Consider the following 121,896-nt stretch of genomic DNA (forward strand, 5'->3'; position numbering starts at 1 on the left):
CAGTATTCTCAGGACTACTTATTGAAGAGACTGTCTTTTCTCCACTGCATATTTTTGCTTCCTTTGTTGTAGATTAGTTGACCATAAGTGCATAGGTTTATTTCTAGGCTCCCTAGTCTGTTCCATTGATCTATGTCTCTGTTTTTGTGTTAGTACCATGCTGTTTTGATTGCTGTAGTTTTTTAGTATAGTCTGAAGTTGGAGGGTGATATCTCCAACTCTGTTCTTTCTCAAGATTGTTTTGGCTATTTAGGGTCTTTTGTGTTTCCATGCAAATTTAAAAATTATTCAATGTTCTGTGAAGAATGCTATTAATGTTTTGATAAGGACTGCATTGAACCTATAGATTCAATTCAAAGCATTTCCTTTAATAGCAGGAACAGGACAAGGAAGCCCACTCTTGCCACTTTTATTCAACATAGTATTAGAAGTCCTAGCTACAGCACTCAGAGAGGAAAAAGAAATAAAAAGAATCCAAATTGGAAAGGGATAAGTAAAACTGTCACTGTTTGCAGATGACATGACACTATACATAGAAAATCCTAAAGATGCTACCAAAATACTTCCACGGCTCATCAATGAGTTCAGTAAATTTTCAGGATATAAAATTAACATAAAGAAATCTGTTGCATTTCTATACACTAACAATGAACTATCAGAAAGAGAAATTAAGGAAACAATCCTATTTATAATCATATCAAAAAGAATAAAATACCTAGGAATAAACTTACCTAAGGAGGTAAAAGACCTGTATTCAGAAAACTGTAAGACATTAATTTTTTTTAAATTGAAGACAACACAAACAGATGGAAAGATATACTGTGCTCATGGATTGGAAGAATTACTGTTGTTAAAATGACCATACTACCCAAGGCAATCTACAGATTCAATAAATTGCCCTTAAAAGAAACCACAAACACAGATTGGTTGTTGTCCAATACAAGCAGTAGACCCCCATACATCTCTTACTACTGCTTTTGCTGCATTCCATAAGTTTTGGTATACTGTATTTTGTTTTTGTTTGTCTTGAGGTATTTTCTTGCTTCCTTTTTTATTTCTTCTTTGACTCAGTGGTTGTTCACGAGTATGTTGTTTAATTTTACACACATTTGAATTTTTCAGTGTTACTTCTGCTATTGATTTCTAGTTTCATTTGATGGTGGTCAGAAAAGACACTTGGCATGATTTCATTCTTCTTAAATTTGTTAAGACTTGTTTTGTGACCTAATATGTGATCTATCCTGGAGAAAGTTCCATGTGCACCTGAGAAGAATGTGTATTCTGCTGCTTTTGGGTGGAATGTACTGTACTGATAAAAGTTACAGAGGCCGAGAAGTCCCATGGTCTGCCCTCTTCATGCTAGAGAACCAGGAAAGTCAAGGTGTAAATCAGTCAGAGTCTGGAGGCCTGACAACCAGGAGCTCTGATGTCTGGGGGAAGAAGATGATATTCCAGCTCAAGAAGAGCCATAATTAACTTTTAACTCACCTTTCTCAGTACAGAGGGTGAGTGCCCTGAAGACCGAGCCAGTGTGTTACTCCTTTCTGTTATCTGTCTGCCTTCCACTCCACCCTGAATAAAGTAATGTCCATAGTGATGTCCTCTCATGGAGTGCCTGAGGGCTCTGAATCCATTCCTGTCCTGTGTTGTGCTCCTGTCGGCGACTCAGATGAGGAATTGGGCATGCACAGAGGACCAGGAAGCTGAAAGGACAGTGACTTACTAGAAGTAGAGTGAGGATCCAGAAAGAACACAGCATCTTGCTTCATGGAGCCTAACCACTCTAGAGATGAGTAGACATCCTAAAATCAAATTCTGACTCTCCCCCCTCAAACCACTGCAGAGTCCAGGCTGGGGATGACAGAGCTCAGCAGCAGCTGAGGGGAAAGGACCTGGGGGCTAAGTGAGCTGTGGAATGACTGACCAGCAGGCTCTGGGCTCTGGGTGATGTCTTCATAGGAATATGTTGACCAAAGAAAGGAGAGGAGGACATGGAAAGGAAGAAGGAAGGCAGCAAGCAGAAAACCTCCTCCAGAGCCTTTAGCATAATTGGATCATGGGGATGTTATCCCAGAAGAACACAAAGTTTCTAAACTGAGTACACCTCACTTTCCAAACTTTAAATGACTTTAGGGACTAAGTTGGTCCCCAGAATAAACTGAGACTTAAGTTACCTTCTGTAGGCAATGGCCAGTTCTTTGGAGGTCGTTTCAGGAACACCAAGGCAAGTGGAGTAGGGAGGCCTGGATGGGTGAAGACCCATCACAGGGACTGACAGTCACCCCCCTCTTCCTGCCCCTGGTGCTTTGGATCCACTGTGACTATTTCTGACATGAGGCCTATTCCCCACCGTTAGGAGACTGATCACTCTTTCACATCATGTTTCTGATAAAAGTAAGTGAAGGTTTGGATAAAAGGACTTAGATTCTCATTAGCACAAGCTCATTTCTAAGAATAGATTTGATGGTTCAGTGGAATAGGGCTCAAAAGAGGGGAAAAGAGGTGATTTCAGGGGCATGGCAAGTGCTGAATGCCGCACAGCCCCTCTTGGTGGGACACAGTAGCCTGAAAGACATCTCAAGATTACTCAGGAATTGTGGACAATTCCTCTCAACTCTATGACTTCCTTTTGGTTGCTATAAGACTAACAAGGTTGATTCTCTATCATCTTAATGCCAAAACCAACTTATTCCTGAATATTTGGAGGCCATGGAGAAGAGGAACTAACTTTGTTTGAGGGCTACAGAAGGCAGAGTGGTGTGGAAGTTGCAGAAAGGCAGAATTTTCTAACCATAGGAACTACTTTAAAATGAAATGAACCTCCCCAGCAGGCAGAGAGCCTGCTTCCCTCAAGTATTCCAGCTTAGGCCAGAGGCCATGATCAAGGGAGCTGTGGGCCTGCATGCTTTGGAGTTGAGGGTGGGGAGGTTGGCCTGGTTAGACCCTCAGGCCCCTCCCAGGCCTGGGTCTACAGTTGTCTGTCAGCATAATGAAAGCCACAACTGAAGGATGGCCAATGTGGTGTGTTTTAGGAAGCCCTGAATAAGCAGGTGGCGTTCACCCCATGATTGATTCTGTGTCTATTTTTGTACATCCGCTGAAAGAAAATCTTTTGGAAAACCTTTCCAAACATGAATTTCTTCCAAGCCAAATTAATTGGGCTTAAGTGATCCCACAGGGAAGCATTCCTCATCTTTATTCTTACGACAGGAAAGGGAAGGTTGTAACCATGATTCTCCTCATGAATAAATCAAATGATTTCCTTCCTCAAGAAGTACTGTTCAAGGGGATTCATGATATCCAACTCCTGGGTCAGAGAGGAACCCTGACCTTGTAGGCACGGGGCCCCAGACAGCGTTCCTGCAGACACCACCTGTGTGTGGGGGGAAGAGGTCAGAGAGACAGGCATCCAGTTATCTGGCCTGACCTTTGCATTAGGGCTGGAGAGGATAACACGGCTGGTCATAGGGCCTCAGAAAAGCCCAAGGAAGTTGAGGATGGCTTGTCCTCAAAATCCATTAGTGGACATTGCTTATTCTGGGAAAGTCTCTTGATCAAGCAAATGTCCAGGAAGAAATTGCAAAAATCTCCAAAGAATGCTTTTCATTTGTTTGTCTGTTTGTTTTCAAAAGGATCATAACAGCAGGATGGAATACCTGGGAAGACAAAGTTAGGATAGTGTTCTCAACCTTGGTGACATTGAAACCATCTGGGGAGCTTTAACAAGTCCTCATGCCTGGATTCTATCACAGACATTTGGATTTACGTGGCCCGGGGTGTGACTCAGGAAAAGAGGAGAAGTAAGGAATCATTATCCTTAGATCTCTGATGAACTCTTATGGGGCAGAAAGGGGTGACATGCTCTATGTGTCCCCAAAGAGCAGAACTAGGATTAATGGCTTAAAATATAGAGATTTGGTTCAAGAGACATGAGACCTCTTCCCCACCATTGGAGAGTAATCACTATATCACATCGTGTTTTTTCAGATGGTAAAAGATGTGTAAAGCTAGAGTCAGCTTCCTAAAAAGGTAACTAGATCTTCATTGGTGGATGGAACCAAGCAAATATTGGATAGTCACAAGTTGGATATACAAAGAAAAATTCAAGTAGATAAGATGTTTGGAGGTGCAGTTTCCAAGGCTGAGGCCTTCAAAGTCAGGGATAAGGCGTTATCCTCATTTCAGTGGAAGCAGTATGAGAAGCCACCCAGGGGGCTGGACAGACATGCCCATGGGGCTCTCTGGAGGCTGAAATGGTGGCTGTTAACACAGCCAGATTTCCCAGAGCATTGGGCCAAACTGGCCAGAACAGCACTGCAGCTTGGGGGGATGATAAGCACCTTAGAATGCAGCCATCCTTGGCAACACATCTGCCCAACCAAGTCCAGCCTTCAGCCTCCTTCAAGAACCTGATTGAATGTCACCTTCTGTGGGGACAATGTCATCAACCACTTCACCTGTGAGATCCTGGCTGTCCTGAAGCTGGCCAGCGCTGACATCTCCATCAGTGTGATCAGTATGGGATAACAACTATTATTTTCCTGGGCATCCCAGTTCTGTTCATCTTTGTCTCCTATGTGTTCATCATTGCTACTATCCTGAGGATCCCCTCAGAAGAAGGGAGGAAAAAGGCCTTCTGCACCTGCTCTGCCCACCTCACAGTTGTGGTCGTCTTCCATGGGACCATTATTGTCTAAATGTATGCTAGGGCCAAGTCTAAGGACCCACTGGGGATAGATAATTAGGATGTTTCAGAGAAGCTCACCTCCCTCTTCTTTGGGGTGGTGACCCCCATGCTCAACCCCATTATCTACAGCCTCAGGAACAAAGACGTGAGGGCTGCTATGAAGAGCCTGTACATCAGGAAAACCTCCCTGAGTGACTGTCACAGATCCCAGGCTGCCAGAACACGTGATCTCCAAACTCCTCTTTGTACTCGTGGGGAAATGATAACCGAGAGAAGAGAAGGGAGTCTCCCCAAGGTTCATGTCGTGGACCATGTGACTATGACTGAAAAATAAACTGTCCCCATCACCCTTGTTCCATAGGCAATGGAAGCTTCTATCTAAGAAGCTAGAAGGAAAGAGCTTCACATTTCTAGAAATACTGGCTAGTTATTGGCTTCATGCATAACCACAGTGACATCATCAAATCATGGCTACTTTATGCCAATGAAATCTTAGATCCTTTGCCACCAGAAGCTGGTGCGATCTGTGGTGAAGAGCCATTGATGTGTGCAAAATTGAGACAGTTATAGAACCTGGTTTTAGTAGAACTGGGCTCTTGGAGTATACTGTTCGGTCCCGTAAAGAACTGTTGATGACTGTACCTGCTTTTTGATACTATCCTAGAGGCCTGTGTTTGGTAAAAAGAGTGTGAAAAGCATCATCCACACCATCACAGTGTGTTGCCTGGTAGCACCATGACAGGAATTCTCCTCAAGTCTTAAAACCAGGAAAAGAAGTCTCTTACCTTGCACAGCGAGGAAGCACAGAGAGATGTTTGCATTCTCCTCCCCAGACCACGGCTCCAATCACGCGGTGGTACAGTGCTGCACGGCTGGGAGGCAGCACCTGTCAGTCTCTTCTTCCCTACTCGAGCTACATGACTCACAGCACTAACACTACCAGACACTCCCACAGGAGTGTCCAGACTATAAGGAAACCCAAAAAATGTTTGGGGGAAGGCAAAAGCTTATAAATAATCCTCAATTCAACAGCTACCTTTAGCCATTAGTAAGAGTTGCTTCCCACAGGAGTGATGGGCCGGGGTCTGCGGGTTGAACTCATGGGTGGTCAGGAGCAGCCATAAAAGCATGGAGTTTGGAGGCTGTAACAGGGAGGAGACCTTCCATTACATGAAAGAGAAAATTCTACTCAAACTGCTTTAAGAATAATGTGGGTTTATTCAAAAGTAGTGGGACTAGCCTCAGGCATGTTAATCAGGCTCCAATTCTTTTGCTCTGAGATTCTCTTTATACTTTGCTCTTCCCCATATCAGCTTTATTCTCAGGCTGACTCTTTGCATGGGCACAAGAAGGCTGCCATCGGCCCTGGGCTTGCACTTTCCCCATTCACTTATGGGGTAGAAACTACTAGTTTCCCCCAACCAGAGAACAAGTGTCCTGAAGTTTGCTCTGACTGGACCGATGCAAATCACAAAGCAGTCCCAATTGCAGGTGGGACTCAAACCAGCAAGGCCTTCCTCTGAAAAAGAAGATTGGGTCAGTCTCACCTAAGTCTATGGCTGCTATACAAAGGAAAGTCTGGAGTTGTTAAGAAAGGGCTAGAGGAGCAGTCAGTCCTGGGAGGGCAACCAACAACTGTCTACCATTTTCTGGACCCTAGTTAAGGCTTCCTGACTCTGGGAAATCCCTAGGAGGGTAGAATATCCCTTATTGAATACTGAGACAGAATATTCCTGGGGGGAGGGTGGGATAGGCAGGCCACCCAGCTCAGCATAGACTAGGGCTTAGCCACCCTGCCTTGTCCCCCTAGAAGTCTCTCAGCCCAGGCCAGGCAGTCAGAGACCTGCTTTCCAATTCTGCCTTCGATACTGTTTGCCACTGCTGAGCACTTGGCTAAGTTTCTTTCCCTCTCTGGGCCTCAATTCCTTTGTCTGTACAATAAGAGCTTATGCCCCATCCTTCTCAATAGACAGTGCACGTGAAGACACCTGGAGAAAGCCCAGAGAGGACGAATTCATGACTTACAGCCCACAACCTGCAGGTCATTTATTAGGTGTCTCCTCTGGGCTCTCTCCCTAACCCATGCCCTCCATAGATCGTGAGCAGTGGCTCCAAACTTCTAAGGCCACATAGGACATTATTTGAAAGAGACTTGGCTGATTGCGGCTCTGGATACCTGTGCCTGCTGCAAACCCGCCATCTGGTGGACATTTCTGCAAGCTTCTTAGATCAGTGATCCTCTACCTTTAGTGTGCTCCTGAGTCACCTGGGGATGTTGTGAAAATGCAGATTTGGATTCAGTGAGTCTGAGGTGGGGTTGGAGATTATGTATCTCTGATGAGTTCCCAGGAGATGCCTATGCTGCTGGTCTGTGGACCACACTTTGAGGAGCAGGCTCTCCAAGACTTAGGACCATGACTGAGGGGCTGAAGGGAGAGGCAGGGAAGCAACTCCAGCGTGTGCCAAGTCCTCCAGCATCAGCAACCAAGGCTGTTCTAATTTGAGGGATAGCAGTTTGTCCTGTGACCTGAATTCTCTTGTGGATCTAAGAAGAATTGTTGATTTCTCAGTTTGTTCAGTTTTTTACCTGTTACTACAGAGTGGAGACTCCAGTCTTCTTCCATGCTAGACTGGAAACTAGCCATTCCCACTTCAAATAGCTCTAAAGTGCAGTCAAGTGCAAATAAATAAAAAATTGTGGTCAAGTGCAAAATAAGAGGTATACACATAGCAGAGTAAGAAATAGATATCAGATTTTACAGAAAACACAATGATTGTATTTCTAAAAATTAACCAGAAAAATATTGTAGTGATATGAATTCAGAAAAGTTTGAGATAGAAATAACTTCTCAAAAATCAATTGTATTCCTACACACCATCAATATACAGCAAAAAGCAAAACAAAACAAACAAACAAAAAACAGGAATACTCTCCTATTTACAGTAGAAACAAGTATCAAAGAATTGGAAACAAATATAACTCCAGACATGACAGATAGCATCAAGAAAAAAATGATGAGTCTTACGGGAGTATAAAGGAAGGCAGAGTGATTGACCAAAGGCTTGAGAGAATAAATAAAATTAAAATGACCGGTAAGGAACTTGAGCTTGGAAACAAGTGTTTTTAAATCTCCGCCCCACTAAAGACTCTACTGAGCTACATAAGTTGCTGGTGAAGAATAATTGAACAATACAAAGATCTTTTGAAGGTAATGATATTAGATTTTCCTACCAGATTTGAACTTACTACGAAGTAACAATTACTGAATGATGTATCATTGACTTTTTTTAAAAGTTTTGTAAAATCAATGGTATTAGAGGTACTAGAAAATTAATCCCAACTATAAGAATTTAATACACATATGTAAGATAAAAATTAATAGCATGAAAGAGGAACCACTTTTTAAGAAATAGTGGAACAGCAGCAATATTCAATTGAATGAGGGTTTGCTTTGATCCATACATCACACCACACACTGCTATAAACTTAGGATGGATTAGAATTAAACATAAAACGCCACCATGATTACAAAGGACAGAAACAAGAGAACAGAATGACATGTTTATTCCAGCTGTGGAAGAGAGTGTGAGTCATTATTTTGGAAGAGAAATGGTATCAGAATTAAAAGAGACATGTTCAAACATTAATTGTACAAACCTCTTGAATAATATCATCTAATCAAATAGGAATCAAATAGCTCCCAAATGGAGTTTTGTCAGGTTCTGCAAGTATCTGATTTGAGCTTCTTTTGTATATATATATATATATATATATATATATATATATATATATATATATATATATATACACACATACACACATACATATACTAAATAACTTATATTATGTAATAAGACCATAAACACCCACAAACCTACATTTTGACTCTAGACACATTAGAGGCTACTACCACCTAGTGTGTATGCTGTTGAGTTGACTCCTTTTGCATAAATCTCAGGGTAAATCTTTTCCTACCATCTCTGCACATTTATTTTATCTTCTTTCAACATGTCCTTGATTAGAAAAAGTATAGTTCTGCATTGATCTTTTCTCTAATCTAGGCCTACGTTCATTGGCTCACATGTAACTGTACCAGGGAGTACAAATGTGCGCTGTTCTCAATTAAGTGTCAGGCGAGGCTCAGAATCATCTGCTTGGGGCATGTTCTCATCCTGGCGTCATAGCCAATTTCACAATAACAAGTGAACACATAACTTGTCACACCATAATAATGTCACACTATAAATAGTATTGGGACCATAAATAACCATAAATTTGGGATGTTACTTCTCTGACTACACTTCTGATAAGGAATTTGAGCAGTTATTCAATCTTGTTAGTGAATCAGTATTTTTTTCTTACTTTTAATATCTAACTGGCATTTTTTACATGAATACAGTTTGTTTTTTAGAGCAGTTTTAGGTTCACAGCAAAACTGAGCAGAAAGTACAAAAAGTTCCCATGTATCCAGTCCCCACATATGCACAATCTCTCCTACTACCAACATCCAGCAGCAGAATGGTATCTTTGTTACAATCGGTGAATCTACGTGGACACATCATCACCCTGAGTTCATAGTTGAGGGCTGACTCTTGGTGTCCTACATTCTATGGGTTTGGACAAATGTATGACCTGTATCCAGCATTATAGTTTTGTACAGAATAGTTTCACTGCCCTGAAACTCCTCTGTGCTCTGCCTCTTCATTCCTCCCTCTCCTCGAACCCCTCACAACCCCTAGTCTTTTAATTGTCTCCATCATTTTGCTTTTTCCAGAATGTCATGTTTGGAATCATGTGGTACATAACCTTTTCAGATTGGCTTCTTTTACTTAGTAATATGCTTTTAAGTTTCCTCCATGTCTTTTCATGGCTCAATAGCTCATTTCTTTGTAGTGCTGAATACTGTTCTACAGTCTGGATGTACAATAGTTTATTTACCTACTTAGCTACTGAAGGACATCTTGGTTGCTTCCAAATTTTGGCAGTTATGAACAAAGCCAGTATAAATCTGCATGTGCAGGTTTTGGTATGGACATAACATAATTCAATATCATGAATTGATATTGAAATAATGCCTCAGTACTTCTTTTCCCAAGGTACTATTTTAATTTTAATAAAGAGTAGTCTGAGATTGCAAGGTGGGCTAGTTCAAAAACCATCACCATTTTGCAAACTACTCGTCTCACCGTTTTGCAAACTACTCGTCTGTATGAATCAGGATTTTCTCTACAACAGGCAGCCAAACAAAATACAGAATAGAAGCTGAAACTAGTGTGACTGTAATTATCCATAATTCCAGATTTCAAATTTTCATGTTCATCAAAATCTCACTTATTATCTGAATTCTCAATTATTACTTTTGAATTAATTGTTATTATAAATTTAAACTTATAAATAAATAAATAAATAAATAAATAAATAAATAAATAAATTTAAACTTATAAAAATAGCTATAAAACACAGCTTTTAAAAATTTTATATGGTGGCAGGATTCTGTAAGATTGTTGGAAAAAGGATTCCACTGCTAAAAAATAAAAATAATATTTTTTAAGTTTGAAAATTACTGAAATAAACAAGCAAAGAGAGTAGAGAATGGGGACAATTTCATACTCACAGGCTCATGTTGTGAGAGGGCTCATTGGAGGCTGGAAGGCTATTGTACCAGCATCACAAATTGAGGTCACAAGGCAAAATTTTATGTGTTGGTGTTGGCTGCCTTGGCAGAGCTTCTCTTCCTCGTGAGATCTCAACATAAGGGCCAATGAGGATGTCAGATACACCAATTTTGCGCCAGGGCATGGGATTCCTTTGTTCTCCAAGGCCATACTCCCAGTTAATAAGGTTATAGCAAACATGACAGCAGTTAGAAAATGTTTGCTCTGGCTGGGCAGTTGCTTCCAAGCACCAACTTCTAGAAGGGCTACACAAATCTCTGATAGACACCTACTTCTCTCTGCAAGTCCCCTTCCTGCTAAATGACTGAAACTTAATCTCAGTCAATGCATTGGGATCTCAGCTTAGTCAATGCCTATCCCCAACCTCCTCCCTAGTTTTAAGAGGAAAATATAGAGCCAAACCCATCAATGGGGACTGGGAAGAAGGCAGGACATCTGGTCCTCAGTTGTTATCATCAATCCCTGTTGACACCTGCGTCCTCATCTGGTGTCCAGTTGTATAGACCATGCAAATAACAGCTAGAGCCTTATTCTGATCTTGAGGCCTTTTCAGGCGCTCAGCTCTCTCTTAACTTCTGATTTGCCTCTCTCAAAGGGCACATTCAGCTCCTCTCCTGTGGCCGTATAGGTGGGTGCAAGAAACAGGACATACTTGCAGCTGTTTCTCCTCTACTCTCCCATCATGCTGAGTGTAGGGGAACTTTGTGAGGTGTGTCACGTCCCTGAGCTCCATGGGAAATGGGGTCCAGGTCCCCTCTTATCTCATATTCCCAGGCCTTTCGGGGTTCTGTGTCCCAACCCACTGCAGCCTCCCTCAAGGAGCCCTGCTGCTCCTGTGGCCCTCCCCCTCCCAATCAGAGTGAGTGAGGTTGGTGGGGACTGGTGGGGGTGGGGGGATTGTGTCCGGTATTCTCACAAGTCTGTTGTTCAGACAAAGATTTTATACCCTCAGCCTTTTGGGCTAGGTTCTGAGATCTCAAAAGCTTACTCTTAAAACCACTGTCTCTGCTTGGAATTTCAAATGTCTTGTTTTTAAAACCAAAAAGCTAGAAATAGCCTCTTTGTCTGCTTTTCTACTCTAATCATCATCCCTGAAGAAATGAATGCCTTACTCTCATGTTTAGTTCTAGCTAAGGAATTACTGGGAATAAAAAAGATATTAATTAATATTCAAAAAAATTGACCCACTTCATATACATATGAAGCCAGGTATCATAAAGTCTTACTTTAATAATTCAAAATAATTCCCTTATCAAGATAGGTCAATTCATGATAATAAAATGTGTTTAGGCAAAACAAACCCAGAAAAATTATTTTCATTAAAAGTTAACTTGAGTTTACTATGCATAAATTCCAAAAAACAATATATGGGGTCCTAGTTAATTAAAATCAGCAAAACTTGCCATATTATTAATCGAAATGTATCTCTTCCTTTAGATACCAGAGAGAAATTTGAATCTACATAAAGGAATGAAGAGCATCAGAAATGCTTAACATGTAGGTAAATATAAAACACATTATTTTTCATTTTGTAATCTCTTGCTTGAATAATGGACTATTTAAAGCCAAATAATAGAAAGTGTGTGGAAGCAAAGTGTATGACAACATTAGCACAAAAGATGGGACTTTCCTTTAGGACCATTTCAGGTTGAGGTCATATATATGACGTCATATATTGAGGTCATAACCCCTAGTACCTCGGAATCACACATGTAATTAGTCATACTGGAGTAGGGTAGGCCACTAAATCAATATGAGTGGTGTCCTTATAAAAAGGATTAATTTGGACACGAACACACACACACACACACACACGAGAATTTCATGTAAACATGAAGGCAGAGAGCAAGGTGATGAGACTACAAGCCAAGGAGTGCAAAAGATTGCCAATAACCAGCAGAAGCTAGGAGAGAGGTATGAATCAGAGTCTCCCTCATAGCTCTCAGAAGGAGTGAACTCTGCCAACAGTTTGATCTTAGACTTCTTGCTTCAAGAACTCTGAGACAATAACCTTCTACTGTTTAAGCCACCCAGTTTGTGGTGCTTTGTTACAGCAGCCTAGGAAACTAATACAGGAACCCAGTGGTCTAATGACCCATCTCCAAGGCTTATTAGCAATCAGTTCACCTAATGATTTACCTTGGAAGTGGTATCTGTTAGCTGTATGAGTTTATTTTTCCATCTGAAAGTCCCCTTCAGGCCTCCCATATGGCATTTTCTGAGGTCCACAGAGCTAAGGAGACCAATCGTCCCATTTTCCCTGGGACTAATGAGATTTCTGGGACATGGGACTTCCAGTTTTAAAACCAGGACAATCCCAGACAAATCGAGATGTGTTGGTCACTTCTTGCTCAAGTTTTTCCAGGGCACAGTTGCGCCCAGAGCAACCATCTTAGTTCCCTCAGCTGACCTGGGTTACCACAAGAATTGGGGGATTCTTGGCAGAGGACGCATGTTGTGAAAGCAACTAAGAGGTCTGGAACTAGGTAAGAGGTTCTGAAAGGATGGTGGCAGGGGTGCAGGGAGAGTGTGGAGATGAAGCTGGAAAAGGTGATTGGGTCTAAATGCTGAGACCCTCTGACACCATGTTGAATAATTGTACATCCTTCTATCCTGTAAGAAAAGACATGGCCTATTAGAGAAGCAAGAGCATTGTTGCCAGAGCAAATGTTTTAGAAAGAGTATTGTAACTTATTCATTTTTTCTTTCGTAAAGCTAAGAGAGAGAATAGATAGAGACCTAAAAGACATACCAACCAATTCAAATATGGACTTTAGATGGAACTTGAAAAACGGTAAAAGGAAATTGCAAGACAATAACGAAAATGTAAACACTTACTGGATATTTAATGATGTTGAGGAATTTAAAAATTTAACTGCAGTTGTGCTTTCTTTAAAAGGAAGGGGAAAGGGAAAAAGTATTATGTAATTCAGGAATGGAAAAGAGAGGGAGAGGGGGAGGAAGAGGGAGGGATGGGGCGGGGTGCGGTGGAGGGTGCTTTGATAGCAAATGAATCCTCTCGTACATTAGCTGTGGGGGTAAGGGGTGGAGTGAGGACCCACCTTCAAATAGTCTCTTAAAGTCTAAACCCAACCTGGCATTCAAGGCTCTCCATATATAGATACACAAGCATTCCTCCCCACCTGATAGGAAGAGATACTTAGTACGTCAAAGACACATTGAGGCTAAACTTCCCAAAGAGCTTTGATGGCAAATCCGTGTATCGGGGCCCTTGTCAGGGGACCGTGTCTGTGGCAGAGCCTCTCAGATTCCAGAGAAGGCCGAGATGTCCTGGGTGTCACGCCTTCTTTGGGTGCGAGGCAGCGTCAGGCAGAAAGGTTATTAAGAGGATCATTGAGGGTAAGTGAAAGGGAGAAGTCCCTTTGGTTCAGCCTTGGACTATGCCTCAGTTCTCAGGCGAACTTGTAGTTGGGCGGACGGTCTCCTCGCTAAGCCTCAGTGACCCTATCTGCAAACCTCAGGAGGTCGAGGCGTTTTAAGGGGACTTCCAGCTCTGACATCCTCTGACTCCCCTCTTGGAGAACGCTGGCTGCGGGACTCCGCTGCAGAAGCCGACACACAGCTGGGACTTAACAAAGAGCCGGGGTCTCGGGCTGGTTCCCGCCCCCAGCAGGTTTTGGAAACTCGGCCGGCTGAGGGGCGGGGCTTGAGGGCGCCACAGCCAATCACCGAGGGTCCAGGCCGCCGGGGCGTGGCCTCCGCAAGCCGCAGCGGCTGGCGGGCTGGGTCCGAGCATCCCGCGGCTCCGGACCCCCCGGCCCGGACATGGCGACCGTCCGGGCCTCCCCGCGAGGCGCGCTGCTGCTTCTCCTGGCCGTGGCGGGGGTCGCAGAGGTGGCAGGAGGCCTGGCTCCCGGCAGTGCGGGTAAGTAACTGCTGGAGCAACGGTTCGGGGCGGTCCGGAGCGGCCGCCTCTAGCGCTCCAAGATGGCGCGGGGCAGGGGGCCGGGGTGCGCGCGACCCCCAGACCCAGCCCACGTCGGTGACCCAGGGTCCGGAGGTCCCAGCAGGCGGAAGGGGCGGCTGAGGCCGGACGAGCAGGACCCGTTTCCACCCTCGCTCTCCCCTCCCGGGTCTGCTGAACTGGGAGCGGTGACCCAGGTTCGAGGCCTTGCTCTGTCAGCCACCGGGCAGGGGCCCCCAGCTCGGCCCTTACCCCCTCATCCGGCTCGGGTCTCTGTCCGAAGAGGGTGAAATACCTTCGCCCAGGTTCGTCGCGAAGATTGGATGGGACTCCGGAGGTACAGCCGCCTTACCGCTGCCCTGACAATTATTGTTACTTGTTACTTGACCCTCAGTTCAGAAAGGCCGACCTCGGGCAGCTAGCGTTGATGGGCCCCACAGCCTGCCTGACTTATGAAGTCTCAGAAGAGAACAAGTCCAAGCCCTCTAAATGCAGTTCTGCTGCCGTTCGCTGTGGGTATGCTGTGTGTCAGAGACGGCGCTGGGCTCTGGCAGGAGACAGTAAAAATCAGTGAACTCTCTTTCTAGGGGCTGGCTGACTTGAGAGTTTTGTTCTTGCTCTAGAGGAATTAAACCACGGGTGGGTAGGAAACTTTAGTGCTGCTTATCTCCCACGTGCTGGGCTTCAGGAGTTATGCCAATTCCTGCCCTCCAGTAGCTCTTGCTAGGAGGTGGGGTACAACAGGACATGAGCGCCTCAAATTCAAGGCAGAAGTGTCCAGAGGAGATGAAGGGCTGTGAGTGCAGAGGGAGAGAGATGACGTCCACCTAGGTGGGAAGAAAATTGAGTGATTCCCCAACGGCATTAGATAGGAAAAGATGACTGGGATTAATACATGCAGCAGTGGTGGAGAAGTGCATTGCTTACACAGAGGCAGACCTTGAAAGAGCAAAATCAGTCCCGGCAAGGTTTTAAGGTAGCTTACAGTGTTAAAGTTGGCTTTTTTTTTTTTTTTTAAAAACAAAGTATTTAAAGAAGGGAGAAAATTGTCAGGAACCTGGGGTTAGATAGTTGATTGTAAGTGGATTCTAAAATTCAGCTGTCAGTAAGACAAAGGAGAGAGAAAGAGAATGCTGTGTATTCGTGGCTAAATCAACTTCCCTTTCTGGGCCCCATTTTTCTCATTAAGTTAAAGAAATTGAACTAAAGCACTTCCAAAGTTATGGTTCAGAAAATACTAGCTGTCCATTCTTAATCCCACAATTAGTCGGTCCTGTGGGAGATAGCAGAGTGGAATAGTTAAGAATATTTGAACAAAATACTTACCTTTAGTTTTTTATGCTTTAATATCTACACTTATTATATACAGAAATTCTCATAGATTTTATTGTGAGAATTAATTGAGGTAATACATGTGTAGCATTTAGAATAGCTTATAGTAAGCACAGAAATGTTAGCTATTAAATAAATTTGGGAAACACTGTACACTGTACCCTTCTCTTAGACACCTCAGATTCACAATAATTCACAAAGATTCCTGTGGTAAAGAAACTTGTTGCTGGGGGAGTGGGGAAATGACTGCTATTGGTTATGGGGTTTCTTTTTAGTTTGATGAAAATGTTCAAAATTGGATAGTGGTGAGCACAACTCTATGACTGTACGAAAAACAATGAAATGTACACTTTTAAAGGATGAATTTTGTGGTGTGTGATTGTTAAAAGATAAACTGAGGCATATTAAAATTTTAAGTTTATTTGAGCAAAAATTGATTTGAATTGGGCAATGCCAATTGGAAAGTAACAGGAGCTAGGGGAAAGACTTTTATAGAAGAGATGGAAGCAAAGCAAAGAAATTATTTAATTGGCTATATTTTGAGCAGGTGCCTTATTTGGGAAAGCCCTGGTGACTGTGTTTGGTTGTCCTTGGGTTTCCAATTTCTTAACCTTGAGGCACTATAGGCTTAGGCTTTGGTTTGCTTAACTAGGCTACTAAGGCATTGAAGCTACCTCAGGCTAATGGCCTCCTTGTTTAATTAATTTAACATGATTTATATCTCAATAAAATTATTATGCAAAAGAAGAAAAAAGTTGTTTGCTTAAAGAACTGTTTTTTTCTTCAGAACACCTAAAGCACACTTCAGAAAATTCTGGGCTAGATGATTTCTAAAGGCCCTTCCAGTTCTAAAAGTTTGTGGCAACATAGAGTTTGCGTTGTTTGGTAAAACGAAAATTTCCAAGTTTGATCTAAAAGTGAAATTTGGGGGAGGGTATAGCTCAGTGGTAGAGTGTATGCCTAGCATGCACAAGGTCCCGGGTTCAATCCCCAGTACCTTCACTAAAAATAAAATAAATAAAAACCTAATTACCTACCTCCCCCCCAAAAAAACCAAACAAATAATAAAAAGTGCAATTTGTTACTTGTACTAAATTCTAGGAAGCATATATTGCCTGGTTCCTTACATGAAGGGCATTGAGTAATACAATGGACAAAAGCTTCCACTGTGGATTTGTATAAAGTGTGGAAAATGTTCTTCAATCCTAAACAAAAATTAAGAACACAATATTAAATTATATTTCAATGAAGGCCTGGCTTGTATTCCTGCTCAGTGTTCCTTCCCATCTCCTTACCCCATCCAAGATTGGGTACTCCTGTCTCCTCTGGTATAAGGCTTTCCAAATCTTATCTGTTCTGACTTGAAGATTTTCATTCTTATTGGGGGAGGGGAGGCAAGGAAGGCTGGTGAGAGACGTAATGATTTGACTTGCTCAATTATTATTAACTCTTGTGAAGTTTAGCCACACCGTCTACATTGGAGTAATGCCACACTTCCTATCCTGAGTACTTTCTGGTCCCCTCGACCCTCCAGCCCTCCCACCAACACTTCCTAGTGTTCCCTTTGAAGAATGGGATGGGGCCCTAAGCTGTAGTCTCAGGATCTGTGGGTCATGGCATCTGATAGTATCTCTGTTTCTATTTAAGATGTTTTGTAATAGTACAGAAGACAGAAAGATGTAACATTAGGGCTAGGTTTCAATAAGTTGACGTTTCAGGAATTATGTAATAGCCTAGAATCCTGAAAAAGAATTTTAAGTTAGAAAAAGCAACCGCCTATCTGGAGGAGAGTAATATGAAGCAGATTCTCTTCCCTAAAAGTATCTTGGCCCACGCTGTACAAAGAGCTAGAGTTGGTGATAGACCAGATATGACAGTTTATTCTGGTGTGCTACTAAAAGTTCCTGCCTTATACCTATGGATTTAAACAATCTTTCATTAATCATACTTTTCACCATATGCCACTTGTAGAAGAAAGTGGGACAATGTCAAGGAGGTGGTTTTTATCTATTTTAAATGTTTTTTGAAAGAGCAAAACAGTTACCATACGACTTTGTTTATTCAAAAAATATTGGAGTGTTTCCTATATGTCAGGCACTATTCTAGGTACAGAGTTGCTGCTCTCAAGGGGCTTACATTCCAACAGAGGGGAGACAGACAATAAACAGATAAAATGTTTTCTGGGAGTGGTAAGTATGCTATGAAGAAAACTAGATGATAGCATAGAGAATTGTGTGAGTAGAGGAAAGTGGTTCTTTACATAATGATGACGAGAGAGGCCTCTTTGGGAAGGTAAAGTTCAGAACTGAAATCTGAAGACTGAAGGTGCTGCCCTTAGCAAAACTTGGGGTGGGGACCAGGAAGTGCACATGCCCTAAGGCAAGAAGGAACAGAAGGTCAGTGTGGTTGCAACATCTTAAGCAAGAGAGTAAGCCAGAGCTAGATAGTGCTGGGCCTTCCAAAGAGCCACGTAAGGATTGTGGATTTTATTCTACGTGCAGATAGAAACCAGTGGACTTTTAAGTCAGAGATAATGTGCTTTGATTTCTATTTTAGATCGCTCTGGCTGCTGAGTGGAAAAAATTAATTGTAATAGGGTAGGAGTAAAAGTGGGGCTATTAGAAGGCCATTGTAGTAGTCAAAGCAGGAGATAATGGTGACTTAGAGTAGAGTGATGGTAGAGGTAGAAGAGGAGAGATTCAAGATAAATTGCTGATGGATTAGATGTGGGAAGTGAGGGGAGGAGGAATTAAAGATTACTTATAGGTTTTTACCTTGAGCACCTTAGTAGAAAATGATGCCATTTACTGAGTTTGGGGAGATGGGGAACAGCAGGTTGGAGGATTGGCAGGTGAGTCAGGAAGAGAATCAGATTTTCCATTTTTGTATATATTTAAGATGGATATTAGAAATAACTGCCCCTGGCTCATTGCTTATTAAACTGAATTTCACACCTGTCAGTATTCCCTTCAGCAAATATTTGTTAAGCTGTTAATTGCGCCAGACACTGTGATAGGCACTAGATATAATGTGGTAAGCAGAATAGACATGGTCTCTGCTTTCATGAGGTTTGTGGTTTAGTGGGACAAGCAGACATTAAATATCACCAAAAAGTGTATAATATCTAAATTGCTAATACTATGTGGTTACATTAGTACGTATCCATTTATATTCTAAATATGAATATGTTTGAGGGAAAATCATGTGATTTAATCAAGTATATAGTACATAATGCAGTGGATGCTGTAGAGCACATAGATTACATCAAAAGACTTCAAGAAAAGTGTAGTAAGTATTAAGAGAAACATTTTGACCATGGAATATACCATTGGTAACCAGACATTCATATTTTCTGATTCCTTGTTTTATAGATGGAAGTCCTGCAGCATAGAATGGGGAAGGGAATTATCTGAGAATACCGGTTATTAGCATCTGTGAGGATCTTAGGAGTCATTTGCTTTAGTTGTTTCATAATGATGAATGTCTGTTAAGGCTCTTTTGACCCCTGGAAAAACAGAAACCAAGGTATCTCAGGATTCAGAAGCTAGTTATGTAGCATCTAACAGGGAACACGTGGAAATCGAAGGGTAGGAAATTGAGCACAGCACAACCTCAGGGACTGCTGTGGGAACTGGTAAGCTGCCAGGAACCAAGACTACTTCTAGAGACATTCTCTCTCTACCTCTCATAGCTTCTGTCTGTGCATCTTTTGCATTTCCCACTCTCTACCAACCAGCTTCCTCCTTTACTCATGGTTTCTGCACAACATGAAACTTCCCCAGCCCCAACTTGTCTTAACCTTATAGTTACAGAGCCCACCACCAACTGGCTGCATACCTCTGTACCTGTGCATATGATTGGGTCCAATTTGTCTTTTGACCTGGGTCAAGAACTCATATATGATGTTTGCTAAATTATGACTTGGTCACTATGTGAAATGTGGTATGGGAGTGGTACTGTGAGAGAAATAAACATTTTGTACATTTTTTTCTGATTAATAAGCATTGTATAACTAGGAAATTATTACTTATTAACCAATGAATGAATAAATTTTTTGAGGTGAGCACTGTGCTAAATGGATACAAGAAGTTTCCATTCAATCTGGAGATACAATTAGTACACACATGAAATTATTGAAGAAGAGTGAAGTGTTAAAGTTTCCAGTTCTGACTAGAATTGTAAGACCTTAAATAACCAAAAAACCAACATAGCCTGGAGTTGTTGAAGAAAGAGTTACTAAGAGTTGAGATGGTATTTAAGCCTTGAAATATGTTTAGGATTTAGGTCAGCAGAAAGAGGGCTAAACATTTCAGGCAGAAGGCTGTGTTCAAGGTAAATGAGGCTTTCCTTGTTAAAAAATAACAGAAGTTCAGGGAAGGGGAGGTGAGAAGAAGACTTGGAAAATTTAGAATTGAAATAGCAGGAAGCCATTGTAGGTCCCTGATTAGAAGAGTGACAGCATGCAGGATCTATTTGAAACTTAATCTGGTAGTCATATTGGTAATAGAAGCAAATGAGCATAATTGGCTGTTGCAGCAGTGCAGTATGAGGCAAGCAGTGGAGAAGGATATCTGTAACTTGTGATTCAGAAAAAGAAAACAAAGTATTTATCTGTCTAGATGTTAGCTGTGTTGAATCCAGGTGGTGAGAATATAATCATTTAACTGGCTATTCCTTGGCTGATATTATGTTATATATAAATATATATACACACATATATATATACACACACACATATTCACAAACATTTTTAAAGGGGTAAATGTGACAATTGCAAGAATATATTTATAAGTTAAAGTTGCAGTTGTCATTTAAATGTTTTTAAATTTAAAGTGATTGTCAGTAAAGTATTTTGAAAATGTAAATTTGATTAAAAGTCAGATCAGATTTTTTATTAAGATCTTTTTTATCTAGAATGATCTTTTTCCACTATCAGCTCAGGTTTAGTTTTTCCGCCTCAACAGTGTGGGATAAATACATATATATATTTATATTTATATATATTTTTTTCTGTTTTAGTAATTCTTTAGGAAGACATTAATTAGAAGGAATCTTTATTTTCTTTAGAAAAGAAAACAAGAATGGCTTTTCATTAACCACATTGAATTATAGCTTTGGGGAGGCTTCTGTGGCAAAATCCCTTTTAACTTCAGAAATCCTATAATTCTGTGAATATTTTAATTTTAGATTAGAGTGTGTGTTTGTTTTTTTTAAATGCTGGTTGGCCTTAGAAGTTGCATTTTCCCTTGTGGCTGGAGCATGTGCTTCCTGCTTACTTGCCTATCTTTAGTACACATGTGGCCCAAACCAGCAGCCAAACCTTGATGTTTCTAATTATTGTATAATTCTGCTTGCCTATTCCTAGGTTACACTAATACCTTCTTAAACCCAGTATACATGGCCTTTAGTAATTGTTTTTTTTTTAATTTTATAATTACAGACTCTTAGAATAAGAATGGAAAATATGACACCCAACCTGTCTTTAATAAGGGTAACACCTGTGCTCTTTATTTTCATCATGTCAATGTCAAGTTTTATTTTGAACAGATTTATTTTTATCTGTTCAGTTCCATTTTATGAAAATAACCAGAGTTTTATACTGTTTTGAAGAAATTAGGTTAGAATCAAATCATAAAAACAAAACATTTCTAGAATTCATTGTCTTCTCTTGTATAAAACACTAGGCCTTGGAGAGGTGTTTTTTGTTTGTTTGTTTGTTTTGCACTCTAATAGTTGAATGACCCAGTTACTCCATTTTAATAGCTCTAAGAAAGACAAAGACCTTTAATTGCTGCATTAATTGCATTTGAATCCTTTGCTCCCATTCTTAATGAAGGCATATGAATTGATGTCCCTTTGTGAACATTCTTGAAAAGTATGCAGTGTTAAAGATTCTAGTAAGTTTTTGTTGTTTCAAAGGAAGAAAAATGTGTGCTAATATAATGATAGTTAAGGTTAAAAATATTGTGGAAAATGTAATGGAGCGTAGGTCCCCTAGCCTGTTCCAGGAGGGTGGCAGTCCTCTCAAGGGAGGAAATGTACTGTTATAGAGGAATGCTTGGTTGGGAGGGGGAAGGGCATTATTACCAGAAGACTTCAGGCTGCTCTCTTTAATACCATTTTGTCAGAAGTTCAGAAGTCTTTTGGAAAGACTAGAAGGAAATATGTCAAAATCACACACATTCTGGCAGGGCAGTGGGAGTATTAGATCATTTTTCTTCTTTTCCAGATTTTGGAGTTTCATAATAAAAAAGATTATTTTAAAAGTTTAACTTTGAGGCTTACTCCAGTGTAAATTTAATCTTCACCACTAAGTAGGAAAAAAATGAGCTTTTATATTTTTAATAAAACCTTCCATTGTTACTGGAGTTTTAACTATGACATGTTTTATGTTTCTATTCTAAATAGACCTTTGCTACAAGAAATTTTTTTCAAAAAATCCCTAGGCCCAAGTCAGACTCTTGTCTGCCTGATTGTTTACTTTTTGCTAAGCCTGTGCTTATTGGGACCATGTGTTATCCTGAGTTATCTTTGCTCTTGATCAGCTGGATTTTCTGCCCTTCTGTGACCTTTGTGTTGAAGGATAGTAGAAAGTGGCAAAAATTTGAGCACTTCTAAAGAGCACATCAGTATCTCAGGAGAGACTGCCCCCCCCCCGCCCTCCCCATTCTAATAAGGCTGGGGATCTGACAGAATCTCAGAAGAGGGGGTGGCACGAGGCGGCATGGCAGGGGAGGAAGGGTTGTTAAGAGAACAGCTCATGGGTGAGTGTGCCCTCTCACGAGTTAGAGCTTCTAAGAAAGTAACTACAGCTTATAAGCAAAGAACTTTTTAAATTTCTGAAACTTAATGAAATTTCTGTATGTTCTTCATGATTTTTGAGTCAGATGTTTAGAACATTAAGATACCTTTTTGCATAGAAATAGTATTAGAAAGCCAGTCCCAAAATAGTCTTTTATGAAACTAAGCTATAGTAGTATGTCAGTAATATCATATACCCTTGTCATTATTTTACAGAGTAACAATTTCCAGTTTTGAACTTAAAAGTCTTGTTGGTAAGATCTAAAGAGGACTTTTATTTTTCACTCATTTATTCATCTGCTTCCCACACTAATCCTGCCTTCAATCAGAAAAAAGCTCTGCTTTCATCTAATTTGTATACTGAAATTATATACATTGCATTTGAAGAGATTATGTTGCAAATACATATTTTAAACCATTGTATTCAGATCTAGCTGCCTGAAATACAATATTTTCATGTCCTTGTCTCTTTTGACTTGGCAGTCTATAAACAAGTCCTGACCAATCCAGCTGTATCTTTTTTTCCAGTCAGCTGTACTCTATAGAGTATTATCATGCCCCTGATGATTATCTCTATAGCTGACTTTTTAATTTCTCTGGGCCCATAATGCTGCTTGGCAACATTTTTCCTTTTCTCTAATATGATGTTTCTCAGATTGGCATTCTGGAATGTTAATAAGTTGCATGGAAAAAGTATTCTGTGGTCTGAGAAATCTTAGATCCCTTTTTAGGAGATTAATAATGCATATTAACATATTGAAGGCTTTGTGAAGTCCTGCAGTAAAGAATTCTCTTTAACTTTTTAATCCTTCATTTCCCAATTTATTTGAGCATGAAACGTTTTCTCTTGAGGGATAGATAATAACAATTCATGAAACAGTGTTTCACAGAACACAAGTTTGAGAAGCCTCTATAGTTGCTTCCTTTGTTCTCCAAAATGACTGTTTAGATTTCTACTTCACCTCAAGACTTCAACCCCATCTCAACCTTTTTGTTTTCAGACCTAATCTCTGTTTCACTGAGAAAATGGAGGCTTTCAGCTTCCCTCTTAATTTGTCAGCGTCCTTATATCCTTTTGTCTAGACTTTGTTCTACCATCAGACTATAAACTGGATGAAGTTAGAGAGCATAACATATATTTACTATTGTATTCCTAGCCCAAGTACAATGCCTCTTCTTGAACCCACATCCCTCTCCAGCAATCACCTAATTTCTTTATATTCTTTTAGCCACGACTGTTTGTATAGCAATTCAGTTCTTAAACTAACCACCCAGAGTTGGAACAGACCCCACAAGGTAAAGGGCATGATCCCAAACAAGGCTGCCCTTTCTCTAGACACTAACCATACTTTGGCGGTTCCCAGGTCACCGACATTTCTGACCAATTGGCTTATAAATTGGGGCTTCCCTCAACCCCATTAAAATTAGTAATTCACTAGAATGTCTCACAGAACCCAGGGAAGCGCTTTAGTTATGATTACAGTTTTGTTATAAAGGATACAAATCAGGAGGACCAGTCAAATGGAGAGATATGCAGAGTAAGGTCTGGGAGGAAATGCAGTTTCTTCTGTGCCCTTTCCTCATGGAATCAGTGTGCATCACCCTCCTGGCACATCAGTGTCTTCAAGCAGCCAGGAAAGATCACTGAGCTTTGGTGTCTAGAATTTTTATTGGAATTTCATCATATAGGCATGATTGATTAAATTATTATCTGTGTGGTTGAGCTCAATCTCCAGTCCCCCTGTCCCACTGAGTTTGGGAGATTGGGTTGATATCCTGTGGCTCAAAGCCCCAACCCTCTAATCACATGACTTCTCTTTCTGGATTGGCCGGTCCCCATCCTGAAGCTATCTAGGTGAGACCATGGGTTACCTCCTTAGCCTAACAAAGACACTCTTGTTACTCTGGAAATTACAAGGATTTAGAGTCTCAGGAATCAGGGGCAAAGGCCTCTCTAAAATATGAGGGGTGGGAGATAAGTGGAGAGTGAGGGTATAGCTCAGTAGTAGAGCATATGCTTAGCATGCATGAGGTCCTGGGTTCAATCTCTAGTACCTCCATTAAATAAAATATTTATTTCCCCCCAACAAAAAGATTTTTTTAAAATGTGGGGTGGGGTGGAGAATCTTCCCTTGATCTTGCATCCTTCGGTAACTTACCACTCTCTTTCCCTCCCATTACTGCCAGATTTCTTGAGAGCCTGTAGTTACTATTTACACTTCCTCACCTCTGGTTTACTCCTTTAATATCATTCACTTCTACTAACTCACAGAAAGTACCTTGCGAAGGTCTAAGTGGCCCCTTAGTAAATCCATTTCCTTTCTTGAGTCTTCAGTCTAACCTGACTGTTCTGGAGCATGGCACTTACTGCTCCCTCTTCTGTGATGCCACTCTCTGGTGGCTGGCTTACCTCTGACTCTTCAATCTCAGTCTCTTTCCTTGTTTCTTCCCGTATCTCAGATTGTGGTTATTTAGAATTTGGTGCTGTGTTCACTTCTTACTACTCTCCCTAAGCAGTGTCATTCATTTACATAAACCTCCTTTATGCTGATGATTTCCAAATTTGTATCTTTAGGCTTGGCCAATGTGCAGTCCAGGCTTGGGTTTCTGCCTTTACTGGAATATCTGGAATATTTTGGCCATTGCAAATCTTAATTTAACATGTCCAAAACAAAGTTCACTTTTTGTCATTTAACCTTAGATTGTAAGTATAATAATAGAATATAGTCCATAGAGTAATTATGAGGTTTAAATGAGATAATATATAAAGCAAGCAGTAAAATTCTGGCACATAGAAAGTACATAGTAGCTATTACTATTATTACATGACAGTCTCCCCTATTAGACTGCAAGCTTCTTGAGGGCAAAAACCACATCCTTGAACTTAAGACAGTCCTTGACTTGTAATAGGTATACAGCAAAGGTTTGTTGAGTTAAAATGGATAATAATAGTCTTTTGAATAAATGGTTTGTCTAATCATCCAGCTTAGTTTAATCATCTTATTTATTTAACAGTGGGCAACATCAGGTGTTTATTTTTTCTCTCTAGGTGCATTATGTTGTAATCATTCAAAGGATAACCAAATGTGCCGTGATGTATGTGAGCAGGTAAGCTTACACAACAGTTGTACAGGGTATTAGTTACATAACCATTTAATATAATTGTTTTGGAGAAATCCATGGACAGCACTTAAAACAAGTAATCAGAGTTCACATCACCAATAATGGAACAATTTTACATGTGTCTGCTGACATGCACTAAAAAGGAGCACAGAATTTAAGTAGGATTCCTGTCCAAAATGCATAACGTGAATTATGAGGAAACAGTAAGGCAGACCCAGATTGAGGGATGTTTCTCAAAATAACTGCCTGTACTCTTTAGAGGTATCAGTGTTATAAACACAAAGATTTCCAGATAAGAAGAAATTAAAGAGCCATGACAACTAAACACGATGCTTAATTCTGGATTGGGTCCTGGAATTAAAAAAGGATTGCTATAAAGGATATTACTTGGATAAATTGGTGAAATTTGAATATGGACTATATAATATTGTATCAGTGTTGCGATCTAAATTTGGTGATTGTACTGTGGTTAGATAGGATGGTGTCCTTGTTCTTAGGAGATACATGCTGGGATTTAGGAATGAATGGTCATGTCTGTAATGATTTCTAAAATATTTCATCAAAATAATAGTAATAACATGTATATGTAGAGATAGTTAAAGCAAATGTTGCAAACATTAATAATGAGTAGATAATGGGTAATTTCTTCAACCAATGTGGAATGAAGAAAGGATAGAGTCCTTCATAGATGGACTCTTAATCTATGTGGGTGTTCATTGTACTCCTTTTGAAACTTTTCTGTAGGTTTGAATTTTTCTGCTTGAGCCTTTTTAGGCAAATTCTACTGAGACAATACCTGTTCATAACACCTTACCTTTCTTTCATCATCTTGATTGTGTAGCTCTTGCCTTCGTACTTGAGAATTAATGACCTCAGTAATCTTCTGAGGAGTTTTCAAGTAATACCTGGATCTTGTTAATTCCTAAAACTGAGAGAGCTACCTAACTGGGTAAAATACCTAGATTAAAACTTCACTCAAACAACATTAGGAATTTAGAAAGATTTTTGTTAAATACTCTAATTGTAAAACAAGACAGTGTTTCATGTTGAAACACTATAGCAAGTTAAGTTTTCTGTAGATTTACTGCCAAAACAATAGTTTTTAAAAGCAAAAATGGCTCCTTGGTGGTGTCACCATATAGGAGCTTTGAAAGTAGCACTGCTAAATTTGGAAGCACTGTGTTCCTGGCTTTTTGCTTTCTTTTCTCTTGTTCTGCTCACTGGTATTCCACAGGGTAAATGGTTTTTGTGAGGTACCTGCAGCAAGCAAGGCCTAATTTCTTAAAATCTGAAGCATTAGAAGTTCTATAACTTAGCAAATTGAGGACTATAGTCACTCTAATAAAAAACATTCTTCCCTTATCTAATTGAGAAATAAGGCAAAGTAGTAAGGCAGATAGGACCCCAAATAGTACTTTTATTACTAGTTACGCAAATGCCAAATGTAACTTTTATCTCCAGATAAACACTAAACTGAAGTATTAGACTTACTCCCCAAGGAAGAGCAGTAAGAGTTGAGTTATATACGTTCACTTCCCCCTGCCAAACTCAACAGTCAGTAAGTCAGTCATCCTACTCACAGGAGCAGTGAGTGAGTGGTGTGGAGAGTGGCGAGGGTGCCACTACTGGCAGAGCTCACTGAAAATGAAAAGAATGACCAGAAATTGAGGAATCATTATTTCTTCAACCAGTAGGAAATGAAGAAAGGGTAGAGTCCTGCTGATATTTAGGTTTCGTTCAAGTAAATACCAGTATCCTTGAAGGCTCTGGAAGATTAGGAAAAAGATTTGAGGGGTGGGAGTGGGAAGATGAATTGCTGAATTATCAGTGAAGACCACTGTGTGAAGACAGTTGGAGATTTGGAATTAAAACTTTTAGAATTTGAATTTAGATAAGAAGTCAGGTCTGTTGTTTTGTAACAGTCAACACAGTGAGGTGTCAGATGCCATATAAGTCAAGAAGTTTGAGATCTAAGAAAAGGCCCTCAGTTTTAAAAAGAAGAATCTTAGGAGAGATATTCTAGAACAGGGACTTTTGTTTGCTTTGTTTATACTGAATCCCCAATGCTTAGAATAGTGCTTAACACTCAGAATTCTGCCTCTTCCCATTCCGCCACTGATGTCATTCATGTGCTTCCTCTCTCCGTCTCATTCTTGTTTGCCTTTTATTGTTGTCTTTTCCCCTTTCTTTTTCTTTTCTTTCTTCTTTTTATCTTTTTATAATGGGAATTTTCAAGTATATACAAAAGTAAAGAAAAATATAATAAACTCGCATATTCAGCTTTAGCGTTATTAAGTCAAGGCTAGTTGTGTTTCATTTATACTCCCATCTACTCCTCCCCCCTATTATATTGAGGCAAATTTATATTGAAGCAAATCCCTGTTGTCATATCCTTCAGTCCGTTAAGTTTTCAGTTGGTATCAATAAATTATAAGTACTCATTAAAAAAAAAACATAATACCATTACCACTTCTTTAAAAATGTAATATTCAAATATCTAGTTATTTTTCAAATTTATTAATTATTAAACTTATTAAAGTTTTGTTTTATAAATTTGAATCAGGATCCAAATGAGGTATATGCATTATAACTGGTTATATGTCTCTAAAGACCTTTTAATATGGGTTTTTCCTCACAATTTATTTGACAGATAAATCTGATCATTTACCCTGTGGAGTTTCCCATAGTCTGAATTACGTTGTTTGTATCCCTGTGGTATCACTTAACGTGTTCCTCTTTCCTCTATTTCTTAGTAATTGGTAGGCAGATTTAAGAGCAGAGTTGTCCAATGGAATTTTCAGCAGTGATGAAAATAATTTATATCTGCGTGATTCAATATGGAAACCACTAACTATATGTGCCAAGTGAACACTTGAAATGTGTTTAAAAAGATTGAGGAACTGAATTATAAATTTTATTTCATTTTAATTGATTTAAGTTTAAATTTAAATAGCCATATGTGGCTGGCAGCTGCCTTATGAGACAGATCCAGAGGCTTGATCAGATTCAGGTTCGGTTGTTTTTGTTTTGTTTGGCAAGTCTTATTCATAAATGGTATTGTGTCTAGTTGTCTCTGTGTAATGTTAGCAGTCATTGTTGATAGTTGCCTAAATGTATTCACTAAGAGTTGCAAAATGGTGTTATTCTAGCTCTCTTCACTTACAGTTGGTGGTTTTGGAGAAAAATGGCTACTCAAACTAATTGGAGATAAATCCTTTTTTATTGTCTTAGCATTCGTAGATTTTACAGTCTTGACTATTTGCAGGTAATGATATATGTAATGATTTATAATTTATAGAGACATCAAATTATAATTGCATTAATTAAAGTTGTATTTGTAAGTGAGCCAGTTAGCCTGGTGAGTGAACTTGTCAACTCCTCAGCATCTTTATTAAAAAATGGCTTCATCTCTTTTGTGGCATTTTATGGAGAAGTTTTGGCTATAATGCTATTCACAAATTTGTTCTTCACCAATATCAAGGGTATGACATAGTCTATTTTTCATTGTGGTCATTGATTTAAAACAGTTTGTAGAACAGTTTAGAATAAATTTATCTTTTTTCTTTCTTTTCTGTTTTCTCTTTTCTTTTTCTCCCTTATACTCTAACAGGTTAGTAGCCTGGTTTCCTCTGTTTTTGGTCATTAGAAAAGAGTCTAGACTTTCTATATCTGGGTTTTGTTGATTGTTTGCCAAACTAACTTACCTTTCAAGAAATACTGCCTCAGCTTAATTTAGATCTTTCCAAACGTTTTCCATTTATAAAAGGAAATTGGAAAATGTTCTAGACAACTGATGAATCTAGAAGATAATAAATTTACCTCTTCTTACTTCTTACGAAACAAATACCACGAAACTTTTTTTTTCAAATAGATATTCTCCTCAAAAAGTGAATCCCGACTAAAACATCTGTTGCAGCGAGCCCCAGATTATTGTCCTGAAACAATGGTATGTCGTATTTTACTTAACTATGGAAGCTTTTGTCTAAATGAAGCACTCTAATGAGTTACTTTTAGATTTAGCAATTTTTTCAATGTGATTGGAGTTTGTGGTCAGAATAAAATGTTAGATTTAATTAGGTACTTTAAAAACAACCTCACACAAATTGCTAGATAGAATATTGTCTTCCACCTTTTATTGTTTTTTCTGTGATGTAGATATAAAACAATACTACATATAAATGTATTCTAGTCTTTAAATTTCATTATGATTAAACTATCTGGAATTGGGATTTTACTTACTATATTTTGACAATTTTATGGAAACCATAATAACTAAATCATGTTTATTTTTTAAAAATTGGATTTGGGGTAAGGGAAAATGTGAGACTTCTCATTATTCCGGTCTCCCCGTTTTCTGGTATACTGTAGATACATTGCATGCCTGTCTAAGTCCTGTAACAAAATATCTTTAATTCTTGGGCCATCCTCAGTGTTTGGGAGCTCCTGAGCCAGGCTAAGAAAGTCTGAGCTGGCATGAGAGAGCCTCTTTAGATGAGGTAGCTTGGTTATGGGGAGGAGGGGGAGTTGATGATCAGACAGTTCTGACTGACACGTTTTCCTTTAGTCTTTTTGCTTGTAAGTAGTTATTCCAGTACATATCCTAAGTAGCCATACTTGTCTTTAGTATTCTTAGACGTGAAGATGGGAAAACAGCAAGCAATATTTTTGCATCTCAGTTTTATTTCTGCTTCCATGAATAACTGGTTGATACTCATGTAGTTCTAGGTCATTGATTGTATAGAGATAAACATAATCAAAGTAGCTATACATAATTTCTATAGAGAGGAACTGTTATCTACATAAAAGCCTTTTGATGATTACAATTTTAGGTTGAAATTTGGAGTTGTATGAATTCATCTTTGCCAGGTAAGCAATACAAGTGTAACCTTTAGCACTTTATTTTTTAAAAACTTATTTTCTGGCTGTAATGTCTGTGTCCTATAACCTAATGTATACCCTTGAGTTTCTATCCTCTCCTCCTTGTAGGCACCCAAATTTTCAAATGTCTAATTTATTCTCACTCACTCAATCCTTAACGGTACTCTTATCTCCACTTCTATCATTCTGTTGAAACTGACCTTTGAAACCATCACCAGGATCTCTTGGTTCCTAAATCTTATTTCTCAGCACTTGTTCTCTTTGACTTCCTGTGACACTTGATATTATTGACCGCTACCTCTTTGTGACTTCACCTTGGCCTCGTGACCTTGTCTTCTCTTATCTTTTTCCTCCCTGCCCTCGTCCCGATGAGAACCATGGTTATTCCTGTGTGTGGTCTTCTTCCCTTCTTTATCCACACTCACCCTGGTAACTGCATTCCTTCCCAGAACTGTTACCTGATCAGCTATGAGAAAATAACTTTCAAATCCAAGTCATTGTTCATGACTTCTGGACATCTCTACCTGGATCTCTGTATAGGTGGCATCTGAAGTGCAAATTCAAACCCATACTCATAACTGCCTCTCTTGTGAATGACACTAGACTGGAAACCCTATAGTTATCTCTGATTACTTTTTCTTTTTAGTTCCATTGACTTGCCCCTTGTCAAATCTTGCATCTGTCCTCTCTATTCCTAGTTCAAGCCTTTATTATTACATCTTGGGATAAATTATTGCAATAACCTTGTAACTGGTGTTCCAATACATCATAGCTGTCCTCCTCACTCCCTTCAGGGGAAAAAAAAATCCCTCAGGGGATATCTACTTCCATCAGAATAAAGCCCAAACTCCTTAGCCTGGCATTCATGGTCTCCTAGCATTAAAGCTCATTTTCCAGTCCTGTTTAAAGCCAGTGCTTTGAAAAAAGGGAGTATATTTTATGTATCTCTGAATTCTAAAGGCTTTCATGATGTTAGACTATTTGCCTTCCTAGAATTGCCCACATCCTTGCTTGTCCTCCTAATTATCCCTCTACCTAGTGTCTTGCAATTATATATATGTATTGTTCCTACCAAACTATAATCTCCATGAAGGGACAAATCATATAGTTTATCTATTTCGTAGCCCACATAATACCTTATAGAGTGCCTTGTACATAATAGGTGTTCAGTGAATGTGAATGCTTGTTGAATAATTTAATATTTTCTAAGAGGTACTGGGTACATGAAAATGGCAATATACTGCATTATGGTATAAAAGGTCAGAGTTTATGACCTACATTGATCCCATTCAGAATTCTGTCTAGAATGTGGGTGATTCTAGAAAGACCTAGTAAGGCAAGCAGCAAAGATTGAGGAAAAACTATACTAGGTAGTGGGGCTGGATGAGAGTCTTTTGCCTTTTATACCTTAAAACATGTAGGGATACAGAAGCTTATGATATGTAGTATTTTTAGCCAGTTTTAATAATTGGGATGCTTTTGATTATATTTTGAGGGCTTTGTCTATCTGTGAGTCATTTGTTTGCTTTACTTTGTTTTTTTTAGCAGAATGCTTCTATTTGCTACATTGTTTTAGTTGCATGTCGAGAACTATGTTACCTATTGCCTTGAATCCCTCACATTTTTTTCAAATGCAAATAATAATCTAATGTACATGAGAATTTGCAGATCTATGTCTTACATGGAAGCAGCATAAAGCATTTTTCTTAAAAGAGATAAGGAGGAATTTGCAGTATCCCTGTAAGCGTAGATCTTTTCTTTTTTCATAATTATTACTTATATCTCCTAATTTTATCCTAGGAGTTATTCATTGATGTTTATGATTGCAAAAACAGATTTAAAAGTTGCATTAGATCACTTTTTATAAATTTATCACCTTTTGGTATCAGTAATACGGTTAGAGAAATAGCTGCTATGCATAAATTGAACAGAAATAGTGATTTTGCTCCTTAATTAAGTATAGCCATCCAAGTCAGTTCTGACTCACAGGAGATGTTCCTGTCTGCTTACTAAGTATCAGTTTTTAAACAGCATCATGGGTTTTATGCTATTCTAGGTATTTAATATTTTGGATACAATAATACTCATGCCATTTTTTGTTTGCTTATTAAGTTAAATTGGAATCTTTGCCTCTGGGTCACAGTCTAAAGGTGATGAAGGCCTCTTCTTGCTTTCCTTAACCTGTATGTCCTCTAAAGATACTGTGTACCTAAGAGTGAGAATGAACTAAAGAGAGTTTAGGGTGGGCAGGGAGAAGAACAAAGAAACAAAGAATCTGGTAATTATGCTGTGAGGGACCCTGAGAAGACTGATAGTATTGAGAGTAAGGATGGGAGGAGGGGCTTCATATATTTTTTTGTTAGTGGAAGTACTGGAGATTGAACCCAGGACCTTGTGCATGACAAGCATTCACTCTACCACTGAGCTATACCCTCCCCCTAGGACTTCATACTTTTGAGGTCCTGCCATCTGAATCAGTCTTCTTGTGGACACCTGCTTTGACTTGTAGTGGTATCCACGAACCAGTTTAGCACGCTATTTGTGTTTGTCACTACTTATGACCAAAACATTTGAACATTTTGTTTTTAAGGTGTGTTTAAGAAGTCTGATGGCTGGGTTGGCTTAGGCTGCTGTGAACTGGCTATTACCTTGGAGTGTCGACAGGCATGCAAGCAGGTAACGCTTGGCAATCAGGCTGTTAAACAGCGTGGAGTACAGTTTGAGTTTTGGCTGTGCAAATGTCTTGGACCTAGCCCACCTCGTACCTTTAGAGAGATGACCCATAAAAACTGCAAATTTAACACTTCTTAAATAGACCACTTCCTTTTAGACATGCTGCTTTTTCAGTTATAGCTGCTGCATCTAAGACCCTCAGCCTTCTCTTATTCTTTCTTAACTGTCTGCCACACAAAGACAGAATATTATAGGAATGGAGGCCTTTTGCTTAGTCAATACTGAATGACTCCAAATGGTCGTGTAAATTTCCAGCATGCTTGGATGAGAGCATTTGACACAGTTGGCTTGTTTGCTTTCATCTTCCCTCTGTCTTTCATCATGGGTTTACCCTGAGCATGTTCTTATATCCCTTCTCATCTCCTAAGGTGAGCATGACTCCTACAGTAAGTTATGACTTCTCTTTGATTTGGTATATCTCTGGTCCGATTCAGGCGAGTCCCCTGAATTCTTCTTCACTATGTATGTTTTCATAGTGGTTCCTCAGATGCTGTGGGAAAACTGGTCTTCTGATTCCTCGTACTCCAAGTGGTGGGAGTAGACCTCCCTGGGAAATTTAGGTAGCCCTGAAACTACAGCTGGAAAGCCTTCTCTTATTTTCTTCTCCTAGTGACTGGTCTTGACAGGATTATATGAGACATGGTGACACCTTCACTTCCATACAGACCACCGAACTGTATAGCCTGAGCCACACTCTTTGAGCAGCGTGCTTTCTAGCTATGTGCTGCTGTCCTCCAGGCATTGAGATTAGCTGAGTTGTAGAGGACTTGCACTATAATGCATCCAGTGGGACAATAAATGGCTTCCAGTCCATTCTGCTTCTTGTTTTCCCTGTCCTCATCAGCTGGCCTCTTCAGAACTGCATGAGCTTAGGTGATAGAACAGAGGGAATAGAGCAAAGAACCAGAGCCCATGGCTCTGGAACTGCGTCTCTAAATGGGTACTAATATCATGTAGAAGAACAACTACCCTTCAGCAAATTTTTTGGGCTTGTTTTTTATAGGAAGCATATACTTAGATGTAGTAAATAACTTTCTGTTTCTCTGTGGGTCAGTTTCCTCATCTGTAGAAGGGATACTACCTTCCTCATAAACTTGTTAAGAGAATTATATAAAAATAATTTTTGTTAGTTGCCTGGAATAGCCTTCCTGTCTTTAATTGTCCCCTCAGTTATGTATGGATCTTTTTTGAGGATTTTGGCTCTCATAAGAACTTAGAATATGAAGGGTTAAAGAAAAAGCAACTTATAAATGGCTGGCAGAGTTTCACAAGAAAATTCAGTGCAGCAGAGCTTCACAAGAAAATTTGCTACGGAGTGGAATTTAGCTTTAAAAAAGTCCTCTGATTTACATTTTCTTCAAAGTTCTCTAGTTTCTGAAATAACAAAAGTACTGTGTCATTATGTGAGATTAAAGCCATAAGAGTTACAGTGAAGTTGTAGCATATCTGGGACTGATGTCTGTTTTAAAGAAATTACATGAAATTTGTTTGTATTTTAGAAACTTTAAAATATTTGAGCATGAGGTTTTCCTTGATGAAATAAAGACTACTATACCAGCAATTAACATATACTTATATTTGTGTTCTTTTTTTGTCCTGTAATAAATTAATGGAGAAATTTGTTATCTTTTAGGCATCTTCAAAAAATGATATTTCCAGAGTCTGCAGAAAAGAATATGAGGTATGCATTTTATTTAACAAATTTGGATAGACAATTAAAGTTTATCAGAATTGATTAAATTGCTCAAATTTTAAAAATGAATTCATTCTTACATAAAATCACCTTTTACCTTATAGAAAATATAGCCTTGACAGAAATGTCATTTACCTTGTTTAGAAATGTTATGACTTTAATTAACTTGTTGAAATCAAGCATTAATTTCAAAGAAATGCCTTAATCTTTTTCATATGTAGAGGGTTTAACCTATAATGCTTTCATAATAAAGCAACTGATTGTACCAAAGGTTGTAAAATAGTTTTTCTTAGGTTCCATATCCTCTTTTGCCCCTTTTTCTATACCTTGATCCGTCCAGGTGTCCATCTTTATCAACTGCCTCTAATTGGAAGAAACAAAATCACATTGCTAGTGTGAGTAGCTTCAAACTTCCCTGGCATCTCACATTTGGGGGAAAAAAGACCACACTAAATTACAAAGGCTGTATTAAATCTGAAGGGCTCTTGTCTTCCAGTGGTGGTGTTTTAAGCACTCCAGTATCTAGACAGTGGTTAGGTTGGATGGGGGTGTTGAGGAGGGGCAGAGGTAGAGGAGGTATTTCACACCATATAAATATGTACAAAAGATTATCCCTGATGTGAAAAAGCTCCTCATTGGGAATACTTTCTTCAGTTCTCAGAACTTCTTTGTTAAATGTGACAGTATTATTCTTTTTCATAGTGTAAGACCATGTAATTAAGCATACTTAAGTGCATATGCCTCATTCATCATTTTTATGTATAAACATTGGGATTCCTATTGCTTTTAATAGTCTGTATTCTCTAGAGAAGAAAGAACAACTCTCAACTGCTTCTAGATTATAGTTCTAATTTTTTTTCTTTTCTCAAAGCCTATAATTATATCTCTCAATTAATATTTTTGAATTGGAAAAATCTTAATTATCTTTTGCACCTTGTACTATTTGCTAAGTTATATCTGTTTCTCTGAAGACAGATTTCCAAAATGACTGCAGCTCTTCTTTGTTCTTATTGAAAGGAGCCTTGCTACCAAGAAGTAAAAGATCTTTCTTTTTTTTTTTTTCCTCTCTCTCTACCTTTGAAGTAACTAGTTTTAGTTTCTCTTGAACAAAGTGGCTAACTGATAATTCCTTTTCTCCCACATGATGTCTGACACTGTCCATCTCCTGTAGCCTGTCCTCCATTATTTTAGTGTGCTTCCTTCTCTTGTCTGGATTTCTGCATTGCCCTAGGAAGTCTGCCAGTATGTGTTGATGAAGGACGGGACAGGAAAGGTAAGAGAGATAAACACTGTCCTATGAGAGAAATACTAAGAGTAGTTTACTTGTTCCAGTCTGTCCTGCTTTATTTGGCCTAGAATTAAGCAACTGTCTTCCAAAAATGAATGTTCCAAGAGGGTTCTTTCACATATATATATAAATGTATATATAAAAAATATATATAATATGCAAATTATTCCAGATAATTCAAGACTTAATTTGATTTTTATACGTTATTTAGAAATAAAAAGAAAGACAAGATTGCACTTTAAAATAGAAAGAGGGTCCTGCACAATAAGCCCCAAATAACAGTCACTCTCATTAGATTATTGAAGTCTACTCTAGACATAGTAGCTATTTATTATAAAGTGAATTGGGTAACTTTGGTGTAGTGCAGCCTATTTTAACTGGATTACATATTTATTAACATTAGGCTAATTTATAAAACTAGGCTTAATATCTTTCCCTTAACACTGGAGTGGTCTCCGGAAGTGAAATTCCAGGTGTGTAAGCTATTCCTTTAGGCTCACAATTTTAGGGGTTGGTATTTACCCTAAAGGATGATGCTGTGTAGTTTGATTAGAAATTCAGAGAATGAGTGATTGAAGAGCTAATGTTTATCTTTACCAATAAGCTACTGCAGAATCCCTTTTGAGGGGATTTCCTGAGAAATTTACTTACATGAATAAAGTTAAAAATTTTTAATTCCATTTAAGATTCTGTTTTGTTCCAACCAAGCTAAGATAAACCAGTTAAATGCAAAGCATTTTTATGTCTGATTTTATAGCAGCTGGTTTCTTTTTTATGCAAATGAACAAATTTTTATTAATACTGAGAGGCAATTTTATTATATCAGAAGGAAAAAAACCTTTGGAGTCAGACCTAAGGTACAATTATGGTTAAGCTACATATATAACTCAACTTCAAATACTAAAGAATTATATCTAATTGAGTCAAGATAATTAAAATATACTATACACACAAGAATTCAGGGAAATCAGAAAGCAGAGTGAGCATGTTGGGAGTTACCAGGGAAAACTACAAAAGAGACTGGCCTGAAAGGAATGATAGAGTTTGGGTTAGAAGACTGTGAGTCAGATGCATGTTAGCAAAAATGCATGTGGCTTGTGCAGGGCGCAAAAAGAAGATGGATCTATTTTGTGCTGAGAATCTGTGCTTGGATCGACAAAGTGGGACCAGATCCTGGAAAAATTATATTCTGGGTCTTAGCCCATTATTAAGTGGGGGGAGATGATGAAGATTCTGTAATAGGAGACCAACATAACAAATAACAAATCCAATAATTTAGAAAGCTTCAAGTCTTAGTTGTATGCAGGCTACATTTTAGATTCCCCAAATTCCTCTAACTTAGCTTAAAAAAAAAAAAGACCCCAAATAAAGATGATAGCGATAGAGTTAAATATTTGGGAATAAATCAGAGATTTGAAGGCAGAGTCCATCATCCAGGATTTGTTATGATGGATTGAATATAGGAGATGATGTTCAGGGAAATACAAAAAGCAATTAGTGGACTGAGAAATAGAACTAAAGAAATTATATGAAAAAACAGCCCAGAGGGACAGGCAGAAAGGGAGTTTAAGGGACATGGAGAATAGAGACAGTGTTCTAACTGAAACACTAGAAGAAGAGGAAAGAGTACGGCACAGAAGCAGTGTTTAAAGAAGCCAAGCAAATTCCCAGCAGGATTTTTTTTTTAATCCATACATTGCAGACATACCTCCTAGCCAAAGATCTTAAAAGTAGTTGGAAATAAAGACACTGTCTTCAAAGAAATCAACAGCTGATTTTTCAATAGCAACAGAAGAAGCCAGGGACTGTGGAAAGATACCTAAAGTGTTCTGAAAGAAAATAACTGTCAACCTACAATTCCATATCCAACACAAAAATATTTTTTCAAGAAAGAAGGCAAAATTAAGATATTTCCAGATAACAAAAAAGAGAATTGCCATTACTGGACCCTTTCTAGAAGTCCTTCTCTAAAAGAAGTTCTAAAATACCTACAATTTGGCATGCAAAGGAAAATGAGAATGATAAAAATACAAAGTGACTAAGTTAAAATATACACAGATTGTATAAAACAGTAAGAATGTATTATTGAGTTAAAAAATACATAGCAAAAATAGCATATACCTTGGGAAGGGATTCTAAAGAAATTGAAGTATATTGAATATTAGGCCTTTTTAAATGTAAAAACCTATATCTCAGAGGTAGTTTGGAATGCCAGAAAAGATGACTAGAGATCATGCCCACAGTCAGCCATGAATTAACCCTTGAACCTTGAGAGTGAAAGAAAACTCTATGAAAGTGTAGAAAAAAGTAGAGAACTGGTTTTGAAAATTGCTTTTTTAGGGAACTGAAAGAGAAGGAGCCATAAACTGATCTGACGTTTCAGTAGGAGGACCTACCTGTGTCAGTGAGAACGTTGTATTGAAATATTCCAAGAAAAAGAAATTCCTATCACTGAAAGTGTTCGAGCAAAGACTTAACTGAATGAACACATTGTGGGGGGATTTCTGCTGTGGACAGGAGATTTGGCTAATACTCCCACCTCTGCAGTTCTTGTTCTAATATCTAAGAAAGATTACTTCCTTCAGTATTCGAGACTGCTTCTTTCAGAATCACAGCCATTTGATTAGAGCTACCAGAATCAACCAGTGGCTTGAAAACTCTCACAGACATGTTCAAGTGTAATGGGCAATCTCACGTCTAGGTTCGCCATGCATTTTCACAGGCTTGGTCCTTGGCCCACCTTGAAGTATTGATCGTGCCACATGGGTTCATGGATGTGTGATGCTAGACTAGGGATAATTTCAAAATCTTTAACAACTGGAATGACATAGGCACCAACCATCAGAACAGATGCTAGATGTAAACTGGAGCCATTCTACTTTAGCCATACTAGGGCAGATTGGCTAATTAGAACTAAAGTAAAAACTTAACATGTTTTCCACGAGGTGTGAGACATCTAGTGTAATTCTTTTTGCATAGTCTTTTTCTACAAGCTGACTGAAAACATTTTCTTCTAGCCGCCAAAATGATGGTTAAAAGCAAAAATTGGCTGTTGATAGTTATTTTCTTGAATGTCACAATAAACATTAAGATGATATGAGGCTGGCGTATTTTCAGAGACTTGGCAATGTCTGTAACATGATGAGACAAACTTTAGTTTCAGGTTTATAAATCCACTTCATGCCTTTATATCAGACCCTACCTGCTATTTTCTTAACATAATGGCCATAAATATAAGTACCTTTCCATTTGCTGAATGAGCCACTGAAATACAGTGCTGCAATTTGTGATCAGACTTTCATATTTTTACTTGTTTGTTCTTCTTTCACAGATCTTTCTCTATGCTTTTCTTTAAATCCTTTTGAGAAATTCAATTTTCACTTCTCTTTCTTTCCTATCTTTCTTCAGTCTTGTTATTTCATTAAGGAAGGTGGGTAAGTCAGTAGGAGATATTTCTGTGAGGTTTGCTTTTTTTTTTTTTTTAATTTAATCTTAAGATATCTAAGTTTTAAACTAAATGGTTGCTAAACAAAACCAAAATAATGTCCTGTGCTGGGGCTGTGATTCTGTGAGAATGCTAAGATAAAATTAAGACTGAGGATATTAAAAAGAGGCTCTTAAGAACCACAGAAACAAAGCTGGTCAGCCTTATGAGTTCCAGGCTCAGTCTGTCAGCACTGTCCTATCAACACACAGCTAAATGCGTAAGAGAAGAGTGCAGGTATGTGTTAAATTTTATTTTTTGAATATTCATATGTTCAGAATTCAAAAAGGTATACAATAAAGTCTCTTTCCTACTTAAAGTCACCAGAGATATTTTATGAACATAAAATTAAATATGTATATATAGTCCTTTTCCACCCCCCTGTAACACAAATGGTAGCCTGCCATTCACTTTGTTGTACTCCCAGATCCCAGTGTTTGGTGCATATTTATGTATGTCTATATGGGGTATACAGTGTATCCTCAGGAAATGTCAAAATAAAATATTCTGCTTTTAAAATTTCTATGTTTTAATTTTATCTTGTTCCCTTTCCTCTCAAATTAACCTTGATTCTAGATTCACTACCAGAAGCATAAAGGAAAAGGAATGAAAAAATAGTCCTAAAAATTTAGAGGTAGGAGGGCAGGGATGTCAGTACCAGCAGGATTCTCTGAATAGCTAGAGAGGCCTTTTTTGCCTCAGTGTATGATTGGATCTATGCTGCGGTTGTTCCAAGAATAGAGTGGACCATCGTGTGTGGTAGATGACAACCTCAGCTGTGGGAGATTTTAGCCAAAAGAATTATGTGGAACTTTGCCCTCGCAAAGCCTTCAGGACCTAAATGTAGAGCTTCTTTTAGTTAATACAAAGGGAACTCCGAGAATTGTCAGCATGTAGAAAGTAGAAGACTGAATGGGAGGCTTTGTAAATGGTAAAACACTGTACATGTATGCTGTATCAGACTCGAGTAGAGCCGTTACCTGCAGCTGATGAGCTCCAAAAAGAGCGAAACCTGTTAGGTCCTGCAGTACTGGCTATGATAGTATGAACCCTTGATTATGTTGCATTTGTATGTTGTTTTGTTTTGTCATATTTTGTACTGGAGAAGGAAATAACTCCTATTTAGTCTCCTTGTGCTAGTATATTTCCTCTCTAGTTCATTCTTCTCAGAAGTCACCTGAATGAAATCATCCCAAGAGGGAAATCTGATCAAATCTGATTAGATTGTGACCTGGTCTAATCTAGATGGCCAGGTTTTTCTCCCTAGGCAATCTCATCTACTCCCATAGCTTTAATTGCCCCAATATGATGGATAACAACTCCAGAATCTTCTTTGCTAACCTCTCTTTCTGAGCTCCTAAATCGCTACTGGATATGTGTACTTTTGATGTTGAAGTGACATTTCAAATCAGCCAAACTGACTGTTACCTTCCCTACCTCCCCTTCCCTCCACCCTACTGCTACACAACATCACACATATACACATCCCCAAACAAAAACTTAACCATTTTTCTTATATTTCTTGCTTGGCTGTTCCAGTACAGTCCTCCCAGATAGATACATAAAGGTATTGTCTACTTTTTCCTCTTTCTTACCACCTCCAACAAAAAATATGGCTATCAGGCCAAAGATCTGCCTCTGAAATAAACCTTAAATTGGTCTCCTTTCCAGATCCTCAGTTACTGCCTAACTCAGCCCTTTATACCACTTTTGGGGACTACTTCAAAAGCTGCCCGCCTAGATTTCCTATCTCTAATTTCTCTTCTTATTTACTGCCTCCACTTCTCCTGGAGTGACTTCTTTAAAGACCAGGTGTGTTCACATCCCTCCCTCCCTCCCTCAGACTCTTCAGTGGCTTACGTGTAGGACATGGTTCGTGTTCCTCAGCCTGGTGTTCTACAGCTTTTCTCCATCTAGCCCCTGACTCTTCCCTCCTTTACACTTGAGCAGCTTGCTGCTTGTGGCTTCCCAGACTGACCATGTGTTTTGTTAGTTGTAGTTGTCCCACCTGTTTGTTTTTCATGAGTTCCCTCTCCCTGAATCCATCCTAGCATCCCCATCCAGCTAGGGAGAACTGGTTGTTAAATATTCAGGAATTTTGCAAGCCAGTTTTTAACTTGAAAGCAGCCATGATGGGGGTATTTATACCACAAATATCAGCAAATATTACAAATCAGAACTCTTCACCCCCACCCTTGTTAAACCCCACCCTACCCTAGCACCACAACCTCTATCCAAATTCTGGTTTAGATGGTTCCTCTTTAAAATCTTTCCTGCTAGCCCTCTTCCTCCACACACAGAAAAATTGGTTGCTACTTATGAACACTTCACATGCTTTATAATAGCATTTATCCCCTTGTAGTGCAATGCTTTGTTTACACATTACTTTTTAATACTGAACTCTTGAGTTCCTGGGGACAGGGTTCATGTCTCAGTTGCCTTTGCATCTGTCGTTCATTCAACATTCATTAAGTTGATATACTTAATTTGTATCAGGCACTGTTCTCAGGGTACAAAGATGGAAGGATTTAGCTACTATAAGAAGCTCATAGTCTAGTCCATGGGAAGAGAGAAATTCAAATAGTCCATTACAATTCAGTGAGACAAATACATTGTTAGAGGTCTATACGAGACACATTGCAGCCTGGAGTAATGGGGAAATCTTCACAGAGCAGGTAAGACTTAAAGGGTGAATAAACATTTGTTGCGTGTAAATAGGTGCTACAGTTAGTATTTTTACAGGTAGAATTTTTTTATAGAGAAATTTTCCACTCTGGACAGCTGAATTACACAAGGTTCTTTGTTTCAAAGTAAATGGCAGTTTAATGTGAAAACCCTGTGTATGTCTATGAATTAGGCATTCTTTAAATAGAGAATGCACTGAATACTGTATCTGTAATCACAATAATGTTGTGTAGTAAACCATCCCCAAACTCCATAGCCTAAAACAGTAACAGTTTTTGACTTCTCACGAATCTGTGGATCAGCTAGGCAGTTCCAGTCTGGACAGGCTTAGCTGCTTCTGGCTGGGCTCACTTGGGCATCTGTAATTAGCTGGCAGGTCTGCCGGGGCCTGGCTGGCGTAGGATGCCCTTGGCTAAGTCAGCGCAGTTCTCTTTGTGTCTCTCCCAGCCCTCTAGCAGGCTAGCTCAGGCAGGTTCCCATGTTGGGGGGCCCAAGAGAGGAAGTGGAAACATGCAAGTATATGTGCAGTCCTCTGTTTACTTCAAGCTTGTTACCCTCCGCTCGACTAAAGCAGATCACATAACTTATGTAGAGAGTTGGTGTGAGAGAAATAGATACAGGAAAATGTGAAAAATCAGGGCCATTGCTGCAGTCAGTCTGCCACAAACACATACTCTGTGTAAGCTCTGTTCTGGGCCTTGCATTACTTTACAGGTGTTATTTGCCAGTGAATTTGCTTCCAGCTTGTTGGATGCTCTGTGGTGATAATGAGCAAACTTCACTGAGCAGTCTAGACCTGTTAATCGTATTTCAGTTTAGGGGGTTCATTTTTATCCAACTATTGAAATGATGTTTATTACTTGGGAGGCTGAAGAAACTGAAGAATCACTTGATTAGTGATATCCATGTCATATTAAACTCCTTTACATATTCTAGTCACTTAGACTTTTTTTTTTTTTACTAAAATGTCATGGTGTCCACAACAAGGAGAAAACATCTTGTAGAGGTTTTAAAACATGTCTGTTTTTAAAGGTCAATTACTTAATCTCCTGACTTAGCATTTGATAAGCTAGATTTTTTCATATGAAATGCAAAACTTCAAACTGGGAGAAACCTCAGTCCATCTGTGAAAAGCAAACAGCTTTTATTTATTGAAGTCTTAGGAACAAAGCAGCCCCTTTACTTTTAACTAGTAACCTTGGGGGTAGGAAACATTAAATAACAGTTCATAAAATGTGCTCTTTTGGGTCTTTGTCCAGAAGTGACTAAAACATCCAAGATTCAAATCTGGTTTTGTTTGTTGTTTATAAGATTCATATGATCCATGTTTGTTTTGTTTTCAGCATCTTCATCTTTGGTGAGAATGGGAAAGAGAGCTAAAGGGGCCAGTAGTAGAAGGGCAGGGGACAGAAAAGTTTGAGACAAATGGAGAAATGTTAGAAGAGGTCACTGAAGTAGAAAAGAGGGTGGTTGGGTCAGAAAGTAAATCTGCAGAGCCAACTTCTGAACAAGAGTTTGGAGCAGCAGAGTGTACCTCCCAGATGGGCCCATATGGCTCTTCCCCCTAAAAAGAAGGCCATTGTGGCATAAAGGATCACATAGTGTTCCCTTGACTTTGATTGCACTCTGTCTCTTAGTTTTCCTGCCAGGTTTGCCCACAGGTTACCTGCTCCCAACACTCAGTGGAAGGGCTTGTTGCAGTTCTCAAAAACCATTCAGAGTAGGGCAGGGAACTGATTAATGAAAGCAGCTGCCCAAGGAAAGTTTTTTTTTTTTAAGGGAAATAATAATAACCTCAAGAAAATGATTTTTTCCATAATTTAAGATGCTGGTTTTAAAAATAGACTGTTAAAATAGATTACTGTATGGACATAAATTCAGCGTTGCATTGCCTACATTCAGAATAATAATCCCAAGTATTCTCACAGGGCAGTGTCATGGAGAGGACTGGCAGGGCAGGCTGGGTTCTAGCCCCCGTTCAGTCGTTTGCTTACTGTGTGCATCTGCCTCTCCAGCTGTATAGTGAAAGCTTTGGAGCTTGAAGATCTCTTGGGACACTGTCAACTCTAGTACTCTCACTTGTTATTTGGGTCTCTGAGGTTGTAGTAGGTCTTTACCTTGGTTACACTAATTCTGGTCTATTCTAGAATAAGGTGAGTGGGGTGAGGGAGCTATTACACGGGTGTAGTATTGATGGCAGAAGGTCAAAAGAGGCTCCATATAAACCCAACTGAATGTAAACCCTCAGTTACCACCTGCTTTTGCCACTAGATGGCGATCAGACATTTGAAAGACTTAAGAACTGATTTTTATCTAAAACCACAAGATTGACTGTCCTAAGAATTGGAGAAACTATAAGCCAGTGTTGTCTGTTACTCATTATGTGTATGTCTTAAGTCCTGTCAAACTAATCAGCAGTAGTTTAAGCAGTGAAAAGGTAGAGTTACCTAAGATTAAGACATACACATAATGAGTGACAACACTGGCTTATTCATACAGTAAAATAATATTTAGTGCAAAAAAAATGCAGTACTGCTTCACACAGCTACATAGATGGGTCCTTAAAGCTAGGTTTTAAATGTCAGCAAAGGACCAGTAAAGCTAGTCCTTTAATAAGTCCAGATCACATAGCCAGCTTGGAAGCTGGCTACAATTAAAAGCCAAAATCATCTCTTCATCAGTAAAGGTACCCTTGATTTGTATTTGCTTTTTATTTATGTCCATATTACTGATTTTAAGAATTCATTTTCTTCCAAGCATGAGTGATACTAATCATAGTTAACAAGTCGTTTTTATCAAAATGGCTTTCTACAAGGAATTTTTTGTCTTGTTTTGCTTCTTTTTTTTTCCTTACAATGACTTTAACACAGTGTGATAGTTTCTGAACAGTGACCTAAGAGATCTAGAAAAATTAATTCTAGTCTCAGGTTCTGCTTTTGACTTGCTCTGTGACCTGGGTCAGTCTCTCCCCTGCTGAGAAAAATAGTTTCTTTATCTGTAAAATGGTAGAGGGGTTCCCCAACTCTGGCCCCAGGATGGTTACTTAAGAATCATCTTTGAAGCCTTATTTAAAATTTAGATTTCTGTGCTTCATTCCCAGATTCTGAGTCTGTGGTCTAGGTAGGGCCTAGGAAGCTCAGGTAATTCTAGTGCATGGCCGTGTTTGAGAACAATTAGAGATGATCTCTAAGGTCCTTTCCACTCTAAAATGCAGTGATTATATGAAACATTTCCCTAAGTGTCCTTTATTATATTATTTTCTGAAAACTTTTTTATATACTGCAAGAAATGATTGAGATAACTACATTGTAAGTTCCCCCACCTGTGCACATTGGTACAGCTTTTCATAAACTTAGTTTGCTGTAATGTCAGTTTGTGGCTTGGGTGTTAATCTTGATCCCCAATATGTGTTAGAAGATGGTTTCTCTTTTCACCAGGATACTATATCATAATTTCTTTGTTTTCAATGTTGGATTTAGAGAAGAATTAAGTAGTTTGATATCCTGATTTAAGATATCTGATATAACTATAAAGTGGAAGAAATTTAGAAATTCTGTGTTTGTTAATTTCTGTTTATTTGTTTTTCTTTAATTTACAGAATGCTCTTTTCAGTTGCATTAGCAGAAATGAAAGTAAGTATACTGTTGACCGTTATACAAGCAATCCAAAGAGCAAGATACAGTTTATAGAATATCTGACATTACAGCTTAGGCTGTTACTAAGCCATCTGAATGAATGTGCACAGCAGGATTCTGATAGACTCTCTTCTCTGATAGACTCTTTCCTGGGGAGTGTTGGAGCCATTCATGAATTCTAACAGTTCCCACGTCCTAATTGCAGTTTACAAAGCAGGTATGAGTGCTGCATGTGCTATAGGAAGATTATCCCCCCTTGGATAAACAGGATCACTTTCAGAAGTTGACCATGTAATATGATGTAGCACTTGCTGAGGGCTGCCCCTCAGTTCATTCAGCAGGCATTCATTGATGACTTGGTCTATGCAGGGCAGGTGCACATCTGTGGGAGATACAACCTGTACACAAAGAACTCTGGGACATAGTGGATATGGGTTAATGTTACTGATAAGGTGCTGGGAGAGTTCAGAGGAAGGAGGGGTGCTTAGCATCCTGCAGGGGAGCTTAGAGGTGACTTCATGGAGTTGGTAGCTTAGCTGAGAGCTGGGCCTTGAAGGATGTACACAATCTGAACAGTAGACATTGGAGAAAGGGCATTCCTGGTGAAGGGAATAGTGAGAGCCGTTAGAGATGAGAAGCAAAGAGTTCTTTAGGTTAGCTTGGCAGTGGGGTGTATTAAAGTGTAAGAAACATTCACTGTCTGCACTTTATCTTCTACCCTTTCTAATTGGGATTTAGTTCAAGATTTCCCGAATAGTCTTTGGCACGTTATCTTAGGTCCTCTCACACTGTGAGGAAGCCAGCCAAATGGGGAATGAGAATCTAGGCATCCTTGTCTTACTCTGTCCCCAGCATCCCTTACCCCCAGACCCAGTTTATCCTTATTGAGGTTAACAGTGATAAATGTAGTCATTAATGATTGTTCTTTGTGATGAAAATGAACAATTCAGCAATGATCACATCACAGTAAGTTTGGTAGTAATTTCAAGTCAAAAACTTAGGTGGAACAAAAGGTATAAAACAGTTTCCTTGTCCAGGAAACAGGCCTGTCCTGCTGTCAGTTTAATCCTAGTTTAGTTCATTTGTATGATTTTATCGTTACTATTTCTGAAAGTCACCTGAACTCCCTGCTTATTCCCTGATCTGGTGCAATTCACCAGAAACCTGATTCTGGTTCCTCCATAACCATTCCTAATAGTTATCAGAGATTTCCTACCTCCTTTTTTCTTAACCTTTTCCTGCCATACCTCTACCTTTTGGCTCCCTTCAGCCTCCCACAGACCCCTTAGCCTTTCCTGGGAGAGTCTCTTGCTCTTCTCATTATAAATTCCACATCTGCACTCCCAACCACCCATCCAGCTCTTACCAGATACCCTAAACGGTCCCTCTTGACTTTTAAAAATGCATAAATCCAGCATCATACTTATTTCAAAAGGGGGTTTTACTTTTCAGTATTGAAACAGGTCATATCAGTTGTGAGGTGAGGACTATTTCAATTTAGGCACCGTCTTGGAGATTTTCAAACAGTATAGAACTTGAGGGATTTTGTTTTAAGATAGACAGTTATATAAGTTGTAAATTTATGAAATGATCGTGAGATGTCTTAGTTTTTTCTGGTCCTATTTTATAAATGTGTGGTATTTGGGGTTTTGTTTTATTTTGATTGGTTTGATTTATTTTGCTTTGCTTTGCTTTGTTTATGAATCTCCACAAATCTAACATGGAAAGAAGCTGTTCCAGTGGTTCTCAGCATGGGTGCCAATAGCATTTTGGGAGACAGTTCTGAATGTGTGAGACTGTACTGTATGTCGCAGAGCATTTAACAGCCCTGACCCTCATGCACTAAATATTAGCAGTTGTTCTCAAGTCATAATGAAAACCAGAACCACTTCCACATGCATCCATATTCTCTGAGGGCTGATGAATAATGACTTTCTTAGACCAGAGAGCACCTGAATGTCCCCGTGGCTATGCTCACAGTAGTGCTGATTTTAAGAACTTGTGTTCTATGCCATGATTTTATTTCTCAAACTTAAAAAGTTACATATTGTTCCATTATTATTATGAAGACTTAATGTTAGCAAATAGCTGATTTCATTTCATTGTCATGTCCTTTTTTTCCCCCTAGTGGGCTCAGTTTGTTGCAGTTATGCAGGCCATCATACAAACTGCCGAGAATACTGTCAAGCCATTTTTCGAACAGACTCTTCTCCTGGTCCCTCTCAGATCAAAGCAGTGGAAAATTATTGTGCTTCTATTAGTCCACAGTTAATACACTGTGTGAACAATTATACCCAGTCTTATCCAATGAGGAACCCAACAGACAGTAAGTAAAAGGGACATATTCCTCTCATTTCAATCTTTGGTAAAGTAATTTGTAAAAAGGAAATAATTTCTTGAAAATATCTATAGTCTGGGTCATTTAGGAAACACCAGACTTCCTTTGGTCTTTAGATTTGGCAGATTGAACATTACTGTCACAGCTAAAAGATGCCGAAAAAGAAAGATTTGTCAAGGGTATGAGGAAACAATTATTCTCTATTCTGAAGTGGGAGAATTCATTGGTATGGATATTTGGGGGAGGAAGTTGGGTTATGACCATGAGAATTTCAAATAATCATACCTTTTAATCTAGCAATTCCATTTCTCAGAATTTGTCCTTCAAGAAAACTCACAAATTTGCAAAAATACATCTATGCATATAGGATATTTGCTACAACATTGCTGGTAATAGAGAAAAATTAGAAATAATCCAAACATCCATCAATATAGTATTCATTAAAATTGATTAAATAAATTATATATCTGTATAATAACATTATACAGCCAACATAAAGAAAAATGTATGTTAGATAAGTCAGTGAAGTTAGAACACTCCCTCACACCATACACAAAAATAAACTCAAAATGGTTTAAAGATTTAAATATAAGACATGACACCATGAAACTCCTAAGAGAGAACATAGGCAAAACATTCTCTGACAGAAATTGTAGCAATATTTTCTTAGACCAGTCTCCCAAGGCAAAAGAAATAAAAGCAGGAATAAGCAAATGGGACCTAATCACACTTTTAAGCTTTTGCACAGCAAAGTAAACCGTAAACAAAGTGAAAAGACAACATACAGTCTGGGAGAAAATATTTGCAAATGATGGGACCAACAAGAGTTTAATTTCCAAAAAGTACAAACAGCTTATACAACTCAATATCAAAAAAAAAAAAAAAAAAACCCAATCAAAAAATGGGCAGAAGATTTAAATAGACATTTCTCCAAAGAAGACATACAGATGGCCAACAGGCACATGAGAATATTCTCAACACAGCAAATTATTAGAGAAATGCAAATCAAAGCTACAGTGAGTTATCACCACACAGCAGTGAGAATGGCCATCATGAAAAAGTCTACAAATAAGAAATTCTGGAGAAGAAGTGGAGAAAAGGGAACCCTCCTATGCTGTTGGTGAGGAATGTACATTGGTGTAGCCACTGTGGGAAACAGTATGGAAGTTCCTTAAAAAACTAAAAGTAGACTTACCATATGATCCAGCAATCTTACCCCTGGGAATATATCTGGAAAAGACGAAAACTCTAATTAGAAAAGATTCATGCACCTTAGTGTTCATAGCAGCGCTGTTTGTAATAGTTAAGACATAGAAGCAATCCAGGTATCCATCAACAGATGATTGGATAAAGAAGATGTGAGAGAGAGATATATATAGATATGTAGATATAGATACACATACACACACACAGGAATATTACTCAGCCGTAAAAAAGAATAATGCCATTTGCAGCAACATGGATGGACCTAGAGATTATCATACTCAGTGAATTAAGTCAGACAGATAAAGACAAATATCACATGATATTACTTTTTATGTGGAGTCTAAAAAGTAATACAAATGAATTTATTTATTAAACAGAAACAGAGTCACAGGCAGAAAACAAACTTAATGGTTGCCAAAGGAGAGGGGGGCGGGAGGGTTAAATTAAGAGAATGGGATTAACAGATACACACTACCATATAAAATAGATAAACAACAGGATTTACTGTATAGCACTGGGAACTATATTCAATATCTTGTAATAACATATAATGGAAAAGAATCAAAAAAAATATATTTAAATATAACTGAATCACTTTGCTGTACACCTGAAACTAACACAGTATTGTAAATCAACTATACTTCAATAAAAAAAGAAAGATGAATGTTTATAGAAGTCCAAAAGGTAATAAGCAAAAAAGCAAGTTGCAGAACTTGATGCATAGTAAGATACATTTTTGTTATATACCTATTTGTTCCACGTAATATGTATCTGTAATGTTTGAATTTTACCAATGAACAGTTATTACTTTTATAATTTAAAAAATCAATGTAAATGAAATCCTGATACTTTTTCAAAAATTGGGGTCTAACAAACCTGCACCTTATGAGGTCTTCAGAGTCTCAGATTTGTTTATCCTAGAATCCATTTTCTTCATTGAGAGATGACCAAACGTTAAGGAACTGACTAATTAAGCAAACTAGCAAAAGACTTGTAAGACTTATAAGCCAGATGCCAATGTTTTGATTCACACTGGGATATTGAAATACTTGTTTTTGTAAACTCAAAAGCGAGCTCTGTGCCTTCTTTGGCCGGCATCTGAAGCAGAACCCTAAGGCTTATGACATTTTGTGGTTATGTGATGAAATCAGAGGGTAAAGCATTAGCCACAAATAGCCTTTATTCATTTTAAAGGCAGATCTGTCTTCACTGACACTCAGGCTATACAGAGGCACTACTGAAGCAAAGTTGAAAGATAGCAGCTCAAAAAAAGGCAGAAAGATGTTTTAAAGGTGGAGGAACAACCATCTCAAATGTCTGCACAATACACAGGAAATCTGGAAAAGAAAGCTACAAACAGATATCCCTGAATAGGCTTCTTAAAAGGTCAACTACTTTTCTTCTTAAAAAGAAAACTACTTCAAAAAAGCCCTTTTGAACTCTGTTGTCTGATTGAAAGTGTTGTTTTACTTTCTGATTTTTTTGTAGAAAAAGGCAAAAGCAAACTGATATCTTGTCAGAGTTTGCTATTGTATTATTTAAATTATAACTTAGATTAATTAATTTGTACAGATTTATAAAAGTTTTATATCCCAGAATGTGATAAAATATGGTATTTATGGTTATTGCTATTAAATTAGTTAACTTTCTCATGTCAAGTACATAATCCCTTTTAGATGGTCGTTTCTAGCACAAAATAATTCCAGTTTGATCTACAGCCCCTTTTCCAGGAACATAAAATACCTTGCACGTTAGAACTTGTTAGGAGGAAGATGACCTTTAATCTGTGTAGGAATGGTGCTGGAGATCCCATGATTGGGGACAGTGGTGAATCTGGTAATACTCACCTAGTCCACCTTTAGCTTTTCACCTATTTGCTATACTGCAAAGTAATGGAGAGAGAATTTGGTAGGCTCTGTGTACTGCAGGTATTGACCGATGACTCAGAGTAGTAACGGGTTCCAGTACACCACTAGGTTCTTCTGTCTGAGCAGTGCCTGACATAAAATGAGCTAATTAAGCCACTTATGTTCTGAAAATGTAGGTTTATATTGCTGTGACAGAGCTGAAGATCATGCTTGCCAAAATGCCTGCAAGAGAATTCTGATGTCTAAGAAAACAGAAATGGAGATTGTTGATGGCCTCATCGAGGGTTGTAAGACCCAACCTTTGCCTCAGGATCCGCTTTGGCAGTGTTTTCTTGAAAGCTCACAATCTGTTCACCCTGGAGTCACTCTACACCCTCCTCCCTCTACAGGCCTTGATGGCGCTAAATTGCATTGCTGTTCTAAAGCAAACACTTCAACATGTAGGTCAGTACCTCATTTTCCTTTATTAAAACCAGTAGAAAATAGCACTTTAATTAATTTTAAGTCTAGTAAATTGTGTGTTATATTCTTGCATTGTGTAGACTTAAGAGTTCAGAAGACGTGTAAAATGACTATAACTCAATAAAAAAAAAGTTTAGAAGACATAAAATCTCTCAATCTTTCATCCAGCAAATATTTATTGAGCATCATGTATATAGAGATTTTGTACATTGAGCTAAAAGCAGTGTGTTTTGGGGTGTGGAGGATTAGCACTGGCAGGGCAATAAATATTTAAAGATGATGCAATATGGATTCTACCCTCGAGGTTATCATTAAGTAAGTTTACGATTTAGAAGATGTTTTGACCTGACACCTAAGGGATATTCATTTTGTTAAATTATGAAACTTTGAACTTAATCAACCTCTTGTATATATTAGTGAATAACCTGGGTTGGCACTTATACCCAAATTTAGACAGCAGTGTACTGGCATTCATTTAGGTAATAACACTTAGGAATAAAAAAAATAACAATACAAACGTAGGATGGAAGAAACCCAATCTAGAGACAAGCATAAATGGAGATAAGGTAATGGTAGAACACAGGTGAAATAAAAGGTTGCTTTATTAGAGATATTTTGGGTGAAAAGCTACCACATATTACTAGAATATCCTGAAATGAATATGACATACAAAGAGTGAAACCATTTTTCCTGTGGTTTCTAAATTGGATAGACCTTTAGCAAAAAGTTGTCCCTAGAATAGTTTATCAAACTTTACCAAAGATACGAAGAATTTGGAAAATATCCAAAGAAAGTTAACAGAAGGGCTAAAAACGAAGCTGGCCCTATAATTCAGGAAACTGGGTTGCTGATAGGAATTAATAAATGTACTGATGGGAGGGATGCTTAGTAATTCTTTAAATGCCCACAAAAGAGTTTATGCCCTATATTCACTGAAGATTGGAATGGCTGTGTTGTCCCAGAAGAACTTTAGTAAGAAAAACTGCATCTCTTACCTTGATGTGAGGTTTTATGGTTTACTAATGCTTTCACTTTCATCTTGTTTCATCCTCATGAAACCTTACAAGATGATTGGTGTCATCTTATGACTGTGTTGAGTTGTATAATTCTTGTTTATATAAAGAAAACTAACTCAGATAGTAAAGTCTCCAAGATCATGCAGAAAGTTAGGATGCTGGATGGATATTGATCTCAACTTCCTCATACCCATGATGTGTAAGCTCCATTGAGAGCAGGGACCTTGTCTCTTTCATTCACCACTATATATCCAGTGCCTTGAACAGGGCCTTACACAAAATAGGGACTCAAACGTTGGTAGAGTGAATGAGCAAACTTATAAAAGTAAAGATACCCTCTTCATAGGGGTAATTATGAGAGTCAAAATATGATAGGAGTGGAGAATTTTTATTTGTGACTTTGCATATTTCGATAGTGTTAAAATTTTGTATTATGTGTTACTTTTTTACACTTGTATTACATTTATAAATTTTAAAAATTAAACTAATGAATGTAATGTGTGAAAGCACTTTGGAAATAATACTGATATTATTTTAGCTACATACATGCACTAAAGTTTTGTAATCATCAAGTACTGAAATAAGAATACATACATACTACAATAATATATATAATACATAGCATATTGTATATGTTGCTATATGCAATAGCATGTAGTAGCTTTGGAATTCATAAAGCCTTTCCATGTAGGCTATCCTGGGATACTTTTTCAGGGAGAAAACTAGTGAACTCTGTCTGTAATGCTTCCTAAAAGGAGTCTGAGGGCCATGTTACAATTTTGCCTCCTGTGATTGGAACAAAAATATAGTAGACTATATCTTTGTGGAGGCAAAACCCCATATGCTTTACCTTACTTTAAGTAAAGGTAAAAGAGAGATCAGAAATACAGAGGGGAATAATTGTGCCAAGAATAAGGATTACAAGTACTATAATTAAACATTAAATTTAGCACTGAGCTTTCTAGCAACCGTGGCAAAAAGGATGGGTGATAAAAGAAAGCTAACTTTTTCTTAGGAAAGATTACTTTTTCTTGCTCTAAATTCTAGAAGTTAGATCTTAGTCTTGTTTTTTGTACTTTTTTTCTCGTTTATGTTCTAAAGCACAATTCATAGAGTTCAAGTTTTATGCAAATCAATTATTTATTCATTTGGCTCATCTGTATGTTTCTGCATTTGTGCTTTTGTTTCAGGGAACTGTGCACTAAACTGTATAGCATGAGCTGGGGTAATACACAGAGCTGGCAAGAGTTCGATCGCTTTTGTGAATATAATCCAGTGGAAGTGTCCATGTTGACCTGTTTGGCAGATGTTCGGGAACCTTGCCAGTTGGGCTGTAGAAACCTTACTTACTGTACTAATTTTAACAACAGGTAGGAGCAAATTACTGTACATGGAATGAAAGTATTTCATCATTATTTACAATGTTTTTAAATAAGTGAAAAGATTCTTTTACTCTAATTTTGTTCCTGCTAAGTTAAATGGAAATAGTATTTCTCTATGTTTTCATCTTTAAATACTTTATTCCATCTGGTAAATCACCGCTGGGAGAGGAAGCACTATAACAAAGTCCCTTCTAATCTAGAGATACTTCAAGCTTCTAGGGTTCAAAGAATCTCCTCTGCCTTCAGTCTTCCTTTCTCCCCACCACCTCCTTTCTGCTGCACCACCGGTGGAAATAATTCATTGCAGAATAAAGCACTGTGAACAATTTGCTCATCCAAATGCCCTCTTGTGGACAGTTTGCATTGAATGACCTTCAGATTGGTTGAGTTTCCCACTCAGTGAATCCACTATTTCACACAAAAACTTTCTTTACAGAAGCAATTTGAATAGGTTTTCCTGACATATCAATTATGATAAGAAAAATAAGGACTAAGAACTGAATTAATAGCTGAAGAAGCAGTGAAGAAAATAGAAAAAGAGTGTCTAGAAGCATAGAATGCCATATCAGAGAAACCAGAGAGGGAGAGTTTCTAAAGAAAGAGGGACCAGCTGGTTTTGTAAGCTGCAGCCCAGAGATTAAGAGGGCAAAAAGGAAAAGAATCGTTCAGTTGGACCAGAAGAAAGTTCAGAGCATGTTCACCTCAAACTATCACACATCCCATCGTCTTAAAAGTATTCAGATTATTATTTTGAGTAAGAAAATTGATATATCCTTACAACTGGTGATAGAGTGTTAGCCAATAAGGACCTGGCTTAGAGGTTGAGCAAATTTGAAATCTATGAAATGTTTGAAGTTAAATTTGGACACAAAGTTCTGGCTTCTGGTAATGGTGAAGCAGTTTGCATCAAACCAATAGTCCTGTCAATATTAATTATGAATGCTACATGAAATATAAAAACATGATTATTCTGAAGGCATTTGAGAGTGGCCAAAAGAAAGAGGAGCTACATCTCATGAAAGAAAGCACATGGAGTAAGGGCCACATTTACCCAGTCTTTCCTTCATGGGCACTCTCAGTCCCCTGACATGACATGAATAATTCAAGCAAAAAGCAGCAGTCCTAGGCTGAGGAATTAAGAGATCAGAGTTTGGGGCAGCCAGAGTGCCTGGATGTGGCAGTGGAAAATCCCAGAAAGGAGGGACCCACAAAAGGAGATGCCCCAGAATCTTCATACAAACTCCCCTTAAATCCTTGAATTTAACAGTCACAGGTTACAAGGTTAACATACAAAAGCCAGTGGTATTCCTGTATAGTTGCAACAATTAGAAAATGAAATTTATTAAAAAATGTTACATGATTGCATCAAAACATGAAATGCTTAGATAAATCTAACAAAAAATAGATAAGAACTCTACACTAAAAACTGGAAAACTTTGCAGAGAGAAATTAAAGACAGCATATAAATGTAGAGAAGTACCATGTTCATGGATTTGAAGACTCAATATTGTTAAGATGTTAATTCTCCTGAAACTGATCTCTAGATTCAGTGCAATCTCAGTCAAAATCCCAACAGGCTTCCATTTAAAATGTAAAGTTCCAGGCTAATTTTAAAATTTATATGAAAATACTAAGGACCTGGAATAGCTAAAACAATTTTTTTAAAAAAAGAATAATTTTGGAGAACTTAACAGCACCTGATTTCAAGAGTTATTATAAAGCAACAGAAAATAAAAACAATGTAATACTGGTGTAAGCTTAAAGAAATAGATCAATGACAAAATAGAGAGGCAAGAATAGACCCACACTCATAAATTGATTTTTAACAAAGGCCACAAAGCAATTCAATACAAAAAGAAAGGTCTTTTTTTAACAAATGATGCTGACAATTGAATATCTGTATGAAAAAAAAAAAAGAACCTCAACTTCTGTCTCACACCATACACAAAAGTTAATTCAAAATGGGTCTTAGAACTCAACATAAAAGCTAAAAATAAAAGCTTCTAGAAAGAAACAAAAGAGACTATCTTGACAACCTTGGTATAGGCAGAGGTTTAGGCAGGACACAAAATGCATAAAAGAAAAAATTATGAAGTAGAATTCAGTAGCAAACATTTTTGTTCACCAAAAGACACTGTTTAAGATTTGAAAAGATAAGCCACAGTCTGAGGAAAAATATTCAATATATCACACGTGCACACACAAGTATTTGAAAAAGGACTTGTATCCAGAATATATAAATAACTCTTACAACCTCATAATAAAAAGTCAAACAACCGAATTAAAAAGAGGGCAAAAAACTTTCAAGGACCCTTCAGCAAAGAAGACATCATAATATCCACTTTAGTTTATGAAAAAGTTCATTACCATTCGTCATGCAAAATGCAAATTAAAACCCCAATGAAATGCCTCCTCACACCAAATAGCTAAAATTTAAAGACTGACAAGCATGTGAAGCAAGTGGAACTCTCATACTTGCTGCTGGGAGTATAAGATGGTTTAAGCCCTTTGTAGCGTTTTCTTGCAGTTTCTTAAAAAGTTAGCTCTAAGACCCAGCAATTCCATTCTGAAGCATTTACCCAAGAGACATGAAAATATATGTCCCCCAAAAGATTTATACAGCAGCCTTATTCACAAGAACCCCAAAACGGGGGGAAAATAAATAAGACACCCATCCAGAAGGGAATGAAAAAACATTGTGGTATACCCAAACAATAGACTAGTACCCAGCAAGAAAAAAAAAAGCCCACCTACTGATAAACCCCAAAACGTGGGTGAATCTTAATGTTGAATGAAGAAAGCCTAACACAAAAATACATTCTTTATAACTCCACATATATGGGTTCAGGAATAGACAAAAGTAATCATTCAGGGTTAAGATCAGAACGTCATTGCCTCTGGTGGAAGGGGGAATTAACTGTATAAGGGGATTTCATAGAATGATGGAAATGTTCTATATCTTTTGGGGGGTTTTGATTACATAGGTGAATACAATTTTCAAAATGTATTGAACGGAACTCTTAAGATCTACATCTTATATTGTATGTAAATTATGCCCCAGTAAGATGATTTCAAATAAATAAATTTTTTAAATTAAAAGAGAATTGTTCATCAAAAGACACCATTAAGAAAATGAAAACGCAAACCACAAACTGGCAGAAAATATTTGTAATACGTTTATCTGATGAAGGACTTTATGTCCAGAATATATAAAGAATTCTTACAACTCAGTAGTAAAAAGACAACTTTAAAAAAAAAAAATCAAAAGGCTGGAAAGATACTTCACAAAAGAAGATCTGCAAATGGTCAGTGAGTGCATGAAAAAGTCCAACATGATTAGTCATCAGCAAAATGCAAATTAAACCAATCAGCTACCACAACACACTAACAGAAGGATTACAGCTAACAAGACTGACAAGCATGAAAAATAACCGGAACTTTCATACTTTGCTGGTGAGTGTAAAATGGTATAACCACTTTGGAGAACAGTTTGGCAGTTTCTTCGAAAGTTTTGACCCAGCAATGCCATTCATAGCCATGAAAAGAGACATGAAAACTAGAAAAACTAGAAACAACTTTAATATCTATCAACAGGTGAATGAATAAACTAGCATTTCTTAAACTGTGGTCTGTGGACCCCCCAAACCCCATGAGATCAAAACTATTTTTATGATAATACTAGGATATTATTTGCCTTTTTCACTCATATTCCACAAAAAGGAATAGTGAAGTTTTCCAGTTGCCTTAAGGTGTGATATAGCAACAGACTGAGCAGGAGCAGATGTGAAAATGCAGCTGTCTTCTATTAAGCCAGACATTAAAGAGATTTCAAAACTGTAAACCCGACCTACCCTTCTCACTGATTTTTCTTTTGTTTTGGAAAATACATTTTTCATTAAAATATTGTTTATATTAACATGTAATAATGGGTTTATTATCATTTTAAATGAATTAATAGATTTTTTAAAACCTCAGTTTTGATCTGTAGTGTGATGAGTATTAGTGGATATAACCCACATAAACAAAAGCTTTTTGAGAACCCAGTAATTTCAAGAGTGTAACTGGGTCCTGAGATCAAAAAGTTTGAGAACTTCTGGGATAAACTGTGGTACATTTATTAATGTAATACTAGTCAACAATAAAGAGCAAACAATTTATATGCACAACAACATGAGGAAATCTCAAGAAGAGATTAGCCGAAGATACCAGACTCAAAGAGTACATACAGTATGATTCCATTTATATGAAGTTCTAGAAGAGGCAGAATTAACCTATGACGGTCTGAGTATGAATGGTGGTGGCCTCTGGGGTACGGTCAGCAGGGAAGGCATGGACCGGACAGGGATATGAGGGAACTTTCTGACATGATGCAAATGCTCTAATTGATTTGGATGTGCCTATGTGAATGCACACATTTGTCAAACTAACCACAAAATCTGTACATTCTATTTTTGTAAATTATACCCCAATTTTTAAAACTTGGATTTAATTCTTTTGTGAAATGAAAGAAATGGTAATGGGTAGAGATAATCGTCCTGTCCACAGCGTTTTTAAAGGTTTTAACTGTCTCACAAAAATCCATATTAAAAAGAAAAATTTCAATCAGATCTTAATGCCAGTGTCTACATTGAATCCTCCTACATTCAAAGCTGACAGTCTTTGATGGGTTGTTCATACTTTAAAAAAAAAATCAGATTTTCCTGATGCCTTAGCATATCGGGATCTCACACATTGCTTCTCTCTAGAAAGTAATTGCCTTTTTTTTTTTTTTTTTTTTAAGTAATTGCCTCTTGATTCCTTCTGGCCTTTTTTCTCTTCAGGCCAACAGAACTTTTCAGGAGTTGCAATGCTCAGTCAGATCAAGGAGCCATGAATGACATGAAGCTGTGGGAGAAAGGAAGCATAAAGATGCCATTTATCAACATACCTGTTCTTGACATTAAAAAGTGCCAGCCAGAAATGTGGAAAGCGATAGCTTGTTCACTGCAGATTAAACCTTGTCACAGTAAATCCCGGGGAAGTATCATTTGCAAGTAAGTTTCTTTCATCATAATGACCCTCCAGTTTTGGTTCAGACCCTCCATGATCTCTACCCACAGCCTATCTCTAGAGTTTTCTCTCCACCACTTCCCTTTGCCCATCTCCCCCACTTGTCAAATACTTTCCCACTTTTCCTCCTCTGCTTAAAGTACTCTTCCCCCTTCTCCACTTGCTCACTGCCTGTCCTTCTGAGCTCCTCTCAAACACCAGTCATTCCTATGGGATCTTCCCAGATTTCTCCAACTGATAGTACTTTATCCTTATTACAAATTTCTGCAGACCTTAATTTATACTTCTCTTATGGAACTTAATTCAAGAAGCATTGAGTATCTTCAGTGCACAGTTCTATTTTGTACATTTTAATATGTGTACTTATATTCTGTAATACTTTGTTCTCCTCGAGGAGTTTATTCTTCTTTGTGCGTGTTTTTTCTTGTCTCCTCTTTCCTCTTTTTCTCCTCTTCAGGGATCAGCAAAATCCTAACACACAATACCTATTCTCAAAGATGTTTGATGAGTGGACTTAGTGAATATAGTCATTAAGGCGTATTCCTAGTAAACATTTTGTGGATAGTTTGCTTAAGATCTAGGATAAAGTAAAATCAAAGCTGCTATGGTGCTATGGTATGGAACCAAAAGCATTAACTGCATGGTAATCTATGTCAACTGCTCTTCAAGTGTCTTTTTTTCCAAAAAGATTTTCCAAAACCAAGTTAATATCCAGCCCCTAAGTTGCTAGTGTGTGGCTCAGTGCTGCTGGACGCTTGATGATTGCAGATGGTTTCAACCTTGAACAGGGTCCAGATCTATTCTCTGCGTTACTTGGGGGTAACCTGAGTAGGGGAGAGATGAGGGGTAACTGTTGGGTGACAAGAAACAGGCAACAAATGGGAAATTTATAGACTCTTAGCACAGAAAATTTTATAAGGGTCAAATTCCTATTGAAGACAGAAAATTTTCAAGAAGTGGATTTTCCAGTTGTTATAGCCTAAACATCTTAATGTTGATAACTAAACAAATATTTCATTTTATTTTGGGGGGGGTTGTAATTAGATTTATTTATTTATTTATTTTTAATGAAGGTACTTTATGCATGCTAAGCACACACTCTACCACAAAGCTATACCTTCCCTGCCTTCTTAAACAGATATTTTAAAAGAAAGAGGAAGGATGGGAGGGAGGGAAGTAGGAAGGAGCAAGCATGCATAAAGTCCTGAGAGAAAAGATGTATGATTTTGCAAAGAGGAAATCAGACTAGCCTAGGTTAATTTCCTTTCAAAGCCAGTGAAAAGCCACGTTGATGGTAGTAGCAGTAAGTATGAGTGCAGAATTTGCGCATGGCCTTTGATCTCAGGTCAGAGAAACTTAGAGATGCTTTGATAGTGCAATACCTTACTTATTCTCAACCTCAGTTCTGCTCTCACTCCTGTTCTTTTGTCTTACTTACACCAAACAAAGTGTGAAACATTGAGTCATGAAAACTCACTATCTGGAAAGCTTCAGAAACAGAATTGATATTGTCTAGACAACATGAAAATGTTCCCTGAATACTAAATTTGTGTGTATTTTCCTTTTCAAGATCAGATTGTGTGGAGATTCTCAAGAAATGTGGGGACCAGAACAAATTCCCTGAAGACCACACAGCTGAAAGTATTTGCGAGCTTCTGTCACCTACAGATGACCTGGAGAATTGTATACCTTTGGATACATACCTCAGTAAGTACTTTGCTGTATTTGTGGGGATTTGTTTTTTGTTTTTTGGGTTTTTTTTTTAATAATTTCAAAGGCTTCTTCCTTCTGTCTCTGCCCTTGATGTTTGCTCTGGATGAGCATTTTTCTGTTGAGAACATGTGGTTTAATGATACTATCTCAATTGCAGGCTCTTATCTTTCTTGTGTGGCCTTTCTGGTCCAGGAGAGCATTTCATCTTAAACTATGTACACAGAAGCAATTATATCAGTCTGAGGAGGTAGTGAACTGTTGTCAATTAGGAATTCTAAGTAGTGAATCAGGGACCGGCTACTCAGATAACCAGCTCTGTATCATTGCTATCATTGCTGTCTCCATGCCTTGATTCGACCAAGAAGGGGAATTTCCCCTTGGGAGTCTTCAGATTTTTGTCATTAGAATATCAGTGAACCTGAGCCAGGTCCTGGCTTTGGATTTTCCCACCAAGTAAGGAGTAAGGAATGATGGTCTGGGTTAGTACATGAAAATGGGACTTTTCTCTGTGCCAAATACTTCTGCCAAGATCAGGAAAAACAAGTTGTTATCTTTTTGAGGGATTCTGGAGCTAAGCTTTGTGGTAGGAGGTGACTGGTAGAAACCAGGGATTAACAAGTAGGACTCATAACACTCTTTATAGTTATGTTAAGGGAAGTGTTTAGGCGACCACCAGGGGACACTAGTGCCATGAGCTGGCTGGAAGGGCTGTGAATTCAGCTATTAGCTTTATTTTCCTGTGTTAAATAGAAGCCCGGAAATAAATAGTCCAGGGCTGTTACAGTGGCTCAATCATCAGGGATCCACACTCCTTTTTCTTTCTCCACCATCCGTATTGCCTGGCCTTCATCATCAAGGTTACGTCATATACTTTATCACAAGAGGACTGCTATAATTCTAGCCGCCATATCCTAGTGTAAGGGAAAACCACCCCTAATTGTAAGGGAAACTGGGAAAGATTTTTTTATCTGTGGGCCCATTGCCATCCTAAGTAAAATTGGGGTTCTGGTAGTAAGCACGAGGAAAAGAGTGGGTGCTAGACTTGTAGCTAGTAATATCTGCTATATTTTCCCAAGACCAACAAACAATGTCCCTTAGCTTTTGTGACTAGTACAGCAAAAGAGAGCAAGCATTAGACTAGAATCACGGGCCTCTGTGACTTTAAGCAGATCACTTCTTTGAGACTCAGCTTCCCTATTTTTAATGATTGGGGCAGATGAGATAAACTACCAAGAGCCCTCTACCTCTCCTAGCCTTAGAGTCTGAATCTGGCCTAAAATCAGGTAGGCAAAATGTATTCACACTCCTAGACTCTATTAGAGCAGTCAAATATGTGTGTAGAAGGAAACTATTTCAATAGGAGTACACTTAAAGAAATGCCTTTGTTTAAATTTCAGTACTCTCTTTAAATATCACATATATAGTCAACCCTCCATATCCACAGGTTCTGCATTTACAGGTTGAAAGTATTTGGGAAAAAGAATTCCAGAAAGTTCCAAAAAGCAAAACTTGAATTTGTTGTATACCTGGCAACTATTTACATAGTGTTTACATTGTATTAGGTATTATAAGTAATCTAAAGATGATTTAAAGTATACAGGGGAGTGTGGGTAGGTTATATGCAAACACTGTGCCATTTTGTGTAAAGAACTTGAGCATCCTCTGATTTTGGTATCCAGGGGGGTCCTGGAACCAATCCCCCACAGATACTGAGGGATGACTGTACTTTATATAAAATGAAACTTTTTCTTGGTCATTATTTAACAAGTTGATAAATATAATTATGGTATAGGGTCCATCTTACCATAATAAATTACTATCATTTATGGTGAAATGTGCTGAATTATCACTCTTAGGCATAAGCACCTATTTGACCACCTTATTCAAATATACCTGTTTACTTTCTATCTCATTATGCTACTTATTATTTATCATTATCTGACTTTTATTTATATGCACACAGACACAGTGTCTATTTATTGTCTATTTCCTGATGAGAATGTAAATTCTATGTAAGAGATTTGTCTGTTTTATTCACTATTGTATCTTCAGTAACTAGAACCTTGCCAGGCATATTGTAGCACCCAATAAGTAAACAAATGAATGAATGTATGTTTAATGCTAAATGCATGGATGATCAGGGAATCTGAGTATTTTAATAGCTTACTAGAATCAAGCCTTGCTTTACACTCATGAGCTGTCCATTTTTTCCAGATGTCATTAATTCAGACAGTTTACAGACCTGTTACTCTTTTGGGTTGCTTAAACTAACTTGCTTTTGGCTTTTCAGGGCCAAGTATTTTAGGTAGCATTGTAGAAGAGGTGACTCATCCCTGTAACCCAAATCCTTGCCCCGCTAATGAGCTCTGTGAGGTAAACCGGAAAGGGTGTCCGTCTGGTGATCCCTGCCTTCCATACTCTTGTGTTCAAGGTAAGAGGTAGACAGGTGGGGTGTAGGGTGGGTGTGGATATGTGCCATGTGCCACTGCTCTTTCTTTATAGGAGTTATCTTTGGAATGAGATAACAGGGGCTTTATTTTCTAAAGTACGTTTTTCTGTAATGTTTGAGGTTTTTCCAGTAAACATGTATTATTTATATAAGCAGGAAATAGACAAGTGTAATTTTCAGTAGTCATTTATATTGTTAGCTAATATCAATCCAAAACCAGACTCTCATAATGAGATATAGGGTTCTTGACAACAAAAGGAAAAAGAACCTTGGGCCAGCTTTTTATACTTTGTCTCCTATGTTGTAACATTTGAGAAAATGTACTGCTCATTGTTCATGTTTTTCTTTTCTTTCCTTTGATGTATGGAGGAATAGCATTCTCAATCAGATGTGTAGTTATCTTCATAAATTTAATGTTGTGTCGAAATGCACATGATTTTAAGGCTGAAAATTTTTTATCCTGTAGAATTTTGATAGTCTATTTATCTCTGTGGGCCTCTTTAGAATATAGTTGTGGCAACATTTTGCTTCCTTTTATCTATTTCCCAATTGAAAATGTTCCTTTATCTTGTTAGAATCAACATTTTTAAACATGTATGAAGTAAAAAGGAACAAAAGATTAAATTAAATAAGCATGTTGTTTTAAAGGATTGTTTATATTTGTGTAATACTGTAACATAACAGGTATAGCATCATAATTAACTGTCAGTTTCCATACTCCACTTAAAAAATATTTGTGATTTGAAAATATATTTGATATGCTGAAAGAAATAAAAAAAACTACATATCTTAAACAGCACTTTTGCACAGAACTATAGCCAACTTGAGGGTATAGGTCCTTTAATCACCACCATCTCACAGAACATGGAATTTTTATTTGAGAAAATATGTTTTTGACCAGTGAACCAAAAGAGTTCCTTAGTTTAGTGAAAATTCCGTTGCTAATCTTCTGAAGCCACACAGTGCCTGTAAGACTTTTGTGAAGTGTATCTCACATCGTAAAACAGTATCAGAGAACAGTACCATCTCTCTCAGCTAACTTTTGTTTATACAGGTTGCAAATTAGGGGAAGCCTCTGATTTCATTGTCCGTCAAGGGACACTAATCCAGGTGCCATCATCTGCTGGGGAAGTTGGCTGTTATAAAATTTGCTCATGTGGACAAAGTGGACTCTTAGAGAACTGCATAGAGATGCACTGTGTAGACCTTCAGAAGTCTTGTATTGTTGGAGGAAAAAGAAAAAGTGAGTCAGGACCTGTATTTATTTGGTTTTTGTTTTTAACGTGAGATGAGTTATCTTAATTTGTAGGGAGAACATTGGATGGATTCTCACCAGAGAGTAAAGTCTACAAAGCAGATACTCCAGGGCAGTATTTTTCAAACTATGCTGTATAGAACACAAGGACTTCTAAGGAACCCTTTTAGAAGCCTCATCAAGAAGGGACGAATAGCTAATAGCAACTAACACTGAACTCTTAACTGTGTGTCAAGCGCTATGCTAAGTCCTGGCCTGTGTTATCTCATTAAACCCTCCTGGTTGCTCTCTGGCACATGTACTATTGTAGGGAAGCTGATGCACAGAGAGGTCACCCAGCTGGTAAGTGACCAAAGCATAATTCAGTCCTGGTCTCTTTGACTCCAAAGCCCTTGCCCTCCACAAGCAAGGACACAGGTCTGCTCCTCCCCACCCCTTCTTCAACAGTGTCCCTCTCCCTATGCCCCTTTACCAGAAGTAGAACTCAGAGTCTGATGTCGTGGAAAGCACACTGGGGATGGGAACTACACTGTTGATTAGAGGTTAGGCAAGAGCACATTAAAGGTAACACCCCTTGATCACCTTCTCCAAAAGTCTAAGGGTCTTGTTTTTTTCACTGATTCCTTTGCCATCTTTTGCTTATAGCCTACTAACTGTTCATATCAATATAGGGCCTCGAAATTTGTGGAAAAATGCCACTTTTGCAAATGTGTTCCCCCACACCTGCTCAGTCTGTTACCCTTACCTCCATGTCCATCCCCCTACCCATCAACCAGAGTAGTTCAATTTTAATATGCCTCTTATTTTATTCTTCTGTGTGAGATCTAATTTTAAGAAGAGTGCTCTTGCCTAGAAAGAGCTTGTAAATTTCTGCCTAGACTAGCAAGTCGAGTATTCATCGCTTAGTCCATGTCTTCCTTAGCTAAAACGTAAGGTGGGTACCTTGTATCATAGAAAACATCTGAAGATAAACAAATTCATTCCTTCCAAAAACTTTCACTGAATAAATGCCTATTCTATACAAAAGAACATATTAGTGCCTGTGGAGCTGAAACTGGAATGAGGGATTGAGGTTATGCTTTGCATGATAAGATGGGAGACAATTTGAACCACAAAAGGAGCAGACCAAATGTATGTACTTCAGGGAGCTAGTCATTCCTGCCAGCGCATCAGGAGAGTCTTCGATCCAAAGATGTCATCAGGGCTGGTCCCAGAAAAGTGAGGGAAGTTCAGAAGGAGGAGAGGAACATTTGAGGCAAACGGGGCAGCCAGAAACATTCTCAGAGAATAAGGAGCAGTCTAGTGAGACCAGCACATCAGGGGCTTGGAGGGATATGCTGGGAAGTAAATATGAAAATATAAATATTATAAATTTAACTCTTTGTATATTCAGAAGTCATCTTTCAAGAATTTCTATTTCAAAACTTCTTAAACTATTAAAATTTTAATTTATGATCTATTTGTAAATGCATGATAATAGATCAACATTTTAATTCTCTTTTTCTCAGGTCATGGGACATCCTTTAATATCGACTGCAATATCTGTTCTTGTTTTGCTGGCAATTTGGTGTGTTCTACTCGGCTGTGCCTCAGTGAGCACAGTTCAGAAGATGACCGTCGTACCTTCACAGGTAACCATGGTCACCCAGAAGCTGTCTTCAGTGGGCCATCATCCCTTTGTACCCATTTTTCCTTCAAAGCAGCCTCTCTGGTCTTGCCTTAACTGTAAACATACATAGTAAAACGAAACAAATACATGAGCTGAGAGCAAGGTACTTTCCTCTCTGGATCTGTTTCCTCCTCTATGAATTGAAGGCATGAAATGATTTCTTCTGGAATTCCATGAGTCAGTAAGAATAGGCCAGTGATTGGGATGCTTTTAGTTAAATAGAATTTTTCTCCCTGCTAAAATACCCATTTACCTGCCCTACCATTATGGTCTAAAGTATCCATGTATTCTCTAAGTTTGCTTCTGTTCTAATGTTTTTCTTACCACCTTCTTCCTTGACCTACCTTACTAGCTTACTGGTTCTTATAGGTAGACACCTGTATAAACAAAGCTATAACTAGAAAAAGTAAAGAATGTTTCTTCCAATTTAGTGTATAAATTCTAGAATTTAGGTGCAAGAAGTCTGGCTTGGGAGATTTCTGGAATGTTAAAGGGTAATAAGAAAGGCAAGACAAAGACAAAGTTTGTAAGCTTCTTACATAGATTCCTTCCACTTACATCTCCTTAATAAGGAGAGGAAAAGCAGGAAGCTAACCTGGGAAGTTACTGTAATGTGAAACTTAAGAATGTTTATGAACAATCAGTCAAGAATACTACTTTCCTGACTCTCCTATGCTTTATGCTACTGGTGTGCTCACACCAGCTACAGCAGGTGAAAAGCTAATGAGATGGAATGCTCTTGTCTTGTGACGAGGCTACAGTTGTTAAGAGCAACAGTACAGTTGCTGGTATTTATTGGTATCTGCTTTTTCTCAGACCTGAAATACCTTTGGTTCTGGGCAAAGAGGAACCAGGTAGCTGCCCTTATCCCAGTTCTTGCTGCTGCTGCAGCAACTTGATTCCCCTTCCGTGGAGTCAGGTAGGAGAACAGAATAGGGATTTACCAACCTTGTATCTCCAGCCCACTGGAAATAAAAAGCAGATCAGAAATAAGAAGTGAATGGCAGGCTGATCGGGAAGTGGAGGCAGGACTAGCTCCACCCACCCCGGCCTCTGTCCACCTTAATGAGCAGCCTCTGTTGCTTTATTGTTTTGTTGTTGTTGTGCTTTATTTTTATGCCTTGTCTGCTCTACTCTGATGAGCACAATTCACTCTGCTTAGAGAAATCATTAAACCATGTAGAGATGAAAAGTTAACTAAAGAGTTACACGGAAGACTTCTTTATCTACGTACTTACATCTAAGTGTTTTGGGAAGATGATCTTTACAACTAGCAGGATCCTTTTTCCCTATAGTGTGTAGCCCCTCATGTCCCGGGATAAATTACGCCAGTGACTATTTAGCCAGCAGACTCTAAGGAGATTTTTACCAGCCACAAAGTGTACCACATTTGGGGGGACTCAGATAGTGTCCCAGCCCACATGACTCACAGATAGACTTTTGTAAAAATTCTTAAGTCTCAAATCACAAAAATTTTCCAAGTTACTACCTTCTTGTTCTCCCCCCCCCCCCGTGGAGGTGGAAGGAACCTAAGTGAGGTGTTTACAACCTTCATTTTTTGTCTTGTTTTTGCTGTTACCCTTTAACATTCTAGAAATTTCCCAAGTCAGAGGTGAACATCTAAATTCTAGATTTTATATACCTGATTGGGAGAAACATTCTTTACTTTTCCGACGTATAGCTTTGTTTATAGGGATCTCTACCACTGGGGTCAAGATCTGGAGGCCCTCAATTAACTGGCAATAAATGGTACAAAGGAAGCCATTATGCAGACAGATGGCTTTTCAGAACCTTGCCACTTTTAAAAACACTGTCAGAGATTTGAAGGTTGTCTTTTTCTGACTTAGTTTAAAATTATTCTAACATGAGACCTGCACGTACTTGTAGTGGTTTGCCTTAGTTAGGAAATGTGTGGGGGAAGGGGAAGGTACACATGCACACTGTTGAGGCTGTCTCCTCTCTCAGGGCTGCCCTGTAACTGTGCAGATCAGTTTGTCCCCGTGTGTGGGCAGAATGGACGCACCTACCCCAGCGCCTGCATTGCTCGCTGTGTGGGCCTCCAAGACCATCAGTTTGAGTTTGGATCATGCATCTCAAAGGATCCATGTAATCCTAACCCCTGCCCAAAAAACCAAAGGTAAGTCAAATGGCTCCTTATCTTTTTCAACTGAAGGCCGTCGCTTACTATGCATCTACTGTATACCAGTCAGTGAAAGTACAAAGATGAGTTAAGGTGGCCTCTGCCCTGAAAAGTTGAAGTCTGGAGGGAAAGATCCAGGTAAAGCTGCTTGGGAACATGCTATGATTGGGGGACCCAGAAGCTGAGCAGTTGGCACAGTCTGGGGGGAACCTAGGAAAGCCTCTGGAGCACATGCTACTTGGCTAGGAAAACAAGAAGATTGCAGGCAAGGTTTCCGGTGGAGGAAAGGTGGTGGTGGTGAAGACAGAGACAGTAACAGGAGCAAAGATCTTGGCTGCTGGAGGTGAGGAGAGAGCGTGGTGTATGCCGGGAGCTGGAGCCGTTCTGTGAGGCTGAAGCAGAAAGCGTGGGGCAAGGAGAGGCAGCAGCTGAGACAAGAAATGGATGCACTCTTACTACTCACTACTTACACCTGATAGTAATAGCAGCTATTCTAGTCATCTACCTCCAGTTTAGGGATTGGACATGAGAAGTCTCTGAAAGTGCAACTTCAGTATTACATGAAGTTATTTGCTTAGGGGCTCCTTTCCTTGTGGTTTCCTCAGGAGCTCAGAGTGCAGTTTATCTCATTTTAATGATGGATTTCTGCACGTGGTGGCCGTGGGGCAAGGGTCCTGTGGATTCTCTTAGGTTTCAGAGACCTGAGCAGGACATGTCCCAGTGCCACAGTCCTTGCCTTATGGAGGTTTTGTGGAGAAGAAGCAATTGCTTCTCCATCCTGAAAACCCAGTGCAGTGTGGAGGGAGGGGAGTATCTTCTCATGTGTTAAAAGAAATGGCAAAGAGAATTGGTGACCCATCTGGCAACGTTTACATCATGAAAATGAAGCCCATAAGGTTCCTATGGACAGAAGACAGGGTGCTGTGCACAAGAAAAAAGGTAAGAAATAAGCAAAAGGATAATATAGTTGTGTTGGGAGGTAGAATTGAGGATTGTTTTGGTATTTGTTTGTTAATTTGTTTTCCTCAATTTGTTAACCTTTCTAAATGAGGTTAGCTTGTTTTTATGATAAAACAGTAAGATCTCAAAATGGAAAGGCCTTGCTGGGTATAATATAGATAATCAATATAAAAGAAAAGTTTGAAAAATGCAACTACATGAAGATGAAAATTTTCTGCATGGTAACAAACAAATGACAAACTGAGAAGAATATCAGAGAAAGAGCTGATGTCCTTTACAATATAAAGAACCCCTACAAATCAATATGAAAAAGGTCAACAACCTAATATAAAAATGGACAAAAATCAATTACCAACAGAAGATGAACCAAGGACATAAATATAGAAAAAGAAATACAGATGGTTCTTAAACACTTGAAAAGATTCTTTTTTAATTGGGGGGAGTAACTCTAGCAACTGTATACAAACCCTAAAATGTCAGAACTTTAACATAATAGATGTTCAGATACAGTCCTTTTTGGGTGTTCAGCTTTCTACATGGTGATTCAGAGACTTAGGATCCTTCTGTTTAGTGATCTGCCATCTCCTACATCCTCTAGTCCTCTGTCCAGCAGATAAGAGAAGGGAGATGATGGAGTTTGCTCGTGAGAAGCTTTTAGAGGCCAGGTTAAAATTCATCTCTAATTTCAGTCACATTCCATTGTCTAGAACTTAGTCTCTTGGCCACAACTACTGCCAGGGAGGCTGGGAAATGTAGTCTAGATGTATGCCCAGGAAGAAAATTAAATGAATTTGATGTATGAACGTCTAGCCAGTCTACCACAATGGTTAACTTTCCTCATTTTAAGAGAAATGTAAATTAAATTGAAACTACAATTGTTTACCATTTTCCATCTACCAGATTGGCAAAGATAGAAAGTTTGATAGCACAATCTAGGGTAACTGGCACCCCCATGCCCATCCCCAAGAGGGGTGGAGGAGAGGACTGGTACACCCCCGTGGAGGGCAGTATGGCCAGGCCTGCCAAATCTTAAATACACATACTCTTTGAATCAGCATATATGAATACTTATACTTACATAAAATATCTCTGGAGGAATAAATAAGAAATTGGTAACAGTGGTTGCCTCTGCAGAGGGACCTAGGAGGCTCAGCCATAAAGAGTAGGAGGGAGACTTACTTTTCACTATATATGATTTTGTGTCTTTTCAGTTTCACCAGAGCTTGTATTGTCTGTTCAAAAAACAATTGTTTAAAAAATAAAAAGTTGAAAATAAAAAAAAAATTAAAGTTGTATTCACTCATCAAGTATCTAGTGATGTACCAGGCATCTTTCAGGACACTAGGACACAATAGTAAGCAAGACGAAGTTCCTCCCTGATTGTGTTTATTTTAATTTACCCCCCTCCCGATTCCCAGCCTTCCATATTGATCCTCTTATTCTGTATGGTCAAACTGATAATGTTTTTCCTTCAAAAATCACCAAATTTCTCCTGATAGTCTTAGTTCTCTTCCCTTCTATGCTAATAGATAACGAAGTTCTAAATATTCTTTTTGATTATTTCTCTTCAAATGTCTTAAATTTCCATAAAATTATAACTACATGCATCCTGATTTCTTCCTTCCAGTTTTATTGAAATATACTTGACATACAGCATTGTATAAGTTCAAGGTGTACAACACAATGATTTGACTCACATACATCATGTAATGATTACCACAATGAGTTTACTGAATATTCATCATTTCATATAGATATGAAATTAAAGAAATAGAAAAAAATATTTTTTCCTTGTGATAAGAACTCTTAGGATTTACTCTCTTAACAACTTTTATATAACGTACAGCAGTGTGAATTATATTTATCATGGGATACATTACGTCTCTAGTACTTATTTGTCTTATAACCAGAAGTTTGTACCTTTTGATTACCTTCATCTAATTCTCCCTCTCCTCCCCCCTCACCTCTGGTAACCACAAATCTGATCTTTTTCTATGAGTTTGTTTTGAAGTATAACTGACCTACAACATTGTCTTAGTTTCTGGTACAGAACATGGTAATTCAGTATTTCCATACATTTTGAAAGATCACCACAATAAGTTTAGTTACTACCTATCACCATATAAGGATACTACATAATTGTGGACTATATTCCCCATACTGTACATTTCATACCTGTGATTCATTTATTTTGCACCTGGAAGTTTGTACTTCTTAATCTCCCTCACCAATTTCTCTCCTCTCCCCACCCGCCTCCCCTCTGGCAACCACCTATTTGTTCTCTTCATCTATAATTCTGTTCCTGTTTTGTTACATTTGTTCATTTCTTTTGTGTTTAAGATTCCACATGTAAGTGAAATTATACAGTATTTGTGTTTCTCTGTTTGACTTACTTCACTTAGCTTAACACCCTCTAGGTTCATCCATATTGTTGCAAGTTTTCATTCTTTTTTATGGCTGAGTAATATTCGTGTGTGTGTGTGTGTGTGTGTGTGTGTGTGTGTGTATACACAAACAGATATACCACAACTTCTTTATCCATTCATCTGTTGATAGGCACTTAGGTTACTTCCATATCTTAGCTATTGTAAATAATACTACAATGAACATAGGGGTGCATATATCTTTCCTAGTTAGTGTTTTCATTTTCTTTGGATTAAGTACCCAGAAGTGGGTTTGATGGATCATATGATAGTTTATTTTTAATTTTTTTGAGGAACCTCCATGCTGTTTTCCATAGTGGTTGCACCAATTTACATTCCCACCAACAGTACACAAGGGTTCCCTTTTCTCTGACTCCTTGCCAACACTTGCTATTTGTTGTCTTTTTGAGAATAGCCATTCTGACAGATGTGAAGTGATATCTCGTTATGGTTTTGACTTGCATTTCCCTGATGATTACTGATGTTGAGGATCTTTTCATGTGCCTGTGGGCCATCTGTATTTCTTCTCTGGAAAATTGCCTATTCAGATCCTCTGCCCATTTTTTGATTGGTTGTTTTTTATGAGTTCTTTGTATATTTTGGATATTAACCCCTTATCAGATACATCATTTGCAAGTATCTTTTCCCATTCAATAAGCAGCCTTTTCATTTTGTTGGTAGTTTCCCTTGCTGTACAAAAGCTTTTTAGTTTAATATAGTCCTATTTATTTATTTTTGCTTTTGTTTCCCTTGCCTGTGGAGACATATCTAAAAAATATTACTAAGACTGATGTCAAAGAGCATACTACCTATATTTTCTTCTAGAAGTTTTATGGTTTCAAGTCTTACATTTAAGTCTTTAATCCATTTTGAATTTATTTTTGTGTGTGGTGTGAGAAAGTGTCTAGTTTGATTCTTTTGCATGTAGCTACCCAGTTTTCTGAACATCATTTATTGAAGAGGCTACCTTTTTCCCATTGTATATTCTTGCCTCCTTTGTCATACAGTAAGTGTCCATATAAGTATGGGTTCATTTCTGGGCTCTGTATTCTGTTTCATTGATCTGTGTGTCTGTTTCATGTCAATACCATGCTGTTTTGATGACTGTAACTCTGTAGTATGGTTTAAAATCAGGGCATATGATACCCTCAGCTTTGTCCTTCTTTATCAAGATCAGGGTCTCTCATGTTTCCATACAAATTTTAGAATTGTTTGTTCTAGTTCTATGAAAAGTGCCATGGTATTTTGATAGGAATTGCATTGAATCTGTAGATTGCCTGGGTAATATGGTCATTTTAATAACATTAGTTCTTCTAATCCATGAGCATGGTATATCTTTCCATCTGTTTGTGTCATCTTCAGTTTCTTTCATTAGTGTCTTACAGTTTTCCAAGTACAGATCTTTTACTTACTTACTTGGATTTATTCCTAGGTATTTTATTCTTTTTGATGTGACTGTAAATGGAACTGTTTTCTTAGCTTCTCTTTACAGGCATTCTGATTCTAAAACCCATCAGAAAAGGTGACCACAGATGGTAGTAGTGATGGTGGTGGTGGTATTATCAGTGCAGGAAGCTTATCCCTAAAAAGAATAGAAGTAATTTCTTTTGAAATTAAATAATGCTAGCTACTATATTCTTATCCTTTTACTTTACAGACTAATATTTGTAGATCCTATTATTTCAGATATCCAGTGAAGGATAAACATTTTAATAGTTTTTATCTTCTTGTAGAAAATTATAAATACCATTACAGAAATGAGGGAGGCAAAAACAAATATAAAGAAGAAAAGAACCATCCTCTCTAACCCCTCTGAAGTAGTTCAGGGGTTGAGAATGAAACAAAGTGCAGGTATTACTAGGAAAACCCAGCTTTATGGAATGGCATTCTCTCGGTGATTTGCAGCCAGCCAGCATTGGGTCCTCAGCCTTGTGAGCACAGAAGCCTGGATTTTTCAGCACATATTGTGAAGCCTTCTCTTAAGATAGACTCATATTAGCCAAGCTGAAAATTAAGCCCCTGAAAATGCTTCATTTATTATTAACTAGAAGGCCTCCAACATCTGACCCCAGCCCATTTGATGGCCTTATCTCATGCCTCTTCCACCCTGTGCGTCCTCTGCTCCTGCCCCTGTAGTCCTTGGCCCCTCTCCCAGCACCACAGGGTATTGGACATCACACCTTTGCTCTGCTGCTCCCTCAGCCTGGCAGGCCCTCATCTTCCTGGTTCCAGCCAGGACACCACAATCAGAATGATTCATTCCCATGAGCATTTGGTGTGTGATTTTCTGCCTGATAGCCTGCTTTACACGTGGCTCGGCTCCCCGCTCTCCGTACGCTCTTGGGCACAGGGACTATTTCTGATTGTTCTGTTGCCTTCTCCTCAGCCTCCTGTGCCCCGTCAGTGCTTTGCCGGCCCCACCATAGTCCCTCTCAACATTGGCTCACAGTGCCACATTTGTGTTTTTCAGATGCATACCCAAACCACAAGTCTGCCTGACGACTTTTGATAAGTTTGGATGTAGCCAATATGAGTGCTTGCCAAGACAGCTCACCTGTGACCAGGTCCGAGATCCCGTTTGTGACACAAACCACATGGAGCACAGCAATCTCTGCACTCTGTACCAGAGAGGGAAAAGCCTCTTATACAAAGGCCCATGCCAGGTACCCTTGTCTCCTGACAAACCCAAGTACACCGAGCATGAAATCAGTTTATGATCTTTTACACTAGTCAGCGACTAGTGTGAGACCCCTTGAGGGTCTTCTGTGAACCCTGTCAAATCTAGAGCTTTCAGCCCTCCACCAAAGATGAGCCATCCCAAGGCTGGCTTTTCCTCCTGACACTGGAGGGCCCCTTGGCTGGTGTGTGAACCTTTGCACGTGTAGTGTACCGAGCAGGAACAGAGTGGCTTCTTGCCCCCAACCGTCAGGAAAAGACTCTGAAGTCTCACACCGCTGGCATGAGTCAGCAGCACTGTCACTTCCCCTGGTTCTGGGGGCCCTGTTAGAACGCAGCTCAGGAAGAATGCGAGTGAAAACTACCCGCTCTTCCCACTGAAGCTGCACCTGCCGTCCTGAAAAGTGACAGAAAATTTCTCTAAAAATTAATGTCATCTTACATCAGCTCATGCTTCAGTCTTCTAGAGTTGTGAAATCTGTATTCATGGTAAAGAATAACCCCAAGGACAAATTCCCTGAGGCCTCCCGCACACACCGCTGCCTGTGTGCCAGCCCCTCTGCCCCCGGGGCCGGCGCTCCTGTCCACAGCCGGCTGACGTCTCCCTGGGCTTGTTTTCCCTCAGAGCTCGGGTTGCAAGTGCACCGGTACCTTCGCTCTAAATTCCCAGTCTTCCTCTTGTTCCCTCTTTGTGGCTACACGTTTTCTGCTGCATCTTCCTAACCTAACCCCATATCTGCTCTCCTCATCTCTCCATTCTTCCATCTTCTTATCCCAGACCCAGCACGAAATGATAGTGATAAGACAAGGCCTCCAAATTTGCATGAAGATGGGTCTTATTTTCTTCAAAACAGGCTCTTCTGGAATAATAGAAGTCTGGAGGGAGGGGGAATTTTTACCTCGTATCACTTCACATAGAACGAGCACCCAAGTCCGCAGAGGCTGAGAGAGCAATCTCTTCATTCTGGGACAGGCCTGTGGCCCCACCCCCACCCCGCGGTGAGCAGCCTCAGGAGCTGGCCTAAGAAGGTCCAAGAACGTACACTGTCTTTGTTTCCTTCCTGAAAATAGGGTTACCTTAACTGTTGGTTAAGAAGAGTGCACATAGAGGTTTGCAGGCTAAACGTGCTCTGCTTGCCTTCAGCCCTTCTGCAGAGCCACGGAGCCCATCTGCGGGCACGACGGGGAGACCTACGGCAGCGTGTGTGCTGCCTACTCGGACCGGGTGGCAGTGGACTACTACGGGCCCTGCCAGGCCGTCGGGGCCCTCTCCGAGCACAGCCCCGCCTCGGAGTGCGCTGCTGTGAAGTGCCCGTCGCTCTCAGCGGCCGAGTGCAGACCCATCCTCCCGCCCGGTAGGCCGGCGGTGTTTGGGGTGGGGCGGGGCTCGGACTGCGAACATTTGCTCATCTGTCTCCAGAGACTTGAGTCCCTGAGCGTGGACTGGATTGTTTAAACTTTGCACGGTCTTGATTCCATCTAATGCTGATTAGAGGGTCTGCTCCTGGTCAGCTTTAAAAAGCTGTGGATTTACCATAGAGGACATCTGGTGGTTTAAAAACAAACTGAAAACTTTTTTCAATCTTACCCCAAACACCAATATATAAATGGCAATATTTAATTACCAAAATTATGGTTATTGGTTAAAATGCACAATGTTTACATATTGTAAAGTTAATGAGTAAAGAATTAGTAATGAATGAATAAATAATTGAAGTCGTTTTGATGAACACAAACATTTGAAATTGAGAAAAACAGAAGACATTTGTTGTCTTAGATTGGCCTTAGCATCTAATTTAATTGTTTTAGCTGCTTATAATCAAGAAAGTCTTGTTTCATACAGGCTATTATAAGCGGCACCAGTTTTTAAACGGCTTACCTTAGTCTCATATTCTTCAGTTGAACAGAGGTGGCAGAAGAGACTTTATCCCAAATCTGCACAGAGCAGAGTAATCTGGAGTCTAACAATTTCATTCCTCAATCCACAAACTCAGCAAATGTTACTTGAGCTTCCACAGTGCGCTGGACACCTGGGCACTGGGGACACAGCAGTGAGCAAAACAAAGCCTCTGTTCTCCTGGAGACCATGTTCTGATATATTGTCATTTTTAGCAGTTTAAAATAATTTTTAAAATTAAATGTGACTCAAACACTCACGGACCCCTGAAACACTTGCTCCCATGTTTTGCAGACTGGAAAGCACTTGCCCGGGGTCTCACAGTGAGTTCTGAGCAGGGCAGGGTCTAGGCCTGCGTCTCTTGAGAGGCCAGCGCTCTCTGTGCTGTGTTGCACCACAGCTGCCTCTCCTGGGGAGTGGCACAGGAGGAAAGCACGATGGAGGAAGGATTTTTGTAGATGTATAGATTGTAAGACCCCCAAGTTGGTCAGGGAACATAAATAAAAGTACAGTCATCAGGAAAGACTGCTATAACATTCCTAGCACAAAATGGAGGGCTGGTAATTTCACCAACTATTTTGAATCCTCTTTCTTTCTAATTCTGAACACATGAAATGTTTTCTGTTATACAGGTGCTTGTTGCCCTTTATGTGCTGGGATGTTAAGAGTTTTATTTGACAAAGAGAAACTGGATACCATTGCTAAGGTAAGTTGTTTTAGGTGCCATATACTGTTGAAACTGTATTGATAAACCTCTCGGTAATTGTACAGATAGAACCCGTCATCTCACCTACTTATAGATGAAGAAACTAATTTGCACAGAAGCAGTTTGCCCAAGGCCATATAGCTCACAACCAGGAGAATGGGGTTTGAGCTCAGGCTGTCTAGCTCCCAGTCCTTTGCTCCTTCCCTCTACAGCCTGGCCGTGTAGTGACCTTGCTCTGACATCAGGCAGCCTGGGCCTTTCTTAGAAAAGGTCTCCTGCTGGTGTAGTGAGCGGAGTGAGGGCTGGAGGCAGAACCAGGCAGTCAGAGACGTAAACGCCCAGATGGTTGCAGGGTTACCTGCCCTCACGCAGTCCCCATTCGTCCGGAGGTGTGTCCACAGTCAGCCACCTTCCCGTGATGGTTTTGCCCCTTTCCCTTTTCTGGACCATCACTTTTGCTGCTCATTCTTGTGGAGACAGGGTTCCAGCCAACACCTGCCACTACCTAGAAAATGATGCCCATTTAGATTTAAAATATCTATATTTTTACAGGAAGGCTTTAATTATTTCCCTGTAGCCTCTAACTCAGAACTGTCACTTAAACACTCTCACCAGGAGCACTTTTTTTTTTTTTTTAATCTCAGCCACAAAGCTCAGCAGTCAGAAAAAAACCCATTGGGATGGGCTCTGTGGATATTCAGAATTCAGCCAGCAAGGCCTTGTTGGGCCTGCACTTAGGGAATCCTTGGTTGAAAGAGCCTCCTTGGCTTAGGCAAGGTAGCAAGGCAGCTTAGGCAGTGATAAGGAATTCTTTTTTTTTTCGGGTAATAGAATTTTTTTCTCTTCCTAGGTAACAAACAAAAAGCCAATAACAGTTCTGGAAATACTTCAGAAAATCCGCATGCACGTGTCTGTGCCACAGTGTGACGTATTTGGATACTTCAGCATTGAATCAGAAATTGTGATCCTGATCATTCCTGTCGATCATTATCCAAAAGCTTTGCAGGTGGGTTCAGCACACTTGTGCAGCCATCCTATCCCTTTCAAGTTTGGCGGACTTTGGGAGAGGGTGAGGAAATGGAGACATTTGGAAAGTTGGGCCAGGCTTGGGGCTTGGGGGATGGAAGAGAAAAGCATGCAGTCTCTGAGGGACGGGGCTGCAGCAGGTGAGCAGCTGCAGACAGGTCCACATTTGACAACAGAGCAGTTGAGGGAAGAGGTTGGGATGCTGTGGCTCAGAGTGTGCAGAGATGGAAGACATCTGCTCATCGAGGCCCAGGGAGGTCAGGGACTAACACAGGGACTGACACAGGTCACACAGTGACAAGGCCAGAACAAACTCCTGTCTCCTGAGGGCTGCACTCCCGCTGGGGAGCGGGAGCCCCAGAGCTGGTCTCATGGGCCCTGATTTTACTTCCTCACAATCTAGAGGTGAACCTCACTCAGGCAGGCTTGAGTTTCAGCATCAACATAGGTGACGGCTCAAGGGAACAGGGTGAACGCAGCGGTTTGTAAACTCTCCCAATTAGGAATCTCGTCAAGTCTAATTGCTTTCTTCTTAATGTGTAGGTTGGCACTGAAAGGCCACTCCCTGTGACTGTTTAAGCATGAAAAGATAATGTCTAAATGTGAATAAGCCGTGAACGGGATTGTGGGAAAAGAAAGGGCAGTGCAGTGTGGGTCATACATGTCTTCTCTGATTATGATCTCCCTTGATGCTGTAATTATTTGTGTAGTAAATTAAGACTATATTAAAACGTTACTTCACCTGAGAGAAGAACAGAGAAAATGTATTTTTGATGTTGGAATCTGTCTGACTTGACCTTTTCATGGGTGCTGTGGTTTTATGTTAAAAGAATCTGATTATCCTCTCCCAGATCGAGGCCTGCAATAAAGAAGCAGAGAAGATCGAATCCCTTATCAACTCTGACAGCCCCACTCTGGCGGCCCACGTCCCCCTCTCTGCCCTCATCATTTCCCAGGTGCAGGTCTCCAGCAGCCTGCCCTCGGCTGCTGCTGTGGCCCAGCCTCCCTGCCACTCCTGCCTCTTCCTCCTCTGCCTGGGCCTCGCCTGGCACAGGGTCTGGACACAAAATTGACTGCCCATGAAAAGTGCAAAATGATCCTTGATCTAATTTTCTCTACCTTGGGAAAGACATGCAGGACTACAGGTTTGTAGTTGAATAGTGGCCAAGTCAAAGCACTTGTCACCTCTATTCACCACACAGTATTTTTCTTAATTGCCAATATTAGTAGGATTTTTGTTTTGTTTCTTCCAGTGTTACAGTACATTCTTCCAAATCCTTTATGGCAAGAGGATGTCTCCTGGTAGATCACTGCCTTACAATTTACATTTTGCTCCTGAATGAGTCCCCAACTCTAAAACAAATTCTATGTCGTTGATAAATGAGATGATCACTTTTTAGAAAGATAACTCATTTTACCATGGGCTTTGTATCACAGAAACTTCATTTCAGAGTTCTTTTCAGTATTAAGGTGCCCCGAGTGTGTGTGTGTTTGTTTACAGATAATTCCTTATTCTGTCTGGAAGTGAAGGGTCACAGCAAAGAGCCACTGCTATTAGAGTATGAAGTCAAGATCAGGCACCTTTGGAATTCTCATATAAATCATCAGGCAAATTTAATTTACAGAAATCTAATTCAGGAATCCATCTATTGTGTTAAGCAAAAACAAGCTAAGTAAATGGCACTCACATGATATATTGTAAGTGACAGTCTCAGTGGTTTCTAATGTGTGTCTGTGAAAGGGAGAAGCTATATTGCATCAAAGCATCTTGCATTATGCATTTTTATATTAACCAGATATATATTCTTTGGTATCATTCAAGTTAAATTTAGAGTTTTTAAATATCAACCTTTAAACCAATTGCTGCTACTTATGTAATTGCCAAAAAGTGAAATAATTAGTAGTTCATGTAAATAATACATGATTTTTCTATTTTATTATGAAGAAGGTGAATAGCCATATTTGTAAAATGACAATCATTTGTGTTAACCCAGTACTTTCTGTTCATGAAGACACATTTGCTTTTTGTGATATGCACAGTGTAGATAAGTGTTCTGTCTGACTTTCTTTTTTGATACAGAATTATAAAGAATTGTGGTTTATATATTTAAAAGTGTCAATCTAAGTATTAAATGTATGCATGTTGTCTAAGAAATTGAATACTTTGAATGTGTTTCACAGTTTGAAATAAGCTATTCAGTGTAATACTTCTTGTTTATATGCACCTGAACTTAGATTTTACACGAAGTGTTTTTTTCAGTGTTATGTGTACCCTCTAAAATATATAGGGATATGCTTGTTATACCAAAATTTTGTTTAAAAGTGGGCACTTAAAGCTTTCAGAATATCTCAGTGTTGATGTAGCATGTTTGTTGCAATTGCTTTTTCTATATAAATGTCTTCAATGCAATATACTGGAAAGCTTTTCTATTATAATAAAATAATTTTTATATGATGATGTGTATTTCCAAGCAATATGCATATTCAAAATATACACTGATCCCTCTTGGGTGAGCTATGTCCTTTGCTCTGGAATAAGAAGTTATGGGAGTGTTATTCTTGGGGAAGCGCAGCAGCTGGGACAGAGCTAGTCAGAGCCGACCCAGGTCCGACCAGAGGCCAGGCTGTGGCAGAAAGTCAAGTACGAAGACCCCAGCTCTAGGTCTTCTGGACCTGGGAACAGACGAGGCAGTTCTACTTCCCACTGCCTCGGCCGATATTCCAGCCCCAGGGGACGTCCTGCAGCAGAGGGAGCTTTGCACTGTGGAGACGGAGCCTGCTGATCAGGGCCCTATGTTCTATCAACCAGGTGAGGCTAAAGCCCAAAACCTCCATCTCACTCCCATCACGTGTCTGCTGGGGGTCAGCTGCACTTCTTCTCTGCATCTCCAGGACCCACCGACTGACCTCGCAAAGGGAAGAAGATGGCTTAGAAAACCACAACTGGCCCTTAGGGCTCTGCTCAGAAGTGACACTGCCATTTCTGCCGACGTCTCATTGGCCCAAGCAAGTCACATGGCCACTCCTGAGTTCAAAAGGTAGGGATGTATCATCTTCTGGTTGGTGGTGGTAGTGGTGATGGGGGTGGGGTGCGTATTGAGGAGAGAAGGAGCTGGGGGAGGGACCATGAGCATTTTGAACAATAGTAACAGTCTACCGCAATGGTTCTTTCTCTTCAGGATAGGACCACAGCCAGTACTGACTAAATTTCTTATTAGAAAAGCAGTAGAAGTTTCACGGCCGGGGAAGAAAATAAGAGAAATGAGAGAGGTGCTTGGGTATGGAGAGGGGGAGTATCAAGGGAAGAAAAGATCTAAAGGTGGGTCCTGCCCTGAGGACACAACCATGAGAACTCCGATGTTGGTTATGGGCGAAACAGCCCAGGTCCGGTCAGTTCAGGGAGCTCATGCTCCTCACTTGCCTGTGGCTGTGGTGAGCACAGCCCGGCTGCCTTGTGGACAGAGTCTCAGTGGCCTCCTGGCCTCAGAGCAGGACAGAGGCCCTGCTGGCTGGCTCTCCAGCATTCTGCCCAAGGCTGCATAGGGACCTTGACTTGAGATCCTGTGGGAGACAGGGGGGCTGTAGGGGAGAGAGAAATGAGGTTCCTGTGCCCCTTTAATTTCTCCAAGGGCTAGTAAGGGAGGGCCTGAAAGTCCAGGGGAAAGTGGTTCTGCAGGAGGAAGACAATTTAGAAGATGAGGGAACCACATAGAAAGTGGACTCCAGAGAAAGATTCAGAGGCTCCTCCAGAGAAAGATTCAGAGGCTCCTCTGGCTGTGGGTAACAAAACCAAGATACTAGAAAAACAGATGAAATAGCCTCCTATCCAGCCTACAGAAAGTAATTGGGCAGGAAGGGACCCCAAGAGGGTCATGGGCCTGGCCTGGGTCACATGCCCACCTCTGTGACAAAGGAGAGTTAGGGGAGCTTCAGCCCCACCTCAACCAGATGGAATGGATTTCTTACAGGAAATGTGATTCTCAGATCCTAGGAGAAGCCTGCTAGATGTGTCCTCTGGGGAGTATGCATCTCTCTAATAGGCTAGTAGCCCCCAAATCAATTCAGCCTGTGAGCACAGAGCTGGGGACACACCTGGAGGTGTCGTGCCATCAGCCACCAGAGCCCAGGAACAACCAGTGGGGTGCTTTGTAAGATGGAGCTATTGAAACAGGGAATTATCCAAAGTGACTAATAATAAAATACTTATTGTCCCCCGAGCAAAAATGGCAACAAAGAGGAGAGACTGTGATGAGTGCAGAATTTAAATCAGTGCAAAAAGAAGCAGGCCAACTCGGGGAAGGTCCTGCTTGCCTCCTGGATGCCTCACTCCAGAATCAGCTCAATGGGGGGCTTCTCAAGGGCTCCAGGACAGAGTGCCTGGGCTTAAGGCTTGATTGTCACTGGATGACACCAAATAGTTGGTCTCTCCTAAGTCATCATTTTTCTGTAAACCAGGGACAGCAAATGCACATCATTCATGCCACCAAATCCTCATTTGATGTCCGTGGTAAAGAGATCACAGCTTTATCATGGTCTCCTTGTAGCCATCTCCACTTTAAGCTGAGCTTCAAACACAGGGTTCTGAGCAAGATAAAACAGGGACAAGAGTCACAATGCCTTCTTTTGCTGCCAGCGCCTCTTCTGAGTAAGGAAAACATTTCTCAGAAATCCCTTAACAGTTGTTCCTTGTATCTCCTGGACCAGGATGGGATTGTATTCCCACCCCTAGACAACTGGCCAAGGGGAGCAGGATGGCCATAGCTAGCCAGTCAGGGACTGCAGACATTGCTGTCCCAGCCAAGTCGAGGTGCAGGAGGGCACGTGTCAGAAGGCCAAGACCAACAGTATTTGCCTCAAGATAAAGCTGGTTTTTGTTTTGTTTTGTTTTGCAATCTCAACTTTTTAGGGTATAAATAAGAAAAGTTTTATTTTTCCAGTAACTGCCTGGGGCTGTGCTAGGTGGGAAGCCGTTTCCAGCGAGGTAGCGGAGCCCCATAACAACACTGTCTGATTCCATCCTTACCTTTAGTGCTTTCATCCAGCTACTTAAGCAGCCTCACTTTGTTCCTCAGGCCTCTGTCCTGGTCATTTTAAAACTTCAATCCCATATCCAATGTGAAGGCCTGTTCTGCCTCCTCCAGCCTAGGCTAGATGGGTTCTTGGAGGAGCGGGGATGGGAGATGTGGGTTTTTTGCCACAGACATAGGTAGGGCCCACTTCTCAGTGACAGTGAACTTGTCATGGTGTCTCTAGTGGCATCAGTCACAGACAGTCACTAGGATGTCTTCCATACAAACTACGAGATATTTCATTCCTAGTAAGAAAGCTTGTCGACCAAGAGCTGTGTGGCCTTGCCCTGAGCTCTGGTTTGCCTGTACAAGACAGGAGTAGGTAATCTAATTGTAGCAGACTTGGATATGTGAGGAGGGGGAGAGAAAAATCTAAGAAGGAACAGACAGAAGACTTCCCAGGGCTTGATTTGAGCTGGGCCTGGCAGAAATAGGGAGGCTCTGGCAGACTGCTTTGAGGAGAGGCATTCTAACTAGAAACTACAGCTGAGTGAAGATGCAGAAGCAGGAGAGTCCGTCCACCCCAGGGGTGGAGCTGACAGCCTGGGAGGGGGTGGTGACGGGAGGTAAGGCAAGTCAGATGTGCAGCCTTGAATGCCAACCCAGAATGGCACACAAAGCCTCTGGCCCCGCCCTCCCAGCTGTACTGACTGCCTGAATAGCTCTGGTGTGCGTAGAACTGTGGCCATCCAACCTCAGTGTCACCAGAGACCTTCGAGATCACCCACTGATCTCGTTATCAAGCTGTGCTCCCTTCCTCTCTGTCCCGTGAACATCCTGGACTCTACTGAGGAAACATTAACTGAGCCAGGCTGGGTGCCAGGCTTCCACGGGCCTGGCCCCCTCCCTCGGAGTTCAGCTTGGGTCTGCTTTAGCTCCACCGCGAGAAGAAAGTTAAATGCACCAACGACACTGATGGCTTTGACACAGAATCCATAGGAGACATTTTCTTTTCCTTCATTTGACTAAAGGGTTTTCCTTAGGCCTGGCTGGTGAGCATCAAACCCACACATTCCCACAGAGGGCACGCTGTTTCTCAAAGGGCCCAGAGGCCCTGCCGCTCGCTCCCTCTCTCCCAGCTGCTTTGTGAGCTTTGCCAGGCGAGAGAAAGGGAAAGCTGAGGCATTGCTCCTCGGGAAGCCTCTTTCGCCAGTCCAGCAGTCTTGGAGCTGAGGAGTGGACTTTCATTTTGTCCCCAGAGGGCAACCCTCCCGGAAAAGGTCACAGAGTGAGTCAGGGCAAAGCCAAGTCCGAGGCCAGGTCTGGGCTTTCCCTGGCATGAGGCAGCTGGACAGAGTTGGTGTTTCTCAGGGCTGGAGCCAGCCATGCAGGAGAGCTCCGTGAAGGTGGACCCCAGGGGTGGGCTGAGTGAACGAAGTTCAGTGCCAGGTCAGACTGACAAGGCAGGCCTCTGGGTGGGGTCCGACAGGTCCAAGGAGCAACAGGGATCATAAAAGTAACAGACACAGCCCTCTTGCCCTTTCTTGACAGTGTCCACAGTGCTTTCCACCTTGTTCTCCCACTGACCCACTACAAAAGGGTGCACAGAGAACACATACAGAGTCTAAGGTCTGGTTAGGTTTTCAGGAAGTTCGGCTGGTGGGGTAAGAGTAAGGCAGGAAGCCTGCCAACACCTCTGCCCCCAGCACCACCCACTTTCATTTTTCCTAAATGAAGTTCACTGTATTGTTTTCTTATTCTAAAAAATAACATGCACATTCCCCCAAATACCTGGAAATATAAGCAAAGGAAAAAGTCAGCCACAAGGCACCTTCCTCTCTCTGCTTCTGCCGGTGACCAGAGTCCTTCTAGAACTGTCTCTGTGCCTAATTGGGGCAGATCCTTCCTCTGTCTGCATGGGAGCAAAGGTGGTTACCTTGCTGCCCTGTGAGGGGAAGTTCAGGAATATGGGTTCATGTCTGGGACGTCGCCTGCTGGTTGGCACTTTCCGGCCTAACGGTTCACAGGTGGAAGCCGCATCTTGGCCAGAACCTCAGCAGGCGATCAGCTGTCCTCCTGAGGGCTGCCCACTGTCTTCCCCAGCAGCCTCCCACTGGCCTGCGCTGGAGAGGTGAGCGGCAGTTTTCCTGAGCAGTCAGGGGAGCATTTACATTGATCAAGACCCAGCAGGAAAACAGGTGGCCCACCCCAATTAGGATAATTTGAGGAAGGCTTAATGAAGGGACTATTTACAAAGGTGTGAGCAGGATGTAAGAAACCACAGGAAGAGTGCAGGGTGTGAGCTGTAACATGGGGCTGTCAGCACCCCTAGACCCAGACCACTGAGGTGCTTCCCAGAACCAGGAGCTGTGCTGCCTGGAAGAGGCCTCTCCCCTCTCCCTTGGGTCTCCTCCCACTGCTGATCCCAGTCAGAAACCAGAGGACAAGGGAGCCTACGGCAATGACACAGGTCAGCCTTCTCAGCAGAGAGCAGAGAATCAGTTTAGGGAAGGAAGTGGAGCAAAAGAAGATAACCAGCACCACAGGACAGGGCGAGGTCAAGTGACAGGACAGGCAATGGGACAGTATCTGCCTGCTCATCCCAGTGCCCCGCCCCAGATGGGAAGGCCTCTTGATTTCTACCTCTGGAGGAATCCCACTGAGCGCTCCTACCTTCGCAACCTCACTGTGTCCTCGCTTCCTCTCCATCCTCTCCTAGCCCTTCCTCACGCCCACATCTCCCAGAGTCTCTCTCCAGCTCCCTGAGAATCCCCACCCCTCCTCTACTCAGAAAAGATGCTTCCTGTGTCCCGCAGACGCACTCCCAGCCTACAGCGCTATAGCTCCCAGCTGCACTAGTTCAGGCTGTGGGGGAAACTTTCTCCTGCCAGGCTTCGCTGGCTCCCCAGCGGAGGACAGGCTCTGGCCCAGAACCCACCTCGCCTTCCCCATCAGCAAGGAGCTGCCCAAGAGCAAGCACCCTCCTCAGCACAAGTATTCGTTTTCTTCCTAAAACAGCCCAGGCTGTCTCATGTGAAGAAGGGACATCATCTTCAAAATAAAATGAATTTGATCATGTGTCAGTGAAATGAGTCTATACTTGGGTGCTTTTAAAATGGGTTGCTATTGTCAGTGTTTCTCCCATTATATATTCTAACTGGGTATTGATACTGTGTAAAAAAAAAAGCTGATTCTTAAAAATATTAGTCTTGCATTGGGCTGTACACCAGAGATTGACACATTGTAATTGACTGTACTTAGATAGATAGATAGATAGATAAAATTAGTCTTGGACCTGGCTCTCATTTGAAATTTTTTATATTAATTTAATGGATTTTCTTAGTTTTTTCCAGGGAGAAGCCATAATGAAAACCTCACTCGTCTTTTTCCAGCATTTGTACCTCTAATCCCTTTCTTTGTCCTAGTATTGGCTAGAATTCCCGAAACAGTGTGGAATAACAGTGGTGACAGCAAGAGACCTTATGTTTTTTACTTTAATGGGAACATCCCATTGTTTTACTGTTAAGCATGATGCTTAAATATGCTTTACTGTTTGTTCCAGGAGACCTCTCTTTATTCTGCTACGGGAAAACAACAGATTTCTCTAAAATGCAGTAATGGACATTGAATTGTAACAAAGATATTTTCAGCATGTGTTTAAATGACATTTTCCCCTTGACTTGTTAATATTATAAATTGTGAATATATTTCTTAATACCCTTGAAATAAATTTTACCTGGTCATGATTTATTTCTCTTAATAATACACTGCTAGATTGAATTTGCTGATATTTTATTTAGGACTTTGGTATTTATATTCTTAAAGGTTTTTTTGTAATTCTCAGATTGTGGAATCAGGATCATTCTAGCTTCATGACATGAAAAGAAGTTTTCTACGCTTTAGAACACATAAACAGTACCAGAATCATCCCTGTCTCAAAGCTTTGATAGAATTGTACTGCCCATTCATTTGGGTTCAGCTCTATTTGGGTAAGCAGTAGTGTTTTCCCTTTTTTATGGCTATTTTTTTATGGTTCATTTTGATTTTTTCTCTTCTTATTAAGTATTTATAACTTATATTTTCCTAGAAAATTGCCCAATTCAGAAAAACTACTAGTGGAGAGTTGATATTATTTTTCTGAACACTTCTAAAAAGAAGTTACATCCTCTTTATTACTAATATAGTACATTTGAGTTATCTCTCCTTTTAGACTTTTTTATTGATTTGATTTTATAGAGATTTATCCATTTGATATGTCTTCCAGCTCTAGGATGTATTTTTGCACTTCTGCTTCTTTTCTATTTTTATCTATATTAATTTCTTTGTTCAATTTTAAATACTTTATTATGGAAAATTTCAAATCTACAATGAAAGTGAAAAATCCATATACCCACCATCTAGATTCTACAATGAACATTTTGCTAATTGCTTTATCACTATTTATCCATCGATCCTTCTATCCATCCATGTTATATTTTATGTATTTCAAATTAAGTTGCAAACATCAATACATTTCACCTCTAAACACTTCAGCATTCATTCATTAATTAGAGTTCAATATTTGTTTATGGTTCTTTAATTTATTTTTTGTAACTTATCTAGCTCCTTTAGTCCAGCATTAGTTTATTTATTTTTCTCTTTTTAAATAATTGGTAAAATAACATTTACGGTTTATTGGCCAGCTATCATGTTTCAGGCCATTTTAGGGGAATTTTTTTAAGATCAGGGGAGAGCCTTCTCCAGGCCCCAAATTAGGTAATAGATTGTTTTTCCAAGTCAACAAATGTAAGGTTCAGAATTCTAAGATACATGTCTTAGTCAGTTTGGGTTGCTGTACCAAAATACCATAGGCTGAGTAGCTTTTAAACAACAGAACTTTATTTCTCAAAGTTCTAGAGGCAGAAAGTTTGAGATCAGGACACCGGCATGGTCGGATTCTGATGAGAGCCCTCTTCCAGGCTGCAGACTGCTGGCATCTACTTGTATCTTCATGTGGCAGGAGAGAGGGAGCTTTCTGGGGTCTCTTCTATAAGAGTACTAATCCCATTCATGAGGACTCCACCCTCATGACCTAACCACCTCCCAAAGGCCCCACCTCCAGATACCATCGCACTGGGGATTACATTTTAACATGAATTTCAGTGAGACACAAACATTCAATATGGATATCAGTAAGAAAGGATTTTCGTTCAAGTCACTTTCCTTTCTTTTAAAAAAAAACCTATTATTTTCAAATCAAAAAAGTATCAAGTAATAAATCATTACCTATACATTTTTCTCAGCCCTTTGATAGTGAAGCTTCTCCCTTTACTGGTTCCCAAGCTCTGGGCAGAGGCGAATGTGTTCCCTCTCTTAGGAAGCGGGCACAATAAGAGGATCATCTACAGTTTAGCTACTTGGACATGATACAGTGACTGCTTCTCTCCCTTCCACCTGCCTCCCTTCCTCTTGCTTATCCAGGATTGACAGTGATGTCATCTAACTACAGCTTTTCTTTCTCATTTGGAGCACTGAGAGATGAACTTGGTCTGTATGTTAACAGGAATACTATACTACAAATCAGTGAAATGTAAAAGCTAGCAAACTCTCCAGGCTTTGTTGTATCTTACATGTATTACCTCATGGAACTAGAGTAGCTTGAGCCTCATGTTTCACACTCTTCTACTGACAGTTCCCACTGGAAGGAAAATGGCCAAGAATGACCAAGAAGGTTCCTAGACCACTTTCTCAGGATTATCTAAGGATTCCTTTCACACAAGCATAGTATCAGTGTTTTAAATGAATTATTTCATGCAATTCTCACAACTTCTCTATGGGATAATTAGTGTTATTAATACCATTTACAGTTGATATAATTAAGAATTGAGGAGATTAATTTCTTCAAGATCACATGGCTGGGAAGGAACAGAGCAGGGATATTTTGAACTTAGGTCTAATTCAAAGCTATGATCGTATTTATTATCCTGTATATTTTCCTCTAAGTACAGCTTTGGCTGCATCCCATATATGTCCTAACAACAATAATAAAGAGAGCATAACCCAATAAAGTAAGGGGATTTTCTGCCAATGTTTTTCTCTTCCACACTTTTCTAGTTGCCATGGCTTCTACCTATGGAGCTGTTACAATGAGTTTTTTTATTCCAAAAAACTGTTCAAGACCCAAAGCCTGACTTAAAGCATTACATGTATTTTAAACCATAGTTTAAGGAAGAATTCATAGTAATGTAGGACTTTAGACACTGAGAGGCCTTAATCATAGAGTGTAGAACATTCTGGGGAAACATTTAGGACAGAAACAAAATTCCCCCTTCTGAAAAGGGAGATATGGTAGACATCTGCTGTGTTTTGGCTGCTCAGTGTGTGGAAAAGTCTTTGAGTGTAAAAGATTTTGAATCTAACTATGGAAGCTGAAGAGAGGCAGACATTCCTCTGTTCTCTTTCTGAAAGCTTGTGTGAAAGCATGTGATCCAGGCTCAGCCAAACAGGTGCTCCTGCCCAAGAATCTCTGAGTCTTGAGGAGCTGACCCAGAGGTGTAGAGAGGGGCTGGGAAAGATTCTGGATTGCTTGAATATTTATCCCCAAGAGACTGAAGTAAATGTGGCTGAATATCCATCAATATGCAAGTTTACATTTTCTACCATCAGTGGAATTTGGACTTGATCTATATATACAGAGAAACAGTTACCTTTTTACAAATCTAAATTGTGAGTGTTACACACACAAAAATAAGTGATGTTTAAAGAGTGCTTTTAAGTATTGTCTCATTTAATTTTAAAAAATCCTTTAAGATCAGTGTTACTGTCTTTGTTTCAAGCACCTGGATCAGAATCACAGTCGGTGGGCAGCAGAGAAAGAACATGAACTTGGGCCACATGACTTCAAGTCCATGCCCCAGGCTCTTAAGTGAGTATTCCAATTGTCATTCATCTATGAACACCTGTTTTGATTTCGCCTTTCAATGCTCTAGAAAATATTTCTTTTTAATAGTAACCTATAATGGAAAAGAATCTGAAAAAGTGAATCACTTGGCTATACATCAGAAACACTGTAAATCAACTATACTTCAATTAAAAAATAAAATTAAAAATAAATATGGCCATACAAAACCAAAAAATTCTAAGTAGTTCAAAATTTTTTAGTTAATCTTTTGTTAAATTTTAGTTTTATTGCTCTGTGTTCAGAAAATTTGACTGAACAGTTTCTACTTTAGGGAATTTATCATGGTTTACTTTAAAGGCCTAATATTTGGTCAACTTTTATATTTGTTCCATAGAAATTTGAATAATGTTGTCAAATATAAATGGTCTTAACACAAATTAAAAGGCGGATATTATCAGCCTAGATGAAAAGAAAGACTCAACTACATCTTGTCAACTACAAGCTGGTCACTTTCAATGTAAAGAAGCAGCAATGTTAAAAGTTAAAGAATGGAGTGGTGGTAAACATTTCTACAGGGCTTAATATTTGTCAAGAACATTCTAAGTACTTTACATGTATTAGCTCATTTATCCTCACAACCACCCTACGAGGGAGATACTAGTACTACTATCCCCATTTTACAGAGAAGACTGAGAAGACTGAGTCAGTTAACTTGTCCAAAGTCACACTTGTCCAAAGTCACAGGAAGTGTATTTGCCTGACATAGGGGAGGGAGTGAAGAGGGCAGTGCCCAGCCTTGCTGTTGCCCTATTGGATATTTGAAGCCTTTGGTGTTACAAATTCTACCCTTATAAGTCAGTTTACTTCAGTGCCCATTTATTGAAAGGTCTTCAAATTAGCTTCCTTCAATTAGGGTTTACTGAGCCCCTTCCCCAGTAAGGAGTTACTCTGGGGCGCCTCACTCAGGTGCCCCAGGCTATGTCTTTATGCAAGTGCTCTTCTCACACAGGAGTGGGTCTGGAAGTTGAAGGGACCTACATACGCTGAAGAACTTGAAAGGGGAAAAAAGATGGGCCAGCAGCCCAGGCTGCTGAGGGAACAGCCTGAGAAAGGCAAGGAGGTGGGGTATCTCAAAGCATGTTTGGGGAATATCAAAAAGTCTAGTTTGACTGGAGCATGGGATGAAATTAGGGAGTTGAGGAGACAGGTCTGGAGCCAGACTTAAGGAGTGGGGGATTTGGCTTGGAGTGACAGGGACAAGAGGACAGGTCAGAGCGGCTGGAAGGAGCCTCCTTGGAATGGCCACGCAGGAGGGTTAGGAAGTGCCCAATTCCAACCTGAGCTTGCCCCAGAGGGTGTGTGCTGGGGAGAGGATGGAAATGTCATTCGGAGCCCGATGTCACTAGGAAGGGGAAGGTGGCACACTCGGGGCTTTAGGTATTTGTGGGGGTCAAGCCGTGGCGGGGAGAGCATCGACTCCTAGCGACGCGGGTCCAAACCATCCCTCGCACCCCGACAGTAAGCCCCGCGGTCCCTGCAGCATCAGCCGCTGAGCATCTACCGGGAACCGGGTAGGAGGCGTGGGGTTCCCTCTACACCCCTATTCCGCGTCCTGAGGTGGGCAACCCGGGCCAGAGATCCGGGAGGCCCCGGGCTCCCTGTCTGCCCCTGGAGAGCCCTGAGCGGTCGTTGGGGTCCCCTTGCGGAGCAAGTTCTCCGGAGTCGGGCGGGAAGGCTCGCGGAGCGTGGGGCGTGTGGTTCCTCCTCCAGGCAGCCGGCGGGGTGGCCCTGGGCGCCTCCTCCTGCAGCTGCCGCTGCCTTATAAGGCGGGGGCCGGGCCGCGCCGGGGGAGGGGCTGCGGCCGCCCTGCCTCCTCGTCGGCTCTCGGAGAGGATCGGGGCCGGGAGTACAGCGCAGCGCAGCGCAGCAGGAGCCAAGCAGCGCGCGGAGCGGGCCATGGGCAAGTCAGGTGAGCCCTCCGGACCAGCAGGGCCGGGGTGCTGGGATGGCTCGGGAGTCCGGGGTTCCGGGACTCTGGCCGTCACCCTTCCTGCGGGGGGCTGGATCCCCGGGGAGCAGGTCGACCACCTCCTCGGTGGGTACATGGCGCTGCAGGACCACTAGTTGCGGGATGGAGGGGCGCACGGTGCAAAGCGCCAGGAGGCGCAGCGCGGGCAGTTTCCGGGGCAGCCAGGAAGCCGGGTGGCCGTCAGGCCACCGGGAGAGAGGGAGGGAAGACGAGACCGCGGGAGGGTCCTCCAGTCTGCGAGCCAGAGATTGCGTCAGGGAGGGCTTCCAGGCGCTGATGGGATTAGCGCTCAGCGTCCGGCCAAGGCGTGGCTTTTGCTTTGTTTCAGGACAGAGTTAGAGTTGGAAAAAGCCACCAAACTGTGACAGCATCTCTTGCTGTAAAGCAGCTTGCCCCGACCAACCCTCCTAAAGACAGTTCTGAGCATCCTTTTCTTCTGTCGTCGCTCCTCCTCCCGAGTGCCCACTCAGTGCCAGGCTCTCTGCCGGGGTACACACTCTGGCTTCCCCCTTTACTGACCTGTCGTGGCCCATCCTCACCCGAGTGACTATCCCGGTGAACTCTCTGAAATGCAGATCTCCTCCTGCATTCCCTAACACCTTCCATCCCATTGTCCGTAGGTGAAAGAGTACACACTCTTCAGCCCCACCGTGGGGCCCTCTGGGAGCTGATCTTCACCCCTTCCCTCCCCTTGCACTCAGCTCTCCCGAGGCTGGAACCCTGCGCCCTTCCCCTGGATTCCCTTCCCCAGCACTCACCACTTCCCCAGCACCCCACCCACTTCTCTGAAGTTGAAAATTCTCCCCATCCTTCTTGGCTGAACTCCTGGGCTGGGAGCCTGTCCCTGATTTCCCTACCTACTGTCTTCTTTGTTGCAGCCCTCCGAGCAGTCAGGTTGGGACTCTAGACCCGTGTCCCACAGACTCCTCACTTCTGGCAGCCAAGGGCCATGTCTATCTTAGCATAGTTCATGCCTCTCAGGAGGCTTTTAAAGAAGAGCTGTTGAACAGAGTTCAAAAGTCCTGCTTCATGGGAAGTTCAGGTTGTCAGCCTCAGATAGGTAAGGCTGGGTCCATTCTTGAATCTGTTCTCAAGAATTGGACTTATGAGTTCCCAGTGTTGAGAGTCAGTGGCTTTCCCTGGCATTGGTCCTAACCTGCCTTATCTACAATGACAAGCCTGGCTTTCTGCCATGGCTCTGCTAATCACTTGCTGTGTGATCTTGAGCAAAGCCCTTTCCTTCTCTGAACCTCAGTTTCCCCATCAGTACAACAAGGATGGTCCATTTCATCCCCAGGATCCTCCACAGTATGGAAAGGTGACGTAAGGAGTTGTCATGTAATTAAAGAATAGGATGATAAGTAGCATGACAGGTATGAGAGGGCATCTTGAGAGCTTTAATTGGGAAATTCCTTTCTCTATATATTAGGAGAAAATCCACAAATTGTCTAAAGTTACATTTTAAGCAATTGCTTCTGACTTCTTCCCTAAGAAGCAGCTTTCCAGAACTGCTGGCTGCCCATTCTTCTCTCTGTTCATTCATCCCTCTCTTCTTCCCTCTATTCCTCCCTCCACCCTTTCCTCCCTCCCTCTTGCCCTTTCATTCCACCATCTATCAGCTCTGTACCAAGCTGTGGACCCAGGGCTATGTAGGGGGTGGCCCCTGTCCTCAGGATTGTTCATTTGGATTTTGAAATGAATCATAAAGCTGATTGGGGGGATAGACAGGCACCACATGGGTCTAGCAAGGGGTGGAAAGTGACCCAAGCCAGGAAACAGGTGTAGATGAAGAACAGTGGGAGCTCAGGAGAGGGGAAATCTCTGCCCAAGGGGCCCACTGAAGGCTCCTGAAGGACATGGTCAGATCCCAGAGTGTTTTGGAAGTTTGAACTTTCTCTGAGACACCTAGGGTGTCATTGAAAGGCATCTGTCTACAAGATGCAGGGCCAGAGCTGTACCAGGGTGGAGGGCAGATCAGATGGGGAGAGGGTGGAGGTGGGGTCAAGGAGAGGCTGCTGGTTACTCAGGCGAGAGAGGACAGAGATATCTAAGGGACTGGGGACGAAGCGGGGATGAATTTTCAAGATGGTATCCTCAAGCAGACTTGGTGACTAACTTGTAATGAATAAGAAGGAAAGCTCAGCAGTGTGAATCTGGGGCAGGAAGGTGGTGACACCCTCTAGGACTGGAGATGCAGAGTCCAGCAGGATGGTGGTGGAAGGCAGGTTAGAGCTGGTTCAGGCAGTGGCTACCTCCACTCCTACCCAGGGACCTTCCAGGATGCTGGCCCACAGCCACATGCATTTTATTTGTCTCCCCCCAAGACTCTGAGCCTCCTGGATGGTTTCTGATTCCCCTAAGGATCTCCAAGAGAAAGTGACTTTTCTGGGCTACACAGGCCCAACCTTGACATTCCAGGCCACGAGCCTGAGGCTGTCTGTGGCCACAGGACAGGCAGGGGCTTTATGTGTTTCCCTAAAGGGGCTTTATGTGGTTCCCTAAAGACCTTCATAAGGAGCCCACCTCTTCTGGACCTGTTTCCTCATTGCTACAGAGGAGCCCATCTCTTTTTAATCTTTAACTTCAGATACACCCCAGAGCTGTTGGAGTAGTGGGCATTGCTAGGGAAGTGTCACATAACCAACACAGCTTAAATTCTAGAAGTCACTTGGCCCAGAGACTCCTAGGTCTTGCTCCTGGCCCTGGTCTTCCTGCTGGGCTTCAGTTTGCAGCTAAGCAGAGAAAGGCAGTGAATGGCCTGGAGCTCAGTGGCAGCCTCTAGTCCCTAGTAATAGTGATTACCAGTTATTCAGGTCCTACTGTGTGCCAGTCTTGGAGCTGATATTTCATATATGTTACCAACTTTTGTAACAGCCCTGCAAGGCACTTTTTATCAGTTTTATAGATTTACAGAGGCTGCATACCTTGGCCAAGCTTACACCTGATCAGTAAGTGGACGAACTGGGGTTTGCACCCAGCTCTCTGACTTCCCAGCTGTGCGCTGACCCCTCCACCACACCGACCCCTTGTCATCCTGCCTCTCTCAGACTGGACTCCAGCTGTACGGACATCTACATACCCTCTAATTATTTCTAAGAATCTTATTGTCCCTCGACCCACATCTCCCACCCCCAGAGATTATCAGAGCAGAAAGACCTGCGGGGAACAACTAATCCAGAAATTTTCTCCCTAGCAGGCCTCACACCTCTGCAGGGCCAAGTCAGTCCCAGCAGTTCTGTTTTCATCTGTTGATTCTAAAGAAAGTGTCAAAGAACGGGTTTCCCTGCGTTGAAGATGTTTGAAAACCACAAGTGTTACCCTTCCTTTTCACGTAGATGGGGAAGCAGGGCCCAGAGGGACAGGGACTTGCTCAGTGCTGGCGGGCGGGGCAGGCTGGAGGGGCCGGTGCTCTCCCTGCCCTGGCTCCTCAGCCCTTACTATTGTCCATCGCAAAGGGGCGGCCTGGGGTGAATACTCTGGGACAGCCTTGTCATTCTTGGCTTTGGGAGAGAAAGATGTTATGTAAGGTGGAAAGCATGTGAGATTTGGGGCAAGGGAGGGACATTCTTAGATCTGGCTCTAAGGTGGACTCACTGTGTGACCTCGGGCAATTCACATGTTCTCCCAAAGACCAAAGTTCCCTCTTCTGTAATGAGGAGAATCCCGTCCTCCCCAGTGCTGGTGCAAACATCTCATTCATTTGTTCCTGTACTCATTTACTCACTCAGTAAATATCTGCGCTCAGAGGTACTAAAAGAGGTCATCAGAGATCAAGTTAAATACCAGCAGCCCTGCTCCCATTAAAACCAGGGAGGGCATCGTTAGGGCAGTATTTCTGAGGCCAGAAGCTCTAAGGTTTCTGCCCAACAGTAATGTTAGTAATGTTAGTAAGTATAGTTGACACATAGTAACTGTTCACTTTGTTCCAGATCTGTTCTAAAGCATTTACATAGATTCATTCATTTAATTCTCACAACAACCCTGTGAGGTAGATACTGTTATCCCCATTTTGAACAGGGAGGAAATGAGGCACAGAGTGATTGAGCAACTTGTCCACAATCACACAGTTAGTAAAAGGCGGAGCTGGGATTTGCCTCTTGAATTTCCTGGAACCCAGGCTGAAAGAGTTACCCATCTGGAACTCATTTTTTTAAATCAACTTTTTATTCTTCCTTCCTGATAAACTAGCAAAACCAGATTTGCCCCAAAGGCTTTCTAGGCTCTTGCCAGGGGACAGAAGGGGCCTGTCCATAATTCCTGCTCTGGCTTCTGACGGCCCTGGGCCTCTTTGGTGGGGAGTCTGGAGAGGGCAGAGAAATGAGTCAGCTGGGCTCTGGGAGGCCTCCGAGGAGGTGGAGGAGAGGACAACTGATGCTGAGGGTGGAGCCTGTCCTGGCCAACAGCCTTGAGGGAGGAGGGGCACTGACCTCCTCAGAGTCTCTATCCAACAGTTAGAAGCTTGGGCCCTAAAGGACCTTCCAGAGCCCTCAGGTCAGCCCCACCCAAGATGCCTGCTCCCTCCCTTGGCCTGTTGGCTGCCCAGGCAGCCCCTTACACCTTTAGCAGCCCCAGATCTGCCTGGAACTTCTTCTTCAGCCCCTGATTTTCCTCTGCAGCCCCTCAGGCAGGTCTGATAAAAGCCTTGGCACAGAGGAGGCTCTTGAGAAATCTGTTCTTTTCTCCTCTTCCTTCCTCCTTTTCTCTCCCCTCAGAGATTTGAAGGCAGCTGCCAACCCCACTGGGCCTGATCCTCCTCCCAGGTCCCGTGGCCCCACTGTCTCTCCTTCCTGATTTCCTCTGTCTCATGACCCTCGTGGGGTGGGGTTAAGGGCAGAGTTACTCTCCTTGAGGACCTACCTACCCCTGGACCAGTTGTGGGAATGTGGGCAGGTTACATCCTTCTTGCGTCTGTTTCCTCATCCAAAAAATGGGTACAGTAGTGGAAGCTCCCACAAAGGTGGTGAGAAGTAAATGAGTTCACTCACAGGCCTGGCACCCAGAAATGGTTGGCCAGCAAGCACAAGAAAGGACCTCCCTCACTCCAGGCTGGCACACTGAGGCTGTGTGACCTCTCTGAGCCTCAGTCTCCCCCCTCTACAAAACAAGGGCATAATCCCTCCCTTCCCCCATCATGGGGTGGCTCTGAGGGCTCTCCCTGCATAATGCGGGGTTGGGTGGGTTTTCTTTGACTTTTTCTGTACGTTTATCTGTGTTCTTGGCTTTTTCTGCAAAAGGGGTGTGCCTCTTGCTGGGTGTGGTCACCAGTGTTATCTGGCCTCCCTGAGGCTGAGGCCCTGCTCGAGGAACCACCTGGGCTGGGACTGGCTGCTGTGGTGGGAGGGGACTCCTGGGCCAGCCAGAGGTGTGGTCGTGGAGCCCCCAGGCCTCTCAGCCAGGGCTGGGGAGAGAGGGCTCCCCTCCAGACCCCTGAACCTTGGCCCAGGGCACTGGCCCTGCTGGGGACAATGCCCAGCTTCAGCTTCTGGGCCCCGAGCTTAGGTTTGGTGCAGGAACTTTCACTTTTGTTTCTCTACTTGTGTAGTGACCTAGTTTTCAGCAGCCTTGTATGTCTCTGCCAAGGAGACAGCAGGGCCTGAGTACTCCGGGGTCCAGTGCATCCTAACCCCACACTCAGGGCTGCCTTTAAAGTAGCTTCACCATAGCAACTCACCATTCCCCTTATCTCCACCTCGTCCTCACAGCCCCAGGATACACCAGATCCCTTCCACCATGGCCCTTTCCTCACCTTTACCTCCTCATCACCTCCTCCAGGGAGCCTTCCCTGATACATCTGAGGTCACCAAAAGCCTGAAGACTTAAGGCAGTAGCTCCGCCTTCTGCCTTGGGCCCAGTTATCATCACCGTGGTTTCTTCCTCATGCCTTTGTTCACAGCATCTCCCTATCTGGTAACCTGTCAACCCAGACCTGCCACATCCTGAATTCAGCATCCCCCTCCTATCCCTGTCCCTGCCCCACTCCATGTTACTGTGACCGACCTCATTGGTTTGCCCCTCCAGGGCCCAGAGTGTTTTGAGTCCCGACCACTCCCTGTTCAATTTCTCCGAAACCCCTTGGAAAACTTGGCCACCACTGGCATGACCTGCAGTTCCCTTTCCTCTCCTGGGTCGGTGTCTAGCTCAGAGCTCCTGAGGGCAAGACCTGGGTCTTCTTCCCTCATGACCCTTGGTGGCCCACTGGGATTTGATTTGAAGGCCCAGGAGACATGGGGGATCTCGATGAGGGAGGAGGAGGTGCCGCCCTGCTGGGCCATCTCCTTGGCCTCTGGGGGAAAAGACAACAGAGGAGAGCGTCAGCTGGGGGAGGTGAGCTGGGGCAGTGGAAGGAGGGGTGCTTCTTTCATCATCTGGTTTATACTCTCCTGCCCAGGCCAGTCCTCAGGGACAGGCTCCTGCCAGAGGAGACTAGCTAGGGTGAAGGACCCTCTGTGGCCCTCTCTCAAAACTTACCCAGCTCACCTTCGTTTCCATGGGAGGAACTCCAGGTTCCTGAGGCTGGCGCTCAGTGCCTTCACCATCTTAGCCTGGCCAGCTCCTGTCCAGACATCTGTGGGTCCTCAAATCAGGGGTCACCTTCCTGATCTCCCAGACCATGTTAGGCTACTTTTCTCCAAGTTCCTCTTGACCTGTGCTCACCTGCACCTTGGCCCTGTCACACTGTTGGCTAATGTCTGTTTACAAGGCTGTCTCCCTTCTGTGTGTGAGCTTTGAGGGCAGGGCATGGCTGATTTGTCTCTGGACCCCCAGCCTACAATATGGGAGCTGGCCCAGAGGAGGCAGACACAGAGCAGATGAACAGATGGATGGATTGCGATTGGATGGATGATAGATGGCTGGTTGGATGCTGCTGCTTAGATGATGAATCAATAGATGGATAGATGAGTGATGGAGGATGTGGGAAGGAGGGGAGGTTCCATTTTGGAATTGATATGACTTCTGTCCACCACTGACCTGGCCTCCCCTTGTGTTGAGCTGCACCCCCCACAGGCCTACAAGGCCTGTACTTGCCCAGCTTTAAGACCAAAGAAAGAACCTGGAATCAGTGACAGGGACATCAGTGGTTTAATGGACAGGGGGAGCTTACTTGTCTGAAGCAAGGTCCTAGAGCAACACCCCACCATGTGCAGTGGACAGTGGGCAGTCTTCCCTCCCAGAAACTGGGGGAGATTACCAGTTATAGTGGGATTTGACGTCAGGTTAGCTCATTGGTTACCAGGGAAATCAGCAGAGGGGCACACCCCTCACTACCTCTTCAATAAGAAAAATCACTAGCTTGGGCCTGGGGCAAGTATGTAGGAAGGGCAGTCATGTGAGTAGGTATAGGTGAAGCAGGCGCCGGGTGAGCAGGGGATGTACAGAGAGCAAGAGAACAGCCATCTTGAGTGGCCTGACCATACATTCACTTGGCTTCACCACTTCTTCTCTCCCTACTCCAGCCCCCTTGGCCTTGCCCTTTCTGGGGTTGTAACCCAGTTGGATACAGCCTCCACCTCTCCCTTCACTGCCCTCCTGAGCCTAGCTAATCACAGCACCGCCCCCCCCAACCCCGGTTCTTTTCCCACCCTCCTCTTCACTCCACATCCCGATGCTGTCTTCCCCTAGTCTTCTTCTCTTCATCTGTCCTTCTGTCTTCCTGTTTCACCAGCCCAGTGCAGGCACCCCTCCACCCCAGCCAGGCCTGCTCTCTCTGGGCTCCCACCTCCAGCCCTTCCCAGTCCCCACCACCATTCACCATAGATCTGGTCTGAGAGACCCAGTGTCCTTCAAACATTTTCCTTCAGAAGTCCTGCTACTCCTTGGCCAGCCCCCAACATCTGCTCTAACCCCTAGCCCATCCCCCATGCAGCAGTCAGCAGGCTCCTTCAGAAACAGATCTCCTCAGCTCACTCCCCTGCTCCCATTCAGTCGCTTCCCAATGTCTTGGATAAAGACCCAAATCCCTGACACGCCCCATCGGGCCCTCATAATCCAGAGGGGATGGATGTGCAGAGATGTGTGGCCTGAGGTATGAGCTGGGCTTTGCTCTGAAGCCTGCTGGCCAACTTTCAATGGATTTTTTCTGGGCACTGAGATGTTCATTTTGAAACCACTGCAGCTTCCAAGCAGTTTAATAACGAGGTCCTGAAGGCCCACAACGAGTACCGGCAGCAGCATGGGGTCCCCCCGCTGAAGCTCTGCAAGAAGCTCAACCAGGAAGCTCAGCAGTGAGTCCCCCCGGCACCCCGTGCTGCTGCAGCTGCTGCAGCCACGAATGGGCTCTGGGTGGTTGGAAGGACCTGGGTTGTGGGGGTGGATACAGCCAGGCTTGAATAACCCCTCTGCCACTTACTTACCTAGGCAGGTCCCTTTGTTCCTCTGAGCCTCGGTTTGCTCATCTGTAAAATGGGGATTCAGGGTGCTCAGAAGAGATGCAGGTGTGATACTCCCGATTGCCTCAGCAAGCCCAGGGTGGGGAAGCAAGCTGGGCCCCACTAGTTTAGGGCTCCTACTTGGGGGGCTTCCGTGGGCTGTACTCTAAGGAAATACCACGGATTCTGGCAGGTATTCAGAGGCCCTGGCCAGCACAAGGATCCTTAAGCACAGCCCGGAGTCCAGTCGTGGCCAGTGCGGGGAGAACCTGGCGTGGGCATCCTACGATCAGACAGGTGCGTCATTTCTCAGCTCTCCTCCCCACTGCCTGGCCCCAGCCTAGGATATCCTCCATTCACCTCCTTCTGGCCCCAGAGCCCTGCCTTCCATGTTGTAGCTGGGATGCAGCCACAGGCCCAGAAAGGGAAAAGAACCCCAGAGCTTTCCTCTGTCTGCTCCCAGGGGCTGACTGCAGTTCACCACAAGGCCTCTGATGGCCGGCTCAGGGCCAGGCCTGTGCTGGGTGCCAGGGACTCAGAGATGAGTCAGACTGCCTGCAGCACCACCCCCCCCAACTCCACTTTCAGAAGAGCTCCCAGCTGAGGAGTGGGGGTGGGGGTGACAGTTTCTGTGCAGTCTCAGAATGACCCTGGCGGCACCAAAGCATCTCCAGCTACAGAAGAATTTTACTTTCATCATGTTTTTCTAAAAATTTTTACAGTGCTGGTGGATTAACATTTTTCATGAGAAAAAAGTCCATAGAGCTTTTTCCATGTTGGAAAAAAAAAAGTAATAATGGGAAAGACAATTCCTCATCCAAGGTCGCAGCCTGGAATGGTGATCCCACACTGACCAAACATTCTTGAACTTCCTGGCTCTGATAGAGCTGTCGTGGCTTTTTAGGAAAAATGCTGGAGAGAGCTACCTCACACTCTGAAGCTTTCTCCAAACCCCTGCGGGAGAAAGGCTGCTCCCTCCCTGGCTTCACATTCCTGGGAGTTCCCTGGGGAGGCCCTGGGAGTCCTCTTGGTTTCCCCAGCAGTGTCCCTCCAGGAGTGGTGTGCGCATGCTCCTGGAGAAGGCAGGAGTCCGGGGCCTGCAACTCCTCCCCAGGCTCAGACTGTGGGCCTCGGTGGGCCCAGGGAGAAGGGAGAGGGGCCGGAAAGAGCCAGCAGGAGATGTGGTTTCATCCCAGTCTTGCGCTGGCTCCCTGCGGTGCCTTGAGCAAATCTGCTACCCTTGTGGCCCCAGTTTCCCCATCTCTACAGAGAGGGGCTTGGGTAGACGGCCTCTAAGGCAGTGGTTCCCCACCCTGGCTCCACCCTGGGATCATCTGTGGATTAAAAAATACTAATGCCTAGATCTCTCCTCCAGAGACAGCGATAGTCTGTGGCAGGCCCCAGGCATCAGTCATTTTGAAAAGCTCCCCAGGTGGGGCCAATGTGTAGCCACTGTTCTCGAAGGCCCTGATACTCAAAGTGTGGTCCATGGACCAACAGCAGCAGCAGCAGCAGCAGCAGCACCTGAGAACTTGTTAGAAACACAGAGTCATATGTTCCACCCTAGATCTACTGCAGTCAGAATCTGCATTTTAACAAGAGCCCCAGGTGATATTGTGCACTCATTGAAGTTCGAAACTTACTATTCTGAGGTGCGAGGCTCTTAGTTCTGCCCGAGATCAGCAGTTCTCAGGGAAATGCTGCGGGTTTTCTCCTTTTAACACCTGCTGGCCCAGTGGATGCTCCAGGTGAGGACCCTTCTGCCTGCAGTGGAGACCCTGACCCACCAGCCCAATCACCTTTCCCCCTGTGGATTTTTCCAGAGCCCGACTTGGGATGAGATAAGGGCAGATTCTCCCAGAAACTCAGAACATCATTAGAAGCCATTGGAGTATGTTGCATTCAACCCTCTTGTACAGAGGCCCAGAGGGGGGAAGGCCTTGCCCAGGATTACACAGCAAATTACTGGCAGGGTGGGGACACACATGCAGGTTCCCTGACCCCAGACCTGGGCTCTTCCCAACCCCTCAAAAAGCCTTCTATTCAGCCTAGATTTGCTCACAGGCAGGAGTCCCCATTTCAGCTCGTAGGTGTTTTATCAGACATCTAACTGGATGGGTGGTTTGGGGTTGATGGGAGAAGATGGAAGGAAGAAGGAGTTGGTTGATTTTGCTGCTGAGTTTTAAACAGTGTCTTTTCCATACAGGAAAGGAAGTGGCTGATAGATGGTACAGTGAAATCAAGAACTACAACTTCCAGCAGCCTGGTTTCACCTCCGGGACAGGTGAGAGACGTGGTCACATCAGTGACCTGGCCCTGGGCTGGGTTGCTGTTTGGGTCTGGCTTCAGAGAGAAACTAACCCTCTGAAAATCAATCATTTCCCTTCTGTCTTGTCTCTTTGATATTTCCCCAAAGGGCAAAACTCTCTTCCCCTACCCCATCTCCCAACACACCCACACCCCTCTTCATCCAAAAGCACCCGAGCCACTGACTCCTGCCCCACCACTCAAAGCTCTTCAGGTGACTGGAATGTGTCATGAGGAGGCTGTGAATTTTAAAAGCCTTCTTCTCTGAGGAGTTGCCTCAGCACTTTTAACCGATCATCTTGCTTCTGGTCTTGCTCCCCTCTAATCCAGCCTGCTCCCCAGCAGCCAGAACATTCTAAGACCCTCTCTGCCCAGGCTGCTCTCCTGATTCAACTGCCAGTGACTTCCTGGGGCCACCGAGAAAAGGGCCAAGCTGTTTGCTCTACTCCTGATCTTAACTCCCACCTCCCTCCACACCCCCGCATCTTTCCTCCCTGCGCCCTACTCCTTATGGCCTCCCAGGCTGCTCCTTTCACCTTATGCCCTAGCTTGCAGTTCAGGTGAGCTTGGAGGGCAGAAAGCCAGGATCTGGTCTCAGCTCTGGACTATCAGTTGTATGAACTTGGATCAACTCCCTGTCCTTCCCTGTCCCCGAGGGAGAGGGACAAAGTGGTGGTTTCTCCAGGACATTCTGAGAGCTGATACTTAGATGCAGGGAGGAGCCAGCTGTGGGACCAACCAGCCTTTCCCTTAGGCCTCCACGGTGAGCAGTAAACATTTGGCTTACTAAAGCCCCGGGCAGCGGCTCCGAGCTCTGGGATCCCTCTTGCCCCTTGCCAGGCCTCACCTGGCTCCTGTCTTTCCTCAGAATCGACTCAGACTCACCCAGGGCCCAGGGTTGGAAAGGGCTGTGAGTTTCTCTGACCAGAAGGTGCCAGGGAAACTGAAAAGGGGATTGTCTGCCCACCCCCATTCCTCTACCCAACCCATCCCACCCATGGGTGGAGCACCTATGTCCTCCCACCCTCTGGAGGATTCTTCAGAAGCAGGAAGTGACTGCTCTCAGAGCCAGTCACCGTTTCCTGTGGTTTGTGCTCATCCTTTTGGGCAGGGGTTCTTGCAACTGTGTGGGCAGGACTATGGGGCAGAGGTGGAAGCATCTGCCCGGGCGTCTCTCCTCTCAGCCCTGCGGGGCAGGACGAGAAGGCTGCCATCAGGCCCTGAGTGAGAACTACTGCTTCTGTGGCAGTTAGATCTGAGAGGTGAGGGAGGGAACAGTGTCAGCCTCCTACCGGTGATTAAGGATGTGTAGGCAGAACCTGATCTTTTCATAAAGACCACTGACCAGAAGATGCTTTATTTCATAGCATCAGGATCTGCTTTCTCATGAGTAAGATTCTCGGGCAATTGGACATGGGTCAGAGCAAGTAATTAGCATTGTTTGTGTGTGTGCGATACTTGACAGTCAAAAGCATCTCCACAGAAACAGCCACGTAACCCTGCAACACCATTTGAAGGTGGGGCTTTATTTCACCCTTTTTGCAGAGGAGGAAACTGAGGCCCAGAAAGGGGAAGAGACTTCTTTTTACCTCCTACTCTCAATCCAGCTCCAAGGTGGGACTCTCTCAAGTATCATAGCTGGGAACGGGACTCAACTTTCCATGATCGCTGACCACCTGTCCCACTTATTGCCCCACATCTCCCACCCCTAAAGAGGAAACCCCTAGAACAGCCAGCCCCTATGCCATCCCAGGTGCCAATGGGCAATGCCTGGGGTCACACAGAGCCTGGTCCTCAGACAGGAGCACAGCTTTGAGTGGTGGTATAAGAGGGGCTTTCACGACCCTTAAAGATGCTCAGGTGCATCCCCCAGGCATCAGCTTATCCCAGAGCTGCTGCCTGCTGCACCAGGGTTCTGGGATTCCCTGACCTGAGTCCTTGTTGTAGGTGAAAAGGTCTTTGAAACATCCTATAATCCATCTCCACCCCCACCCTCACCCAGGGCGACGTCTTGTGATGAAGGACACAGTTCCATGCTATGTGCTGAGTACAGGGAAGCAACTTCTTGCAGTTCCTTTGATATGGTCTCTTTTAATGAGTAGGTTTGTTTGTTTATTCTGAATAAGTAATACTTTTATGTGACATGAAATTTGCAAGCTGTATAAGGTGAAAAATCTTCCTTCCATCCCTGGCCTCCAGCACTTTCCCTCCCAACCAGTAAGACAAGTTTCTTGTGGTTCATTCTGGAGTTGTTCTGAACCAGCATTTGTGTAAATATCCTCTTTCTCCCTTTTTTATACCCTGGTGTCAGATGATCTGATTCACACTTGCTTTATTCACCCAGCAGATTGGCAGAGATTGTTCCACATCAATACAGAAAGAGATTTCTCTTTCTTACCTATTATCCTCTTGCAAGGACTTAGTGTATTTTTCAAATGTATATTCTAGGAAGTGTGGGTCCACAGCAGGAAAAAGGATGTGAAACCTTTAGGAAAAAAAGAAAAAGAAGGAAGCTGTTAGTCATTTAGAATTGGAAACCAGTGTGTCTGATGGTTGCTAAGGAAGTTGTGTCCTTTAATTCATCTCTAAATACCCAGGCTTAATTAGCTCTGTGCAAACAGAAACCTCCCCAGTCAGAAGAAAGATTACTTGGTCGCATCTGTTTGGAAAAGGCTTCCCCAGGCACTTGGGCTGCTGGTGCACACGTGCTGTTTGTAATCATTTTCTTAGCAACCAAGGAATAAATGGCAGCTCTTCCTTGTCTGGTGACAGAGTGGGTGGGTCAATGGCCAAAGCATGTGGTCCCTTGGAGAAAAGGCTTGAGCCTTAATGAAAAGACAGTCTGTAGAAACAGTGACACCTGACAAAGCTGCTGAAAGCCTGGAGATGTGAGAGATGTAACTCAACAGAGTCAGGACCAAGGGTGAATTGGAAAGTAGTGTTTCTTCTGTTCTGAGGTGGAAATTAGAGCTTATTGCACAACAGTTAACATGAGTTTAAGGATAAGTGGTGAGGATGCATAAAGTAGTGTTTGCTTTCTTTTAATTTTTGCTTTGATTGTATCACACCAATCCTACTGATTAGTGTTTCTGTTTGGTTATTTTCATAAAGAATCTAGTAACCTCAAACCTTTTACAGATGTAGACAAAGAAACTATATGTAAATTTCATAATTATAAAATGGAGTTCATCTATAGGGGAAAAACACAATTTACATCTATGTGTCTTAAGCAGTAAAGGTGGGGAGGACAAACTCCCGCTCTCTACTCCCAGGAGATGAGAATTTATGGTCATTGAGCAAAGAGTACATTACAGCATCAACTCTTTGACCCCAAAGCAGGAGGGAAGTCAGAAGCTAAGCTATGTTAGCAGCTTGAAAAGTCCAGGGAGTGAGGGGCAGGCAGGCTGAACAGGAGGAGAATGATGCCAGAGAGCTTCGGCAAGCCACAGAAGTGTCTGGAGGGTCAGCTTGAAAAGGAGCTGGGCTGTTTTGCTCAGAGCAGAGGAAATTGAAGGAGGCTGTAACTTATCAAGGTCTCAAAGAGCACAAAATATGGAAGGCCTGCACTTCCAATGACAGCAGAGCCCCATCCAAGATGGTTCTTCCATGTGCCTTTCATCCATTCCATTCATTCCTTCAACAAATTTTTACTTTACACTTTCCATGTGTCAGGTTTTGCCAAGGTTCTGAGTATACTTTGGTGAGTGAATCAGTTTGGTTCCCACCCACATGGGGCTCATAGCCTAGCGAAGGAGCCAAGCAATTAGAAGTAATCAAACAAATATATCATTGCAAACAGTAAGAATGCTATGAGGGGAAAAACAGGGAGCAATAAGACTGTCTTGGGAGGGAGGTGTTCAGGAAATAAAAGTGATTATGAAAATGTTACTCTCTGAACAAGTGATATTTGGGCTGAGACCTAAGGGATGAGAAAACATTGGTCATCAGAAGAGTGTTGCACCCAGTGACCAGTGTGTGCAAGGGCTTCATAGTGGGAAGTAACTGGATATGTTCAAGGAATGGAAAGGAGGCCATTGGGCCAAAGCATTCACTTTCATTTTAGGTGCTACTGGAAGCAATGCAAGGATTTTTAAGCAGAAAAGTAAACAGATATGATTTATGTCTCAAAATGATCACTCTGGCTATGTCAGTGGAAAGTGAATTGAGGAGGCAAGGGTGGATGCTGGAGAACTAGTCAGAGGCTATTGCAATGGTCCAAATGAGAAAAGTTTGTGGTTGGGACCAAGGTTTTGAGAGTGGATGGACTTGAGCTGTATTTTGGAGTTAGATTCTTCAGGATTGAATGATGGGTTGTGGTGGGGGAAATGCGGGGGAGGGAGGAGCGCAGAGTGACCCCAAGGATTGTGTGCATAGAGGTACCGTTCATGGAAATGGGAGGGACCAAAATCAAGAGTGAGGTTAAATTTGAGATGCCCATGACTCATCCAAGTGGAAATGTCAAGTAAGTAGTCGTGTTTGGAACACAGGAGAAATTTGGGCTGGGGAAAGACATTTGAGAGCCAGGGAAAGATGAAATTGCCTGAAGAGTACAAGAAAAGAAGAGAGAGCCAAGGATTGAGCCTTGAGAAATGCAGGTCTTCCAGCCTTCACAAGTGAGATGGAAGAGGAGGAGGAAAAGGCAGTGACATGGGAGGAAAGCTAAGACAGGGTGGCATCACGGAAACGAAAAGGAGAGAGTGCTTTGAAAAGGGGAGGCGTCGACTCCATTCATGTTCCTGAGATGTCAAGTAAGATGAAGACAAAAAGCAACCATTGTTGAGGAACATGGAGACCGTTGGTGACCTTGAAGAGTGCAGTTTGGCGGAGGGAGAGGCAGGTGCCAGGTAAGGTGACATCCTAATTGTTAGGGTCACTGGGTTTTGCCATGACCTCTGGGAAACTGTGAACCCTTGGGGCATCAGAAAGTGGTAAGGTGAGTAGAGGCTGTATGGCTGATCGAAAGGATCTGATGCTTCAGAAAATCAGGCAGCCAATATGTTTTGGGTCTCCTTCCTCTGCTTGGTGGTTTAAGACCAGGCTTCCCTCAGCCTGGCAAGATGGTGCAGGGATTCAAGAGTCCCTTGAAACATCCTTCTCCAGACTCTGCTAACCAACCTATTTCTCTCTCCCCCTGCCTGTTCCCCTACAGGACACTTCACAGCCATGGTGTGGAAGAATACAAAGAAGATGGGAGTGGGGAAGGCATCTGCAAGTGACGGGTCCTCCTTCGTGGTGGCCAGATACTTCCCAGCGGGGAATGTTGTCAACCAGGGCTTCTTTGAAGAAAATGTCCTGCCTCCGAAAAAGTAATTTGTCCAATGTAATGGGAAGGTGGCAGACTTAAGAACGTGGCTATGAAGTGCCTAGAACAACAAAAACTCAGCCGTGTGTCTGTCCCTGTGGGTGTATGTGCTTGCGTGTGTGATGCTGTGAGAGTCTCTTGCTCACACACTCAGACCGTTCTGCATGAGTTCATGGTTATCAAAGAAGTGAGCATATGAAGCCTTTACCCTGAGGGTTCCCTAGACCACAATTATTTGGACATTGGGGGAAAAAAATCAATTTTTAAACTTTATTTTTTAAGCAAACTTCTTTTGTACCTTTCTTACAATATCCATCCCTGGCCTTTCTGTATTCCAAATGTTTGTGATGCTGAGAAAGTGAAGTTCATTTTATGTGACCTTCATGCATTGTAATCTACTTTTGGTAGATATTTAAGAATATTAAACCATCATTTAAATGTGACACAAAATACAGTTTTAAACACATAAACATAACACATAAAAATAAAGCAGCTTCCATTAGAAACACGAGGTAGGCAGGGGCTCTATTTCACAGATTTGTTGCAATTTCTCAGTTATAAGACATGATGTCATCTGCATGCCTCCTGGAATTCTCTAATGGGATTGCCAAAGAACAAATGGAGAAAAAAGCTTTACTTCCTTGCATTTTTCTACCTTCTACTACCCCTTGTCCACCACCTGCCTTTTTCCTTAAAACCCTCTGGCATTTCAGAGTTCAATCAATATGCACCCCTTGGTTTCTAGGGAGCTGGGCTTGGCGTGAAAGTCACCCATCCCCCACGGGTGGCCCAGGGCCTGTTCTGGGAGAAAGCCCCTCACACTGCCTGGGCTCTTGGCCAAGCAGCCTTGGACGATGAAGTCAGTGAGTGTGGGGATAAGGGTGAGCTCACTCAGGGCCCCCAGAGGAAGCCCTCCAGCCTCTGCCCTCCCCCACCCTTCTGCACAGGGTGGGAGCCCAGGCCTGGCAGCTGTGGCTGCAGCTGTGCTGTTGCTCCCTCCAGGAATGTGTGACAGGCCCAAATGTTCCAGGGAGATAGCCCAGGCGGGCTTAGAGTTGCTAATTTACTTCTGTGTTTTGCCTCAATCTATGCAGTCCCCTTGAATAACAGTTTCACATGGGCCATGTGGGAGGGACCCACCCAGGTCCCAAGCTGGGTGTCCCTGCAGGTGGTGAGAGCAGGGGCCCAGCAGGCCAGTCTGTGAAATATGCTTCCTGAAGGTCTGTTTCACTGTGAACACAGTCTCATGCTGTGCCCTTCATTTCATCCAGAGATATTAACAAAGATGACAATAAAATCTTTTTCCTTTGTGTAATATCTTACTCCCATGTGATTCATGCCCATTCTTAGTGAGTAAGGTAATTCACAACTCTGAGTTCCCATCTTAGGTAACTCAAGATTCTGAATACCTCCAGTCTCTCCCCTGTAGACTGTGTTCCTTAGGTGGCATGTTTTGTTTCATTTTTTAGTTTGTATGTGTGTGTGTGTATATATATGTATTATATATATATATTAGGCGGTCATGTTTCGAACCATGTGACCCACTATCACACAGCTGACTGGACTAGAGTGGACACGTGACCCCAGGACAGCCAATCCCTGGGCTGGCCATGGACCAGGACTTTGAGCCAAGAAATAGGGAGAGAATTTACCAGTGGAACTGAAAAAATTAAGGATGCCATGAGTTTGAATTAAAGCCATGGCAAGCCAAAGCTATAACATGGCAAGCCCGGTTATGAGTTGGAAATACATAGGCATGAGAAAGCCAGTTGTTAGAGACATAAAACAGGTGGAAATACTGAAAGACCGTTCCTGACCTTTCTAGTTCCAGGCCAAATGTGTATCTTTAAAACATGACCTGCATTTTCTTCAGAGCTTCCCAACAAATTGCTGTATCAAGTTATGGCCCCCAGAAGGTTAGAATATTAGAGTCGCCTCCTCTAGGGCGTCTTCATGAGTAGAAAAAAAACGGGGACCTAGGCAGGAAGCTGAGGATGGGTGGAGCAGAACCCGGCTGAGGGCCTTGGGCTGAGGCACTATTCTGGCCACACCTGGGCAGCTACCACGAACAACACAAACTTAATGACCAGTCATTGAACTTCCTGGTGGTTCCCAGAGACACCCTCTACTCAATACCCACACATACATAACCAGGTGGTGGATGCTGGCAGGCAGCCAGACTCTTTAGGCTAGAGTCTGTTTCCTGAGTTGGCCAGGGTAAGGAAAAAGCTGACCAGAGGAGCTTTCCAGGCTGAAGACAAGCCAGACAACAAAGCTGGCTGAGTGGGTGGGCACAAATTAACTTCTTTAATGGGTTTCCCACAAGTTCAACAAGAGCTGGAGACAAACCAGACTGCCAGCTCTCCCTTGCAGCCAGAGGGCAGAGGAAGGAGTCAGGAACCCTGGCTCCCATCCCTTGCTCTGTGCACTCAGAGTTGAACAAGCCCCTTCCCCTCTCTGGGCCCCAGTCTGTCCAGCTGTACAGGATCTGGCACATGGTGTTACGTCTACTGGATCCTCTCAGGTCTCCATGACACCCCCTAGGCCCAACTTTTTTACTGGAAGGAAGCATCTGATGAGAGACCTTCCCACCCTGGTGTTCTGGGGCTTGAAAAAAAACAAAGGGGCATGGCCACCACCTCTACCAAAGTGGGTGTAGGGGCCAAGGACTGTTGTGAAGCACCAGGACCTGACCCACCCATCCCCTACTCTGGGTGGGCAGGCCTGGAGGCCAATGGGGAGTGACAAGTGTCTGGCATCACCCTGGGGAGACCTCATCCTCCTCTGCCAGAGTCACTGCTGCCTCTTGCCTTGCCCCTCCTCTCCAGCGATCAGGGCTGGAGAAGCAATTAAAGCTCAATTATCTTCACAGGGAGAGACTGGACCAGGTGGAACTCACCTAAGCCACACAGTCCGCCGAGGGGCTGAAATCCAAGCCTCCTTCCCAAGGGGAAAACAGAAGGTCTTAGCCTTGTGCAGACAAGTACCTCAAGAGACTGAGTGCCTTATCCCATTCCAGCATCAAGGTGAACAAACTCATCATTAAAAAGGTAGGAACTCATAAATTTCAAATGACCAAATCCCCAAGTAAAGAAGCTAGGTCTGGAAGGAAAGGGTGAGGGGGACAGACAGTGAATAATAGAACTTGACTACACCAGGGAGGGTAAGAGCTGGCAAGCTCACATTCCCGAGGCTCCAGCGACACTGAGTTTTCCTCGTAGGGGCGCCAAGGACGGCCTGAGGGTCAGGAGTGGGGCTCAGGACCCAGGTTGGAGGGGATCAGGGGCTCGGCCCGAGCCCAGGTGCTCTCTGCGTGCCCTCGCCAATGCCTCCAGGATCTGTGTTTCCCCCCCTCCTGGGAGCCCGCCGAAGGCTGGTCCAGGTGGGGCCCGCAGGAGCCGGCCCTCCTCCGTGGGAGGCTCTGGCTGGTCCTCATCCCCTCCCGGGCACAGACGCGCCACGGGAACTCGGGGAGCCCTATGCCCGCTGGGAGGAGGGGAGTGCGGCGGACGTCCGAGCCGTGCCCACGAGCACCCCACCTGGCGGGGCACCGAGGGGGACGCCCCGAGTCTGGATGGCTTCTCTCTGGCTGCCTGGCCGTGCGCCTGCCGTCTGGGGCTCAGTACCCCCGTCTGTAAAATGGGCACAGGTGTGTTTGTGGCTCTCGTCTGAGGCCCAGCCACGGGAATCCCCGGGTCTGCGGACGATCTATGCCCCGTGGCGGCCGCGCGGCTCTCCTCCTCAGGGCCCGGGCGGGGCGGGGCGGGGCCGAGGGTGGGGGCGGGGCGCCGGCTCGCAGGCCGGAGATGACCCTTCAGCCCCACCGCGTGGCCGCGAGAAGCGCAGGGAGCCAGCCCAGAGGGGATGCGGGATCCCAAAGTTCCCAAAGACCACGAAGGTGGAAGGGAGCAACCAGGAACGCCAGCGCTTGGAGAACTCATGTAATACGAAATTAACGGCAGTTCGCATTTATTGGACGTGTGTTACGAGCCCCACGGTGCTTAACACTCTCTAGTCGTTTTCTCTTGTAAACTCTTAATAATCTTTGAAGCAGGCACTATTATCATTCCCATCTCACAGAGGAGGAAACAGGTTTAGAGAGAATGAGCCACTTTTCCGAGTCCATATTTGATAGAGAGCACTGACCCATCACAGATCCCAACATCTTACAATCTAGAGACTTGGAAATGTGAAATGTCCTAGTTTGTGGTGGAACTTAAATAATCAGGGCTTTGGAGGCCCTCCCATGCCCCAGTAGGAGGCTAACTCCTGCCTCTCTGCCCCAGTGCCTGGCCTCCACCTCTCCCTCTAATTTATAAAACCCATGGCCACAAAGGGCGGAAGCCAAAGGACAGAGGTTTTCTTCTCTGATACCCCGGAGCCTTGGCAGAGAAAGGTGCCTTGGGGCTTGAGAATTAGACAGGAAAGCTGAGTAGTTAGTTAAAAGCATCCTAGAAGTGTAGGGGAAAGGCCTATGTTACAAAAGGCCTGAGTTCCAGGCCCTGCTCTACTCTGGCTGGCTATGTGATCTTGGATAAATCTCTTCTCTTCTCTGGGCCTCAGTTTCCCTCCTGTACAATGGACATTCTTTTAGATGATCTAATAATCCCTTCCCCCAGCCTCCCTAACCCTCCCATCCTCCCTGCCCAAAATGGCTCTGACATTCCAGAAGCAGCCCTGAACTGAGGCTGAAAGTCTCAGGTGGGAGTTGCAACCCATCTCTGAGTTTCTTCCTGAGTTCTGAGCCCTGGCAACAGGTCCTGGTCAGGTATCAGACTTTGGCAGGTCAGGGCCATCAGAGGGAAGAAAAGCCCTGTGCCTTTGAGAAAGGCCTCAAGGGGGTCTGCATTGTGATGACCTCATCCACTCTATGACATCATCCTCTCTCCCACCCCAACTCCTCCCTGATCAACTGCTCTGCAAACAACCATCAATCTGAATCCCAAAGGCCTGAGAAAATCTGTTCTCCAGTACCTGCTGCTGATTGTCTGCCTCAGCCAGCAAGAAGCACCATGAAATTGGAATTCACTGAGAAAAACTACAACAGCTTCGTACTGCAGAATCTGAACAAACAGAGGAAACGCAAAGAGTACTGGGACATGGCCCTGACTGTGGACCACCACGTCTTCTTTGCACATCGCAACGTACTGGCTGCGGTCTCTCCACTGGTGAAGAGCCTCATCTCCAACCACGACATGAAGACTACCGATGAGCTCTTTATCACCATTGACCCCAACTACCTGAGCCCGACTACAGTGGATCAGCTCCTGGACTACTTCTACAGTGGCAAGGTGGTGATCTCAGAGCAGAACGTGGAGGAGCTCCTTCGTGGGGCCCAGTATTTCAACACACCACGCCTTCGAATCCACTGCAATGACTTCCTAATTAAATCCATCCGCCGTGCTAATTGCTTGCGCTACCTCTTCTTGGCTGAGTTGTTTGAGCTCAAAGAGGTATCAGACTTGGCCTACTCTGGCATTCGAGACAACTTCCATTACTGGGCCAGTCCTGAGGGCTCCATGCACTTCATGCGCTGTCCACCTGTCATTTTTGGCCGCCTGCTCCGAGATGAAAACTTGCATGTGCTCAATGAGGACCAGGCTCTCAATGCACTCATCAGTTGGGTGTACTTCCGGAAGGATGAGCGGGAGAAGTATTTCAAGAAGTTCTTCAACTACATCAATCTTAATGCTGTCTCCAACAAGACACTGATGTATGCCAGCAACAAGCTGATGGGCATGGAGAACAGCTCAGCGCACTCAACACTGATTGAGAGTGTCCTGGTGGACCGCAAGCAGGAGAGGCCAACCAGCCTGCTGAGCTACCAGCGGAAAGGGGCCCTGCTGGATTCAGTGGTCATCCTAGGTGGCCAAAAGGCCCATGGCAAGTTCAACGATGGGGTGTTTGCTTATATCATCCAGGAGAACCTGTGGTTGAAGCTCTCAGAGATGCCCTATCGAGCAGCAGCACTTAGTGCCACCTCTGCTGGTCGCTACATCTACATCTCTGGTGGCACCACGGAGCAGATTTCAGGGCTGAAGACGGCTTGGCGGTATGATATGGATGACAACTCCTGGACCAAGTTGCCCGACCTGCCAATTGGGCTTGTCTTCCACACGATGGTGACCTGTGGGGGGACCGTGTACTCAGTGGGTGGGAGCATTGCCCCAAGGCGGTATGTCTCTAACATCTACCGCTATGATGAGCGCAAGGAGGCCTGGTGCCTGGCAGGGAAGATGAGCATCCCTATGGATGGCACAGCCGTGATCACCAAGGGTGACCGGACCCTGTACATTGTTACCGGGCGGTGCTTGGTGAAGGGCTACATCTCCCGGGTCGGGGTGGTGGACTGCTTTGACACCAACACTGGAGACGTCGTCCAGTGTATCACTTTCCCCATTGAGTTCAACCACCGGCCCCTGCTCTCTTTCCATCAGGACAACATCCTCTGCGTGCACAGCCACCGGCAGAGTGTGGAAATCAACCTGCAGAAGATAAAGGCCAACAAGACGACCACTTCAGTGCCTCTCTTGCCCAATAACTGCCCCTTGGATGTGTCCCATGCTATATGCTCCATTGGAGACAGCAGGGTGTTTGTATGTGGAGGTGTCACCACAGCCAGCGATGTCCAGACAAAGGACTACACCATCAATCCAAATGCCTACCTGCTGGACCAAAAGACAGGCGAGTGGAAGACCCTGGCGCCCCCACCAGAGGCACTGGACTGTCCTGCCTGCTGTCTAGCCAAGCTACCTTGCAAGATTCTTCAAAGGATTTAAACAGCTTTTAAGTGGGAGAATAAGTAAATGCATTATTATTATTCACAATTTAATGAGAGAGAGAAAGAGAGGAAGGTGGCCTGTTGGTTCCTTCTTAGTCTATGTTCAGCCCTGAAGGTGGAAATCCTGGGCCAAGGCTCCTCCTAGTGAGGGGAATTCAGGGCCACCCCGTCACTGGAGGGATCTGAGCTGAGGCTGGAAGGACCCTGGTGGGTGAAGTTGAGGCATCTCCCAGGCACCGGCCAAGCTGTGGTCTGGAAGGCCTCCTATTCTAAATCCCTGTAGTCACTTTGCAGGCATCAGCTATCCTGAGAGGTAAAGCATTTCCTTAGAGTTGTGAAGCCTCAGGCTCCTCCAACACTCATTTCTGAGTCTGCCCAGAAAGGTAGGGGAAGGCCAGTTCCAGGTTGGGAGAGGAGCCTCCCAGGCTGGGGAGAGAGAAGGTGGTGTGGGCCAGACTCAGGGATGGGGGCGAAGGGAAGGGGGTAAGGGTGGGAGAGGAGGCAGGGTTACTTGGCTGTCATGCCTGACCACTCAGCTGTGGTGTGTTTATGTCTCATTTGTGGGGAAGCTGGGGGTGAGGAGTTACTTACAATTGTTTCCAGTAAGCAAGTTTCATTGGGAACTTTCTCAGGGAGTACAAGGTCTGAGGAACTGGGGGTGGAAGAGAGATGATTGAAGGGAGAAAAAAGAAACCTACATCTCTATTGGAGAGAAGCTTGGAGATGAGATGAGATGACAAGATAAGAGAGACAGGATGGTGTAGTAGTGAAGGGTTTGGACACTAGATAGATGGCCTGGTTCAAATACCAGTCCCATCACTTATTGGGTAATCCCAGGCAAGGTACTTAACATCTCTGTGCCTTAGTAAACGGGGGACAATAAGAGTGCCTACCTCATAGGGTGATGTGATGTGCAAAATGCCTAGGACAGTCTCTGGAATATATTAAGTGCTTCAGGAGGACTTTTTTAAAAAGTACTTACTTTAAAGTATTTTAAAGGAAAAAAAAAAAAAGATACATGAGCCAAAGGTCCAGGCTCTTGGGCCCTTATATTAAGTTAGGTCCCATAAAATGTTCTTTGAGACTCCCTACCTCAAAGCCTTAGTGAGATCTCCTCGATTCTAACTACCTGCGTTTCCCTTTCATTCATTTGTGTACTTACATATAATCCTCAACAATTTAGAAGAAACTCATCTTTCAAGGTCAAGTCCTTGAACATCATATATAATTATCATTCATTCATTCATTCACCCCATTCATGAATTTACTTACTGTCCACATGTCTGTTCATACACACGCACACACATATACACACATGCGCACACACACACACCATTCACTGAGGCCTCTCTCTGCTGGTCCCTGTTCTAGACACTAGGGTCATAGGGGTGACACAGACAATCCCTGTCCCTGGGAGCGACTATCTATACCAATGCCAAGGAACAGGAATATTATACAAGCAACATAAGTAATTTAAATTTTTCTAGTAGCCAGGCTAAAAAGTTAAAAAGAAACAGGTGAAATTAACTGTAATACTATATTTTATTTAACCCAATAGATCTAAAAATTATCATTTATACAAGTAACTTATGTAAACGTTCATTAATGAGATATTTAACATTTTTTTCATACTAAGGCTTCAGAATCCAGTGTGTACTTTAAACTTACAGCATGGCTCTGTTTGGACTAACCACATACATGAGGCCCCAGGGAACCAGCGGCTACTGTATTATACGATGCAGGATGCTTTAGCTATCCTCGTGGTTCAAAGCTGCCCCATTCTCTTCTTTTTCCCACTCAATCCTGCTCCACCTGCTCAGTAGCAGCTTCCCGACCTCCCTGGTGGGTGGCCTCCCTCCTCAAAGCCTGCCCCTCTGCCCAGGTCTCCCTTTCCTCCTCCCAGGCGACAACTTGGACTTCACAACTGACCCTCTCTCCCTGGAACTTTTCCCACGTTTTTCACCTCTCCAATCCTGGGCAGCCCCCACCTCTGTTCACCTCACAACATCACACAGCTAAGCCCACCCCCACCTCCACCCCCACCCCACCAGGCTTAGCTGACCCCGAGTCACCTCTTATGACACCTGATGCCGTTCCCTACAGCTGATTCTCCAACCCTCTCTGGTGTCCTGGAAAGCCGCCCCTCCCCTCTCTTCCTTCTCAGCCACTTACCTCTCATTCTGCTTCCAGAACTCCAGAGAAACAGAAGTCAGGTGACCTGAGCTAAACAATCCCATGTCCCCTCCAAATCTCCCCAGAGCTTCTGCGGTTTTTCTGCACCTCAGAGGATGAGGTGTATTTATTTTTTAAATGGAGGTACTGGGAATGGAACCCAGGACCTCGTGCATGCTAAGCATGCACTCTACCACTGAGCTATACCCTTCTGCCCCATAGCAGAGATTATGGTCTTAAAAGACATGGCTTGTGAACTACAACCCAGGTCTTCGAGCTGGGGTATATGAAGTCTTTCCAAGGGAAATTCAGACATGCATAGTGTTAAGGGAATTAGTTTCCAAATCCTCAACTTTTTCCCTAAAATTGACCGACCTGTGTAGGGGATTTCATTCTAGTTTTCTTTTCCCATCTTCCCTTTCAAACTTATCTTTTAAACACTAGACACACACACACACAGAGCAACCTTTACCCATCCCAGATATTCCCAGTATGCACTGCCCAGGATGCCACATAAGAGTATAACCTGGTATCCATGAAGTGTTGGTGAAGCCTCCTTTCATCAAGACACCAACATCCAAAGAAAGTTTGTTGTATTTTTCTGTCTTTATCTATACAGTGTTTCTGTTAAGGTGTAGAGTCTGGTATTAGAAGCTGGGGTATTTTGGTCCAAGTTGGGTTGTTCAGAAATGTTCAATAGCACAGTGGAACGATGACATTTCTAAAAGCTTTACTGAGATATAATTCACATACCATACAATTCACCCATTTAAAGTATAGAATTCAATGGCTTTTACATATTCACAGAGTTGTACAATCATTGCCACAATCAATTTTAGAACACTTTCATCACTCCAAAAAGAAACCTTATCCTCTTAGCTGTAACCCTCTAACTCTCTCATTTCCCCAGCCCTAGGCAACCTCTAGTCTACTTTCTTTCCCTATGGATTAGCCTTTTCTTGCTATTTCATATAAAATGTGACCAGTCATCTGGCTTCTTTCACTTAATGTATGTTTTTAAGGTTCATCCATGTTGTTGTGTATGCCAATAGTTCATTCATTTCCATGGCTGAATAATATTCCATTGTGTAGGTATACCACATTTAATGTATCCATTTATCAGGTAGTTGATAGACATTTGGGTTGTTTCCACTTCTTGGCTATTATGAATAACACTTTATGAACATTTGTGTATAAGATTTTGTGTTCACATATATTTTCATTTCTCTTGGGTATAAACCTAGGAATAGAATTGTTGGATTAAATGGTAACTCTATGTTTAACAACTGGAGGAAATTCCAGGCTGTTTTCCAAAGCAGCTGCACCATTTTATGTCCTCACCCGCAATGTATGAGAGTTCCAGTTTTCCTGCACCTCACCAACACTTCTTGTCTGTCTTTCCACAGATAGTCATCCTAGTGGGAGCAAGTAGCACCTCACTGTGGTTTTGATTGGCATTTCTCTGACGCCTAATGATGTTGGATATCTTATTTTTGATAACAGTTGTATAATAATCTTGCCTCTTCGGTGCTCAACTGTTATTAGAGAAGGTAATACTCCTGAGGAAGATTTCTGTGAGGACAAAACAAAGATAGCATGGCCCAGAAACACCGACAGTCACAGTGCATTCTTTCATTCAGCCTGCAGAATCATGATGTGTCTGTGCCTTCCTACCTAGCCATCTGTCTTAGAATAATTAAGATTTTTAAAAGTATGTTAGAAAATACCCACTACTAAGCATATCCTCTCTGCATTTTCACCGTTCTCAGTAATGAGAAAGAGCTTCTGTTTTCTTGGGTCTAGTTGCATATTTTGTACCATTTGAAGGCTGACGTAAAAATGTCCACGTTTACTTTCGAAAGAGTAGTGTTATGTCTTTGAACAAAATAAATATGTCAGTTAGCACACCTATTATTGAAATGCTTTATTCAAACTCATAAGAAACATTTAAAACCTTTTTTATTAGGAATAAAACACACATAGAAAAGCAACAATACTTAATTGTATAGCTTAATGAATTATTGTTAAGTATCCACGTAACCATGACTGAGTTCAAGAAATAGAATATTGCCAATCCCTCAAAAGTCTCCTGTGTGGTCCCCTTCCTGATTATAATCCCTTCTCTCTCCTCTGACCTTTATGATAATGTGTTCCTTGCTTTTCTATATCATTGTACCATCTAAGTAGGCATTTTTAATACATAGTTTAGTTCAGCCTTGTTTTTGAACTTTACGTAAGAGAACTGTGCAGTATGAATTATTTTGTGTCTCGCTTCTTTCACTCCAATTGTGTTTTTACAAGTCATCCATGTTATTGTCTGCAGGGGTAGTTCCCCCCACTCTTCTCTTTGGTACTCTGTCATATGAACTTATTTTTTTTTATTTATCCAGTCTCACGTTATTGGACATCTGCGTTGTTTCCAGTTTGGACAGTTACAGACAATGCTATTCTTGTGACTGGATCTTGATGCACATGTACTCAAGTTTATCCAGGACATATACCTAGGAGTGGAACTGCTGTCTTCTTTAGTAGATAATAGCAAACTCTTTTGCAAAAGTGACTGTGCCAATTTACATTGCCATCAGCAGCATACGAGAAGTCCTGTTGCTCCACATCTTGCCAGGACTTGATATTGTCAGACTTTCTAATTATAGCCAATCGGATATGGAGTATTACCTTGCCGTAGTTTTAATTTGCATTCTCTTGATTGATAATTATAGGTTAAGCACCTTTAAATGTTTATTGGACATTTGGATTTCCTCTTTTGTGAAATTTTTGCTTTTTTCTATTTGGTTGACTATTTTCTCTTTTTGACTTGTTGGAATTTTTAATGTATTCTGGATATGAGCCCTTTATCGGTTTCACAAGTGGTAAGTATCTTCTCCCACTCTGTGGCTTGTCCTTTCACTCATAATGGTATATTTTAGTTTTAATTAGTCTCACTTGTCTTTTCCTTTTTGGTTACTGCTCTTGATACTTGAATAAATCAGTCTCTACCCCGAGGTCACAAATATCCCATGTGGACATTTAACTGTCCCACTGGCAGTTTTCCCCACTTCTCTGCAGTGCCACCTTCATTGCGAATCACATGTCCATACATGGGTGGATGTGTTTATAAGCACGCTCTTATTCCACTGGTCTGTTTGTCTGGCCTTATGCCAATACCACAATCTCCATTACTACAGCTTTACCATATCCTACACAGTTTAGAATTCATCAAGATCACACACACACACAAAAAAAAACTGTTGGGATTTTGATTGTGATTGTGCTGAATTTATAGATCAATTTAGGGGAATTTCATATATTTAGAATATCAATTTTCATAATTCGTGGACATGGTATATCTCTACATTTGGGGGAATTTTCTTTAATTTCACTTAAAGTTTTATACTTTACTTGTAGAGGTCTCACAAACTTTTGTTAGATTTACTCCTGGGTACTCGACATTTTAAAATTATATATATATTCTTAAATATATATAGTTATATACATTATCTATATAGTATTCCTTTAAAATACACATATAGTAGTCTTTCAAAAATTCATTTTTTATAGTCTGTAGAAATACAGTTGATTTCTGTATATTGATTTTGTATTTAGCAGATTGTAGTTCAGGATGTGAGCCCTTTATCAATTGTACATGTGGTAAGTATCTTCTCTCCACTCAATATGAATAATAGCTTTAAATGTAAAATGTAAAACTACAAAACTTTTAGAAGAAAACATGGAGAAAATCTTTGTAACCTGTGGTTAAGCAAAGATTTCTTAGATATGACACTAAAATCACAATCCATTTAAAAATTGATAAATTAGACCTCATCAAAATGAAAAACCTCCTCTAGAAAAGACACTGTTAAGAGATGGAAAGATAAGCCACATAGTGAAGAAAATATTTCCAAATCACCTATCTGGCAAGGGACTGGTGTCCAGAATATATAAAGAACTTTGTAATAATTTATTTGCAGATATTTTGATATACCCAATTATATCATGTATAAATAATGACTTTTTTAAAGGAAGTTTCCTCTATTTCAAGTTTTTACAAGTTTTTATTGTGATAGATGTTGAATTCACAAATACTTTTTCTGCATCTATTGAAATGAGCATGTTTTCTCCTTGTTTTAAGACAGTTCATTTTATTAATTTGTCAGTGTAAAACCATCTGTCCATTCCTGGAATAAGCCTAACTTGGTTATGGCATATTATGTATATATATTTATATAAATATATTTATATAATTATTAGATTCAGTAACTATATAATTTCTTTAAAATATTACTGGTTTCCATCCATGATATATTCACTCAAGTTTCTATCCATAAAATCATCATATGGAACTATTATTGTAAGTGACATTTTTTAAATCCTTGTTTCTAATCATACACTGCTAATACTATATAGAAATACAATTGATTTTTGTGTGTTTACCATATACCTTACAACTTTGCTAGACTCACTTAATTTTAGAAGTTTTGGGGGTAGATTTCTTGAAATTTTGTATGTAGACAATCATGTCATCTGCAAATAGGAGTAATTTTATTTCTTCCTCCCTAATCTGTATGCCTTTTATGTCTTTTTCCTGTCTTGCTGTGCGGGCTAGGACTTCCAGTACAATGCTGAACGGGAATGATGAGTGGGAATATCCTTGAGTTGTCCCTGACCCTAGAGGGGACAGCATTCAGTCTTTCTCCATTAAATAAAATGGGATTTTCAGAGATGTCCTTTATCAGGCTGAGGAAGTTCTGTTCTATTCCTAGTTTGCTGAGATTTTTTTAAAAAGTAGATGTTGAATTTTGTCAAAAAACATTTTTCTGTGTGAATTAATATAATTATGTGGGTTTTCTTCATTGGACTATGAATGTGGTGGAATAC

The 121,896-nt window shown here is 41.9% G+C and overlaps 3 protein-coding genes across 6 annotated transcripts; all 3 read left to right on the forward strand.

The window, feature by feature from the left end:
* Nucleotides 1-14,061: 14,061 nt before the first annotated feature.
* Nucleotides 14,062-80,630, forward strand: RECK (reversion inducing cysteine rich protein with kazal motifs). 3 transcript variants are annotated; one of them, XM_032477976.1, is made up of 21 exons: nt 14,062-14,249; nt 25,471-25,529; nt 29,416-29,490; nt 30,374-30,410; nt 33,013-33,098; nt 34,789-34,836; nt 45,904-45,937; nt 48,069-48,266; nt 51,529-51,796; nt 54,021-54,200; nt 59,033-59,245; nt 60,832-60,968; nt 63,265-63,405; nt 64,478-64,666; nt 66,187-66,309; nt 68,313-68,484; nt 74,341-74,533; nt 75,691-75,901; nt 77,076-77,149; nt 78,000-78,155; nt 79,027-80,630. In XM_032477976.1, the coding sequence occupies exons 1-21, from the start codon at nt 14,150-14,152 to the stop codon at nt 79,246-79,248; spliced, it is 2,916 nt and encodes a 971-aa protein (XP_032333867.1). In that variant the 5' UTR covers nt 14,062-14,149; the 3' UTR covers nt 79,249-80,630. The 3 variants fall into 3 exon arrangements, with proteins under 3 accessions (XP_032333867.1, XP_032333869.1, XP_032333868.1); XM_032477978.1 differs by lacking the exons at nt 29,416-29,490; nt 30,374-30,410; nt 33,013-33,098; XM_032477977.1 differs by lacking the exons at nt 25,471-25,529; nt 29,416-29,490; nt 30,374-30,410.
* An 11,252-nt stretch (nt 80,631-91,882) lies between these two features.
* On the forward strand, nt 91,883-109,383 carry GLIPR2 (GLI pathogenesis related 2). 2 transcript variants are annotated; one of them, XM_006187822.3, is made up of 5 exons: nt 91,884-92,033; nt 100,207-100,315; nt 100,653-100,756; nt 102,666-102,743; nt 107,916-108,511. In XM_006187822.3, the coding sequence occupies exons 1-5, from the start codon at nt 92,021-92,023 to the stop codon at nt 108,074-108,076; spliced, it is 465 nt and encodes a 154-aa protein (XP_006187884.1). In that variant the 5' UTR covers nt 91,884-92,020; the 3' UTR covers nt 108,077-108,511. The 2 variants fall into 2 exon arrangements, with proteins under 2 accessions (XP_032333877.1, XP_006187884.1); XM_032477986.1 differs by lacking the exons at nt 100,653-100,756; nt 102,666-102,743 and having other exon boundaries at nt 91,883-92,033; nt 107,916-109,383.
* A 3,193-nt stretch (nt 109,384-112,576) lies between these two features.
* On the forward strand, nt 112,577-114,940 carry CCIN (calicin). The gene has a single exon (XM_006187821.2). It carries the CDS (start codon nt 113,081-113,083, stop codon nt 114,845-114,847), a length of 1,767 nt encoding a protein of 588 aa, XP_006187883.2. The 5' UTR covers nt 112,577-113,080; the 3' UTR covers nt 114,848-114,940.
* The last annotated feature ends 6,956 nt before the right edge of the window (nt 114,941-121,896 follow it).

The sequence above is a fragment of the Camelus ferus genome, chromosome 4 (genome assembly GCF_009834535.1).
Source record: "Camelus ferus isolate YT-003-E chromosome 4, BCGSAC_Cfer_1.0, whole genome shotgun sequence".
NCBI lineage: Eukaryota > Metazoa > Chordata > Mammalia > Artiodactyla > Camelidae > Camelus > Camelus ferus.

Coding starts and splice junctions, on each gene's coding strand:
- GLIPR2 (XM_006187822.3), top strand. Junction 100,316..100,652: donor CTCAACCAGGAAGCTCAGCA/GTGAGTCCCCCC, acceptor GGATTCTGGCAG/GTATTCAGAGGCCCTGGCCA. Junction 100,757..102,665: donor GGCATCCTACGATCAGACAG/GTGCGTCATTTC, acceptor TTTTCCATACAG/GAAAGGAAGTGGCTGATAGA.
- RECK (XM_032477976.1), top strand. CDS start 14,150: ATGGCGACCGTCCGGGCCTCCCCGCGAGGCGCGCTGCTGCTTCTCCTG. Junction 66,310..68,312: donor TGACCGTCGTACCTTCACAG/GTAACCATGGTC, acceptor CTCCTCTCTCAG/GGCTGCCCTGTAACTGTGCA. Junction 77,150..77,999: donor AACTGGATACCATTGCTAAG/GTAAGTTGTTTT, acceptor TTCTCTTCCTAG/GTAACAAACAAAAAGCCAAT.
- CCIN (XM_006187821.2), top strand. CDS start 113,081: ATGAAATTGGAATTCACTGAGAAAAACTACAACAGCTTCGTACTGCAG.